The sequence below is a fragment of the Aulonocara sp. 'chitande type north' Nkhata Bay genome, linkage group LG15 (genome assembly GCF_057382095.1).
Source record: "Aulonocara sp. 'chitande type north' Nkhata Bay isolate Kocher_YH1m ecotype deep benthic linkage group LG15, A_spYH_male_GT1.1, whole genome shotgun sequence".
NCBI classification, from domain to species: Eukaryota; Metazoa; Chordata; class Actinopteri; order Cichliformes; family Cichlidae; genus Aulonocara; species Aulonocara sp. 'chitande type north' Nkhata Bay.
The window spans coordinates 40,775,911-40,911,110 of record NC_141358.1 but is presented as its reverse complement, the minus strand read 5'-3'; the positions used below and the strand labels follow the sequence as shown (position 1 = coordinate 40,911,110).

The 135,200-nt window shown below is 41.8% G+C and overlaps 8 protein-coding genes across 11 annotated transcripts in view; 5 read left to right on the top strand and 3 right to left on the bottom strand.

The window, feature by feature from the left end:
- The first annotated feature begins 11,884 nt into the window (after positions 1-11,884).
- LOC147313701 (uncharacterized) lies at positions 11,885-14,761 on the top strand. The gene has a single exon (XM_086263453.1). It carries the CDS (start codon positions 12,920-12,922, stop codon positions 14,480-14,482), a length of 1,563 nt encoding a protein of 520 aa, XP_086119579.1. The 5' UTR covers positions 11,885-12,919; the 3' UTR covers positions 14,483-14,761.
- Positions 14,762-21,713: 6,952 nt separating this feature from the next.
- On the bottom strand, positions 21,714-25,210 carry LOC147313700 (uncharacterized). Its single transcript, XM_086263452.1, has 3 exons — positions 25,059-25,210; positions 23,645-23,689; positions 21,714-23,562 (listed from the first exon to the last, which is right to left on the bottom strand). Exons 2-3 carry the CDS (start codon positions 23,682-23,684, stop codon positions 22,703-22,705), a joined length of 900 nt encoding a protein of 299 aa, XP_086119578.1. The 5' UTR covers positions 23,685-23,689; positions 25,059-25,210; the 3' UTR covers positions 21,714-22,702.
- A 14,309-nt stretch (positions 25,211-39,519) lies between these two features.
- Positions 39,520-45,092, top strand: LOC147313699 (chloride channel CLIC-like protein 1). The gene is made up of 9 exons (XM_086263450.1): positions 39,520-39,775; positions 39,861-39,968; positions 41,245-41,355; positions 41,502-41,723; positions 42,033-42,173; positions 42,278-42,377; positions 42,695-42,792; positions 43,449-43,595; positions 43,742-45,092. The coding sequence occupies exons 1-9, from the start codon at positions 39,644-39,646 to the stop codon at positions 43,919-43,921; spliced, it is 1,239 nt and encodes a 412-aa protein (XP_086119576.1). The 5' UTR covers positions 39,520-39,643; the 3' UTR covers positions 43,922-45,092.
- A 1,073-nt stretch (positions 45,093-46,165) lies between these two features.
- On the top strand, positions 46,166-61,785 carry mcoln2 (mucolipin TRP cation channel 2). The gene is made up of 14 exons (XM_086263449.1): positions 46,166-46,332; positions 46,823-46,976; positions 47,461-47,634; positions 47,913-48,069; positions 48,447-48,525; positions 48,599-48,695; positions 48,791-48,890; positions 49,326-49,438; positions 49,693-49,842; positions 51,441-51,542; positions 51,855-51,977; positions 54,298-54,504; positions 55,671-55,804; positions 61,377-61,785. Coding segments are annotated over exons 1-14 (1,635 nt in total). The 5' UTR covers positions 46,166-46,288; the 3' UTR covers positions 61,378-61,785.
- Positions 61,786-65,546: 3,761 nt separating this feature from the next.
- lpar3 (lysophosphatidic acid receptor 3) lies at positions 65,547-75,961 on the top strand. Its single transcript, XM_086263448.1, has 3 exons — positions 65,547-65,679; positions 66,650-67,402; positions 72,200-75,961. The coding sequence occupies exons 2-3, from the start codon at positions 66,664-66,666 to the stop codon at positions 72,523-72,525; spliced, it is 1,065 nt and encodes a 354-aa protein (XP_086119574.1). The 5' UTR covers positions 65,547-65,679; positions 66,650-66,663; the 3' UTR covers positions 72,526-75,961.
- A 14,184-nt stretch (positions 75,962-90,145) lies between these two features.
- Positions 90,146-97,981, top strand: LOC147313696 (afadin- and alpha-actinin-binding protein-like). Of its 4 annotated transcripts, none has more exons than XM_086263447.1 (14): positions 90,146-90,270; positions 91,631-91,745; positions 91,965-92,116; positions 92,332-92,535; positions 92,728-92,838; positions 92,969-93,104; positions 93,235-93,310; positions 94,154-94,334; positions 94,531-94,687; positions 94,987-95,123; positions 95,391-95,564; positions 95,671-95,788; positions 95,990-96,137; positions 96,242-97,981. In XM_086263447.1, exons 2-14 carry the CDS (start codon positions 91,727-91,729, stop codon positions 96,375-96,377), a joined length of 1,749 nt encoding a protein of 582 aa, XP_086119573.1. In that variant the 5' UTR covers positions 90,146-90,270; positions 91,631-91,726; the 3' UTR covers positions 96,378-97,981. The 4 variants fall into 4 exon arrangements, with proteins under 4 accessions (XP_086119573.1, XP_086119569.1, XP_086119570.1 ...); XM_086263443.1 differs by having other exon boundaries at positions 95,987-96,137; XM_086263444.1 differs by having other exon boundaries at positions 90,192-90,274; positions 95,987-96,137.
- On the bottom strand, positions 97,893-109,737 carry LOC147313695 (vitellogenin-1-like). Its single transcript, XM_086263442.1, has 34 exons — positions 109,670-109,737; positions 108,091-108,111; positions 107,824-107,975; positions 107,487-107,738; positions 107,248-107,409; positions 107,019-107,167; positions 106,783-106,945; positions 106,535-106,692; positions 106,289-106,454; positions 106,057-106,182; positions 105,744-105,962; positions 105,443-105,660; positions 105,254-105,351; positions 105,040-105,164; positions 104,868-104,969; positions 104,641-104,760; positions 104,359-104,548; positions 104,083-104,176; positions 102,152-102,337; positions 101,925-102,045; positions 101,643-101,847; positions 100,891-101,561; positions 100,606-100,698; positions 100,413-100,493; positions 100,136-100,339; positions 99,889-100,031; positions 99,674-99,809; positions 99,478-99,601; positions 99,221-99,401; positions 99,051-99,145; positions 98,830-98,924; positions 98,546-98,711; positions 98,290-98,451; positions 97,893-98,206 (listed from the first exon to the last, which is right to left on the bottom strand). The coding sequence occupies exons 1-34, from the start codon at positions 109,707-109,709 to the stop codon at positions 98,115-98,117; spliced, it is 5,310 nt and encodes a 1,769-aa protein (XP_086119568.1). The 5' UTR covers positions 109,710-109,737; the 3' UTR covers positions 97,893-98,114.
- A 22,970-nt stretch (positions 109,738-132,707) lies between these two features.
- Positions 132,708-135,200, bottom strand: part of vtg2 (vitellogenin 2) — a 9,012-nt gene continuing 6,519 nt past the window's right edge. The window contains exons 25-34 of the mRNA XM_086263441.1: positions 135,070-135,200; positions 134,844-134,986; positions 134,518-134,656; positions 134,285-134,414; positions 133,992-134,175; positions 133,806-133,900; positions 133,618-133,712; positions 133,326-133,491; positions 133,024-133,185; positions 132,708-132,932 (exon numbers count right to left, since the gene is read on the bottom strand). The exon at positions 135,070-135,200 is cut by the window's right edge and continues 76 nt beyond it. Of these exons, the coding sequence (XP_086119567.1) occupies positions 132,823-132,932; positions 133,024-133,185; positions 133,326-133,491; positions 133,618-133,712; positions 133,806-133,900; positions 133,992-134,175; positions 134,285-134,414; positions 134,518-134,656; positions 134,844-134,986; positions 135,070-135,200 (1,355 nt within the window). The 3' untranslated portion in view covers positions 132,708-132,822. The remainder of the gene's footprint in view (positions 132,933-133,023; positions 133,186-133,325; positions 133,492-133,617; positions 133,713-133,805; positions 133,901-133,991; positions 134,176-134,284; positions 134,415-134,517; positions 134,657-134,843; positions 134,987-135,069) is intronic.

Below are 135,200 nucleotides of genomic sequence, written 5' to 3'. Positions count from 1 at the left end.
CTGGGCATGGGCGTCATCCCAACTATGTTTCATTGTTAATACCAGTTTACAGGTTGTTATCTGTTACAGGAAAAATGATTCTATGTTTCTTTACCTTCTTTTAAATGTACAAAGATGCCTTTTGTCTGCCCTCTGCCTATGGTTAGATTAGTTTAGAATTATCTTTTTAGACTTTCCCAGCAAACACATCTTGTTTCTGGGACATATTGTTTTAGATTGTTTTATCTTCCCTAGCTCTCTGCTGACGAGACTAGCACCATATATGGAGTTGTTTTATTTTATCTGTTTATTATTTGTTATCCTGTTCTCACTGTCTCTGTGCTCTGTGCCTATAAAAATTACCAAGCCACTGTGCATGGTGTGAGTTGTTCTTAGCAGCTCACCCGTGTACACGTTTGATAAAGAAAGTAACTTTGTCTCATTGTGTCTTTATTTCTCCTGGGTTTTTTACAGAGTTTTCCCCCAACATTTCTTGGTCCTTCGAGCCGGATCACCTCCATCGTGTCCCATCTCCGTGACCAGTCCACGTTGTTCGCCTGTCGACAGCCCACACACTAGGTGTGTGGAAAAAGACCAAGAGCGTTAAATTCGGGTCTTGGCCAACGTCTTAGAAAGTGACCCACGGTGGTGGGGCCCGATCGAGGTGGACCAGACCCGGCGACACCGACCAGGTAGATACAGACACACTGACACAATCTTGCGTAAAAGCGTATTTTAAATTCAGGGAATTTAAAATAGCGAAAGTAGCTCGTCGCGACTGGAAGCTCCCCACCTCTGTGGGTTTAAAGTAGCTCGTCGGCTGGTAGCTTGGAGCTCGTCGACTGGAAGCTCCCCACTTCTGTGGGTTAGGTTTGGAGCTCTGGGTAGCTCCCCCAGCTGGGTCTAGACAGGGTCTAGGGAATAAGTAGCTCGTCTACAGAAAGACTGGCAGCTCCCCTTATGATAAGGGTTCCGATCGCGCGAATAAGTGTGAATGTGAATGTATGTGTGTGTATTGTTGTAATTAATGGAGCAAGCTGAATTTTCACGGTCCAATAGGAGACTGAGCTGCTCCTACTGTGTTTTTCTTTTACTGCTATTCACTGACGTGCTGGTGAGTTGAGAGAACGGTCGAGTTCCGTCTCGTAAAGTTCACACCGCTTTTGGAAATAGTCCGAAAGTAGAAGGGCGTGTGAGCAACCACTCTCGTCTCTAATACCAGCGAAGGTGATAGCAGCTGTATTGTGTATATATTACTTAAACAAAAATAAGTAAATACATAAATAAGATGGGTAAACAAGCAAGTGAAATTAAAACTCACTCCTGCTGACGAGCAGTGGTGAGAAAAGAAAAGTCCAGACGCCGGACAAAAACAGTGTCTGTAAAGTGAGAGATTTAAGAAAACAAAATATAAACAGTCAGAAGAACAGAATCCAACTGCCAGTTTAGTAAAACCAGAAGACGAGACACTGTGCAGTTCCCACAATCCTTTTAGTAAACCATCACTCACTCCTGCAGCCGCATCTGCAGCAACACCCATATCAGGAAGAACATAATAATCCCTTATTAAGTGAAAACTAGAGATCAAAGTAGTTTGAGGTAGTTTAAAAGGGTTGAAAACAGACCCCACTGAGTAGACATAAATATAAAAAGTACGAAATAAAGATGAACAAAGGGAAAGTTACAGTAGAAATTATCTTTAGAGTATTTGAAATTAATAATAGCAAGGATAACAACCTGTAAAGTGATATTATCAATGAAACACAGTTGGCATGATGACCATGCCCAGCATGTATAAAATGAATATAAAGCAAATAATTCACACGAAAATATTTTAATAAAATAAATAAGGTATATTAAGGCTGTGTCATTGTTCAGCCAAGGACAGTGTGTGAAAAGGTAACTGTCTCCACCCTGGGAAAAGGATGATTCTGCAGGTCATCTGAAGCCCTTGATGGATACAAAATAAAATATAAATAATATAATAGAACTGCCTGGTCCGCCATGCAACAGAGAGAACAAATGTGACCGCAGATTGGATGAATTCTAAATTATCTGTTTGCTGAATAAGATGATCCTAACTAACAAATTGGCTCAGGAGTAGTATAGTGGTACACACTGATAAAATATTATGCTATTGCTGTTATATAAGACAAAGGGTATAATATTAACAATGACATAATATTAATATGAAGAGGCACCTTAATCGGTTATGATGTGAGGTGGATAATTGTTAAGCAGTAGTCTGCATCAAGCTTAAGGTTTGCTAAAACTCAGTGTAATGACATGTGAGATGAAGACAATACAGAGAATAACTAAACTAATGAAGTGCATAGAGGCACTTGACCAGCTTGAAACCTATCATCCTAGAATGACACATTGCTGAGATATAGAGCACACCTACAATAACAACCAATAAGCAAAACCCTGTAGACAACAGCTAAAACTACAGGATTGAGAAGCTGAATTAAATATGTAGACACTGCTAAGCTGATGAGCATGTTACACATTTTCTTTTCTTTTTATTTATTTGTTTCTTTTAGAGCAGAAGCTGCTGTAACACACCCAAAGAAAGACTCTAGGTCTGACCAACCGTCTCAGTCGTGGGCAAAAAGATGTCAGTCAATAAAATTCTAAAAGATAATTTGTTGACGAAAAATATATCAAGAGATAAAAGATAAAACAGTCCAGTGTCCCACTTATGAATTGTATAAAAACACACAGTCCCAAGGCCAGAGCCAGCTATGCCACACAGCCAAGTTGCACTCCACATGTTGCCTTTAACAGGGTTAGAAGTTGTACTTGGAGACCCACCACCCTGCAAGCATATAGTCAGTGGTCACTCAAGCCTCTGCAACCCTGCTGCCTTTAGGCTGTGGCATATAATAGGCCCTGGCCTGCACAGAGAGACAAAACGACACACCTAATATAAAATTCATAGGGCAAAACCCGTCCATCCCAAACATATCTGATTTCATCACATTACATACCTGCACAGAGAGACAAAACAACACAGCAGTGTTTGTAGTGTGGGCTATAAGAAGACCGGTGTATCAGTGCAATCAAGTACACCTGCCTCTAATTAGTCCAACCCCATTCCAGCCATTGGCTCACCAAAAATGTGACACACACAAAACCACTCCCAACCCAGTGCAACTTCACACAATAATATGGAGCTGAATTAACACAGGCACATTAGTCTACCATGTTACAAGCTGCATGCTATTACAAGCCAACATATGCAGACTTCTGCCTTGTTCGGGTGGCAGCATTTTTCTTTTTTTCTTTTGTGTCCTGACACGTTTATGTTTTTTGGTTTTGTTTGATTATTTTGTTGGTTTTGGAAACGAATTTAAACGAACTTGTGACCATACTTGAGAATCACAGTGACACATAGTGATTAGGCATATGATTGAAAAATGCCTAGGTTTAGAGCTGTGAGCTATGAGCTGTGAGCAATGCAAAGTTAAATATATATATTTGTATAAATGGGAAACAACCCTAACTTGAAAGTTTGAAATGTGTGAGATCCATGAATTGTTTGAAAAACTAGAAATTACCTAAAAATGCCTTAAGTGAAAATGTAGAGTTGCATCTATTCTCCCAAACAAAAAAACAAAAAACAAAAAAAGGGAGAAGCATTCTGTAACTTAAAAATAAGGCTGACTGTTGACAACAGACTAAAACACTAATTCGCAGGTGGCTATCAGGAACAGAGAGGCGAGCAAAGTCACAAACACCAAGGCCGCAGACAGCCACGCAGAAACAGCAGATAACATAGAGACAACGCCTGCTAGAACCGTGGAGAGGAAGGTCACTTCACACGAGATTGTTGCGCATGTGAAATACACAAAGATAAACAAATAACCATTTATATAGACAGCCAGTATGTTTTCTCTGCTGTGCATCATTTTGCAAAAAATCTGGAAAACCAGAGGAATGATTACACCAACTGGCAAACCAGCATGCCAACCTCTTACAACGCCTACTGACTCTTTCATTACTACAGGCAACAATTTTGCTGACAGAGCAGCAAAATAGGCGGCACAACAGGCAAACATCACATTGATGGCAGTAAACACACATCAGATTCCACTGGATGTGTTGAAAAATGAACAAAAAGCAGCAAGCACAGCAGAGCAGGCAAAATGGCTAAAACACGGTGCAGTTCTGACAAACGACTTAATGATGTGTTATGGCAAGCCAGTGTTGCCAAAATTCCTCCACAAAATGGCGGCATTAGTGACTCATGGCTGTACGCATTTGTCAACGGGGGGACTGACCAGTATTGTCAACTCTCATTTCTACACTGTAAATTCTACACTGTAAATTTTGAAACCTCAGCAAAACAATTTGTCAGAACGTGCATGACGTGTCAAAAATATAATGCTCAGGGAAATCTGAGACCACACAATCCATATGGACTTTATTGAGCTAAATGAATGCCAAGGGTAAAAATACACCCTAGTGGTTATAGATGTATTCTCAAAGTGGCCAGAAATCTACCCAGTGAAAAAGGCAGATACAATTTCAGTAGCAAAATGTATGTCTAAGTTGTAGGAAAATAAAGAGATGATTGTAAATGACGAAGAATGTAATGATGTCTATCAAGTGTCTTGCAGATCACAGCCCGGTGACTGGGTTCTGATCAAAGTGCTCCAAAGGAAAAACTGGAGCTTGCAAAATTGCGGAACGACCATCCTGGATCCATCAGAGTCACTGCAGGCGAGTCAGTGAAGCCATCTAAACACAGCTGACGGCAGGCTTGCCCACTTGTTGTGATCTCGCCTGGTGGAGGGGTCAGCTTTCCTGGCCGGGGGGTCTACTCGCGACAGGAGGGTGTGTCCCGTCGTCATGAGGTGGTGGCTCTTAACAACTGCAGCGGCCCTGACCATGGCCGGGCTCCTCACCTTTGCTTCCGTGAGGGACAACAAGTCACGTTATATGGAGAAAAGGCAGACACTGTATGACAAAGGAAAGTACACCAAGTTTCCCCATGGCTATGCCACTAATTTCTGGTGGCAGTTTATGAACACTATAGCTTACTTGAATAATAAAACTGACTGCTATGCAAATACATATACACTTTCTGCCCACCGAGGAACGAGAGGAAGTGTATGGACTGTTCACTCAACGAAACCTGTGCCAGTAACGCGACACTGATGAGCCTCAACTGTCGCTCCAACTACAGCTACCGAATGATACTACAAACAAAGACTCATTACCAGACAGGATGTGCACGGACGGCACCAAGCAGTAAAGGAACCAGAGTTTCGCATCTGAGGAGGAGTGAAATTCTTACAGAGCTTGATCCCCGGCATTGGAGTTGCCGAGGTGCGGGATCATGTGGAAATCAACCGATATGCTCTGCTACGACACATCAACTTGACTAAGACCCTGGGAACCGCCTTAGCAGGAGAACAGCAGGCCATCAGAACGATGGTGCTGCAGAACAGACTGACACTAGACCTGCTAACAGCATCACAAGGAGGAGTTTGCAAGCTGATCGGGGAAACATGTTGCACTTTTATCCCTGATGGATACGAAACTGGAGGAGACATTTATGAAGCTTTGCAGAATTTGTCCATTCTGCAAAAATATGTCACTGACCACACATCTGGAGCAGCTACACCGCCATGTCTAAGAGTAATGATTTCAAAGATGATAACAACTACAATGACTGCTTATGTTGCCGTGCCTAAAGAAGAACAGCATCCCGTTGCAATTCTGTTAGAGGAGAACTTGTAATAACTGCTAATGAATGACGTGGTGATTAAAAATGACTTCTGCCTTTTTCAAGTGATCATGCACTGATTAACACATTAGTAGTTTATGCAGGTACAATATAAGGTTTTCACCCTTTTATTTTTTGAAGTTTTCATTTTAAATATGAAGTTTTCATTATTTTACATATAAAGTTTTCAATTTAAGGTTTGCATCATTTTAAGTATAAGGTTTTCATCCTTGTATTTTTTTTGAAGTTTTCATTTTACATATGAAGTTTTCATCATTTTTAAATACAAAGTTTTTGTTACAGGAAAAATGTTTCTATGTTTCTTTACCTTCTTTTAAATGTGCAAGCATGCCCTTTTGTCTATGGTTAGATTAGTTTAGAATTATCTTTTTAGACTTTCTCACCAAAGACATACTGTTTTGGGACATATTGTTTTAGATTGTTTTATCTCTCACAGCCTTCTCCCAGCTCTCTGCTGACGAGACTAGCGCCACATATGGAGTTGTTTATTTTATTTGTTTTGTATTTTCTTATCCTGTTCTCACTGTCTTTCCTATAAAAATTACCAAGCCACTGTGCATGGTGTGAGTTGTTCTTAGCAGCTCACCCGTGTACACGTTTGATAAAGAAAGTAACTTTGTCTCATTGTGTCTTTATTTCTCCTGGGTTTTTTACAGAGTTTTCCCCCAACATTTCTTGGTCCTTCGGAGCCGGAGCGCCTCCATCGTGTCCCATCTCCGTGACCAGTCCACGTTGCTCGTCTGTCGACAGCCCACACACTAGGTGTGTGGTCAAAGACCAAGGGCGTTAAATTCGAGTCTTGGCCAACGTCTTAGAAAGCGACCCACGGTGGTGGGGCCCGATCGAGGTGGACCAGACCCGGCGACACTGACCAGGTAGATACAGACACACTGACACAATCTTGCGTAAAATCGTATTTTAAATTCAGGGAATTTAAAATAGCGAAAGTAGCTCGTCGCGACTGGAAGCTCCCCACTCTTGTGGGTTAGGTTTGGAGCTCTGAGTAGCTCCCCCAGCTGGGTCAAGGGAATAAGTAGCTCGTCTACAGAAAGACTGGCAGCTCCCCTTATTATAAGGGTTCCGATCGCGCGAATAAGTGTGAATGTGAATGTATGTGTGTATTGTTGTAACTAACGGAGCAAGCTGACTTTTCACGGTCCAATAAGAGACTGAGCCGCTCCTACTGTGTTTTTCTTTCACTGCTGTTCGCTGAAGTGCTGGTGGTTTGGGAGAACGGTCGAGTTCCGCCTCGTAAAGTTCACACCGCTTTTGGAAATAGTCCGAAAGTAGAAGGGCGTGTGAGCAACCACTCTCATTCCTCATACCAGCGAAGGTGGATAGCAGCTGTATTGCCAGTGTATAAATAAATAAATAAAAATAAATAACTAAATAAATACATAAGTAAGATACACTAAATAATAAAAATTGAAAAATGGGGAATAAAACCTCTAAACCTGTTGCCAATAATGGGCAGTATACACAAAAGTTCATTAATGACGAACAGTGGATAGAAAATAAATATCCAGGTGCAGGAAAAATCAGCGCAAGGAGATGGCGTAATCCTAAAAAGACGTCATGTCCTGGGTGGGAGGGTACGTGCAGCCCCGCAGCTTTAACACAGCTCAAAGATAGCTTATTAAAGGAAATAAGTGCAACCACAAATCTTAGAAAGAAAGGAAAACGCACAAATGAATTAACTTTCCTAGATGCATGGAAAAAAGAGCAACAGAGACGTGCTGAGAATAGAGAAAAGAGACAGAATAAAAAACAAAAGCAAAGCTGTGAGGTGCCTGAAGCAACGGCTGCAGCCCCTCCCCCCTATGTTACTGCCTCTGCATCAACTCCCAAGCAAACAGACAAAGATGCAGCTGTGAATAACCCTTACGGTTCAGTGCAGGCAGATTTAGCTAAAATGTCATTAACACATGCACCTGAAGCAGATATAGGGGAAGATCATGTAGGCAGGGAAATATGGCCTGACCCCCCAAGCCCCCCAGGAGTATTTCCATTAATAAGTTCACCTAACCCCAGATATGGTCAGCCGATTGGACCTATGGGGCATCAAGACGCACACCCCACAATTCTTGTGTTTAGACCATGGTCACATGAGGATCGCAAAAATGTTCTTAAAGATGTCCCGCCCCTGCATGACGGTTTTGACACATGGAAGAGAGCAGTTGAAGCAATTAGGACTCAGTGGTATTTAAACGGTCATGAAATGTACCAGGTACTTCAAGATCTTTTAGGTTTGAAGTTTGGCTCAGTGAAAGGCTCTTTCACTGGGGGGGCAATTAATAATCCTTTAGATTCTTTAGTGGTCGGCAACGGACCACAACCCCTGCGTGCAGGTGACCCTGAATTAGAAGGCCAACTACATAATTTCTATGAACGTGTGAAACTACAGCTGGCCCCCAAGCCAAACTACAATAAAATAGGAGAGGTAAAACAGAAAGAAAATGAAACTGCATCAGACTTTTTAGACCGCCTGCGCCCAGTTTTTAGGCAGCATTCAGGTTTAGATTATGCCGATGGCGATGCAACGCCATTCCAGCAGCAATTAAAAAATGCGTTTCTAAATGGCCTGCTCCCACCAATCAGAGCACATGTAGAGAAACATTGGGTCACAATGAACACTGGCAACCTGCCAGATGCCCTGTTACATGCTGAACACGCCACAAAAGTGCACAAACAGAAAAATAAGGCTGACGTCTTCACCATAGATTCAGAGACAGGTTTCCTTGCATTTTCGGGAGGCTATCAGAGACAGAAAGGGAAGCAAGGCAATCGACAGCAAGGCCGCAGACACAGAAACAGAGACAGCAGATATGAAAGAGACAATGCCTGTTTCAACTGTGGAAAACGAGGTCACTTTGAACGAGAGTGCAGAAGTAAGCCACAGACACATAATAGTAGGAGGAACAATGACAGGCAAAACAGTGGCGAATCTATGGAAAACAATGACATGTGACTAGAAAACACACAAGACATGAACATTGATGAGGGAGGGGAAGTTTTTAACATAGAACAATTGCTATTAGGGTCAGAATACAAACCAATGCTGCTAATTCATGTGAACGGGCAACCAATCCAAATGTTGTGTGACACCGGAGCATGTAAAACGGTTCTAAGGCAGCCGCCTAAAAACTTACAGTACTCAAAAGACACATTAGTTGTGAAGTCAGCCACAGGCCACACCACTGTACAACAACTAACTGCCCCGTTAGAACTAATGCATACCGAAAGTGGCCGCAGGTGCTTCATTAAATGCATATATGACCCGTCATGCCCAGTAAACCTACTAGGAAGAGACGCTCTGACAGAACTCAAGATAGGCGTGGTACCGGAAGAGAATGGCATGATTGCTGAATGCATGCTAAATGACAACACTCCAGAGCCAGATAGCATTAACACGGCACACAGCAGCAACGTGTGTCTCTCTCAAGGCTACGGTGTCCCACATTATTACTGGACTCTTGAGTTGCCCGAGCTCACAAAGCTACACAATGTGGCCCGCAAATATACACCCCCCACATCCTATTTCCAGAAACCCACTGACTATCACAACACGTTGAGATTTAAACAAACTCCAGGCCCAGACCCACTTTACGATCAGCAAGTGTGGAAGCTAGGACAACAGAGTTTGACTTTACAACACCTGTATGTCACAAAGTCGGGAAATGCAGTGTGCTCAGTAATCCAATCAGCAGCCGTGAAGGCTTTGAACCGCATGCCTAAGCCACACGTGTCTGTAGCGCATGACTATCATTCAGACTGGAAGGATTTAGGAAATGTGTTAGCCAGGGTTGAAGCAGACACTTATGAAAAAACGGAAGACACTCATGAAGGCTGGCTTCAAGGCCGCCGGACGGGTTGTTTCCGACACACACTGGGTTGGCTGGTCGCAGTCAGGCCCGCTGTACACCTAGCCGATGCCGCTGAATCACATGCACAATTAACTGAATGACATCAGGCAGCACTAGCTCAGCTGCCTAAAACTCTCTGGTCTACAGGCCCTGCTGATGTAGGCCTTATAAAAAATGCAGATGAAGTAAGAGTAAAACCTCTCTCAAAACACAGACCACTGATATCTCAATACCCACTCACTACTGAGGCTAGACATGGCATTCGCCCAGTGATAGCAGACATGGAAAAGGCAGGAATTTTAATAAAAACAAAGACAGCCACCTGTAACACTCCTATCTTTCCTGTTAAAAAAGCTATCACGGGTGCATACCGTCTAGTACATGACCTGAGAGCTATAAACGAAGTGACTGAACAAATCCCACCTGTGGTTGCTAATCCACACACTATTTTAAATCAGGTCACACCGAACGAACAGTGGTTCTCAGTAATCGACCTTTCAAACGCTTTTTTCTCAGTTCCACTACATCCAGACTCACAGCCATTGTTTGGCTTCACCTTTGAGGGTCAGAGGTACACATACACTCGTTTGCCCCAGGGTTTCCAGAATAGCCCAACCCTCTATGCAGAAGCACTGAAGAAGTCAATGTCTAGCTGTAAGCTCCCACAGCTAGGTCAATACTTGCTGTATGTAGATGACATTTTAATAACCGGTCACACACAGCAGGCGTGCAAAGACAACACACTTGCTGTGCTACAGCATTTGGCTGAACAGGGCCACAAAGTCTCAAAACACAAACTGCAGCTGTGGAGTGATAACGTTACATATCTCGGACACACACTCACAGGCCAGGGCAAAACACTGCTGGGAACCAGAAAGCTGGCAGTGCAAAACACACCCAAACCTAAAACAAAACAACAGATGATGAGTTTTTTAGGTTTGTGTAATTTCTGTAGAGCTTGGATTCCAGAGTATGCACTAACAGTTCAGCCACTCCAAGACATGATTTATGGCAAAAACCTCGCTTTGCGCGACACAATAACGTGGACGGTAGAGGCAGACACAGCATTTACTAACCTAAAGGTGGCTTTACAAACAAATGTAGTCCTGGCCCTGCCTGATTATGACAAGCCTTTCGTGCTGCATGTTGATGGGGGGGCCGGCTACATGAAGGCAGTTCTGACACAGGCTTTTGGTGACAAACAGCGCCCTTTAGCATTCTACTCGTGTAAGTTAGACGCTGTAGTTTCGGGCCTGCCGACTTGCGTCCAAAGCTGTGCAGCGGCCACAGAAGCAGTAAAGAAGTCAGCAGACATTGTCTTAGGGCACAAACTAGTTGTCAAGGTCCCGCATGCTGTCACATCTATACTGCTGCAAGCCAATCTCTCTTACCTGACTCATGCCAGACAGCTATCGTATGTAGGCATTTTACTATCACAGTCTCACATCACACTGGAAAAATGTGGCACACTGAATCCAGGGACTCTAGTGAGCACACCAGCTGATGGAGATGTGCACAACTGCCATGCAGATTTAGACAAAGACACCAAACCCCGCCCTGACATCCATGCTGAGCCACAAGCTGGTTTTAGTGATGTCTTTGTGGACGGATCGGCCTCTAAAGACAACACAGGCCGTAATTGTGTAGGTTACGCAGTAACCACAGACAGTAGAATAATAGAAGCAAAACCACTTTCTTCTTCATATTCTGCACAGAGCGCTGAGCTGATAGCTGTTATTCGTGCATGTGAAATACACAAAGATAAACAAATAAACGTTTATACAGACAGCCAGTATGTTTTCTCTGCTGTGCATCATTTTGCAAAGCTCTGGCAAAACAGAGGAATGATTACATCAACCGGTAAACCAGTCCAGCATGGCAGCCTCTTACAACGACTGCTGACTGTAATAAATTTACCACAACAACTCGCATTGTGTAAATGTGCAGCACACAAAACTGATAGCTCTTTTATTACTACAGGCAACAATTTTGCTGACAGTGCCGCAAAACAGGCGGCACAAAAGACAAACATGACACTAATGGCAGTAAACACGCATCAGATTCCACTGGATGTGTTGCAAAGTGAACAAAAAGCAGCAAGCACAGCAGAGCAGGCAAAATGGCTAAAACACGGTGCAGTTCTGACAAACGATTTAATGATGTGTTATGGCAAGCCAGTGTTGCCAAAATCGCTCCACAAGATGGCGGCATTAGTGACTCATGGCTGTACGCATTTGTCATCGGGGGGAATGACCTGTATTGTCAACTCTCATTTCTACACTGTAAATTCTACACAATACTCTCATTTCTACACTGTAAATTTTGAAACTTCAGCAAAACAATTTGTCAGAACGTGCATGACGTGTCAAAAATATAATGCTCAAGGTAACCTGCGACCAAGAAGAGGCCGTTTTCCAACTCCGCCTCATCCTTTTCACACAATTCATATGGATTTTATTGAACTAAGCGAATGTCAAGGGTCAAAATACGCCCTAGTGGTTATAGACGTGTTCTCAAAGTGGCCGGAAATCTATCCAGTGAAAAAGGCAGATGCAATTTCAGTAGCAAAGTGCCTGTGCAATCACTTCATACCCACATATGGCATTCCAGCTTTGATACGATCAGACAACGGCACTCATTTTGTAAATGATGTCATCACTAAGGTCTCTGAAGCACTCGGTTTCAGCATAAAACACCATTGTGCTTATCACCCTCAGAGCGCAGGCCTTGTAGAGAGAACTATAGCACTATAGAGCACTATAAAACAAAGGCTCAGGAAATGCATGGCAGAAACAGGAAGGCCGTGGCCTGAATGTTTGGGTTTAGTGAAGATGTGGATGCGCTTAACACAAGGCTCCCATAAACTAACTCCATTTGAAATCATTCATGGCAGGCCGTTTCCACTGCCTATTACCAGTCAACCAATAGACAAAGCAATCAGAGAAAACACATTAGCAGAATGGATGTCTAAGCTGTTAGAAAACAAAGAGATCATTGTACATAATCAACAACCTGATGATGTTTCTCCAGTGTCTTGCAGACTAAAGCCCGGTGACTGGGTTCTGATCAAGGTGCTCCAAAGGAAAAACTGGAGCACACCCAGGTGGGAGGGGCCATACCAAGTCCTCCTCACTACCCCGACCGCTTGCAAAATTGCGGAACGACCATCCTGGGTCCATCAGAGTCACTGCAGGCGAGTCAGTGAAGCCATCTAAACACAGCTGACGGCAGGCTTGCCTACTTGTTGTGATCTCGCCCGGTGGAGGGGTCAGCTTTCCTGGCCGGGGGGTCTACTCGCGACAGGAGGGTGTGTTCCGTCGTCATGAGGTGGTGGCTCTTATCAACTGCAGCGGCCCTGACCATGGCCGGGCTCCTCACCTTTGTTTCCGTGAGGGAGAACAAGTCACGCTATATGGAGAAAAGGCAGACACTGTATGACAAAGGAAAGTACACCAAGTTTCCCCATGGATACGCCACTAACTTCTGGTGGCAGTTTATGAACACTACAGCTCATTTGAATAACAAAACTGACTGCTATGCATGTACCCATATGCCCCTATCCTCACAGACGTCTGGCCTGTGGCCGTACAGCATACCTGAAGATCGCAGTTGGTGTCTGTTGGGCCTGGCAACACATCCAGGCTACGGTACTCTTTGGTCCAAAGCCAACTACAGCATCCCAGCAAAAGCAACCTGGAGGTCATCATCACTCACAAATGTGAACTGTTCCGGACAGACATACCTACTGACCTGGCCCCAAGTCTCAGACCCACTGCCTGATGTAATTCTACTGAACAAACTGAACGCATCACAACTGCCAGTATGTGTGATGAACAATGGATCGCGGGCAGTGGGGGAGCTGCCTACTCACCTATGTAAGTCCATATACACTTTCTGCCCACCAAGGAACGAGAGGAAGTGTATGACCTGTTCAATCAACGCCACCTGTGCCAGTAACACGACGCTGATGGGCCTAAACTGTCGCTCCGACTACAGCTACCGAATGATACTACAAACAAAGACTCAGTACCAGACAGGATGTGCACGGACGGCACCCAGCAGCAGAGGAACCAGAGTTTTGGCTGACTGGTACTTCCTATGTGGCAACAAGGCTTATCTGTCACTCCCTGAAGGTTGGGGAGGTCTGTGCGCCCTGGTGGAATTATCAGATCACGTTTTCTTCATGCAAAGTGTTGCACATCACCCAAGCAGCCGGCAGAGACGTGAAGTGGACATCGCCTCCCCCAATTCTTTCGGCATTACCGTGGACACTGGAGTGCCGGGAGAGTTTCGCATCTGGGGAGGAGGAGTGAAATTCTTACAGAGCTTGATCCCCGGCATTGGAGTTGCCGAGGTGCGAGATCATGTGGAAATCAACCGATATGCTCTGCTACGACACATCAACTTGACTAAGACCCTGGGAACCGCCTTAGCAGGAGAACAGCAGGCCATCAGAACGATGGTGCTGCAGAACAGACTGACACTAGACCTGCTAACAGCATCACAAGGAGGAGTTTGCAAGCTGATCGGGGAAACATGTTGCACTTTTATCCCTGATGGATACGAAACTGGAGGAGACATTTATGAAGCTTTGCAGAATTTGACCGCTCTGCAAAAATATGTCACTGAACACACACCTGGAGCAGCTACAGCACAAAGCTGGCTGGACTGGCTGTTCAGCGGTTCATGGCTGGCTGCTGTAGCAAAGCCATTTTTCCTTCTAGGTCTCATCATGATAGCACTGCTCATATTAGTGTTGTGTGTGTTGCCATGCCTAAGAGTAATGATTTCACAGATGATAACAACTACAATGACTGCTTATGTTGCCGTGCCTGAAGAAGAACAACATCCCGTTGCAATTCTGTTAGAGGAGAACTTGTACTAGCTGCTAATAAATGACGTGGTGATTAAAAATGACTTGTCAAGTGATCATGCACTGATTAACACATTAGTAGGTTATGCAAGTTTTCATGCTTTTATTTTTTGAAGTCTTGACTTTTAAACATAAAGTTTTTCATTTTAAATATAACGTTTTCATGCTTTTATTTTATTTTTTTGAAGTCTTCAGTTTTAAACATAAAGTTTCCATTTTAAATATGAAGTTTTCATTATTTTACACATAAAGTTTTCAATTTAAGGTTTGCATCATTTTAAGTATAAGGTTTCATCCTTGTATTTTTTGAAGTTTTCATTTTACATATTAGGTTTTCATCATTTTTAAAATATAAAGTTTTCATTTTACTTTTCATTCTTTTATTTTTTGTAAGTTTTCGTTTTAAAATATAAGGTTTTTTCCTTTATTTTTTGTAGTTTTAGTTTTGTTATTTTTCTTGTTTATTCCACTTGTTATTTCATTTACTATGTTTTTCTTTGTATTATTTTCTTTTGTTTTATTCTTTAGACCAAATGACTGCCATTTCTGCTATGCTGACATTTTGAAAAATTAAAAATTGTTTAAGATACTTAATAAATAACCTTCACAGACAATTGTTGTATACATTTAAAATAAGTTAAAACAGGAGGGAATGTTACAGGAAAAATGTTTCTATGTTTCTTTACCTTCTTTTAAATGTGCAAGCATGCCCTTTTGTCTATGGTTAGATTAGTTTAGAATTATCTTTTTAGACTTTCTCAGCAAAGACATACTGTTTTGGGACATATTGTTTTAGATTGTTTTATCTCTCACAGCCTTCTCCCAGCTCTCTGCTGACGAGACTAGCGCCACATATGGAGTTGTTTATTTTATTTGTTTTGTATTTTCTTATCCTGTTCTCACTGTCTTTCCTATAAAAATTACCAAGCCACTGTGCATGGTGTGAGTTGTCCTTGGCAGCTCACCCGTGTACACGTTTGATAAAGAAAGTAACTTTGTCTCATTGTGTCTTTATTTCTCCTGGGTTTTTTACAGAGTTTTCCCCCAACAGTTTTCATTTTAGTTTTCATCCTTTTATTTTTTGTAGTTTTCGTTTTAAAATATAAGGTTTTTATCTTTTATTTTTTGTAGTTTTAGTTTTATTATTTTTTCTTGTTTATTCCACTTGTTATTTCATTTACTATAATTTTCATTTACTATGTTTTTCTTTTTATTATTTTCTTTTGTTTTATTCTTTAGACCAGATGACTGCCATTTCTGCTATGCTGACATTTTGAAAATTAAAAAATTGCTTAAGATACTTAATAAATAACCTTCACAGACAATTGTTGTATACATTTAAAATAAGTTAAAACAGGAGGGAATGTTACAGGAAAAATGTTTCTATGTTTCTTTACCTTCTTTTAAATGTACAAAGATGCCTTTTGTCTGCCCTCTGCCTATGGTTAGATTAGTTTAGAATTATCTTTTTAGACTTTCCCAGCAAACACATCTTGTTTCTGGGACATATTGTTTTAGATTGTTTTATCTTCCCTAGCTCTCTGCTGACGAGACTAGCGCCATATATGGAGTTGTTTTATTTTATCTGTTTATTATTTGTTATCCTGTTCTCACTGTCTCTGTGCTCTGTGCCTATAAAAATTACCAAGCCACTGTGCATGGTGTGAGTTGTTCTTAGCAGCTCACCCGTGTACACGTTTGATAAAGAAAGTAACTTTGTCTCATTGTGTCTTTATTTCTCCTGGGTCTTTTACAGAGTTTTCCCCCAACAGATACTATGTATAGTTCTTTTTAGCAAGTTGTCTTATGTGTAGACATAACACCAGTTCATCCCTTGAGTTAGGTGCCTTATGTTTGAATGGTTCTTAGTTTTGTCTGAAGGGGCTTAACAATTAAAAGACATGGTCAGAGACAAGGACCGCACTGAAAATGAGTTAAAAACGTATTTCCAAAGACCTGCAGAAAGCCTGAGGCAAAATATCACAATAAGGAGGTGGGGGTCGTGGGGGTCTGGCAGACATAATATGGTCATTGCAGTGGTGCATTGGTACAACTTTTAAACCTGATCAATTTTAAACTCGTGACACATCTTTTCACTTATACAGGCTGTTTTAATCAATTTAATCACTTTGATGTTTTACTTTAAGTCAACAAAAATGAATTATTAGTCTGACAATCAAGCCTTTGATACTTCCCCAGCACTTACTAAAAATAATTACAGGCATGTATGGAATGCAGTTCTTTTGCATACAACCTTGTATGCAGTGTACAGTGTGGTGTTCATACTTTTACATTACAAAACAAAAATCTAAGTAGTTTTGAAAGCATGCGCAAAATGCAGTTGCTAAAAGTGAACGTTTCATTTTCACTCTGAGAAGTAAAACATGCAGTAAATGTAAACATACATGTCAGTTACTTTGCCTGTTTCAACCAGTCTTATGAAGCCATGCATGTATAAAGTATCAGCCCTGTTCAGCACACACCAACCAGCCAATTCTAACATTTAGTGACTTACTTTTAATTCATTGCTAATCCTTTTGTACTGTTCATAAAGTAAATTGGAATGTAGGATTCTTACATGTAACTTTTAGATAAAAGTCCCCTGTCACAGAGGTCCCACATGGTGCAATTTGATCAGACAAGAAATACAAGGGGTTGCTTTGGGCTGCTGAGGTTAAAGTAAGAGGTACACAGCAGGAAAATGTGAAAAAATAGGGTTTAAAATAACCATCGTTCTCAGATTAATAATTAATTCTATGATAATAAAAGACCCCACAAAAAACAATTGATTGTGGCACAGTCTCCGACTCACACTATGTGGGAGGAAGTAGTTTCTACAATCCAGACTGAATGTTGAACGTGAGACTGGATGGCACCGCTTTGTCTTCTCAGCTCAACTTTCACCTCTGACTTGCAGTGACACATTTCTTTCTTTGTTGGCAGTGTTGTGATAACTAAGGTTGAAAAGCTGTGCAGTCTACATAAAACTGGATAAAAACAGAGGGATGCTCAGGGGAGGAATCACAGTTAAGGAATGGCAGTTAGGCTGCGTTCACACTGCACTGTCACTTTCGTATGTGGTGCTGAATCCGATACATATCTGATGTTTCAGAAAGCGACTGCTGTTTGATGGTCAAGTCGCATTAAATCCATCTTTTACGTCACCGACACAAGACAGACGCCAACTATCAGCGCCAGTGAAGTGCCCGAGAAGACATCGCGAACGCTTCCTGACCATCCGGTGAAACTGTTGGGAAGACAACGTTGGAGAAACGTGAACATTTTATTTGTACTGTATAATCTGCAGATTCTGACAGAAATCTGCAGCTATCCTTTGAAGCACTGCTCCTCTCTAAAACAGCAATAAGGATCATTATTAGGTTAGTTACATTATTATGTAATTAACAAAATAACTTAAAGCAAAAATTGGGAAACGTAAAGTCCGAAGTCTTTATATTAAGGGCCATCAGTCAAACAATACAGGGAGTGCAGAATTATTAGGCAAGTTGTATTTTTGAGGAATAATGTTATTATTGAACAACAACCATGTTCTCAATGAACCCAAAAAACTCATTAATATCAAAGCTGAATGTTTTTGGAAGTAGTTTTTAGTTTGTTTTTAGTTTTAGCTATTTTAGGGGGATATCTGTGTGTGCAGGTGACTATTACTGTGCATAATTATTAGGCAACTTAACAAAAAACAAATATATACCCATTTCAATTATTTATTTTTACCAGTGAAACCAATATAACATCTCCACATTCACAAATATACATTTCTGACATTCAAAAACAAAACAAAAACAAATCAGCGACCAATATAGCCACCTTTCTTTGCAAGGACACTCAAAAGCCTGCCATCCATGGATTCTGTCAGTGTTTTGATCTGTTCACCATCAACATTGCGTGCAGCAGCAACCACAGCCTCCCAGACACTGTTCAGAGAGGTGTACTGTTTTCCCTCCTTGTAAATCTCACACTTGATGATGGACCACAGGTTCTCAATGGGGTTCAGATCAGGTGAACAAGGAGGCCATGTCATTAGTTTTTCTTCTTTTATACCCTTTCTTGCAGCCACGCTGTGGAGTACTTGGACGCGTGTGATGGAGCATTGTCCTGCATGAAAATCATGTTTTTCTTGAAGGATGCAGACTTCTTCCTGTACCACTGCTTGAAGAAGGTGTCTTCCAGAAACTGGCAGTAGGACTGGGAGTTGAGCTTGACTCCATCCTCAACCCGAAAAGGCCCCACAAGCTCATCTTTGATGATACCAGCCCAAACCAGTACTCCACCTCCACCTTGCTGGCGTCTGAGTGGGACTGGAGCTCTCTGCCCTTTACCAATCCAGCCACGGGCCCATCCATCTGGCCCATCAAGACTCACTCTCATTTCATCAGTCCATAAAACCTTAGAAAAACCAGTCTTGAGATATTTCTTGGCCCAGTCTTGACGTTTCAGCTTGTGTGTCTTGTTCAGTGGTGGTCGTCTTTCAGCCTTTCTTACCTTGGCCATGTCTCTGAGTATTGCACACCTTGTGCTTTTGGGCACTCCAGTGATGTTGCAGCTCTGAAATATGGCCAAACTGGTGGCAAGTGGCATCTTGGCAGCTGCACGCTTGACTTTTCTCAGTTCATGGGCAGTTATTTTGCGCCTTGGTTTTTCCACACGCTTCTTGCGACCCTGTTGACTATTTTGAATGAAACACTTGATTGTTCGATGATCACGCTTCAGAAGCTTTGCAATTTTGAGACTGCTGCATCCCTCTGCAAGATATCTCACTATTTTTGACTTTTCTGAGCTGTCAAAAACTTCTTTTGACCCATTTTGTCAAAGGAAAGGACGTTGCCTAATAATTATGCACACCTGATATAGGGTGTTGATGTCATTAGACCACACCCCTTCTCATTACAGAGATGCACATCACCTAATATGCTTAATTGGTAGTAGGCTTTCGAGCCTATACAGCTTGGAGTAAGACAACATGCATGAAGAGGATGATGTGGACAAAATACTCATTTGCCTGATAATTCTGCACTCCCTGTATTGTTTGCTCTGGGTCTAAACAGAGCGCGTTGTGTGTGACGTCTTCTTTTGCGCATGCGGCCGCTTTGGTTCACACTAGAGCGCGTTTGCTGTCTCATTTTATTTGTAGTGTGAACGAGCAGACAAAAAAATAGGATTTGATCAAAAAATCGGAATTGAGCATCAAGACCTGCAGAGTGAACGTAGCCTTAGAGAGGAAAAAGAGAAGAAGAAAATGCAAAGGAGTGGAGGGGCTAAAAGAACCACTCAGATTTAACAAACCACCCAATCAAGCTGCGTCCTTGGAATTGGCCCCCTCCCTTATTTTTCACCACGTGAGAGTGAAGAAACACAGCTGTGCCTCAGAGGGCTGAAATAGACAGAAACGCTCCGAGAGCATGTGAGAGTTGAAGCGTGGCACGCAAAGAGAAGGAAAGGTCTTACAGAAAACTGAAATCTGCTTTCAAATAAAATAAGAAACTAAAAAAAAACTTAAACAACTGTGAGGAAGAGCTTTGAGAGGAAGACCTGAACTCTCAGGAGATCTGTGTAACAACAAAGCGATGAGCTCAGTGTCTCGGGATGAACACAACATAAAGAGAATAAACCCTGAAAGGAAACTGGATACCAAGATGTGGGGAAAAAGGTGATGAAGAAAATGAAAATGTCCTTTTTAAATATTTTTCCTTCCTCTTTTCAAGTTTTACCTGTCTGGAACAAGGATTCTTTTCTTTTGAGGCTTCTGTGGAACAATGTAAGGTTGTCTTTCCTTTTCTGAGGAGGGCCACATTTTGACAATATCCTACGAGGTGTCGGTGAGCTCCTGTGGAGACTGGCTAATGAGCAAATAGTGAGACATGTCTCTAGAAGATGTCAAAAGCACCACCAGCCTTGGGGCTGAAAGCAGTGCTTCAGATCGTTCCAGTGGCCACTGTCTGAACCAAAATCAGGACCAGGGGGTGAACCAGAGTGAAGGCCAGGATGGGATCGTTCTGGACCGTATCGGCTGTCTGTTAGTGGATAAGTTGGATCCCAGTGACTTCACTGGGAGGTTTTCAAAGATCCAGTTGAGGTCCAAAAATATGAGAAGGATCATTAATAGAGGTATGTGGAGGCTGGCTCTAAAAACTTTGTTTGTTTTGTTTTCTTCTTCTGAGGAGCACAAATGCGAATGAACACAAGATGGGTCAACACAGAGAGGAGGCAATGAGATACATGTTTTGTAATATTCCCAGGACGTTTGAATGTGATTGCTTATCTGTCATGACCTGAGGAGTTACGTTTAAGGGTGGAAATGGCAGAAAGGCAGGTCGAACATCCAGCTGAAAAAAACGATCCTCCGCTTGTCAGCTGGAATGTGGGTGTGTGCGGTTTTTAGCCGCTTTGAGATTTGAAATGGCTCTTTGTTGTCACTTGGAAACTCGACAGGTGTGTTTGTTGTGGGTTTTGAAGACCCTGTGAAAACCGATACCCACCTTGAACATGAATCCAGAAAAAGACATGCTTTTGCATTTCTGGCCTCAGTATTGTTGTTTTCCCCAAACCCCTTGTTCTCTCTCAGCTTACCTTAACCTCCGTGAATTTTATGTCTAAACACTTCCAACATTTTAGGGAATCTTTACAGGCGTACTTGGTATTAGAGTGTTGTTTAAATTTGTGGAATCAAGTAATACTCAATGGCATTTGACGGAAGATTAAAGACGCTTTAGGATAAGAGAAGCAGAATGCTTATTTTGTGAAAAGGGGGAATATTGGTGTGAGTTAGTGTCTGTGCAACAAAGCAGCACCTGCACAAACATGCTGTTATTGAGACTTCTCAATAAATAAGCTTGTAGAATGCAAATGCCATGAAATGTAAGATTATAGAAGCCTCTGCTGATGAGATAATGTACATGTGTTAGTCTGTGATGGTACACAAACGCGTTCTCACTAGAGTTATCTGACCCAGCTGTGTCAAGGACACACTACTGTGTGAGCCCCGTTTTGGTTTTGGTGATTGAGTCAGTTTGATTTATGAAGCTGAAATGATTAATACAATCACAGATGAGTAGACATTTATGCTACAAGTTCATTTCTTGATCGAAACGTAGCATTAAACATGCACAGCTCCAACCTCTCCATCAGGTCTTGAATGATAACAAGTCAAACAATGTCTGTAAAGTATGCATATTATACACAAAGACAGACTTAAATGAAGACATTGATCCGACACATGTAAAATGTAGCCAATTGTGTTTATTGTTATCATTTTATTATCATCTCTCTACCCTGTGTTCTCAAAAGTGAACACAGGGTAGAGAGATGATGGAGGAAATGAAAATGGGGGGGAGGGGTTGTAAAGAAGAGATTAAGAGGACAGATGGGGGGGGGGGGGGGGGGGGTAGATAGAAAGAAGGATAGAGACAGGGGAGGGAAAGCCCCAACAATCATATGACCCCCTATGAGCAAGCACTTTGGCGACAGTGGGAAGGAAAAACTCCCTTTTAACAGGAAGAAACCTCCGGCAGAACCAGGCTCAGGGAGGGGCGGCCATCTGCTGCGACCGGTTGGGGAGGGGCAAGGAAAACAGGATAAAGACATGCTGTGGAAGAGAGCCAGAGGTTAATAACAAGTACAATTCAGTACAGAGAGGTCTGTTAAACATAGTGGGTGAGGAAGAAACACCCAGTGCATCATGGGAATCTCGCAGCAGCATTAGGCTGGGCATGCACTGTGCTCTTTTTGGCCCATTTTGAGCCGATTTTTCAGTCGTGCGACCGTTTTGGGAGTCGTCCCGAGTTTGGCCTTAATCGTGTGTCGTGCATCGTCTACATAACGAGGGTAACGGGGTAATGAGAAGCAATTAAAACCTCACGACCAGCTCCCGATCATCAATCGTTTGCTCGCAAGAAAACCAAACCTGTTTGAAATCCTGTGGGTCGTCCTGAGGGTGTCACCGCAGCGTCTCACACTGCCCACGCGCAAACGCAGAAATGAGAGGGAAAAGATGGAGTCGAACGGCGGTGCGGTGTGTGATCTGGACACAAGCGATGGAGGCACAAACTTCTCACCCCTGCGAGTCAATCGTACAGTTTGAGCAGGAGCTGAATAACGCGACTGAAAGAAATCGCACAGTGTATGCCCAGCTTATTGCAGCATGGAGGATTCAGGGTCACCTGAGTAGGCCATCAGCCTACTAAAAGGATACTGAAAAAACCCGTCGAAATAGTGTTAGTCTTCATCACTGCTGCTGCTGGACTCATTTGAACACCTCCAAAGTTTGCAAACAGGCAAGTATTCCTCTTCTTCCTCAAAGTCCTCTCGGGAACGCTTCCTCGAGCCTCCAGCTTCATGGTTGTCAAGCTCTTCGTGCGCATCTTCAAAAAGTTCATCACTGCTGCTCTCAGAGTGGTCGTACACAGCTGAGCTGGTCCCCAAATCAGAGTTTGCAAGCCTGGATTTTTTGCTATTATGCTCTTCTTCGTCTACATCTTCCTCTCTGGACTTTTTCGTGGATCCACCAGGCTGCGGTTCTTCTTCTGTTACCTGCTGAGGACAGCCCTCGCTATCAGTGTCACAAGCAGAGAAGAAGTCAGAGTCGTCATCAGAAAACTCCTCGCTCCATCTGATTCTTTTGTTTGGTTCCACATCTGCTTCATCCATCTCTCTAGACCTCCTCCTGGATACACCTGGCTGAGGATCCTCTTCTGGGATGTACTGGTGAACATCCTCACAGTCTTCAAATGCCTCATCAGAATCCTCATTTTCAATGCCACCAACAACAACAGCATTATGATCCTCGTGCTGTTCATTGTTGTCAGCATTGGCATTATTGTCCCTCACATTCATATTTTGAATGTTGACATTATTGTCATTGGCATTGTGACGGTAATTAACATATTGTTCCACTAATACATCTATTAGCTCATTCAGCATCCAACACATATCATTGAGAAGAAAATAAAGATCGATCTGGAAGCCCCGGAGTCCATGAATAGGCTCGAAAGCTGGTCCATTAACTGGTCCATTAACTGGTTCATTAGCTGGTTCCTGATCTCCTCTTTCAAACCTTTGTGGGTTAACCTGTCGGCCTGCAAGATCATTTAATCTTTTAATTAACATCCATAACTATCTGCTGAAAATCTGTTTTTAAGACTGAGCACATGTGCTTACCATGACGGTTATTGTGTGATCCATCTCCTCTTCCACTCATTTTGACTACAAGGAACACAAAACAACAATGATCAGTAAACCTCAACTCAGCATGTTCAGAGAATTTGCTTTTTTTGTGATGACTTCAGGCTGCGTCCGAACGTACGCGGCTGTGTTTGAAAACGCACGTTTTCCTTTTTCGTTTAAAAAAAATCCAGTCCACATGTGCAGTTTTGAAAAAATATCTCCTTCCACATGTAAACGCTAAAAACAAACTGAAACGCTGTCAAGAACACGCCAAATCTTAACCGTGTGGAAATGTTGGCCAATCAGAAGTCTAGAAGCCTGGGTGGGAAAACCTCACAAAACCTTACGTACTTCTGAGAAGTTTTTGTCTTTTTCTGGAAAACCAGCTAATTTTGTGTTACTTTCACGTGCCTTCATTGTTTCAAATGTTAATAACTAAAGACAGCTTTTTGGCTGGAACAGACTCACAACTTTGGAATGGACAAAATGCATACAGCATACATAAATGTCATTTTTTAAAATGACATTTATTCCAAACCGACGTCAGGATTTGGGTTGGGAGAGCGTCTGTGTTGAATGTAGAAGCCACGTCTGATGCCTCTGTGTTTCTAAATGGAGGCACAGTAACTGTGTGTGTATATGTAAGCGTGTAAAAACTGCAGATACTAAGAGTAACAGACACAGTATGTTGTCTACATCGGCCATTGTAGAAATGGATCTCATGTAAACACTAACGTGGCCACAGCGTCAACAGCGGCGCACACTTTTGACATTGCCTGAGTAAATGTCCGTTTTCCTCGTCCACACCTAAACACAAAAACGTCGTTTTCAAAAATCTCCACCCTGGCAGGAGTTTTTAAAAATCTCACCTTTCAGTGACTCAATCTGCTGTTTAGGTGTGGATGAAAGGCCCAAATGCAGAGACAAAGCTGCGCTTTCAGAAACAGCCGTGTACATGTGGACGCAGCCTCAGTTTCTCAGAAATTCTAATAGTTTGTTGGAGAACAAAATGGTCGGGCATTGCACAGCTACAAGCATTTCACCCCCATGTCATACTGTGTATGGTTGTGTGTGTGTGACAAATAAAATTTGAATTTGAAAACTTAAGTCTTCTCTATTTTCCTAAATTAAGAAAATAATCGTGTTAAAAAGAGCTTCTGTCACTCAGATATGATTAAGAACATTTTCTCATTTATGTATAATTTGTCAAATATTACATCAGCTGACAAATAGTTAAGTCTTCATTTGTTTTCCTGAATAATAGATCCACATCATCCTCTCTATGATGGAAAATATAGTCTAGTCTTGCACAATGTAAAGTACATAAATACTGTCCTGGCAGGCAGGAAAATCAGGCTTTATATTGAAGTAAATGATCTTAAGTTTGTAAAGTGAAATTTGAGCTTACTTTAGTTCTTGGTAAATTACAGAGCAGTTAATCCTCAGGGAAACGTCGAAATGTCACTAAATAGTGGTCTGCTTTCATACGGTTGCAGTGTCTCTTCAGTTTTGTGTTCATATGCTGATGTTTTCGTTCAAAACATGCTTAAATCCCTAACTTTTCCCTGGAGGCATCGCTATGGCAACAAAACAACATGTTCCAAACAAAAACAACCAAGCTGTTTCCAGAGCTTAATATTTAACATGTCTTTGTTATAAACTTTATTTGTACAAATCTGTGATGTTGATGTGCACAACGTGGGATTTAGACCTCGGAGGGTTAATCAACAACTCACGAAAAATTAGGTTTAAATTTGTGTTCATGACGGTGCAGATTTCTGACATTTTGTGTACTTTAAGCATTTAACAATTTGACTGTTTTCTAATAAAAACTGTGTGAAACTCAAGTTAGACCTGTGTTTGTAAATGAACCGCCCCATGTTGTGTAGCTTTCTGGATTTTATACTTATTGGGCTACATATTAATTTATTATACAGGCTATACAGCAGATAAAATCTAAACTCACATGTTTTATGTAACTAAAGTGTTTAATCATGTGGGCTACAGACAATAATCAACTAATGGACTATATTGATATGAGAAACGTGCACACTTACTGCAGTTGAATCATTTTAACCATATGTAACCACCTGCGTATGTCTTTGAAAAAAAAAGGCTTTGATTTTTCCCCTCCATTTGATTTCTTTGCCACCCTCATGCCGCCATAAGAAGATTTTTCTAGATCCGCCCCTGTCGAGACTTTCAACCCCAGGTAGGCCAAGTATGGAGAAACGCAAGAAAAAAAATATCTGAAGAAAACAGAACATTTAATGATGTCTGAGCAGATTTATTTGCGTTTCTGATGAGAGCGGTCTACCAGTATGCCTAATTTGTTGATTGTCGATCTTCCACATATGTATTTGAGTAGCTATCCCACACCTTGAACTATAATAAAAACAAACACCGCTCACACCTCACAGATGACAGCTTACAGTCCTGCGTAAAGAGGAAAGTGACTTCGTACAGCTCCGGTCTGCAGAAGTTCAGGAGCAAAAGTCCCATGTTAAACATATCACGGCAGACCCGACGATGTTTGCATGAACATGCTTGTGAAATGCACTATACACAGGTACACACACACACACACACACACACACACACAGGTCTTTATCACCAGGTTCCACATTTATTTACAATTTTCCCAGGTTATGACTGAACACAGTCTGACAGCTGTCGGTCCCAGCTGATTTCCCTCTCTCTCCGCTCCTCTCCGTCTCACTATAAAAAGGGAGGGAAACCATTATCAGTCCAAATCGCCATCAGCTGTTCTCACCGGCATCTCCAGCACCTCCCCGTTGAGCCCACTGCACCACTCCTCCCCTGCAGCCGCACCCAGGACCACACCTCCGCCACAATGCTTTACGGCTTCTCTTTATTGACCACTTTTCACACACGGTTTCTGTACACGTGCATCTGGCTAGCTTTCCAGCACAGAGCCCTGTACTAGTGATGTGCGGATCAATACTGAAATATTGATTCCTCCGATACAGTCATTTATGTTCTAGAATTGATTCTCACATTAAAATGTTGATATTTTAGTAATTTAGGGTAAATCTGTAGTCTATCATTAACAGGAACACAGTGGAAAGAAACATAACATTCAAATTCTAATAGTTTTGCCATCCATTCTGCCAGAGTTGCTTCTCTGACAGATTTGTCTAAGGATAGTGGAAAAGGTCTCCCATGAACAACCTCAAATGGTGTAAGTTTTTGAGAGCCTTGTGTTAATCTCATCCACATTTTTACTAGGCCTGTGCATTCAGGCCATGGTCTTCCTGTCTCTTCCATGCATTTTCTGAGTCTCTGTTTTAAGCTGTTAAGGGTTCAATATTGAGGAAGGGTACAAGAGGGGATCGAAGAATAACCACACTGATCCGGCCGGGTGAAGTCAAACGATGATTTTAAAACACGCGTGGGAAGATCACCACAGACAGCAATTGATCTTCGACTTAATCAAAGCATAAACAGATATTTTACATCACCTGGGCTTAAATTTAATGACGCCCCTTCAACGTCACAGATACATTTTATACATAGATCAGGTCAAAACCACAATGACTTTTAACACAATTTAAAAAGAACGCCGCCGTCGTCATCATAACAGGTACATCCTGTTACTGCCGGATGCTCGCTTGTCATCCAGACACATCAGCAGCAGTTCTGCGACAAACTGCTCCTTTTGCAACCCCAAGCAAAACATGCTTAAACTTTCACCTATAAATGATTCTCTCTAACTGAGTGTGTGTGTGTGTGTGTGTGTGTGTGTGTGTGTGTGTGTGTGTGTGTGCTAACCACAATTGCACCCTACTTCACCTCGCCGACTAGCTCCTGACCTCTCACCAGACAGAGAGACAGAAGCCACTCTCATGTATGTACTAACCTGAACTGAAACTATGTATATATCATCTACTAAATAAATGTTTTAATCAAGCACCTCTACTAAAAGCTTAATACAAAAATATGAACTTATCAATGATAATAAAAATAACCTGATATAAGTGTTTTGTAAGCATGTATTGCAATTTCTTCTATGTTCTAGTTTCCCTCAGCATGTATCACCTGGACAGTCACGCCAGTGAAGCTTAAGACCCTTAATGAACCAAACATCAACTCAAAATAAGCGCAGATATGCAATGTGTATAACATAATTATAACTGCATCTGAAATACAAAGTTAATATGATAACAGTATGCATAAACATCTTAAGGCCATCTTAAAGCTATCTGTTACATTGTTAAAGCAATGATCATACTGCAGATTATATTATGCTGGTAAAATACTTTTGTTCATCCCCACAAAGCCTAAGCCTGGACTCTGTGGGTGAGAAGCACAATGGTTTCTTATGCTGAATCCTAGTGCTTCAGAGACTTTACTGATCGCATCATTGACAAAATATGTGTCCCATTATCTGATCTTATCAGAGTAGGGATGCCATATGTTGGAATGAAATGGTTACATAGGCATTTTGCAACTGAGATTGCATCTGCTTTTTTTCACTGGCCATTTTGAGAATACGTCTATAATCACTAGAGCATATGTTGAGCCTTGACTTTCACTTAATTCAATGAAGTCCATATGAATGGTGTGAAATGGATGAGGTGGTGTGGGGAAATGTCCTCTTTTTGTCCTCAGACTGCCTCGTGAATTGTGTTTTTGACAGATCATGCATGTTCTCACAAATTCTTTTGCTGAAGTTTCGACATTTAAAGTGTAAAAGTGTGTAATAATGATCTGGAGCCTCCCTCCTGATGACACATGGGTTACCCCATGGGTCACTAATGCTGCTGTTCTGTGTAGGGACTTAGGAAGTATTGGTTTTCCTTCACAGATCATCTTTTAGTTGTGCTCCACACTTTAACCATTTCTTTTGTTCTGTGGTTGGTGCTGCGCTTTGTTCGTCTTTAAGGACGTCAAATGGTATTTGCATAGCGGATGCAGACATTAATGTGTCTACAGTTTGTTGTGCGGCTAACTTAGCTGCTTTAGCTGCAAAGTTATTGCCTTTAGTTATTTCTGATTTATCTTTTTGATGTGCAGCACATTTACACAACCCTAACTGTTTTGGCAATATTATTACTTCTAATAGTGTTTGTACTGGGTGTCCAGTGTAATCATTCCTCTGTTCTGCCAAATTTTTGCAAAGTGATGTACTGCTGAAAAAACATACTGACTGTCTGTGTGTATGTTTATGTCTTACCCTTCGTGTAATTCACATGCACGTATTACTGCTGTGAGTTCTGCACTTTGAGCTGAGTATGAGGATGTGAGCGGTTTCGCTTCTATGACTCGCTACATGCAGGTAGAAGGGCTTATCATAGTCAGGCAATGCTAAAACTGTATTTGTCTGTAATGCTAGTTTTAAGTTACTGTATGCTTCTTCTTCTTTTTTTTTGTAGATGCGACACTACATTTTTATTTCAAATTCAAATTTTATTTGTCACACACACACAACCATACACAGTATGACGTGGGGGTGAAAGGCTTGCAGCTGTACAATGCCCGACCATTAAATGACAGAAGAAAAGTTTTACAATATTTACAATTTACAGGTTACTACAAAATTTACAAATTAACTTATGAATTTACAGTAAAGAATGTGCAAATAGCAGAAGAGATTATAAAGATTATAAAGATTATAAATTATAGGAATTATAGGAAATGTGTGGTGACGTGTGTGAGAGTCCAGTCTTATAGTGACGTGTTTGGGAGAGTCCAGTCCTACACCTGGTTCAGGGCCCGAATAGCCTGGGGGAAGAAGCTCCTCCTCATTCTCTCTGTTTTGGCCTTAAAGGAGCGGAAGCGCTTCCCAGACCTCAACAGTGAGAAGAGTCCATTGTTGGGATGGGAGAGGTCCATCATAGTCTTCCTAGCTTTGGACTTGCACCGCTTGGTGTAGATGGACAGCAGGTCAGGGAGCTCTGATTGAATGATGTGTTCGGCTGAGCGCACCTCTCTTTGCAGATCTCGTCTGTCCTGCTTGGTGCAGATGTTTGCCGTCAGGACGCTCTCGATGGTGCAGGAGTAGAAGTTCTTGAGCACCTTCAGTGGCAGATGGAAGTCTCTAAGTCTTCTGAGGAAGAAGAGACGCTGACGGGCTTTCTTAACCAGGGAGTTGATGTGGCAGGACCATGACAGGTCCTGAGTGATGTGGACACCCAGGTATCGGAAACTGTCCACTGTCTCCACTGGTGTGCCACTGATGATGATATTTAAGGCATTTTAGGTCATTTCTATTTTTTTCAAAGAATTCACACATCTTACATATTTCAAACTTTTAAGTTAGGATTTAAAAAACTTCTTTATTTGAACTTTTCCCACAAGGTTCCATTCTTTCTATAGCAGCTTCATATAAAGTCTGCACCAGGCTTTTAATCTCAATGTGGATGCATTGCTCACAGCTCTAAAACTAGACATTAGTAAATCATATGCCTAATCATTATGTGTCACTGTGATCCACAAGTATGATCACAAATTTATTTATTTTTCAAACCAACAACACAAACAAACAAAAACAAGTTGCTGATGGCATGAACGCTTTACACACATGAGTCAGGACACAAAAAGAAAAAAGCTGCTGCCAAAAACAAATCAGAAGTGTGAGGAAAAAACTGAGCTCACAGACAGCTGCATGTGTGAGCTTTAATATCATGCAGCTCCTGCTCTAAAAAAAAGCTTAGCAGTGTCCACATATTTAATTCAGCTTCTTAATCTTGTAGCTTTAGCTGTTGCATACAGGGTTTAGCTTATTAGTTGTTAGTATAGGTGTGCTCTATATCTCAGCAAAGTCTCATCTAGGATGACAGGTTTTCAAGCAGGTCAAATGCCTCTGTGTCACGGGTTGCTTAGAGGATCCACTCGCAGGACTCCTGGGTAGCGTTCAAACAGAGATAGTTTATTACAGATCTTCACCAAGTGTATGTACAGACAGTGCGAGGTTAGTGCTATATACAAGACGTGAGGGGCAGGGGTCCAGGGCTCCAGGGAAAATGGGGAAATCACACACGCGCTCAGAACAGCCTCTCTCCACTCCGCTAGCGACCTGCCACTCCTTCCACACTCCACACGGGGAAACACGGGGACGGGTCCGGGGAATCTAGGAACAAAAGAACACGTTAAGTCTCTGAGACAGAGGCACGGGAAACTTGAGCTAGGTGTGTACTGACAAGAGCCTTCACAACAATCCAGCGTTGAACAGCTGATCTCCTCCTTCTAATATACCAGCTGGTCTGATGAGGCCCAGGTGTGCACGATCCGGGAAGGCGTGGACCGAGGGCGTGAACCCGCCATGAGTTCCGCCCCGGCAAAACAGGGGAGAGGGAGAGAGAGGAAAAAGAGAAGAGAAGGGGGGCTAGGAGTGGAGAGATGCTGATCCCGCAGGTCGTGACACTATGCACTTAATTAGTTTAGATATTTTCTTCCTCTCATATGTCGTTGTACTGAATTTGAGCAACCTTAAGCTTGATGCAGACTACTTCTAACAATTATCCACCTCACATCATAACTGACTAAGGTGCCTCTTCATATTAATATTATGTCATTATTAATGTTATTATCTTTTTTTTTTTTTTTTTACATATAACAGCAATGGTAAATGTTAAGCTGAATTGTTAAATGTTTGTCATTTTTATGTTTACCATTTGTACATAGTTTTAAGGAATTATTTCTGTCCTCCCCTCCCCAGATCCTTAAGATTCTGGGAGGGGGGCGGTAGTGTTTATTATCACAGGAACACCCTTGTGAAGGTCTGTTTGATGTGGGGAAAATTCCTCCCCTTTGTATGGCTTCACTGTGCTATCTAGGGTGAACCATCTAGGGTGTGGGGGAGACTACCCTCTTTATGACCAAGGATGTTCCTCCTGTGCTTTTATGTTATATGACCCTTTGATCAGCAGGATCACACACACACACACACACACACACACACACACACACACACACACATATACATACAATGCTTTGTCTTAAAACCAAGGGGGCGTGGCTTTGTTCTGACGAGGAGGAGGTCAGATCTGGGGGTCATTTTCGTGGTAGACACAGACGAGGCCTCCCTTGCGCAAATAATAGATCGATCGACTGTCTTGTTTTCTTCATGATGAATAAGTCTCTAGAATTAGCGGGGCTTGTGGAAACACAGACCCAACAGTAAATTACAATATTTTATTGATATTTTATTTTGTATCCATCAAGGGCTTCGGGTGATCTGCAGTTTCACCCTTTCCCAAGCTGGAGACATTTTCCTTTTCACACACTTTCCTTGGCTGAACAATGACACAACCTTAATATACCTTATGCATCTCTCTATTTCATTTAATATGTCTTCGTGTGAATTATCTGCTTTCATTCATTCTATTCATTCTGGGCATGGTCGTCATCCCAACTATGTTTCATTGTTAATACCAGTTTACAGGTTGTTATCCTTGCTATTATTAGTTTGAATACATTAGAGATAAGCTCTAATTTAATTTATCCTTTTGTTTATTCCACTTTATTCCTCTTGTATTTATATGTATTCAGTTGGCTCTGTATCCAGCCCTTTTTAAACTTGTACTTTGATCTCTAATTTTTCACTTGATGAGGGATTATTATGTTCTGTTTTTCTGACTGTTTTTCTTTTTTTCTCTTGTTTTTTCTCTTTGTTTTCGTCTCACCTATCTGCTTCTTTTTTTCTTTGGTTTTTTTTTTCAGGCCAGGAAGTATTGTGATTCTTGAGTATGTTTTCCTTTCTTTTTTAAGTCTTTCGTCTCTCCTACTTCTTTTAAAGAGCCTCCTTCAGATGTGTTAGCGCTGAAGGACTACATTTCCCTTCCCAAGTGGGACTTTTATTTTCTTAGGATTTCTCCATCTACAAGCACTGATTTGTCTGGCGCCTGGACATTTCTTTTCTAGCACTGCTCGTCAGCAGTGAGTTTGGTGGGCTGATTCCCCATTTACACAGAACTGCAAAGCCTTCTCTGGCACACTTGACTCGGGAGTGGTGGCTTACACGCCCTTCTACTCCGTGCTATTCATGGAGCGGTGTCAGTTTTATGAGGCGGAACTCAACCTTTCCCCTTTGTCACCAGTACGTGGGCTTTTGCAGGATACACAAACATGGAAGTAGTTCAGCAGTTTATTTGTGCTGTGAAATCAACTTACTTCCAAAACACATATAGACATAGACATTCACGCATTTTTAATAATTTGTCACGAAGTAATTGCAGCTACTTCTGAAACCAGTCTAAATATAATTTATCACGTGTTTATTTCTTTAAACCCTTGCGGCCGGTTAGACCTCTTTAGACCCTTGCGGCGGGCTAGACCTATTGCGCAAAAACCTTACGGCAGTTCAGACCAAAACAGTGTTTTCTCACCCTCAGTCGTCTTTTTGCTGGTTGTTCAGGTCGTCTGGCTGGATCCCAGCGACCAGAACTAATTCACCGGCCTGGACCCGAATTCACATCCCAGGACTTTCTCCTCTACCTGGAGAGGGCTGTCAACAGACTTCGGTGCTGGCTTCCCACGATGTCAGGATGCAGCAGTCAGACCTTGGATTGGAGTCACAGAAACGCGTCTGTTGTTTCCACTCCGGCTCGAAGGACCAATTTAAATGACAGGGGATTTCTAAGAATCTCCCAAACAGTTCTTCAGTTGAGACAACTAAGTTAGAAAACACAAACACTGCAGTTGATTTACTTGCAAGGGCAGCCACAGAGCGCTCGTACTCGCAGAGAGACACTCACGGACTCGTGCTCTGTGACTGTCTGCGTTCTTTATTTATACAAGCTGGTTACATGTGCGTACAAAGATAACAAAGTTATTCCAAGAACTCAAGAGCTGAGGTTCCCCTTTTCTACATCAGTATGTTCTCGGAAAAGAGGAAGCTGTTAGTTGCTAAAATAAGTTTATCACTCAAAAGTTGTTATATGGCAAGTCACGTAGACATGTGGTTTGCTTAGTGATCCTAAAAAGGGCACATTTCATGTAGCTGATCACACTATGTACAATTTTCTTTTAACAGGGACATGGGCCCATCCTCCCGCAGGCCCACCACCCGCAGGAGGCGCCATAGGGGTCGGGCGCACTGTGTGCCGGGCGGCAGCCAGGAGCGGAGGCCCTGGCGGACTGATCCCCGGCTGCCAAGACTGGCAATTGGGACATGGAATGTCACCTCTCTGGTGGGGAGGGAGCCTGAGTTAGTGCGTGAGGTTGAGAGGTACCGGCTAGATATAGTCGGGCTCACCTCTACGCATGGCTTGGGCTCTGGAACCAGTCTCCTGGAGAGGGGCTGGACTCTATCTCAGTCTGGAGTTGCCCCTGGTGAGAGGCGGCGGGCTGGGGTGGGTATTCTAATATCCCCTCGGCTTGCTGCTGGTACGTTGGGGTTCTTGGATGAGAGGGTTTGTTCCCTGCGCCTTAGGGTCGGGGAACGGGTCCTGACTGTCAACTGTGCTTATGCGCTGAGTGGCAGTTCAGAGTACCCAGCCTTCTTAGAGTCCCTGGGTGGGGTGCTGGAAGGTGCTCCACCTGGAGACTCTGTTGTTCTGCTGGGAGACTTCAATGCTCACGTGGGTAATGACAGCGAGACCTGGAGGGGCGTGATTGGGAGGAACGGCCTCCCTGATCTGAACCCGAGCGGTGTCTTGTTATTGGACTTCTGTGCATATCACAGTTTGGCCATAGCGAACACCTTGTTTGAACATAAGAGTGTCCATAAGTGCACGTGGCACCAGGACGCTCTAGGCCGCAGGTCGATGATCGATTTTGTAATCGTATCACCAGACCTGCGACCATATGTTCTGGACACTCGGGTAAAGAGAGGGGCTGAGCTGTCAACTGATCACCACCTGGTGGTGAGTTGGATCAGGTGGCGGGGGAGGACGCTGGACAGACCTGGTGCACCTAAACGCGTAGTGAGGGTGTGCTGGGAACGTCTAGCAGAGGCCCCAGTCCGCGAGATCTTCAACACACACCTCCGGCAGAGCTTCAACAGCATTCTGAGGGAGACTGGGGACATTGAGTCCGAATGGACCATGTTCAGCGTCTCCATTGCCGAAGCTGCTGCATTGAGCTGCAGCTGCAAGGAGGTTGGTGCCTGCTGTGGTGATAATCCCCGAACCAAATGGTGGACACCAGAGGTGAAGGGAGCCACCAGGCTGAAGAAGGAGTCCTATCGGGCTTGGTTAGCCTGTGGGACTCCGGAGGCAGCCGACAGGTATCGACAAGCCAAGCGGAATGCGGCTCGGGCAGTGGCTGAAGCAAAAACTCGGGTGTGGGAGGAGTTCGGAGAGGCGATGGAAAAAGACTTTCGGACTGCCTCGAAGAGATTCTTGCAAACCGTCAGGAGTCTCAGGAGGGGAAAGCGGTGCTCTACCTGCACTGTGTATAGTGCTGGCGGAGCGCTGCTGACTTGGACTGAGAAAATTTGTCAGGCGGTGGAAGGAATACTTCGAGGACCTCCTTAATCCCACTGACACGTCTTCTGAGGAGGAAGCAGAGTCTGGGGATGAGAGGAATGACCCGCCAATTTCCGGGGGCGAGGTCACTGAGGCAGTTAAACAACTCCTTGGTGGCTGAGCCCCTGGTGTTGATGAGGTCCGCCCCGAGTTCCTGAAGGCTCTGGATGTTGTTGGGCTGTCCTGGTTGACACGCCTCTACAATGTTGCGTGGAGATCAGGGACAGTAGTCCTGGACTGGAAAACCAGGGTGGGTCCTCAGCCTCCCTGGGAAAGTCTATGCCAGGGTGCTGGAAAGGAGAGTTTGTCTGCTGGTCCAGTGTTCTGCCTGGTCGCGGAACACTGGACCAGCTCTTTATCCTCTCAAGGATACTAGAGGGTGAATGGGAGTTTGCCCAACCAGTCTACATGTGTTTTGTGGACTTGGAGAAGGCATTCGACCGTGTCCCTCGGGGTGTCCTGTGGGAGGTGCTGCGGGAGTATGGGGTGTCTGGCCCATACCCTTACTCTGAAGGCAAACCATCACTTTTTCAAGTTGTGCAACTTCTCGGCTATTAGTTAGCAAGTATTTACAGACAGATGTGAAAACTTACAGCCACTGTGGCAACCGGCTGAAAACCAAAGTTGTCACAAGGAGGTCTGTGGTACAGCGCCTTCTTTGCACCGATTTCACCCAGCGACCAGTTGGTGAATAACCATTCTTCCCTACAAACCAATGTTTAAATCACATCCGATATGGCTGAAACCTCATTGCTTTGCTTTCTATTAAGCTGACACATACATTTGCCACTTTTCTACCTTTTTCTAACTGCTATACGTTTTTCCATGCAAAGTCTTCCTAAACTGTGTTCCTTTGTATGAGTTTGGACTTTCTATATGTATGTACAGTTTTATAACCTAGACATGCTTCTCTGTTTAGGCAATCTTATTTACCATCACAACCTTCATCACAGAGCCACTGAAGTACTTCGGTCAGGGATTCAGTGAATTTCTTCGAGTGCTCCTCAAAGATCTTCCAGTTACCCTGCAGATCCCAGTCCTGCTCACTACCATGCCTGCTACTGTGGTAAAACCTGTCACCTTATTCACATTATAGAGCTTTCTATAGATGGATAAGATTAATAGAACAGGTCTCTGTCCAGAAGAGCGCAGAAAAGATGCTGCACAGGACCTTCAAGCTCTAAGGCCTTTTTTTATGTATATCTTCTTCAGGTGATTGTGTATGCAAGTGTGCAAGCAGCCTTCCAGAATGGCATCATGGCACTTTTATGCCGCCCACAAAGGGACCCACCACCACCAGAGCTGAACAGACCACCAGAGATGCTGCGCTACTCAGACCTGAGCTCCCGAAGAAGTCGATGATGATGATGACTTCTTGGTTGTTCCTGTGGAAAGTACCAGTGAGTATGAAAATCAGATCGTCAACATGCATGAACAAAACATACACAAACCCCAGACACTTCTCATCATGATCTTAATGTTGTACATATATATTTCCTTATTTCTGCATATTTTGCATCCAGGACAGTTGACAGAGCTCATCTTATGGCCTAAGTTTGGAGCCCTCCAAAGGAACTATACATTTGCCAGTCTGTACATAATTATCCAATATAAATAGTTTGCCTGTCAGTTTTTTAGGTGCTAAAACTCTTCTTAAATGTATCTTTGGGCTCAGGGTTGACTCTTTAGTCTGCCATCTTTAGAAAGAATTTCAGTCTGTGATGTTGGAAATTTGAGGCTGTTTTTGATGGATCTGTCAAGCACAAACCCCTCGCTGGAACAATCAGAGACAATTCTACTACAATGGCCAAAAGCATTGGACACAAGGCAGAGTTCTTTGTGTGATCTCGTGCGAGGGAGAGAACTGTGACGAGCGCTGCTCCTGACACTCGAACCCCAGTCACTCTCAGTTAGCTCACCCGTAGCACTGGTCTTTATTGTGGTACATGAATATGCATAGTCTCATTAACATATGACGTCATACACAGGCATACATGTGAACAAAGAGTACCGTCTGTGTGTATCAGAATCAGAATCAGAATCAGAATCAGAATGGGGTTTATTGCCAAATGTTGAGCAGGTTTACAACATTAGGAAATTGCTGCGGTGCTTCAGTGCAAACATGCTGTCATAAATAGCACTTAAATAGACATGGAAAAAAATAAAAGTAGGGATAAGAATTAAAAGTGCTACGTGGAAAGATATGTGCATGAGATATACATGAGATATATACATGAGAATAAGAATTAAGAGTGCTACGTTGAAAGATATATACATAGAAATTATCCACACCCTCACTTTCCTTAACTGCACTACTGTATAGTTCTGTGTAAACAATCATTCTGTACATACGATAATTTTTAATCCTACAACTGTTTACAACTTGCATAGTTCCCATTTCTGTATAGCTGTATATCTCAGATTCTGTAAAGTTATTTATTTCATATTCTGTATAGTTTTTCATATTTATATCCTGTTCATAGCCTGTACATAGCTTGTACTCACTACAGCCTGTACATACTTATAGTTATAGAATATTCACAACATACTTCATACCGTGTACATTATAACATAATAGACCCATTTCTGTAATATACTTACATATCTATATTATTGCTAATATATATTGTAATATATCTATATCACTAAGCACTTCTGGATGGATGCAAACTGCATTTCGTTGCCCTGTACCTGTGCATGTGCAATGACAATAAAGTTGAATTCTATTCTATTCTATTCTATTCTATGAGTGCAGGTGGTGATCAGTGCCAAACATAGAATGATGCAGTGACACAGCGTAGGGTCATGTGTTAGTGGCGGGTACAGTCATATGGTTATTGTTCATGTGTCCAACAGCAGAGGGGAAGAAACTGTTCTTATGGCGAGAGGTTCTGGTGCGAATGGACCGGAGCCTCCTGCCTGAGGGGAGCAGGTCAAACAGACTGTGTCCAGGGTGAGAAGGGTCAGCTGAGATCCGAGCTGCACGCCGCAATGTCCTGGAGGTGTACAGGTCCTGCAGAGATGGGAGTCTGCAGCCAATCACCTTCTCAGCAGAGCGCACAACACGCTGCAGTCTCTGTTTGTCCCTGATAGTGGCTCCAGCGTACCACACGGTGATGGAGGAGGTGAGGATGGACTCGATGATTGCAGTGTAGAACTGCATCATCGTCCGTGTTGGCAGGTTGAATTTCTTCAGCTGCCTCAGGAAGTACATCCTCTGCTGGGCTTTCTTGATGACGGAGGTGATGGTGGGCTCCCACTTCAGGTCCTGGGTGATGGTGGTACCCAGGAAGCGGAATGAGTCCACAGAGGTGATGGGGGTGTCAGTCAGGATGATGGGGGGGAGTGGGGCTGTGTGCTTCCTGAAGTCCACAATAATCTCCACTGTCTTCTGGGCATTCAGCACCAGGTTGTTGTGGCTGCACCAGGACACCAGACGTTCAACCTCCCTCCTGTAGGCAGACTCGTCCCTACACGCATATGTGTAGGTATGTGTGTGTGTGTCAAGATGTGACCCTGTGAACGACTCCCCAAAGCTGGTGCCAGGAGTCCAGCGGTCCACCTAAACAAAGGGCTCTTATACTTAAACAGATACAGAGTAGGTGTCCTCCAGTACCATAAATCAGTAAGAGAAAGTACGACCTCTCTCATGACCTTAGGATGCGTGGGTATGCCAGAGTGCTCTGGAGGGCACACAGAGTCTTTGCAGACTGCTTAGGATGAGACATCCTATCAATATGCAATTGATTATATAACTCTAAGCATATATGAGTAAATGTTTCTAAGCATAAATGACAATCCAACAATATAAACCTAACAGTTTTTATGCTCACTGTGCGCCCCCTGTTGCATGGCAGTGTACATTGATAAAGATGCTCCATCCACTGGCACCCATCCATTTTGCATTGCACCTCTCAGCTCTTTTTGTAACCTCATGAGTTGCGCTGCTGCTGCCACAGCTGGGTTGAAGACGCATTTAAATAACCTTCCAACGAAAGTGATCTTAAGTTATTGCATCTCGGCATTATTTTAATGTGTCTACAGCCTACATCCTGTGCCTCTGACACTTTATCCCACCCCATTTAGAGCTTTCTTGGATTTCTTTGAATATTCCTTGAAGAAAAACAGAAAAACAAAACAGCTCTTATAACCTTTTTGAGATGTCAGTCATCAAAACTAAATTAAGCACGAGCCTACAAACTTAAATTGCACTCACTTGGTAAAAATGGTAAATGACCTGTACTTGTATAGCGCTTTACATGGTCCCTAAGGACCCCAAAGCGCTTTACACATTCAGTAATCCACACATTCACACACTGCATCACGTGGTTGTACAGTAAAGCGATTCCTTTTATGGTCACGTCTGTTAGGCTGTTTTGTTTTGTTCCCGCCTCACCCTGTTATACTACCTTTAAGGCCATGTGTGAGTCAGTGAGGCCGAAGCTGCTCTGTAGTTGAGCCTTAAACTTAGCTAACAGTGCTAGCTATAGGTGTCCACCTATGCTTGTTTTCACTGTAAAGGAATTAACACTGGATAAGAGTCTGTCTTCTCCCAGCCAGGATGCTCCTCATTGCTTTGTTGTGCAACCTGTTGCTCACTGCCGTGGGCCAGGAGGAGGAAAGCAAGTGGGTCGACCCTTACGACATGACCATGTATGATGCTACGACCAAAAGGATGAGAAAGCCTACTGAGGTTGGGAGATTTTTACTCTGAGTATTGTGAAGATGTTGTGTTGTCCAGCTCAGACACTTAGTTTGTATGTGTGTTTGCAACGCAGCCAGCAAGCTGTGACAATCTGGGCACTGAAAGACAAGAGTACAATCAGGACTCCAGCCAGACTGAGCCATCGCCCTGCAACAAACAAGTGGAGGAGTTAGAGGGACAGGTTGGTGTTTAGAGGTTTTAAATAGGAAAAACTATCTTCAAATTGTCTAATTATACGCCTCCAGGCTTATCGCTTTGTTCTAACTGGTACACAAAACATGAACGTCAACCGTGTCTAAAAAGGCCATTTAAATAAGGTGAACTCAATGTCATGTACAACAAACCGGTTTTACATGTTTTGAGCTGTAGTCTGTTAGAACAGTGTTTCCCAACCCTTTAGTGCCACGTCACATAGAAAAATCACAACACCAAATAAAAATGTCACAAAAGTTCATTTCTTACAAGATATATTTAAAATCTACTCTTAAGTTACATAGTGTGAAACCTGTGCCTGTTTAGTTGAACACAAAGCTGATATTCTTGCAGGAGTTGAAGGAAGACACACGAAGATCTTCCTCGACAGTCCTGAGTCTGTGTTTTGGTTTTTTCTTGTCTTGATAGCAATCATGTTTATAAAACCCATAGATGGGTTGTGGAGGAAGGAAGCAGAGCTGAAATAACTTTGTTTGCCAGAAAGGGAAAATAGTCTGTGATCTTGTTTTGAAGTCTTGGGTGTTTTGTCTAGAAATGGCATTTACGTTTACTTGGAACCTTGGCACTGTTTGACAGTTTTTCAGCAGCAGGCATAGTGGAATTGGCTTGGTTGGTTCCCCGGTGAATCCAATGGCAAGATGAGTTTCATTGTATTATCTTGAGCTCTCCTTTTGTTTTTTTCTGACCACTGCTCATGCCTTCAGGGCCTTCATCTGAGTCTTCTCCAGGACTCAGGTCAGATTCACTACTTTTTTTATTTTCAGATATTTATCCATCGCTATTACCTGCGGCCCTTCTTCTGTTTTACTGGCGGTTGGCAACCCTCTTAATTTGTGCAAGATGTTGCACTGCCCTCTAGTGGAAGAGAATGGAAATTTTCTGCCTATTACTACATGCTCCTCCCTTACCCATCTGGTGAAATTGGATAATCTTCCATGGCACACCTGATGATTTCTCATGGCATACTTCTGTGGGGCTGCACAGTGGTTTGGAAATGCTGTGCTATAACATCAACTGTGGGCAGACAGTGGTTAGCAACAAGACTAGGCTGAGATGTTTAAATGATGGTGAAGTGTTATTACCGGGCTCAAAGTGTATCGAGAAGATATCATTCAGATCCTTACACCACCAACCAGTCTTAGAAGAGAACCTGGGGTCTTTCCCATAATCCCAGAAGCTTTGACTGGGAAATAGGAACTTATTCAGGACAGGCACTTCAGATATTCTGCCTTGCCTTCATTCAGATTGAAGATCATAAGAAGACGATCGAGCGCATCTCACAGCAGCCAACATGCAGCCCAGTGTTCAAGAGATTTCTTAGCAGACTGTTGAAGGCAATACAAAGAGCTGGTGTGGTAGGTGGTCATCTCATGTTTTATGTTGAATTATGAGATTTCAGTCGAGCATATTGTGCTATCATATTTACTCTCTCGTTTAATAATTTTACAAGTGTGGTGGAAAAAAATGTGCAATTTAAGACACTTCTCCCATTTCTCTCCAGCCCAGTGACTCCACAGATGTCTTTTATGATGCCAAACTCAAAATGTCCAAACAAGCCATGGAGGAGATCCAGGCACATCTGGAGAGTGAAGACAGCTGTAGACCAGGCGCCCTGGACAAAGCCATCAGTCAGATACTTGTGGACGTTAAACCGCATGATTATGGGGCCTGGAAGTGGCCATTTGAAGACACCTTTGGGGTGGAGCTGCATACATTATTGAAAGTAATCTCAGTCTTTACTACTGTGACTCCACTTTCTCTGGTTTGAGGCCAACTCCCCCCAAATCTCTTGTCTAGTGTTGTCTCCATGAACAAGAAGGAGAGCTGTCTGTTGATTTCATGTACACTCAGTATGGTTTCGTGAGAAGTTGTCAGTGCAGATATAAAAACATGTCTTTTTTTTTTTTTTTAAACCAAATGTAGCTTTTACCTTTGACCCCCTTCTGTTTTGACTTTTCTTAATGTGTCTGCTGTGTTTTAATGGTTTCTATTTTCTGTAACCACTTAAACTGTTCTCTGCTCCGTTCTCCAGATCGTGTTATTTATCCTGGTTATACTAGTCATTATCATGCTCCAACGGTGGACAAAGATCTCCTGGTTTGTGCTGTTCCAACAACTGTTTGCTGTCTGCTTATTCGTCAGTGTTATCTGGAACTGGTTTTACCTGTACAAGGTAAATAGGAGCCCCTGCAGTTTTCAGGGGTTTCAGTTCAACTGCAATTCAGTGTTTTGACTGTAAAATAAGATGTTTTTAATAAATATGTATATTTTGTTCAGCTTGCCTTTGCTGAGCATCAAAGTAATATATTGAAGATGGAGAATTTCAATGCAAAATGCACTGGAGTGGAGAAAATGGATTGGATTGACAGTTTGAAAGGTATGCCACTGCCAGTGTTGAACAGACATAGCATTGGTATTCTGTGAAAACCTCCTATATCTAAAATATTAACCGGCTGAGAAAAAAACTTCTTTTTATTTTTATTTTTAGAGCGTATTAAATATCATTTTGAAATACATTTCACTGCACAGCCATGAGATGGAGAGGAATTTAAGTCCCTCTGCAGTCATTGTGCAAAATCTGAAGTCTCAGCTGTTTTAATAGTTTTAGACTCCAGCACTGCTGTTTTGGATATATTAATCATATTTAGCGCATAACGTCTGCCTAAGCTTAGGCCTGTATTTGATTTCCTGCAGAGTGGTTTAGAAGCACCTGGACTCTTCAAGATGACCCCTGTAAGAGATACTATGAAGTTCTCATAGTTGACCCTCTTTTGTTGGTATCACCAATCAAGGTAAGTCACTCTGTTCAAGTTATTGAGGTCTTGCAGACACATCACTACTAAACACATAATTTAAATTTGTCTACCATTCTGGACATGTGACAAACATGCTGATAGTGTAGGAGTTTGTGAATCAGTTGCCACACAGACCTGGAGACTTGCTCACGACCATGCAACAACCACTAGTTGTGAGATAAAAAGTAAAAGTTGTGCCTTTTGAAACATCTTAACTGCAGCACTGAAGCACAACTTTTACTCTGAAGGCAAACCATCACTTTTTCAAGTTGTGCAACTTCTCGGCTATTAGTTAGCAAGTATTTACAGACAGATGTGAAAACTTACAGCCACTGTGGCAACCGGCTGAAAACCAAAGTTGTCACAAGGAGGTCTGTGGTACAGCGCCTTCTTTGCACCGATTTCACCCAGCGACCAGTTGGTGAATAACCATTCTTCCCTACAAACCAATGTTTAAATCACATCCGATATGGCTGAAACCTCATTGCTTTGCTTTCTATTAAGCTGACACATACATTTGCCACTTTTCTACCTTTTTCTAACTGCTATACGTTTTTCCATGCAAAGTCTTCCTAAACTGTGTTCCTTTGTATGAGTTTGGACTTTCTATATGTATGTACAGTTTTATAACCTAGACATGCTTCTCTGTTTAGGCAATCTTATTTACCATCACAACCTTCATCACAGAGCCACTGAAGTACTTCGGTCAGGGATTCAGTGAATTTCTTCGAGTGCTCCTCAAAGATCTTCCAGTTACCCTGCAGATCCCAGTCCTGCTCACTACCATGCCTGCTACTGTGGTAAAACCTGTCACCTTATTCACATTATAGAGCTTTCTATAGATGGATAAGATTAATAGAACAGGTCTCTGTCCAGAAGAGCGCAGAAAAGATGCTGCACAGGACCTTCAAGCTCTAAGGCCTTTTTTTATGTATATCTTCTTCAGGTGATTGTGTATGCAAGTGTGCAAGCAGCCTTCCAGAATGGCATCATGGCACTTTTACGCCGCCCACAAAGGGACCCACCACCACCAGAGCTGAACAGATCACCAGAGCTGAACAGACCACCAGAGATGCTGCGCTACCCAGACCTGAGCTCCCAGAAGCGCAGAGTGTCGATCAGGTGACACCCCCCCCCCCCCCCCCCCCCCACACACACACACACACACTTTTTAAAATAATTTTTGTTTAGATTCATCCAATCAGCTTAAATATCAAATTAGACACACAATAGTGGGTTTTGGTGGAGACTAATGTCCTTATTATTTAATGCTTCTGCTGAGATGAAGTTAAATATTCATGTGCAACATAAATTGGTATCTTAATGTTTAATGAAAACTTTTTATTGATATTTTTGTCTTTTGGGGTTTTTTTCTTTGTTTTTGTTTGTTTTGATACCTGCTGATCTCGTCTTAGTTTTTGTAATGCATTATTGGCTCTACATTATCATTACTGTTTGTTTCTTAGCTTGCACCTACCCACTCGAACTCTGTGCTCCTCCAGTCAGATGCCTTTATTAGTTTCACGCTCCCAGTTCAAATCTACAGGTGACAGGGCTTTTTCCATTGCCGAGACTCTGGAACAGTCTTCCCTCTTTTATAAAATCCTCTTCATCCTTGGAAGTCTTCAAATCGAATCTGAAGACCTCCCTATGTTCCAAGGCTTTCAGATCTCCCACCTTTATTCTGTTTCAGCTTGTCTGATCTTTTATCTCGTTGGATGATGTTTGCATGTGTAGACACGTATACATGTATTTTATGTTCACATATGTGTACTTGTGTGTGAATGTGTACATATTATTATTATTATCATTTTATTTTATTTTATTTTTATTTTTTTTACAAAAATGTATGGATGTCACAATGTTTCTGTTTTCATCTTATCTGTTTTAATTCTTTTTATCATATTCCTCTGTTCAGCACTTTGGCCGACACTTGATGTCTTTTAAATGTGCTATATGAATAAAGATGACTTGACTTGACTTTCTGCTTTATATATGCTGGATTTCTGTTGCTACCACAACATAGACATCTGTGCAAGAACAGTGGATTTTAACCATAGTGAGCTTGATGGAGCTCGCTCAGTATAAAAAGCAATGAAGTGGCTGAAATCCAGTGCATGTCATCGACTGTATCTCCGCGTCATCATTTCATTTTTGTCATTTGAGGACGATGATTTACAGTTTTCCCTCCTGTCTGCTGGATGCAAGCAGCTTCAGGAGCTCACAGGCGTTCCAGCTCTGATCTGTGGAAGTCATATTTGATATCAGGAAGTTGACTTTGTTGCTCTGTGTTCATCAGTGGACAAATAAAGTTTTGTCACATCCGTCATGTTTCTTTGTCCAACGTGAGGTTTTGGAACAGAAATTAAACACGGTCCCTGCGTTTCACATTTAACACACTGTAGCTGTCATCTTAGGTGGATGCCAAGCAGCAGTAGATCGTATCAGGAATGTGCTGGTTTCTGTTTAACATAGGACCCGTCTTCCTCCGACCTCTTAGGATATGCTGCATGTATCTGTGAGACTTGGATGTCAAACATAAGGCCTGGCAAAGACACTGTTCCGGCCACTAGATGGCTTTGGGAAAATGTGAAGGATGGCATAAAAATTTGGAGTTTAAAATATTTGTTAATTTAGGTTTTATAGCTTCTCCTTCTGATAAAGACTTCCCCCGTGGCTATTAATACTATATCAGTTAATTCAATTAAATTACAAAGTACCCTGTTTTTTCACTATTGATCATAGAAACAAAAATGGCATCTTGTCTGAATTAACCAACTTTTTCATGTTTAATTACAGGAACATCTGGGCACTGAGCTATCAGGGTTTTTTCAGTAATTTCACACATTTCTTCTATTTTGAGCCCAAAGAATCACGCTGAAATATTTATTTCATGTACTACAGCACCGTTTCTGTATCATGAGGAAAACCTGAGATGTACCATTGAAACATCTCAGTGGTTAAATGTGTAGTTAAACTTCATTTCATTGACTGAAAGGGCAGTTTGATTGGTGAATTGTATGTTGCGTCCAATGTAAAATGAGTTTGACATCCCTGCTTTATAGTATCATGTGTGATGACGTGACCTACAGACTCTTGCCTGTGAAATATAGAAGTACCTTATGTCTTCTGTGGAGTTTGTTCCTATATCAGTAACTGCTCCAGGTTTTAATCAGTTCAAAGGTTTTACACTGACGCACTGATTTTCACACACACAGCAACGTTTCATTATTATTTTGTTTTTTCTATTTAAATCTAGTTTCTTAACCACATTATGTTTCGGGCCTTTCCGTGAGCACTCGTTCACTCGTAGATTGCGCACCTGTGCCGCCTCAAACCCATTTCCTGATTGGCTGACTGAAAGCGTCGTGGTCTCGCGGGGCACACGCGCAGCAGAGCAGAGTTGTCTCTGACTCTCTGCCGGAGCTGTCCGGCTTACGTTTAATAATCTCCCTTCAGTCATTTGGCTTTTTCCCCACCTTGCTTTGCAAAAATGGAGTTATTTTCTCGCTATCTGGATAGAAGCAATTCGGTCAGGTAAGCTTTTTATGTTTAAATAAGTTGCGTTCAAATATAGTTTTGTTACCTCATCATTCTGAAATGCCGCATGTTAAAATGTAACAACGTTAAAAACAACCGCGAAAGTCATCAGGAAGTTTTATGACGTGATCAGGGTTGGATTTAACGTTGCACTTTGTAACTTGGAGACTTGGATTTGTGTTGTTTATAGTTGACAAACAATTGGGGGAAATGGTGAAAGTACATTTACTGAGCTAACCTTGAACTTCGTACACGGATCTCTCCGTGTGATTGATTACCAGTCTGGTACACCGCAACAACAAGAGCTGATAAAATAACTGTCTTTCTTTTTAACTTTCACTTCTGCATTTTCAGCCTTCTGGCTGCTTTCTTCTTCCTTCGTGGAGAAACTCCTCTCACCATCTGTTCATTTCCACGAGTTTTAACCGTGTAGCCCACAGCACTGCGATCTGTTTCTGTCATCTGCATGATGGTTGTTGTCTTACAGCTCTGTCATAACTCACGACATTATGAAAGAGGAGAACCTCAGAGATGACCTGAGGTATTATTTCATGAGCCCCTGTGAGAAGTACAGAGCCCGAAGACACATTCCCTGGAAAATGGGAGTCCAGATCCTGAAAATCATCATGGTCACCACACAAGTATGTGCACTGGGGTTTATTGTATGTTGGGAAAGACCAGGAAAGAGGCAGCACTCAGAAGGGGCTTCCTGGAACTGCAATATGTAATCGAAGGCATGCAGCCAAGAGCAGTGTGTATATACATGCTTACACTGAGGGTCCTGCTTAAAATGGGAGAATAAAGGAATATTTGTGTTTGTCTTTATTTTGCTGCTAAATTTGTATTGTTTCGGAAGCACATGGCCCTAAAACAACACAAACGTCTTCAAAGCACCTCATCAGTATTTCACGTAACACTTTAAAACTACTTGTAAATGTGTAGCTGTGGGAGATTGCACAATACTCCATGTCCATAACAACTACAGTTTTGGGTAATCTCCTTTTTAAAAGGCCCAACTGACTGAGAGGTATGTCAGAGATGTAAAGCTACCATAACATGTGTTTTCCACCTCAAAAGGAATAAGACGCGTATATGTTCAACTCTCCTTTCTTGTTTTCCCCACAGCTCGTCCTGTTCGGCCTCAACAACCAGCTGGTGGTTTCCTATAAGGAAGAGAACACCATGGCGCTCAAACACCTTTTCTTAAAAGGCTACAGCGGGGTCGATGAGGACGACTACAGCGTTGCCGTCTACACAAAGCACGACGTCTATGAAAGTCTGTTTTATGTCATGGATCAGGCAAGTAACAGTGACTTTTTTACTGTAGCATTATGAAGTGTATGTAGTGTTGAGTTTTATTATAGAATCAGGAACTCCAATCTAATGCTCATATAAACATATCTGGTGTAATTTAAGCATCGCATGAGTTGGAACTGCTTTATTTTTTGAATTTCTTGTTTTATCGTGTTTCACTGCGATATTCCAGTTTTCAGCTTCTTTATTGTCTCGTCACCCTGGAGTGTTTTCTGTTTTTTTTGTTTGTTTTTTATTTTCCTAAAATTTCCTGTTGTGTACAGTACAGTCAGCTGGGCCAGCTCTCCGTGGGCCCGATCAGTTACGCAGAGGATGAAAATGGCAAGTTGCTGCCCCTCACCATATGTAAAGAGTACTATAGGAGGGGCAGCGTGGAGCCTTCAGATGAGATCTATGACATCGATGCTCAGCTGGAGACGGGTGAGAGGGAAAATTTGCATGTCAGTTTGCTGTTATACGCGGCGAAGTTGGTGTCAGATTTGCCATTTAGATAATTAAGCTCAGTGTTGTTAAAATTTCCCCTTTGGGCTCCTGTAGTTTTAATATTTAATGACAAACCTGAATACCTGTAATGTAAATGTGTGATGAGAGTTTTCATTAGAAACGGGACAAAAGATTCATGTTTAAAAATACCATTTCTTATATATTTCAGACATTTTAGAACCATTATGGGATTTACTGGTAATTTAAACAGGTCATGAAATTCCAAATTGGAGTATAAGAACAAATTTTGAGGGGGAAACAAAAGCTGTGTCTGTGTTTTTTACACACCTCATATATGTGATGGGTTTTTTCAGTTTGTATGTCACACAATCCAAATACTGCAAACCTGTGGAGAGCAGAGAATTCATCCTTTTTTAATCTGGATTTTTACAGGTATGCTGTTTAAATTATTTACATTACATGCTGACATCCCCTTTTTAAATCAAACATTTCGCCGCTTTTTCAGACTTGTCGACATCAAAATAACCTTCCAGTTGAAGGGAATCAACCTCCAGACGGTGCGTTCGCGAGAGTTACCCGACTGCTACTCCTTCTTTGTTACGGTATAAGTTTCTTGGCTTTATTAACGCCATGTAAAAGCAGCAAACACAGCTGGATTGAAGCACATATAAACACCTGGATCCCTTTGATTTGATAGATAACGTTCGATAACCAGTGTCACAGTGGAAAGGTGAAACTATTCCTGGACATAGACGCTGAAAGCAGCGCGTGCCGAGACTGGAAGATATCGGGGACGGGTAAGGTGAACTTCTCTAACCGAAAAATTAATTAATGGTAACAAATGAGGGAGGAATGAGACAGGTTATGGCGTTGAAAACTGTTTTTCACATTTGAGTAAAACAACAGGTCAGCCTGCAAATGCATGTTTGGAATATTTGTAAAAATATCAAAATGTTGTCAAGTTTTAAAGAATCAGACTAAATAAAAATAAACTCTTGTGGACCAATGTGTCTGTCCAGTTTATTTTGTGTTGCAGCAGCTTGTTCACCACGTTGTTAAAGTGTGTGGAAGGATTTGTCTCCAAACTTGTACCAGGACTGGGCAGTTTCCTGTAACTGAGGCGTTTGCATTCAGACTTGTGTTATCAGTGTCAGAACTGTGAGTGTGAGGGAGTTGAGTGATAAACCCTCTCACACCCACACTTGTGCTTTTTGTGTGTGTGTGTATTTCAGCTCAGAAGAACACACACTATCTGCTGGTATTTGATGCCTTTGTCATTCTGATGTGCCTCACATCAGCCGTGCTGTGCACTCGCTCCATCATACTGGCCGTCAGGTTACTGCAGGTCAGCAACACCATGCAAGCAGCTACCTTTTTGCTTTTTTTTTTTTTTTCTTTTTGAAATTAACTTAAACATCGTGGATAAAGGTGTGTGTGTGTGTGTGTGTGTGTGTGTGTGTGTGTGTGTGTGTGTGTGTGTGTGTGTGTGTGTGTGTGTGTGTGTGTGTGTGTGTGTGTGTGTGTGTGTGTGTGTGTGTGTGTGTGTGTGTGTGTGTGTGTGTGTTAAATTGACTGAATTTCCATTGTTTTATTTTGAAGAGGTTCTCCAGATTCTTCCATGAAAACTTTAATCGGAAAGTGTGCGAGGACGACCAGAGGGAGTTTCTGAACGGCTGGTACTTGCTGGTCATCGTCAGCGACCTCTTCGCCATAATTGGATCGATTCTGAAGATGGAGATACAAGCAAAGGTAAAATGAATAATCCCTTTCTTTCTTGCAATGGCGTTTAACCATAACCCCCCCCCCCCCCCCCCATTCAGTTGTCATTTAAAAGGTGTCAAATAATTGCAGAAGATTTGAAAATGTATATCTTTATGTAGAAAAGGTTTTGTATAATAAGCTGTTGTCAGAATTTATTTAATATTACTTTCTACACCAGGATCTTTTTCTACAGCTGACGCTGGTAACTGTGCAGGGGCGGATCTAGCAAAGTTTAGCCAGGGGGGCCGATAGGGCATTAACAGGGAAAAGGGGGCACAAAGACATACTTTTCTTTCTTATTCTCATTTAAAATGTCGAGCTTTTAATAAATAATTATCTGAATCTTACACCCAAAGTTTTTACCTGATATAAAATGTATAGAAGTCCATTACTGTATATAGTAACTGTTAAGTCTAATATACCCTAGTAAGCTATAGTACTTTTTCCTTTGGGAACCATTTGTGCAGTCTGCAGTTCTGTTGAAGAAAGATGTTGAATCTATTTAATTATTGTAGAAAAATCATTGATTTCTGTGCATTTTATTTTACCGGTGCATTCGATTAAGGTTGATTACGTCAATTAAGCATCACGAGGTGGAAAGTGGTTCCCTTTGTTGTTGCTGGGAGTTGGCAACCCTATTAGTTAGGTTGTTTAATATTTCTACTAAGTACTCTTTAAAATACCAGAATAGGGAGGCTAGAGGATTTAAGTTTATTAGATTGATCAGTTTTGCTGAACTATGAAGTATTTATTTTTATTTTTTTTGTATTTGTTTGTTTTTTGTTTTTTTTTGTTTTTTAAACGTGAGTATGAACTTATACAAAATGCAGCAAGACATTTAAAAAACTGTTTTATTGATTAAAAAACACTATATCAGATTCATATCGGACATAAAAAAGTGGTATCGTGCCATCTCTAGTGTGTAGGCAAATTTTTATCATATTTCATTATTTTAATGTTTTATTTATATCCACCGATGTGTTTTAAGTTTTAAAGAGTTAGACTCATTTATGCCCAACTTTACTTCTTTTGTATAATTTATCACTGTAGGTGAAGCTCTACTATTATTTGCTACAATAACTTTTCAGCGGAGGTTAAGTTGTCTGATTGCAGCATTAATTCACCAGTTCGGTTTTAATATCTTATAATTACATTGTTAGACGTATAAAGGACAGTTTGGACCTTTAATCAAACTTTAAATTCCAAACCAAATTTCAACGTGACTGACGACACTTTGCATTGTGATTCGGACGTTGATAATAACTTTGAGCAGTTGGACACAAATAGAAATTGCAAAATCAGTGAAGCTGTCCTTTAAGAAACCTGCAGTTTACATTTATAGTTTTCTTCTCAGTGCACATGCATTAAAGCATAAAAGCACGTTAAGGTTTATCGTTCCTTGGCTTCACTTTGTACTTTGAACCCTAATAAAATAATCACCCAGACTATGTCATTTACTGCAATCATACAGCAAAACCAGCTTTACTGTAATATAACTTATGTATACTGTGTGTAATTATGTAACAGAGTTTTCTAGAACTATGATTTCATCCCTAATCGTGGACTTTCTCTGCTCTCTTTTGTAGAACCTTACAAATTATGACGTGTGCAGTATCTTCCTGGGGACGTCTACATTACTGGTGTGGGTTGGAGTGATCAGGTACCTGGGATACTTCCAGAAATACAATGTGAGTCCATGCTCGGCACGACTGATGTAAGGCATTAATGTTCTACATTTATGATCTCAGAGTTTGAAGTCTGTTTCATGTGAGAGCTTCCAATGAGCAAAATATTAAGCAGGAGCTCATCACATTAAGCTTAATGCAACAGTGATGGAGAAACTTGTATTAATATGCTGTGAGAATGATATATTTATTTTAATTCTCATCATGCACATGTGTAGACCTGTATCAGTCCGCTCCACTCTCACATAAATCTTTATTTGTTGTCTCATAAGGTTTAAAATTCACTTAAAAACAGTATATTTCTTCCAAGTTTAGGTGCTGATCCTAACCATGAAGGCAGCCTTTCCAAAGGTCCTGCGTTTCTGCTGCTGTGCTGGCATGATCTACCTCGGCTATACTTTTTGTGGCTGGATTGTACTGGGGCCGTACCACGAGAAGGTAACTTTCTAACTGGTTTTGAGGAAATCACTGTGATGGGTGTGACAGAGATGCAGGGGAAACAGTCCAGGCTTCTTTTTTCTTTCTCACGAAATGTTGCTGACGCAACAGATATTGAATTGAGGAACTCCCAAAAGTGCACATCTTTTAAAAAACGGACTTACAGTAGTGTTTTAGGTGATTGTTTTTGATCGTGTCCCAGATTCAGACTCTTGATAACCTGTAGATGAGATATTCAAAGTTTGATTTTTATGAGTTTTATGAGATTTGCAAATCAGTGATTTGTTTATTTGACAGTTTATTTTTTATTTACTTTTTTGGAACTGTGGTTGTACGATACTTTCCTTTTTATGATGACTGTCAGATTAGACTTGGAGAAGTTAAATCTTAACTTCTCCATCAGGTTTTCCAAGCTCTTTCTTTCAAATTGCTATTTCAGCATGTTGCTCTTCAAACTGAACAAAGTGTACACATGGCCTTTGGCTTCCCTGTACAGGAGCAACTAGAGTTCACAGTGCATTTATAAGACTCTCTAAATAAAACGGCCACTAGGTGTCAGTGCATGATAATGCTTGTTTTGCTTCACTGGCTGCTGTTTGCTGCTTCATTGGTGACCAGGTTTTCAACATTGTACAGTGATTGCTGCCACATTCATAACACATTCATTTGTACACTGATGTGTGTGCATATGCGTGGATGAATCAACCATTTGAGGAATGAATCAAATGGTTGATGATTAGCAACAGAATTGTGCCACATTCAGTTTTGGGCCAACTGCCCCGAAACAGAGCAAATATCTCAAACTGAAAGAGGCTACAAGAAGCAGTTTCCTCCAAATACATACAAGTGAGAAACAAAGTTGAGCGGCTCATGTTTTAAGAATTTGTGGAGATTACAGCTGGACTTGAGCAACATTTGGAGCACTTCTTAAAATCCTGAGAAACTCTAACCTTAACTGGGAGCTCCCCAGACAGTGATCTGTATGTTTAGCTGTTCTGGCTTGTTAAGATAAATTATTTACGGAAGTCTGAGCAGAAGTAGGCGTCTAAACACGGCAGAGCTCCTAATCTGCAGAGGCAGATGTGGGGAAGCCTGAGAACAGCTGCCTCACATCTTGCCTCTCACTGGCTAAATTGTTGATAATCTTGTGCTGAAGAGGAGTAACTACTGTAAATATATTGTGAGCTGATTTTTGTGTTTGCCTTTATGTCACTTCACTACCTCCCATGTTTACAAATGCCCGTCTGTGGAACTAACAAAGCATCCATACGGTTGGTGCACTGAAGGCATTCAAGCAGGTCATTTTAGCTGTTAAGTACACTTTTCTCTGTTTAACAGTGAAATAGACTCTTATCAGGCCCACATGAAAAGCAAACTGTTACCCGACTACCATTTGTGCAACCAGCTCTGCTATGCCAGCGTTTCACGTCAGCCGTGTTACAGTTCTTTACGTTTGCGCAGCGATGCAGTCAACGGAGACTTTTCTATTTATACTGCGATGTTTCGGGGAGTCCCCCGTAGTGACCTGTAAGTGTTTCCAGGATCCTCAGGTTATTTACAGAAGGAAATCAGCAGGGGATGACCTGCGGCTTGCCGTTCCACACGTCTTCAAGTGCTGTCAGCTGAATCCATAGTGTCTGAGAGTGATGTTGTTTTTAGATCTTATCTCATTCTTGTGGAACATGACTTCTTTCTGTTTTGTGTCGGGCTTTCTGATTGGTCTCCCTTTTTTCCTTTATTGCGTCATTCCTATCAGTCTTTAGACAAACTCGTTGTCTTATTATTAAGCCTGCGAGGTCCAGCGTTTCTTTTAGTACAACCAAGTACTTTTGGAAACTCCAAGTTTTCTTTAATCTCTGATCAAAACACAGTGAAGCTGACCTATACCTGAGCATTCAGGCTGTTTACTTAAACACTTCTGTTGCCTGTTTAATATGTTGATGGTAATAATCTGTGACTCGTCTTTCTTTGATAAACTGGGTTTCGACCTAAGACTTACTCATTGTCATTTGTTACATCAGCTACTTAAAAGATCAAAACAGTGTTTCAGTGTGAAGAATTTTTACTTGCAATTTATAAGAAAAATAATAAAATAATGTCATGTTGTTCTTTTGAAGTTGGTGATTAACACTAAATTGTATTTTATGGCATTTTTACAGACCAAATGTATAACTTTTTTTTTTTTTTTAAAGGAAGAAAAGCTGCAGTAATGTAACAAATTTCTTTCAATCTCCTCATTTGTTTTGTTTTCCAGGAAATCTCAGATTTCTGTGGATTTGTTAACTGCTCACTGCACTATTATTTCCCTCTTTCTCTGTAGTTTGAGGGCCTGAGTCTTGTGGCAGAGTGCCTGTTCTCTCTGCTGAATGGAGACGACATGTTCACCACCTTCGCCCAGCTTAAGGACAAAAACACCTTGGTGTGGCTCTTCAGTCGGGCTTACCTGTACTCCTTCATCTCCCTGTTCATCTACATGGTGCTGTCGCTCTTTATCGCTCTTATAACCGACGCCTATGAGACCATCAAGGTACTTACGTTACCGAGTGCGAGTCATTTGAAAACTGTGGCATTTTGTCAATTAAACTCTTGGATCTTGTAAGACCTGACAGGAGGCTGGAAAATGTGGACTAAAACTGAACAACAATCCTTACTGTACTTTGAGCTTTCTGCCAGCAAGACAAAAGGGATGTTCACATCTCTTCTGACAGAACCACAAAAAAGGGACGTCCCTGTGTGAGATTGCCACTCTTCAACCAAATGCCACATCAGTGTTGCAGGTTAAGTCTAGCTGCGTGACAAAGAGAAAGGATGGTGCAAATCGAGTGCATTCATATGAGTGAAGTAGTGTGTCTTCACTCTGGGTTGGGAAGCAACTCCTTCAAGTTGAAGGAGTTAAGGTGGCTTTGGGGTCCTGTTCATGAGTCGGGGAATGAGCGGGAGATTGACAGATGGATTGGTGCAGCGTCTGCAGTAATGAGGATTCTGTAGCTGTCTGCTATGGGAGGAGATGGCATCAATTTACTGGGTGCTTTATGCCTTCCACCCACGCATGGCCACAAGCTGTTGATAGCAGCCAGAAGGAGCTTCCTCAGTAGGGTGTCTGGGTTATTTCTTAAAAAGGGTGAAGACCTTAGTTATTTAAAAGGGGCTCAGTAGAATGGTACTTGGGCATTTGGGTGCCTCCTGCATGAATCCTAGGTTAGGTGTTTGCGCGCATCACAGATAGTTCAGGGCTGAAGAAACTGCAGAGGAGCTGGATGAGGTTGACAGATGAGTGGGGAGTCTGGGCATCTATGAACCAAATAAGCAGCAGGATGGACGGAGAGAAGTGTCGAGGACAAAAAGAGGGGGGGTTAAGTGCATCTTGTGCTCTTCTTACATCTTACTTCCTGTCTTGCTTGTCCCTTAGGCAATAATGTAATTGCATCTTGCTGAGAGGAGACAACAATCAGTGAATATCACATCTATAAAAAGCCTTTATTTCAAATTTTATATTTAAATTATGAAGAAAAATGTGAAGAAACCAGTCACAATGTTTCTCAATCCATGTTTCAGTCATTGCGGTACCTGTTTGTGGGCTTGAGTCTACAATATGTGTTAAATTGGTGTGCATTTCTCAAATCTAGCATGGAAAAAGTTTTGTCTTCTGACTTTAAATGTGATGCATTTTGGACTTTTTCTATTTGCTAACAGAGTTACCAGAAAAATGGGTTCCCGCAGACCGACCTGCAGAAGTTTCTCCACGAGCCGACAGAGCTGCCTAACATAGAGGAGAGCGATCAGACAGACGTCAGCGTCAGACACTCTGTACTCTGCTACTGCCAGTGGTACGACTGTTCACAGCAGTGTTGCTTGTTTAATATTTAATCTCTCTTCACACACTCAGCCACACCTGGAACCTGTTCTCTACAAACATCAATGTAACATAAGAGGTATTGTGTTTTAAATACCTGCTTAGAGTTGTTAGCCAGTGAGATTTAAGATTTTATTATAGTTGCTTGTTGACTATTAGGGCTATTACTTGGCTTAGCTTATTACTTAGGTCTTAGCTTGAGAAGAAGATGTAGTCTTAACCTCTTAAATCTTGGCCATCAATCAATATCTAAATCAACTGATGGTCAAAACAACTGTCACTTTTAGTTACTGTTAACATGAATGCTGACGGTCATGCTGGCAAGAGTGAAACACATCTCTTGTTCTTGGGAAAGATTCATGAAGTCTTTGGAAAAGAGCTGGCACCAGCGTCAAAAGTGAAGTTGATCAGAGAAATGTCGAGGAAACGCCGTTACATTCTCACTCTCCCTTTCAGTCCGTGTACAAATAAACAGGATTCACGGTAACATTCAGAAATGAAAACAGAGTTTGTGTCGCTTACACCTTGTCGCCATGATATACAGTGGGGCAAAAAAGTATTTAGTCAGCCACCGATTGTGCAAGTTCCCCCACTTAAAATGATGACAGAGGTCAGTAATTTGCACCAGAGGTACACTTCAACTGTGAGAGACAGAATGTGAAAAAAAAAAAAAATCCATGAATCCACATGGTAGGATTTGTAAAGAATTTATTGGTAAATCAGGGTGGAAAATAAGTATTTGGTCACCTCAAACAAGGAAAATCTCTGGCTCTCACAGACCTGTAACGTCTTCTGTAAGAAGCTTTTCTGTCCCCCACTCGTTACCTGTATGAATGGCACCTGTTTGAACTCATCATCTGTATAAAAGACACCTGTCCACAGCCTCAAACAGTCAGACTCCAAACTCCGCCATGGCCAAGACCAAAGAGCTTTCGAAGGACACCAGGAAAAGTATTGTAGACCTGCACCAGACTGGGAAGGGTGAATCTACAATAGGCAAGCAGCTTGGTGTGAAAAAATCAACTGTGGGAGCAATCATCAGAAAATGGAAGACATACAAGACCACTGATAATCTCCCTCCATCTGGGGCTCCACGCAAGATCTCATCCCGTGGGGTCAAAATGATCATGAGAACGGTGAGCAAAGATCCCAGAACCACACGGGGGGACCTGGTGAATGACCTGCAGAGAGCTGGGACCAAAGTAACAAAGGTCACCATCAGTAACACACTACAACGGCAGGGAATCAAATCCCGCAGTGCCAGACGTGTTGCGCTGCTGAAGCCAGTGCATGTCCAGGCCCGTCTGAAGTTTGCCAGAGAGCACATGGATGATACAGCAGAGGATTGGGAGAATGTCATGTGGTCAGATGAAACCAAAGTAGAACTTTTTGGTATAAACTCAACTCGTCGTGTTTGGAGGAAGAAGAATACTGAGTTGCATCCCAAGAACACCATACCTACTGTGAAGCATGGGGGTGGAAACATCATGCTATGGGGCTGTTTTTCTGCCAAGGGGACAGGACGACTGATCCGTGTTAAGGACAGAATGAATGGGGCCATGTATCGTGAGATTTTGAGCCAAAACCTCCTTCCATCAGTGAGAACTTTGAAGATGAAACGAGGCTGGGTCTTCCAACATGACAATGATCCAAAACACACCGCCCGGGCAACAAAGGAGTGGCTCCGTAAGAAGCATTTGAAAGTCCTGGAGTGGCCTAGCCAGTCTCCAGACCTCAACCCCATAGAAAATCTGTGGCGGGAGTTGAAAGTCCGTGTTGCTCGGCGACAGCCCCAAAACATCACTGCTCTCGAGAAGATCTGCATGGAGGAATGGGCCAAAATACCAGCTACTGTGTGTGCCAACCTGGTAAAGACCTATAGTAAACGTTTGACCTCTGTTATTGCCAACAAAGGTTATGTTACAAAGTATTGAGTTGTATTTTTGTTATTGACCAAATACTTATTTTCCACCCTGATTTACCAATAAATTCTTTACAAATCCTACCATGTGGATTCATGGATTTTTTTTTCACATTCTGTCTCTCACAGTTGAAGTGTACCTCTGGTGCAAATTACTGACCTCTGTCATCATTTTAGGTGGGGGAACTTGCACAATCGGTGGCTGACTAAATACTTTTTTGCCCCACTGTACGGACACCGTACTCCTCTGTATGTCGGTGTTTTCTTCTCATTCCATTTCCATGAGCCAATCTCCATCATCGGCAGGCAGCCGACTGCAGCGGAGTTTCCTCCACGCTGCGGTTTGGCTCCGTCTTACGTGGTTTGAGAGCAATGAAATTAGTGGTGGGAGCTATGCTGACACACCCAGTGATGGGCTGATTACAGAGAAACTGAGGGCCTCCACACTGAGGAACACCCCTGCCCCCACCGTCCCCTTAAACTCCCAGCACCTCTGTACTGTGTTATGTCCTTGAATGCACAGGTCACAGTAAACATTGTGACTCAAAATGAGCTGAAAAGGCTCAGTGGTGAGTCGAAAGCAGTTTTGAATGCATTGGAGAGACTGGTTTAGCGGCTCTGTTGTGCGTGGTTTTATTAGAACGACCTCACACTGTGTTCTCTCTTTATCATTTACTTAACCTCTTTTCGGTTGTCTGATAACATGAAGTGTTTAACATGCCTGAGAAATGTTTCATTTTATTTCCCGTTATCGTTTAAAGCGGCAGCGCAGTGCCCCGTTTGCTCCCAGCAACACTTCCTCCATCACAGTCAGCACATTACTGTGAAGTTGATGTTTCTGTTCAGGAGAATGTTTCGCTGTAAACGGACACCAGGATTGGTTTCTGTAGCCGTCATCACAATCATTCCACTTCAAAAGCAGGAGACTGTTTTGTGACTGAGTGCATGAGATGTTGTTTACCCAGTAAAGCAACTACTGTAGTCATTTGTATAGAGCTGTGTTTCGCGTTTGCCACCAAACTGTTATTTTTTTCCTGCCAGAGCTTTGAATGTTTGTACACACTGTAAAAATGATCTGTAGTCGTGTACTCGTTGGGAAAGTCCTGGCACTGGGAAAAGTTTCCTTTGCTGTATGTGTTATGATGACACATTGGAGCTTAGACAGTCTGTTTCCTCCCTCGGGGCTCTTCAGCCGTTGTTTCAGCAGACGTTAACACGCCGACTTTGAGGGTTTTGTTTTGGGCTTGTTATTTTATTTTTATTTATTTTTTATGGATGTTTGTCAGCCGTTTTCTATCACCCAGCTTTCCTGGGATTCCAGCTCTGGTTGCCTTGAGTGTTTAAGGAAGTCGAGTTTCAGTTACAGTGCCATTATGTACTGATGTGTAATGTACATCCTCTGTTGAAATTGGTGACCATCTTTTAAAGTTGGTTCAGTTTTCTTATTAGCACTCTTGTAGATTTGCACTGACTATATAATTGCATTCATTTGCAGCCTTTGACCTGGCTAGATCTCATTTTTTACAAGCATCCTTATCTTACTGTCCCAGCAAAAATTAGATCAGTGTTCTCAGTTAACATTTTAATGTCTTACTGGGTGAAATTTCATCTGGATCTGTTACCTTGTTTGGAAAGGAAGCTGGGAAGTGATCCTTGGGTTGGATTTAAAACTTGTTTACCAAAAGCGTCAGGTTTGTTATCTCTTGTATATTATGACTCTTGTGAATTCAATTAAATGTAATAGAACGTATATGTGTGACAAAGGTTGTAAACTTAACAGTATTTGGACTTAAATGTATCAGCTGCAGTCTGTCAAAGATTATGGCCCTATTCCTCAAAATGTTGACTCCCATCATAAACTCTGAGATCAGCAACTCAGACTTTACAGTTTCAGAACAGGCTGATCAGACTTCACCTGGAGTTTCACGTGCATGAGTAGGAAAAAGAAAGCAGCAGTCAGCGGCGCTCCGATACTATGACTCACCGTAGCATTTGGTAAATAAAGAGAAGAGCCTCCACTTTAATCCGGTGTACTGAGGAATCTGAATGTGTCAGTGTGGATCATGATGTTTATCTTACAAACAGGACAGGTGAATGGAGTCATTTTAATCAGCCTGGGGCACTCTGTCATCATCAGACAGAAAACATTCATGTCTTGTCTTTGGCTGCGTTTTGACAGTCACCACCATTGCTAAGCCTCATATCAAAGACATTACATTCATGCAAATTAATTGTATCCTGTGTGGTCAGCAGGAGGGATTTACACTCTTTGTTATGGTCAGTGTTGGGGTTAACAACACTGTCAGTGCGCCCCAGGGCGGCTGTGGCTACATGTAGCTGCCATAGTGTGTGGGTGGGTGGATGACTGGATGTGTAAAGCGCTTTGGGGTCCTTAGGGACTAGTAAAGCGATATATAAATACAGGCCATTTACCATTTAACATGGAACACCTTTAAGAAAAGTATTGCATTACATTACTGATTTACTCCCAGGAGAAAGTAATTCGTAGCACTGAAAAAGGTCCTGAAGGGCACACGCCTCATGAAACTTCTCATAATTACCAGTTAAGAATGTAAAAACCTGAGTGAGTGACTGCGCATCAGTTTGTTACCTGTTGAAGATCAGGGTCTTTGTGCTGGTCTGGGGTCAGCATTCACTCAGCTTTTACTCTGGGTTCTTGGCTAGCTTAGCATTAGCGTGCTGTCTGTGCTTGCAAAGAGCTGAAATATGTTAGCAGCATAATGTCGTTGTTTCTGTCCTGTATGCAGTCTGCACTTCACCACCGTGCACTCGTCCTTTTGTGCAATAAAAGTTTGTTTTCTCCTTTGACAACAAAATGATTAGATACAACTTCCTTGCTCACTTGGTCTCATCGTCATCATCAATCATTCCAATCCTGGAAAATGTTCTGCTTACAGCAGATCATAAAAATGAAGGAAAATTATCTTTTGTTTAAAAACAAAGTGTTTGAACTTACAGCTTTCTTTGGTGGGTTTACTTTGATACAGTGAAGTGTGCAAATCTTTGCTGCGTGTTGCTATCAAACCTGCGTGAAGTTGAAATTACAGATTGGAGAACGAGGCCTTAATGATGCGTGTGTGGGAATTATCCCAAGAACATTACCGTGATAGTGTTGCAAGATTATGCCCTAAAGTGAGAATTCCTGTCTGCTTGTGTAACAAGTTGGATGTATCATCCCAACATAATATTGATACACTTGGGAATAACAGTGTTGCCTTGGTAGCTACATTTAGAATGGCATGTACCCTGCATTTGAACAACCTGTGTCGCTTTAATAAAGCTGGAGCACATTTGATTAAACATGGGACATGCAAGGTCATTCGTATACAAGCATGTAGGAGTCCCATAAATAGGATACTGCCATTATTTAAGATCGTACACTGCTTGCTTTGATTTTGAATACCAGCAGAAACCACCTATTTTTCTTTCTTGAATTTGGTTCATATCATTTATGAGTAAGATGCGTATTGGTGCTTTCTAAAGAGAAGCATTCGCTAACCACGCAATCGAACGTCCGAGTGAAAAGTAGCCTATGCTGTAGTTTGTCATGATGAAAGGTTGGTGGTTTTATGAGTTCTCTCTCTCCTTCCCTCTCTCCTTACAGAGTTCCAGCAAATGATGATGTCATACTTATCAGCTGACGGCTGCCCCGCCTCTGGATGAGACAGTTTAGGGAGGAAAATGCTGGGAACAATACTTCACATGTCTGAGACAAACTTCTCAACGCTGAAACACTGAAAAAATCCTGGAGAATGTAGATTTACACGTGTAACATCCCGTGAGGTGCAATAAGAAAGGCCAAATGAGTTTCCTCCACTGAACGGGAGTCAGGAGCTCAAGATGCGGAGCTGGAACTGGGACTAAGAAGAAGTGGTTGCTTGGATTAATTGTGTATGTTTATAATACTGCTTAGATGTTTATTTGGCCAAGGAGTTTGGTCGAGTGCTGTTGGGGAATGTACAACATTAAAGTTAATTTATTAAGTGTTGAAGTAAAGGTTGCAGCAAGGCTAATCTTCCTATTTGTCCCTTTTTTTTTATTTTTTATTTTTTATTTTTATTTAAATGTAATCATGTCACTGGTGGGAGTGGGGGGTGAGTTTTCTCTGAAGTGCACAAACATGTTTCCAGCAGAGTTGTGAGTAAGACTAGTTTTGAATGAACACACCACAACGATGAGTCAGCTCGATCAGTGTAGAAACCAGCAGGTTAAAGTTAAAGACAAGCTGGAGCATGACTTCTGTTGCAGAGCTGTGCTCCTAGTTTGATCAAAGCATCACATTTCTCCCACATTTTCTCAGCTACGTTGGCCACTAGGTTGCCTTTTATTTATTTATTTTTTAAGTATTTTATCATTCAGCTGTTTAAAATCTTCAAAGCTAGTTTACAAATGAGGCAAAGAAGATATCTGCAGACTGTTAAACGTGCCTGGATCATGAAGTTACAGACCCCTGGACAAAAATGTTTGATGAGCCCTCGCTCATTTTTGTGTTTTGTTTTTTATTTCCTCCTTCTCTTCCCCTTTCTTCAGTAATCAGATGCATCATACAGGAATGTGTGCGTATACAGTGGGGCAAAAAAGTATTTAGTCAGCCACCGATTGTGCAAGTTCCCCCACCTAAAATGATGACAGAGGTCAGTAATTTGCACCAGAGGTACACTTCAACTGTGAGAGACAGAATGTGAAAACAAAATCCATGAATTCACATGGTAGGATTTGTAAAGAATTTATTGGTAAATCAGGGTGGAAAATAAGTATTTGGTCAATAACAAAAATACAACTCAATACTTTGTAACATAACCTTTGTTGGCAATAACAGAGGTCAAACGTTTACTATAGGTCTTTACCAGGTTTGCACACACAGTAGCTGGTATTTTGGCCCATTCCTCCATACAGATCTTCTCGAGAGCAGTGATGTTTTGGGGCTGTCGCCGAGCAACACGGACTTTCAACTCCCACCACAGATTTTCTATGGGGTTGAGGTCTGGAGACTGGCTAGGCCACTCCAGGACTTTCAAATGCTTCTTACGGAGCCACTCCTTTGTTGCCCGGGCGGTGTGTTTTGGATCATTGTCATGTTGGAAGACCCAGCCTCGTTTCATCTTCAAAGTTCTCACTGATGGAAGGAGGTTTTGGCTCAAAATCTCACGATACATGGCCCCATTCATTCTGTCCTTAACACGGATCAGTCGTCCTGTCCCCTTGGCAGAAAAACAGCCCCATAGCATGATGTTTCCACCCCCATGCTTCACAGTAGGTATGGTGTTCTTGGGATGCAACTCAGTATTCTTCTTCCTCCAAACACGACGAGTTGAGTTTATACCAAAAAGTTCTACTTTGGTTTCATCTGACCACATGACATTCTCCCAATCCTCTGCTGTATCATCCATGTGCTCTCTGGCAAACTTCAGACGGGCCTGGACATGCACTGGCTTCAGCAGCGGAACACGTCTGGCACTGCGGGATTTGATTCCCTGCCGTTGTAGTGTGTTACTGATGGTGACCTTTGTTACTTTGGTCCCAGCTCTCTGCAGGTCATTCACCAGGTCCCCCCGTGTGGTTCTGGGATCTTTGCTCACCGTTCTCATGATCATTTTGACCCCACGGGATGAGATCTTGCGTGGAGCCCCAGATGGAGGGAGATTATCAGTGGTCTTGTATGTCTTCCATTTTCTGATGATTGCTCCCACAGTTGATTTTTTCACACCAAGCTGCTTGCCTATTGTAGATTCACTCTTCCCAGTCTGGTGCAGGTCTACAATACTTTTCCTGGTGTCCTTCGAAAGCTCTTTGGTCTTGGCCATGGCGGAGTTTGGAGTCTGACTGTTTGAGGCTGTGGACAGGTGTCTTTTATACAGATGATGAGTTCAAACAGGTGCCATTCATACAGGTAACGAGTGGGGGACAGAAAAGCTTCTTACAGAAGACGTTACAGGTCTGTGAGAGCCAGAGATTTTCCTTGTTTGAGGTGACCAAATACTTATTTTCCACCCTAATTTACGAATAAATTCTTTACAAATCCTACCATGTGAATTCATGGATTTTTTTTTTCACATTCTGTCTCTCACAGTTGAAGTGTACCTCTGGTGCAAATTACTGACCTCTGTCATCATTTTAGGTGGGGGAACTTGCACAATCGGTGGCTGACTAAATACTTTTTTGCCCCACTGTATGTACACAGAACAGTTTTGAAATAGAGAGCACTGCACCTTTTAGTGAAGAAATATCAAAATACAAGTTTTGTAAAAGCTGTATTATCCTTACACTAAATGAAACAGCCAGAGATTGTTTAAAAAAAAAATGATGCTATGTTTTCGTGCACAAGCAGCTGTTATCATCTTCGTCTTGGTTTCTGCCCCCAACGCTCCACAACCCTCGAGATTCTTGCCAATCTCGGTCATGGATGATTGTTCGTTGTTGTAACGGAGAGCTTTTCTTGGGAAAAGGCACGTTTGGCATGTGTCCACTGAAAAAGGACCTTTCTTTTTCTTTGATGGGGGAAAAAATCCTGCAGGTAAAACAAAACTATTCCCTGGATGCTAAAGGTTTCAGGTCATCAATCCATTGTGATTAGCTTGCATGTCATCTAACTGACATCTCAATAACTTCACTGAAAGGTTTTCATCCAGAATTATTTACAAAAATGAATCAGGAACACATTTATTCACATTTCCTCTATTGTGCCCATGGGTTTGGGAGTACCTGGTCCACAAGATGTCTAACTTTGGGAGAGCCTACTAGCATCGGCATTGTAGGGGAGAAAAGGGGCAGGAAAAATACATACTACTATATTTTACCAATTATGCCATCCTGCTATGATATAAACAAGACAATATGGTTTAAAAATCTAACGTTTAAGTCGATACAGTTTGGTATTTCTTTTATGCGCCTCTTGGTTGGGGCCCCATCTCTACGAGAACCCCGGTCACAGGCCCTGAATGGCCATTGGATAACCTGAGCCTGCTTCTCGAAACCCCAAAGGAACAAATCCCTTCCAAGGACGATTTACCAGAAAATCAGGTAATGGTGCTAAGCTGCTGGTTAATTGGTTTCAACTTTTTTCAGTGCTGACTCTAATCAGTTTTCTGACTCAAGTAAAGTTGCATTAAAACTAGTTTAAGATGCTGTTGTGTCAAAAAGAAAAGTGCCTATGCAGGAAAAATGCCTCGTCTGTAATTAATATTTTATCAGACATATTTATTATTAATGCTAAGTGGTTGTATTGTTGTTCAAGGTGGAGCTGCTTCTAGCTACCGCACATAGTCTTCTGTAGCTCAGTCTAGGAGCTGGAGTCCTTCCAGCGCTACGTTTCCAGTGTATATGAGACTAGATGAGCAAGGGTTAAAAAAACAGGTTAAACGTCACATATTATGATGCTTATAGGAATGAAACCAGATGAGTTTAAAGGAGAAATGTTTTTGTGAATGACCTGGTAAAAATTCATGGACATGTTAAAAGTGACAGGGACTCCAAATGACTGATTTTAAAAGCCAAAAAGTTAGAATGTTTCATTATTCACACTGAAAACGCGAATAAGACGTCACACTGTTAAGATGTAACTGTATCCGCAGCTGTCACGTAGTCTAGCTGATAAACTTCTGGTTCATTCAGATCACTGACTTGTTATCGGTTTCGTTTGGTCATCGTGCGCTCGCGGGGTCTCGTGCAAAGAATACAGCAGTGAGCGTGGGTGGCTCCACGCTCACGCCCTCTGCGTCACGCTGCTGAGACCTGGGGAGGAAGACGCTCTGCTCTCACTCTGTCCTGGCAGCGGCGCAGTGAAGTCACCTCCCTCCGTCCTCAGCCGAGGACGCACAGCGCTACAGGAGAAACATGTTCATTAAGTCCAACTGAGGATTTCGCAACTTTAAGTCTGCTGACGCTCAAAGGACAAACATTTCCCACAGGTAAACCCACCTGGCTCTTTTTCCCTTCTGCTCGATCTCCTGTAATTGCCTTTTTTGTTAACTTCTTATTAGTTTTGACTAGTTTTTCTGTGGTTTCTCCAAGTGCTTATCATTTGTCTGTCCCGCTGTTAGAATCTCCTCCCCTGGCTTTGCTGCCCACTGGTTTCCAAGTCGGACCGGTTGTAGTAAAGTTTGAGTGAACAAAGGAGTCATGAAGAAAAGTGTACCTTGCACCGTGTTACAGTCAACTCTGGTTTATTACCATGTATGCAGCGTTTACCCTAAGAAATGTTTGCATACATGGAACTTTCAGATGGGGTCCATATGATTTTCACTCTGATTTTTTAATATATGGCCATGCCCTTCAGCTTTAGTAATGAGGGTTTACTGTGAGTTTAGTTTTGTACAATCAGAGCGGCTCCGGTAAACAGGCTGTGCTGTGTGCGTTTTGGAGTCAAATGAATGAATCTCTTCCTTGGCTTAGGGCAGGGGTGTCAAACTCAAATACACAGTGGGCCAAAATTCAAAACTGGAACAAAGTCGCGGGCTAATGTTAATATTTATTGAAATATATTTATTCCTCCAGATTTAAGAATGAATCTTTTCTTATGGACTCAAACACGTTTTGCTGAAAAACTGAATATGGAACAAGCAAAGCTTAATACTAAACAATATATATATTAGCTGTGTAATACCAGTAGGCCAGCTCTAATAGTCATTTGGTATGGCTTCACGGGCCATATGTAATTGTTTGACACCTATGGCTCAGGGGGAGAGAAAAAACTCAGTCAGTCTAGAGATTTCATCACAACAAATTTGTAGAAGATGATATTAATGAGTTGTGCTTTTTTATAGCTGGTGACTAAGACTGCATAGATGCAACATGAGACAAAAGGTTTAAAGAGTCCATCGTATTGACATGGATAATGAAAAGTTCTGCTTTTAACGTCTTGGTTTTCTCATTTCACAGACCTGCCTTTTAAAATGGCCGAACAGAACACCTGTCATTACAATGAGACGATGAAGTTCTTTTACAACCAGAGCGGAGGTGATGACAAATGGGACACCACTCAGCTCATCCTGGTCCAGGTTGTGGGCTCCATCTTCTGCTGTTTCATCCTGGTCTCCAATGTCATGGTCATAGCTGCTGTCATTACCAATAAAAGGTTTCATTATCCTTTCTACTATCTCCTTTCCAACCTGGCTGCCTCGGACTTCCTCGCAGGGATAGCGTACGTGTACCTCATGTTCAACACGGGCGAGGTGTCACGGCAACTTACTGTCACTGGTTACTTCATCCGCCAAGGTCTTCTAGACATCAGTCTCTCAGCTTCACTGGCAAACCTGCTAGTCATAGCTCTGGAGCGCTACATATCTGTTATGAGCTGGAAAGTTCATAGCAACCTGACGAAGAGGAGGGTGACGCTGCTTATTGTGCTGGTGTGGGCCATTTCCATCTTCATGGGGGCTGTGCCCAGTCTGGGCTGGAACTGTATCTGCAACCTGAACACGTGCTCCAAGCTCGCTCCCATCTTCAGCAGGAGCTACTTGATCTTCTGGTCTGTCTCCAACCTGGTGGTGTTCCTTATCATGGTGTCCATCTACCTGAGAATCTACGCCTACGTTAAAAAGAAGACGGCGATGCTCATGCCACACACCTCCGGCTCCATCAACCGCAAGAGGACACCCATGAAGCTCATGAAGACGGTCTTGGTTGTGCTTGGTAGGTGCTACTCATAAAGTAGTTCCCTGAGGAGTATCGCTGATCAGCGGATCATAAAAACACTATTGTGCTTTTTAAAGTTGTCACAAACTTTAGAAACAATTTGGAGTCTCTGCTGAAGATACTTGATTATAATCTAGATGTTCCTGACAAGATGGAAAAGCAAGTTATAAAAGGGGCAAAAAAAATATTAGCTGCGTTCGCCCAAACAGCAGCCATTCAGTGCCCTCACGTCTGAGAAGCTGTAGCCTCAGAGTAATAAGAAATACCTCTTGTTTTTTAACCGCTGGCACATAAACTCATGATTTAGTGGTACAACGCTTGTCATAATACCTTCTCCCCTTCTCAGTTGACTCATCTTAGACGAGGGCCTCGGATATCATTACTTGGCTCCCTTTGTTGGCGTTTTGCAAGAGGATACCTTTCAATAGAGGCTCAGTAATAAAATCAGACCAGTGCTTTCTATTGTAAACGGTACAATAGGAGTGTACAAGGATATTCTACTGCAGTGCAACTACAGACCATTGGAAGTTACACTGTTTTAAGTACAGTGCTGTGAAAAAGTCTTGAGCCACCCCCCACGTCTGTACATTTGGCTTAGAAAAGGGGCGGCAATTCATTGAAACGTGTGCAAACGTGCACAGAGATTTAGAATACGAGTCAAAAACAGTTAATTATTTGGTATGACCACCTTTATTCTTCAGCACAGCCTGAACTCTCTTAGACAAGCTCGCTTGTCATTCCTTTAAATGGTCTTCAGGAATAGTTCACCAGACTTTGAAGGTCATTTGAAGCTATTTTGTTTGAGGCTCTGGGGCGGCCATTGTGTGCTGTTCTATGCTTGTATGCTTTTACTGCATTGGCAGCATGTTTTAGATAACAAGTACGTCACTGCCAATTTGATATTTTCCAGATGGTTGATCAAAATCTGAAAGTGTTTTGACATCTTGACAAGATTCCCAACACCATTGACTGACAGGCAGCCTTAAACCATGGCAGAGCCTCCACCGTGTTTTACAGATGGCTGTAGACACTCGCTGCTGCACCTCTCTCCCGACCTCCTCCTCCACACCACATCCTTTCCCCCCAGCTAACAGCTCTTAGTAAATCACCTTTGTGGTCCAAACATACCATTTTATGTCCGTCAAACTGCGTTATCATTGTTATTTTACACAGATTCAGTTCAGGAATAAACTGTTTTTGTGACAGGCTGTTGGCAACAAAGTGCCTAAAGATACAATTTAAAATAGCTTCTTTATGCATAGCAGAAAACTTAGCAGACACAACAATCGTTTATCCCTTGAGTTAGCTGCCTCAGTGTTAGTTGGCTTAATAAACAAAACATTCCTTTGAAAATGGTCAGGTACGAGGACTGGAATGAACTGATTGAAAAAGCAGCCAATGTCCAAAGACAAACTAAAAGAGAACTCGAAGCATTTGCACAGAACTGTATAACACAGTCTGTGTATAGTAAGTCACCAAAGCTAGGAATGCAGGCTGGACTGATGCATCTCTGATAGCGCTGCAGGTCAGACGAGTTCCTCAGCGTTCAGTGTGATTGCTTTTTGTTTTGTGTGCTCTTCAGATAAAAGAGAAGGTTGAAGCGTCACACCACAGAGAAATGGTCCGGCGTTTATCTTTCTCAGCTCACACGGGCAGATATCTCAGTGCTGAATGTAGTGTAGAAGATGTTTGTCTGTTTAGACACTTTATTGCAGACGGCTGTGTAATTATCTCTTCCTGCAAGGACACTGCTTCACAGCCTGTGTGGCGTACCATCCACCACACCGCACTGGTTTTCAGTGAACGTCCCCTCCTCCCTACCCAAAAAAGGGAAAAAAGAAAAAGAACCTATACTCGGGGACTTCGGCGATTGCTTTCAGATGCACTTCTCCATGGCTTGAAGTGTAATCACACAAGTGTAGGTTCGTCCCTTCAGTATGTTAATTTATCTGTTGATTTCCTTCTTCCTCTTAACCTATCTCAGCTTTCATAGGGCGAGATATGGTATAAATCTCCTGTCTATCACAGGGCTAAAGCCCTCCACCGCTGCTCACAGTAGCAATAAGCTTCAACAGTTAACACAGAAACTTACTTACTTAAAACTGTAGCTGGAGAGTATGTAACACAATTATTTTAATGATTATGCTTTATGGGAAAAAGTCAATGAAGCTCTTATGGAAGAAACAATTGGACTATCAAAACCTGTAGGGCATGGAGTCAGGTCCAAGGTAAAGGGAAAACTGCTTGTGCAGACAAAAACGGCAGCAGGGCAAACCAGTTCAGAAATGCGTACGAAGCACACATGCTTTGTTAAAAGCAGTAAAATAACTGATTGCAGAAAGACTGGAAATGCTATGGCCTTTGTCACACCAAAGAATGAATATGCTAATGCATAAACTGTCCTTTAGAAGTAAAAGGAAACAACAGCTGTCCCTGTTTTCTCTCAGTGTTCGGCCTGTAACAGGTTCGAAGATTGTTTTTAGGGTGTTTTGTTTTTTTGCTCATAATCTTTCCGACTTCATACAATAAATTCACTCAAATTTAAAACAAGTAAGCGTCAGGAATCACTCTTCTTCTTTTTTCATAATTGCGCTTCATGGCACTAGTTTGTCAGCATGCAGTTGTTGTAGTTTAAGCATCCATCTGTTTAAATGTAGCACATCCCAGTGTGTTGGGGCCTGCTTTTGAAGTGAAGCATCGTAATACTCCCGGCAGATTTGTTTTCATTCTTTAAGCGTAACCACAAATCGACAAATGAATAGCAAAAGGAGCAGATGTTCAAAACATGGGCTTCTAAAGCCTTTTTATTTGTAAGAGATTTAAGAGGAAAAAAGTTTGAGCTTGTAGAATACCTCAAAATCTGCACGGTGATGGAATCTCAGTTACAGTTTGGTTCACGTTACTTTGGACATCAAAGATGATGAAAACAAATTCAGGCGGAAGAAGGCTGCATATAAATAACTCGTTTTTGAGTTTTAGAATAAAAGCTGAGCTCAACCCTTCTCCCACACCCCTCTGTCTGACAAAAGAAATGGTGAGCTGTAAAAAAAACCCAAACAAAAAACATGTTTTTCTCCTGCTGTTGACATAAAGCTCAGAGATGCTCTAGTAGAGCAGACAGGTTGATGCTTGTTGGTTCGTTTTATTTCCAGAAAAGCTTTAGTTGCTTTGCTTTGTGCCCAAACATGTTTGAAGTAGATGGCTGCTTCAGTGCCTCCATGACCCACCTCATTATCTGCTACACACAGTTAAGTACTGAGCACAATAATGGCATTGTGTTTCCAACCTGCGTCTACTTGTTTCTCGACTAGAATAGGTTGAATTTAAGCAACGTGGTTCTTTTACATTCTGTGCTTTAACTTCAGGAGTGAAGTTTGTTAACACATAATTCCATTTGTGTAAAATATAACTTCTGCACAATTCCTGATCTCCACATGTGCACAGCAATCGGACACCGGGTGGAAGTTTGAATGTTTATACAGAGCATCCAAAAATCTACAGGCTGTGGTTATGTTTACCGTCTGCTGAAAACCTCTGGTTAATGTAGGTCCGATCGTGACGTAAGGTCGGGCAGAAGCAAATAAATAAATGAAATATGTACAAGTGGCCCCCTCAGCCCAGCAGCATTTATTATGCCAAGAAGATGCTAATGGAAAAATGCAGACTGGCTTCATTTTGGAGTAATAAACCGTAACTATCACCCGACCCCTGCATCATCTCTGGCCACACAACCTCAGCAACCATCTTTTTTCATTTTCCTGCTTCCTCTGCTCACCTCAGTCTGTTTGCTAAGCCTTTACATTGATTGTCACGAACTGGCCCAAGTGAAATGCAGCATCCTGCAAACAAAACAAAAAAACATGAGAGGAATTAATAAGAGTAACCAAACTAAAAGTTTAACATAGTGTGAAAAGAAGATGGAGCACACCGGTGACCTCAGTAACATAAAAATGCCTGCAAGTCTGCAGAAGAGAGAAGTGAATGTTCGCAGCATGTATTGTAAAGAAAAACCACCAGAAAGGAAAGATTAGAGATGACCAAAAACAAACACAGCTCTAAAGAGGCGTGTGGACAGATGAATCGGAGCTCGGCTGTACCGGTTCCTCTGAAAGAAGTGAACTGTTGAGGTCTTGTTCTGAGTCGAAGCATTGGAAAAGGTGTGTCAAACATGGCGGAGGCAGTGAGATGACGTAAGCATGCACACCCTCCAGAGGCAGTGAGTTCATTGATGATGTGCCAGAAGACAGAAGCAGCCAGATAAACTCTGAAGTGTGCAAAGCTACACTTTCTGCTCTTTCAGCTGAATACACCAAAGCAGTGAAAATGACCCTTTTTTAAAAAGATAACGAAATGAAACGATCTGCAGTGGGAGAGTCAGTCACACCAGGTTAACCTGATTTATCACTTGCTGATGATAAAGTAGTATGATAAGGCAAAACAAAGAAGACCGTTTGCTGTTTGTTTTTGCCTTTTCAAACTGTTCATGACGAAGGTTTTAAAATATGGAAACAAAAGGACGTAATTCCTCAATCTTTAATGCAGTTTTTGTTGTTCGTTTGCTAGGATCAAAGCTGAAAGTCGCCTCTTTAGAACAATTTTCATCACTATTTTAGTTCATACAATAAATGTCCAAAATGTCTTGTCATAACTGTATAATAAGACATTTATTATTTAAGTTTCAGCTGCAAAATGTTGAAGATGCGACTTTTCAGACTGCCTTTGTGCAACAATTATACACATTTTTGAAAGGAAACGTACAGTAGATGATGACGCAGTTTGCTTCTTTCTCTTCAGGGGCCTTTGTGATCTGCTGGACTCCTGGCTTGGTGGTTCTGCTGATGGATGGCCTTAACTGTGAGAATTGTCACGTCATGAAGTTAAAGCGCTGGCTCCTGCTCCTGGCTGTACTCAACTCTGTCATGAATCCCTGCATCTACTCTTACAAGGATGAGGAAATGTGGGCAACTTTTAAGAACCTCATGCGCTGCATTGGCAACGGCACTCGTCGGCAGAGGTCAACAAATGCCAACTCCAAGCCACTGAGCTCTGGGCACGACACGGGCAACAGCCAGCCTCCCTCAGAAGAGATGAAGAATGATGAGGGTTTACTCAAGAACTGAAAACTTTTTCTTTTTTTTCTTTTTTTTTTGAGAACATCTGTCCAGATCTGAACGATCTTTATGAAAAGAGACTGGAGCCGACTTGAAAGAGAAGCTGCACATGTCTCCAGTTGGTCTCAGTGGGTTGTGTTTGTCCTCAGATTAAAAGCAGTCTCCTGAAGAGACATTTCACCCCAACTCCTCCACTGCTGGAGTTGGTTCGATGGAGATAGGGATCTTCATGCACTGCTGTTTCCCCTAATGAATGCAAACGAGCTGTTCTGTCAGGGTTTGATCATGTTTGGACACATACCTCCCATTCTTCCATAATGGGAATCATCCTGTGTTTTTTTTATCATATCCTCTGGGTTGCGTAAGCACGGGTGACACTGCACTCGAATGGCTGATTAAAACAAGTCGGCGTGGCGTGCACGGCTGTTCATTTCTCCTTTAAGCCTGCGAGGGAGTAAACCATATGAAGTGTGACATCAATATGATTTTCTGTATATCTGCTTGATTCTTCCACTAAGTTCACTTCCTGGTTAGCTTTTAAGGAATGCTGTAGTGGAAGAACTAGTCAAGAAGAGTGACATTTCGTTCCAAGTCGGGCACTGTAAAGCTGCGGCTTCGCTTGGGCAGGACGCGGTTTTATGTTTATTTTATGCTTTCAATAGATCTAGCAAAGCATTCTTGAAACTATACTGTGCAGAAAATATGTACTTGGTGTGAGAATTTCAGTCACTTCTTGTTGAGTAGTTTGGCCTCTGGTGGACAGTCTGTCTCCTTTTTTCAGTTCACCTGTGCAAAACTATGACCTGCAGCAAATCACGCAGACAGACTTGTTGTGTAACTTTTCTTTATTCAAACATCCGCTTCAGCTTGCTGAGTGGCTGATGCTGCTCTGATGAAACAGCTGGTCACCAGTAAAAGAGCTGTAAAATGATGTTGCAACACACTGGATTCCAGCTGGAGGTTTGGCATACAGTAGGCCCTCAGGACCTGAAGACGATACGACTGAATAGACTGTACCTCCCTTTGCGAACACAAGCGCTGCAGGCTGATTAGGAAAACTTCCTGGTCAAATCTAAACCACTGACTGGGCTCAAATGACTTTTCTTTGGTTGTAAAGTATTTATGCCATGTATGTTGTAAAGGACGTCATTAAAATTGTAAATTGAGAGACAAGTTAGTGGTTTGTTTGTTAGGCTGAGATGACCTGTGTTCCTGTGTAGTTTTGGACTTTTAAAGCCATAAAACTTTAATGTCTTTTTAAATATCTAAGGACATTCTTTTTTTTAAATAAGCAAATATAAGAATGTGTACAATATTTCTTTTATGACATGATATAGAAACCTTAAGTTAATTCCAGAAGAATATGTAAAATATATACATTTTTATATCCTTCAGTATTTCCTGTATTTTCAGTCAGTTTTTTGTTGTTTTTTTGCTTTATCTTCATCTCCAGAGGACTAATGGTGGAAAATAACCCCCCCCCCCCCCAACCCCCACCCCGCCGCATTGTCATCATTACACTGACTTTGGTGGTTTTAAGTCTCTTAACAACCATCAGTTTGTCATAAAGTTTTGCTGCAGACTTTTCAGCTTGACTCTGGACTGTAGTCTTGTTAAATGTTGCACACACCACCCATTTGGCACCCACACCAGTCAAAACAAGCCATGCAATGCCTGAAAATCCAGTTCGACTGAAGCTAAGTGTCTATAGATTTTAACTCTGATGATCAATGCTAAGTGATGACTGATTATAATACTATAAACCTTTGCAGAATTGATTGCACCAAGAAGAAGCACTAAAAGGACTGTCTGTAATGAAGTACTGCAGCTTGAGAGCACTTTGGGATGATTTAGGCTATTTAATGGGCCTCAAGCACTAAACGCTTCCAGTCAATTATATTATTGGGCAACGAGTCTGATAAAAATAAGTAAACCCTGTGTGGATCGCACTGTAAAACTTGGACAATATGCGTCACTGCAACCCCCCCTGGCTTCTGCTCCGTGGCTGCTGAGTGAGCCCTCATCTGGGACTCTCCTCAGCTCTTTCTGGGACAGTGGCGCGGCTGCCCCTCTGTTGGTCTTCCTTGGTCTCTTGTGTTCTGGGGGCCTCTGGATGTCTGGAGTTTTGATCTCCTCCATACCTGCTTCACGCCCTGGAGGACGGGGCTGTGGCCCCCCCACACCCTCTAGCAGATTATTACATGAAGGAACCTTTTAAAAAACAAAAAACAAGCGCGTCCATGCTCACAGGTGTACACACGGGTGATCACACCCACAAACTACACCCTTTTTGGCTCCTACCTCAAAGCACACTGTGTTCTGTTGATCTTATGTGCTGCACAATAATGTTTAACATTTTGTATTTACTGTCATATTCCCATATATCATTGTGATGTTGTTTATTCTATTACTCTTGTTCTCTTCTGCTTGTTTTCTTTTTTCTTTCTCAGCAGGTGATCCAGGTGATTGATATATGCATTTTTTTTTCTCTGCCCGTTCTGTTGGTTTTTGTCTTTTGCCCTTCTCCCCGTCCCTCTTCTCAGCTGTTTCTCTTTCCCTCTTTCTTTCTCCCCTTCTTTCCCCCAGTCAAGTCTGTCCCGTATTCAGTAAGTGAAAATAAAATAAACAATAAAAGGTGAATCAAATGGACCATTACGGCAAGGCTGGGATGGTCAGTTTGGTAAAGTAAATCCGTTGGGCATCTTTCTTTGCCTTTAGACAACAATTCTGAGGGCAAAAGAGCCAAACGGGACAGGCAAAAAAAAAATAAAAATTGGACAATATGAATTAAGTATAGATTTAGGCAGTTAATAATAATCATTAAATGCAGGTATAAGAGCGAACTATTCAAACCCACTCTCTAGATTTCGGTCCATATAGATGTAAATTCCTTTCTTTCCAAAGTAAACACTCGATACTGCGTATCATAGACGTAGTTCTTGTTCTCCCCAAAAGCCCTGTTTATGTGTCAGGTCTCCCTCTAATTTACAACAATCAACATGCTTGAAACGAAAGCCTATTGTTTACTCTTAGCAACCACAAACCCACAGCCATTTTTATTTTTCCACAAGCCGGATGTACTGTTTTACTGCATTAACATCCTTTCAAGCTTTAAAACCTCACACGGCGGTCTGAATGTATTGCCCTGTGCAGAAGCAGAACAGGTACATGTATAGCCTGGTTGTAAATGACATCCAGTTTCGTTTCAGTTGTTGAGATATGGGTTGACTCGGGTCATGTGGTTTGCATGTACATGATGCTGCATGGCAGCGCACATTGTATGACCAAAGCAGAGGCCTCTGCAGATCTGTAATTCCTGCTGATTAGCACGCTGGTTCAACCTTCTGAAAAACCTGAACTGTTAACTGCGTTGTGTGGCCGTCTTTTTCTACAGCTGTGCTGTAATTATGCCTTCTTGAAAAGCCAATTAAATTTCACATATGTTCAGAAATGCCGTCTTTTGGTTTATTCTAAATGTTAGGGCAAACAGATGTAGGCACAGATGGGAAATGTTGCGTAAATCATCCCTTTTGCTCTAAAAATAAGGACTTATATCGCATATGAAGGCCAGCTTCAAAATTAAATCAGATTACAGACTTATTCAGCATAAATCAGCAAAAGATGAAAATAAAAAGTTTGTCATGTATTCACTTTATATGGTTCTCACATCCAGAGAACCTCAACATACTTTATTAAATACATCTGTCTGACTGCAAGTAAGTGCAAATTACATCGTATGGCAGCAACTCAGTGCATCTACACTTGTAGGAAGAAAGGTGACTTTGGAAGTGGCCGAGTTGTTGGTGCCAAACATCTGATATTTTAGAAACTGTTGATCTTCTGGGATTCTCCCGACACAACCATCTTTGAAACTGGCCCGTTACCTGAGAGAAAATCCCTCGTTGATGCCAGCGGTCACAGGAGCATAGCCAGGCTGCTTTAGCTGATAGGAACGCAACAGTAACTCAAATAACCACAAAGGTATGCAGAAGAGTGAAGTCTGAATGCGCAGCATGTTGAACTTTGAAGCAGATGAGCTGCAGCAGCAAAAGACAATGCCCGTGTCACTTTTGTCATCTACGAACAGGAAACTGAGGCTATGGTTCAGAAAACTGGAAAAATGCTCCCACGAGGCTCAATTTCTGCTGCAACATTTGGTTGATGAATGAAACAAAACAAAACATGAAAGCATGGATCCATCTCGCCTTGTATCAACGGTTCAGGCTACTGCTGGTGATGTAATGATTTTTTTTAGCACACTTGGTCCCTTTGGTACCAACTGAGCATCATTTAAAGGCCACAGCCTGCCTGAGGTTATTTAAGACTCTATTTCAAACACAAAGGACAAACTAACCAAGTATGGCAACTTAGTTTGCAATGTTCAGGTTTTTGTGTAATGCTGAGGAACCCAATTATTTTGCTGTCCCCTCAAAAGGTGTAGAGATTTTTATTATAATGTGTTAGCAGAGTGCTTTTGTTGATGCCCACTGCTGATCTTTTCCTTTTATTTTTGGCTTAAGTTAAAGATGTGTCTTAAATGAATGAACATTTCCACTTTACACACATGTGGCTGTCGTGTCTGCTGGGATCTGGACAACACAGTGCTGAACAAACCAAATGACCTATGAACGTTTGACCACCTCCAGCTCTCTGTCTTGCACTCTGTCTCTTGCTGTTTTCCAAAGTTTATGACAGGTTTGGAAAGGAAGGAGGAATTTCAGTGTCTTTGGAGAAACTAGGGCCTCTAAATTCAAATTCAAATTCAAATTTTATTTGTCACGTACACAGTCATACACAGTACGATATGTAGTGAAATGCTTGGACAACTGCTCGTGACCTAAAGAAAACAAAAAAGGAAAAGGCTATGAATAAGATAGGAAATAAATATGAAAAATTAAAAAGGGTAAATTTAACTAGGAAGGAATAGAATATAAATTAAGGTTAAAAATGAAATAACTGTACAACACAAATTAGAATGAAGGGTAAATTTAACTGGGAAGAATAAGATAAAGATAAATATATAAATTAAAGTTGAAAATAAAATAACTGTACAACAAAATACACAATATAGAACTATATAAGAATGTATGAAGAAATCTAAATATAAATAAATATATACACAATAACAGCAGCTGTACAAGTATTAACCGGAAATGAAGAATATAGTGACCAGTGTTGTGCAAAACCAAAGTCCAGAAAGTCCAGTGTGTGTGTAAGAACTGTATGTGTGGGTCAGTACTGTGTGGTGGTGTGATTGAGAGACCGTATCGCCTGCGGGAAGAAGCTCCTCCTCAGTCTCTCTGTGTTGGTCTTCAGGGAGCGGAATCGCTTTCCTGACCTCAACAGAGAGAACAGTCTGTTGTTGGGATGGCTGAGGTCCTTCACGATCTTCCTGGCCTTGGTCCAGCACCGCCTGCTGTAGATTGAGTGCAGGTCAGGGAGCTCGGAGCGGATGGTGCGCTCAGCTGACCGCACAACCCTCTGTAGAGCTCGTCTGTCCTGCATGGTGCTGTTCCCGAACCAGGTTAAGATGTTTCCCGCCAGGATGCTCTCTATGGTGCACGAGTAAAAGTTCCTGAGCACCTTGGAGGGCAGTTGGAAGTCTCTCAAGCGTCTGAGGTGGTAGAGACGCTGTCGGGCCTTTTTCACCACGGTGTTGATGTGACAGGACCATGACAGGTCCTGCGTGATGTGAACTCCGAGGTATTTGAAGCTGTCCACTCTCTCCACTGGGCACTCGTTGATGACGGGGGTCTGGTAGTTCCTCTCCTGCTTAGTGCTGAAGTCCACTATCAGCTCCTTTGTCTTACTGACGTTTAGAAGGAGGTTGTTCCTCTGGCACCAGTTCTCCAGATTCCTAATCTCCTTCAGGTAGGCCGTCTCGTTGTTATCAGAGATCAGGCCCACCACGACGGTGTCGTCAGCAAACTTGATGATGGTGGTGGAGCTGGTAGTGGCCACACAGTCATATGTGTACAAAGAGTACAGCAGGGGGCTCAGAACACACCCCTGGGGGGCTCCAGTGCTGAGAGTGGTGGAGGCTGAGACATGTCCGCCCATCCTTACTGCCTGTGGTCTGCCAGTTAGGAAGTTGGAGATCCACTGACACATAGATGAGCTGAGTCCCAGATGCTCCAGCTTGGTGGTGAGTGTGGAGGGAATTATGGTGTTAAATGCAGAGCTGTAGTCTATGAAGAGCATTTTAACATAATTCCCCCTTCTAGTGTCCAAGTGAGTGAGTGATGTGTGGAGGAGATGAGAGATGGCATCATCTGTGGAACGATTTGGACGGTAAGCGAACTGTAGTGGGTCCAGTGTGTCTGGTAGTGAAGAAATGATGAAGTCTCTGACCAGGCGTTCAAAGCACTTCATCACTACTGAGGTGAGGGCTACAGGGCGATAGTCATTGAGAGAAGCAGGGTGGGGTTTCTTCGGGACAGGAACAATGATGGACTCTTTGAAGCATGTGGGGATCACCGACTGAGATAAAGAGATGTTGAATATCTCAGTGAACACAGGAGCTAGCTGGTATGCGCTATAAATCTATAAATCATATCTGTTTGTGAAATGTGCAAATATTGGATATAGTATCCCCGCCTTCAAGCATATTTACACTGTTTGAATGCAAATGCAAACCCATGTGTTGTCACAAGTCAGGCCTCACATTACCCACGAGTAGCAGCAACTATTGGGGAAGAGTTCAGTGTCATGCACACAGTTACAGCTTCAGACTCCTACGAATACAACGTCACAAACAGGATTTTCGAGCTCAGGTGAAGATCTGCCGTGCCCAAAACACACACATACGTATGCAAACACATGCTTGGCATTACACTGAATCAGTGATTGTTACTTTAAGAGCTGCTGCTGGGAAAGACAAAAATGAAAGCGCCTGTGTTAATTACACATTTGTGTAGCTGGACACAAATACTAGAAAAATCTCACAGCGTCTATATAAAAGGTGACTATTCAGAGAAAGCTCTACAACAAGCAATAACAACATCACATGTGAGGAGTTTCAGCTCTGTTTGGTTTTGTGGAGCTTCTGCATTTGAAAAACCGACACAGACTGTCGTGTTGACCGCGCGCTAACTTTCACTTCTAGTAATGCGTCCGAGCATCTGTCATGAACGTGAGCCTGTCACACAGGAGTAACGCTAATGGCACAAACTGCTCGAGTATCAGGGGCCACAACTGACACAACAATATGTGACGCACATCATAATGACAATGCTGAGCTGTTTCATTACCTGTTAATGTATTTCATATATTTATATTACTGACAGAAACACACACACACACACACACACACACACACACACACACACACACACACACACACAGATATTTGCATTGTTAACGTCCTTTATAACCAAGAGAAATAATACAGAAACATCATCTTCTTCACTCTGACTTCCTCAGGATTCATCTGAAAATATTTGGTATTTAATGCTCGTGTGGTGCTTCTCTTTACTTTCTAATGACTGACTTACTGCGAGTGTACGGCTGTGAACGGCTTAAACTGCAAGATTGGAAGCATTGTAGTGATAAAGCACATAATTCTCTTTGACTCTGTCTCAGCTGGCACACCCAGAATATGCTTCGTGTAAAAACCTTTTAAATTCCTTTTCAAAGCATCATAACTTTATCTAATGTCGCAGCTCTGGTGGAAGATACTTATGAATGAATCCACATGTCTGCAGACTTGAACAACTAGTGTAGAGGAGTGAAAGCACATTTTGTTGGAGCACTTCTGCAAACTGTCTGTTGAAAACAAAAAAACCCCCAAGGAGGACTGTGTGACCACCGAGTGTGTGACAGCGGTAAAAATAGTGACTCACAGTGTAACCAAAGCAGGAAGGATGACTCAGAAATACTGGACTTCAAAGGTAAAGCAGCACAAACAAAAAGCGCTGCATATGTTACGCCGGTGTTGTGGACCGGCGTAACGTTGTGTAACATGAATTTCAGAACTGACGACATTTTACTTTTACTTCTACTGACAAAATGCAGCTCTTAAAAACACACACGTGCTCACAGAGATATGCAACAGTGTGAGAACATGTTTTCATTTGCTCAGGCATGTCGCCTAACAGCCGACTCACTGCATATTTGTACCAAATTAGAAGCTGGTGTACTTTGGATTGTGTCATACCTACTGAGTCACGGGATTCGTTTTTAATATTCTGGGAAAATATTTTTTAATATGATTATACATCCATACCAGGTTTTGCAGCTCCGCATCCATGACGTGAATCTCCTGTTCTACCACATCGTAAAGGCGCTCTGCTGGATTGAGAACTGGTGGCTGTGGAGGCCGTTTAAGTGTCATGTTCAAGAAAGCAGTCTGAGATTATCTCAGCTTTGCCACACGGCTTATTATCCTGAAGGAGGCAGCCATAAAAACATGGGCACACTGTGGTCGTACAGGGACAGACACGTCAGCAACTATTCCCAGGTGTGGTGTTTAAATGAAGGTCGTCTGGTCCAAAGGGCTCTGAAGTGTACTGAGAAGTATCCCCTACACCATCATGCTGCCACCATCAGTCTGAACCATTGAAACCAAAATGAAAGATCAAGGTTTTCATGTTGTCTATGCTCAGTTCTGACCCCACTATCTGAATGTTGCAGCTGAAATCAAGACTCGTCAGACAAGACGGGATTTTTCCGACCTTCTTTGGTGAGCCTGTGTGACACGGAGTCTAACATTCCTGTTCTTATCTGACAGGAGTGGCACCCGGTGTGATCTTTGCACATCTGCTTTATTTGCATTATTTGCATTGCTGCTGCCTTCCTATCATCTCATACCAGTCTGGTTTACTCCTCTGGCCTCTGGCAAGAAAGCATTTTCACCCTCTCACTGGACATTTTATCAGTTTCAGGATGATCTCTGTATACCTTAGAGACCGTGTGGGAAAATCCCAACAACCACGCAGCATTCAGCGTCACTTAAATCACCTTTCTTCCTCATTCTGGTGGATTTCAGCAGAAACCTTTGACACTGATGGCATGCTTAAATACCTCGATTTGCTATCATGTTATTTGCTGATTAGATATTTGCATTTGTGAGCAGTTAAAGAGGAATACTTAACAAAGTGGGGGAGTAATTTTAATGTCTATCACAGTTTTATTAAATGTTTATTCAGCAGTTTTTACAGCAAAAACACATTAAATGCAGATTTATGTAAAGATTCTGTCTGTTGCATGAAAAACAAATGATTTTGTCTGAACATGGGGATGTAGTCGACGTGCAGCGTGTTTCATTCACTGCTAGAAAACTCAGTCATTTACTCATTGACTGTATTTAAGTACAGTTTTGAAGCATTTGTGTTTACGCCACTTGTGTTTTTACTGCAATTAGTTGCTTGTTGTTTGGTAGCCTGTTAACACAAAATATGGTACAGAAATAAGTTAGGATGCATTTATATGCAGCAGGGCCAGGTTAGATAAAGATCCCAGTGGAAAAACTATCTGGGTGCAAAGTAGTTATATGTAGTAATATGATACACATCCATCATCCTCTTCTCTTTCTTCCCAATCTTCATCAGTGTCAAGGTGGGCCTTGGGCTTCCAGTCCCCCCATTCAGCAATGGCTTCATCCTAACCATGATGGTCAAGCTGTGCACTAGAATAGAATAGAATTCAACTTTATTGTCATTGCACATGCACAGGTACAGGGCAACGAAATGCAGTTTGCATCCATCCAGAAGTGCTTTAGCCGTGATATAGATATATTACAATATATATAGATATGTAAGTATATTACAGAAATGGGTCTATTATGGTATGTTATAATGTACACGGTATGAAGTATGTTATGAATATGCTATAACTATAAGTATGTACAGGCTGTAGTGAGTACAAGCTATGTACAGGATATGAACAGGATATAAATATGAAATAAATAACTTTACAGAATCTGAGATATATAGTTATACAGAAATGGGAACTATGCAAGTTATAAACAGTTGTAGGATTAAAAATTATCGTATGTACAGAATGATTATTTACACAGAGCTATACAGTAGTGCAGTTAAGATAAGTGAGATATAATTCCTACAGAGGCTATAAAGTGCTGGTGGTTGTGAGTGGTGGTTCAGTCCATGTTGTTATTATTGTGTGTTTGAGGGTACAGTTGTCCATTGTGTGTGTGTGTAGGTGGTTGTGTGTGTTCAGTCCATGAGTTTAACGTGGGTCAGATGTCAGGAGGCAGAGTTCAGGAGTCTGACAGCTGTGGGGAAGAAGCTGTTCCGGTTCCTGGTGGTCTTAGTCCGGAGGCTCCTGTAGCAATTCTGGATGAATAATCCGGTTGAAAGTATGCATGCAAACACACAGACACACAAATAAATGCATGTGACTCATGTGTTGATGTTTATCTTTTCTTCTCCTTCCTGCAGCGGCTGCAGTACCAGAAACAGAAGATGTTTTGGGCTGAAAGCTGGATCATCAACTACAAGATCATAATATTTGGTAAAAATGTCTCAAAGATGCAGTTTACACTTACACATGCATTTCCACAGAAAACACAACTCACTGGAAGCTCAACAGTTTAACTTTCTTTTGAGAAAAGAAAAGAAAGAGAACAAAGTGTGAAATAATAGACCTTGATTGATCTTTTGCATACTGAGATTTTAATCATATTGATGATGAGTGACTTTTGTCTTTTAATAAGAGCGTTTTTCATCCACGCACACTAGACTCCTCTCAGGATTTGGAGATCACATCAATGTAAAAGCAGCAGGGGTCAACACTTCCTTCAAACAAGGCTTCATACAGCCTGATATATAGTGAGATGCTGTCAAAAATTGCTGACATAACTGATGTCATTTTATTTTGGCCAAGTAACTGGACCAGTCCCAGTCCGTGCATGTTCATGGACTGTGTGCTAATCCACTGTCCCAGTGGAAGCCTGGCTTATGTCCTGCTGAAGGATGACGTCCTTATTAACTCTGGCTTTAAGTGGGAAAAACTCGCATTTACAATATTCTGATCATTTACTATTATTATGTTTTCAATCTACGTTTAACAATAATCATGTACTAGCTACAGATACAGACTATATAGTGGAAATGATCCGTGAACTGATCTTTGCTATAAGAAATATTAGAAATTAATCTCAGTCATTAAAATCAGTAAATACTGCTAAATAATACTAATACTGTTTTGAATGACCGGAGAAAAAATTGAAAATCCTTTCAAAATGTCCTCATCTTACCATTATGAAATGCTAGCAGAAGGCATTTTTGTGTTTGTTTGGGTGTGTTGCTAACTTTGGTTGGAAGAAAACTTGCAAAAGTCAAAATCTCAGATCATCTCATACTGGTTTCTCAGTAATGCTAGTACTGGTATGTCTTTTCCCCTGCAGGCTTTTGTTTGTCACCGGTATCACCTGTAGGATGTCCAGCACAAAAAGTTTCACAAGACACTTGAAACTGTAACAGGTAACAATATGTCATCATAAATTACACAGTGAGTCGTGATTATACTGGCAAAACACACAATTTGTGTTACAGTAGTCACACTTACTCACCTTAGCCCTCATAGGAGTCATAGCACTACACACCCTACAACAGCAGCATCGTCCTACTTCACTGAACCCTTGTGCTTTTCTGTGTTCGGCCTCAGATTGTCGACTCTGTGCCTGCAGAAAGGAGAAATTTGACAACTTTAATTTAGGGCATGTAAACCTCATATACGAAACTCCAGAGGTCCTGCCGGCAAGCAGCTCCACAACATCAGCAGCAGATGTGTATCGGTGTTTTGGAGAGACACACTATAAGCAGTTAGTGGTAGTTAAAGCAGCAAAATTGGATTATTGTAGTATTTGGATCATGCAGTTACTCCGTATAGCTAAGCTGAAGACTTAGACTTAGTTACTGAATCTGTCTCTTTTTTTGTGTCTTTTCTGCAGCCTTGACTGTAGTTGTGATTGCAGCTTGTTCTGACCTCATTTCAGCAAGTATGACAGCCCTCTAGATTACAACCTTCAGCATCCTTTTGATCTTTGTTTTGTGACCAGCAGGAACAGGCTGAGGGACTGAGGATGTGGCGTCCCCCCCCTCCCGCCGCCTGAACTCAAAGCAGAAGACAGATAATAACTGTCGTAGTCCCCAAACACTATTTTGAGGTCTGTAACATGTGCAAATATAGCTGGGAATATATGATTTTTGTACAAAGAAAGCAGCTGGTAATTTTAAAGTCGTGTGAAAAGTTTTCACGGTGCTCTATGCTGTCCTGTGAAAAACTAACGCTACCCCGAGTGTTTGCACAGGAATTACGAGGGTGGGTAGCCGCTTTCTGCTGATAATCAAATACACTCGACTAATTGGTTATCAGCAAGTATGAGCGCCTTTATAAAAGCAGAGATTCTGACAGTTTTCTGGTTCGGAGCATTGCGGTGTGTTGACACAGTGTCACAGTCTCCCCAGAAAATTCACCCCAAGGTCAGACCATGCAGTGCTCAACCCAAGAGCTACATCTGAGACTCTTCGGGCTCCGTTAACATGTTAAATGGAAAAGTTCATGACAGGACAGTTAGAAAAAGACTGCACCGGTATGACTTGCTTGAAAGTGTTCACACGAGAAAGCCTCTTTTCTCTCAAAAGAACATTGCAGCATGGTCTGTGTTTGCAAGTTTCATCCAAACAAACCGCAATACTTCTGGAACAATGTCCTTTGGATGGACAAAACCAAAGGGAGATGTTTGGCCTTAATGCACAGCGCCACATTTGGCCTAAATATAACAAAGCACATCAGCAGAAACACTTCATTCCAACTGTCAAGCATGGTGGTGGAGGGGTGATGATTTGGGCTGATTTTGCAGCTGCTGGATCTGGACACCTTGTTGTCTTTGACCCTATCGTGAACTCCTCTGTATGCCAAAGTATTCTAGAGTCAAATATGAGGCTATCTGTCCAATAGCTAAAGACTAAAAGTGGCTGAAAGTGGGTCATGCAAGAGAACAATACACAGCAGCAAATCTATAACAGAATGACTGAAAACTGAAATGTTGTTGTTGAAAATTAAGAGAGCTCTGCTAAACAAATGCCCACAAAGCTGACTGAACTAAAGCAGCACTGTGCAGAAAATTCCTCTGCAGTGATGTGAGAGACTCGTAAAGTCATGCAGAAAACAACTGCTTCAAGTTATGGCTCCTAAGAATTCTTCTAAAAGTTATTTAACTGTGGAGTTTAGTTGTTCAGATGATTGCACAGTGTCCTATGAAAACGTTCTTTTTCACATGACTGTATGTTTTTGCAAATTATAACTTTTGATTTGTTATAAGTCACTCAGTTTTCTTCCCTGTAAAACTTTAGCAGCTCATTAAGGGGTGTTGGTCACAACGAAGCCCAGGTAACGCTACGAAGCATGTAAAGAAGATGCCTGAAAAGATGAACCCCCACACAGTCAGCCCTGTGAACACAATGATGAACCTGGTAAAAAGAAAGTTACATTAGAAATAATTACAGATTGTTATCTTTAAGAAATCCAGGTTTCTGTGAGTTTTAGACTCACAGAAACATCTGGTGTCCTTGGAGGAAGTCCACTAGATCTTCTTCAAGAGAAAGTGAAGACTGATTGATATACTGTAAGAAAAACAATGAGGAGAGATGGAAAGGGTCCACACTGCTTTAATGAGGATTATGAGAAGAGAACACACTAATATATATAGGCCAGCAGAACTTATATTTATGTAATAGGTGGTTAGGAACAGTAAAATATTGTATTACTACTACTTTGTATTTCCGCTGTGCACATTTCACAGTGAAGCATATGAACAAAAAACAACACTTGAATTGAGATTTAAGGACGTAGTGAAATGTACTCACTGCCATCTGGTGGAACATTAGAGACAGTTATTGCTCTAAATACAGAGTGAAAGCACCGTCAGCTGTGAAATGCTGTGTATGCTACCAAAGCTAATGGCTGCACAACATTGGACACAATGCTGTTTACTTCAGCGTTGTGTCCACTGAGCTTGTTTCCTGGTGGATATTATTTCATTTGAAAATAATACGTCTGAAAGATTTATTATCTAAAGGGTAATTTATCAATTTGCTGTCAGAGATTGCCTAATTGTTAGTGGAGCTGTTCCTGTAGTTCCTCCATGGCAGTCTCTGGGGTCCTTGAAGAAAGTGGCATCAATCATGTGGGAGAGGAGAGATTCCCAGTATGGCACTGGATCTTGAGCGCGTCTGGCCCACAGTTCAGATCAATCCTGACTAGAGATGGACCGATCCGATATTACGTATCGGTATCGGTCCGATACTGACCTAAATTACTGGATCGGATATCGGAGAAAAATACAAAATGTAATCCGATCCATTAAATATCACGAAAGCGCCTCACAAAACTTGCAACACGCCGTAACTCACCTCAGAACGTTAGCATGTCGGAGCAGTATGCATCACGTGATAGAGCGGCTGTGGCATGCGGGACCTGTCGGTGGTCTGGATAGCATGTGGAGCTTCGCTAGCGACCCGGCATTTCATCTCCGACAAAGTTATCCCCGAGAGAAGTAAAGCAAGTGTGTAAGTCCATCTCTGAATGTTTGTAAAGCATTCCTGCGTTAAGCTTAACAAGCGACTGCCTCTTCTTGCTGCTACTTCAATCATGAAACTGCTTAAATCAGCTGATCAGCTTTTCTGTCGCGAGTCCGTCTCTCTTGTTTGTTTTTGGCCCACTTTGCACCAGAAAGAGGAAACCAGCGGCTGAACAACAGCAGCACGTTTAAGCTTGATCAGCTGTTGTTAGAATGTATTTAATATTACTTTCTACTCCAGGATCTTTTTCTACAGCTGACGGCTGGTAACTGTGCAGGGGCGGATCTAGCAAAGTTTAGCCAGGGGGGCCGATAGGGCATTAACATGAAAAGGGGGCACAAAGACATACTTTTCTTTCTTATTCTCATTTAAAATGTCGAGCTTTTAATAAATAATTATCTGACACCCAAAGTTTTAATTTGATGTAAAATGAATAGAAGTCAATTACTGTATATAGTAACTATTAAGTCTAATATACCCTAGTAAGCTATAGTACTTTTTCCTTTGGGAAGGTACCATCTGTGCAGTCTGCAATTTTGTTGAAGAAAGATGTTGAATCTATTTAATATTTCTTGAAAAATAATTGATTTCTGTGCATTTTTTTTCACACTGCATCAAATTAAGGTTGATTACGTCGATTAAGCATCATGAGGTGGAGCGTGAGGGGTGGTTACTATTTTTTATTTATTTATTTTTGTTGTTGCTGGGAGTTGGAGCCCTATTAGTTAGGTTGCTTAATATTTATGCTAAGTACTCTTTAAAATACCAGAATAGGGAGGATGGTGTAGGTTTAAGTTTATTAGATTGATCAGTTTTGCTGAACTATGAAATATTTTTTTTTTGCATACAGGTATAACAGAATAGCTTTAGTGTAGTTGTTGTTTTAAACTTGAGTATGAACTTATACAAAATGCAGCAAGATATTTAAAAAACAGTTTTGTTGATTAAAAAACACTATATCGGATTCATATCGGTATCGGCAGATATTCAAATTTATGATATCGGTATCGGACATAAAAAAGTGGTATCGTGCCATCTCTAATCCTGACACACAGATGAAGATCCCCCAATCTGCTCCTGTGGTCCTCTTAAGCACATCCATCATCCTTTTAACAGTTAGTCTCACCACACAAACTACTGTGCACCATGTCACAAATCAGACTGTACATAAAAATAATCTGACATGCAGATAAAAAATAATATAAAGACTATAATTAAACCACGAGAACAAACGTCAGCTTTCTTTTTACCTAAACACAGCGTTTGCTTAGTTTATTGGGATCCAGTCACCCTGCACATACGTGAAGTCTGATCAGGACTCATAGTACTTCTTTCTCAACTTTTACTTGCGTGTGCATTTCTGTGGGGAAATACATTTACAAACACTCCAGAAGGGGGCGATCTTCAGCACATTCCTGGCCACTGGCAGCGTCGTTGCTGCAGTGATTGGATCTTTTGTGGCATCTCAATGAACAAAGAGGATCCCTAAACCCACCCAAGTTAAACCTAATTATGGTGGTATTTCTTGCATACCATGACATTTGTTTGTTTGTTTTTTTGTATTTTGAAGGGAAATGGATGCTAAGAACAGATAAGCCTCTCTCATATTTGAAACTGACCAGAAAACACATTTATAAAGCCAGGGAAACTTCACTCCAAATATAAATGCGTGTAACAGATATTTGTACTCATTTCCCATTATCTTGTACATTTCTGGCTTCTTTTCACATGGTAACCTAAAACCTCTTTTTATGTGGGTGGTGGCAGTATGATTACCGGGGAGTGGTTAACATCTCGGTCCCGGGGGACAGGGCTGAAGAGCTGACATTGATGTCTTACTCAGATGGAGCCTCAGCTGCTACTCTCTGCCATCAGATCCTAATGGCTTTATTTAAAATTCAAAGGGGAGACACTCTGCAATATGACTCTCTTCTCTCATTCAGCCACTCTCATTTTCTTTCTTTCAATACAACAGGGAAAAGGTTGTGCATGAATCTTCTATTTGAAAGTTAATGTGAAGTAAGAGTTGTGATAGTTTTGTATTCTCCAATAATTTTTATTTATTATTATTTTTTTGACATTTTGACTTTTTTTTAAATTAGTTTCTGTGTTAAAAAAATCTGATTATTATTTTTTAAATGATTAGCTTTTATTTTTGTCTAGAGGGCTTATGTCAGATTTATGAAAATCAGTACAGGTGTTATAATAAAAACACAGAACTTTTTGAAAGCAGTTGACTCACAGACTTGTAGACATCCAAAGTCTCAATAAACATGTGCATCAATGCCTCATTGGGCATTATTAGTTGTAATAACACGGTGACCAAACCAACAAGTACTAAAACTAAAGATATTTTCTTTATATTTTATTTTATTTTTAAAAGCCTTTTTTACGTTTTAGTTTAGTTAACAAAACTGCCTTTTTCACCAGGTTACTATAGTTAACTAAAAAGCATTTTAGTTAGGTCCCAACTTCAATGAGTGACTGATTGCTTCCTAAAACTACAGAAAACCAGTGCGTGAAAAGGCTGTGTCCTTGCAGGCTGTTTAGAGAACAAATATGCAGATAGGGCAATAGGATGAACATATATATCATTATTTAGTTATTAATCAGGATTAACACTTAATCAGGATTGGGTATGTTACAAAAATAGTGTCTGACCCAAACATTGCTTTTGTAATATAAGAATGTCTGTTTTGTCGTTTTGATCATTGTAACTACAATTTGGAGTATTAATTCTACTTTTCCTATAGACATTAAAGTTAATGTGATATGATAATTTTGTTCGTACGATGGTGAATGCATCTGATTACAGAATAATCCCACTATTCACGAAAATGTGCTCCTTCTATAATTAAATCTCCCTCTTATTGCTGAACACTAAATTACTAAATAATAATGAAATAAATAATGAATATATATATATATATATATATATATATATATATATATATATATATATATATATATCACTAACATTGTGTATTATAATAAGTGTAATAAATAAAATAAACACTTGCTGTTGAAGCAGATAAAACGCCAAGAGCCAATCACAATAAGCCATGTTTGGTTGCTAGACAACGAGTGGGCCAATTAGCGCTATGCTTGGAGTGCTTGCGGTGGCGTACACTGTCATTAGGAACGACGGGGCTTAAGGAGACGGTCCGGTGCGAGCTGCATTGGAGAGATACGTGTCAAATTGTATCGTAAGGCAAGTGAGTTTTGTTTCCTCATGATGTAAACATTTAAAACACCAACTGTCGAGGCTACCTAACTTGTTCGTCCGGCTGTGGTAGCCCTCCGGCTTCTGTTTTCGCTGTTCTGCGGTGGTAGCGCTCCGTGGACAACGTTAGTTTAGCGCTGACGGCTGGTGAGAAACCCGAATAACATTTATGCTTTATTTATTTATTTAATTTCATCGGCAAACCTTAACGTTAGCTAAAATAATGCGTGACTGGACACTTTACTTACCTGGGATTTTTGAGTTTCCAATAATTAGGAACACCGACTGCGCAGTTATGGTGTAATAAATCCTTCATTCAAACGGCCAATAATCTTCATTTCCAATTTAAATAATTTTAGAGATGTTTTTAATTTAATATAGCTGCCAATTTTGTAAAGGGATGTAGCTGAACTTTTAATTATATCATATTATACTATTATATGAAGGAAAGATTTACTACAGAGAGCTTTAGCTTCCACCCGGTAAACATAAACAGTGCGGCTTAGTTTAGTTTCTGCTGTGATCCCATCAAGTTCTCCGGTCTAAAATTTCAGTGACTATTTTATGTTATTTCACCATTACACTGTAAACACATTCTGTCAGGACTCAGTCTGTGAATGGTGACCTAATGAGCTAAAGGTTAGTACTTGTTGAGTAGTCTATATAAGCCGGGCCCATGCTCCTCAGGCTTTGTGGCTGAAGGCTTGCCATCTGTTTCTGCAGACTGATTAAGTATCACTGAAACCAAAGGTAGGTCCCCTAAAAGTCACACTTCTCATAACAGATGGTGATAAGAGGGAAAAATGTCTGAGTAAGAGAAATATTTTTAGGTCTCACTCTGGTACAGTAGCTGATGTTTTGTGAAGCGCTGTAAAAGGATGTTGTATGTTTGAAGTAGTGTCAGTGCACACTGTTTATTTTGTTAGAAGGAAATGCTTTCCTCACATAATTTTTTTCATTCATGTTTTTGAACGTGAATGCCTGCAGACAAACAAGCATGTTGTCTGTCTGGGATTAGTCTAATCAGCTGATAAGCACATTGTGATGAGAGGATCTCTTGTGTCCCAAACCGTAACCTGTTAGATACTCAGCCTGCACTGACAATGGTTTGATAACAAAAGCTACATTGTTAGATTTGAAGCTAAACGTTTTAAATAAACACACTGTGGGGTAACTGTGAGTGCGCTGGATGTTTTCTGTGTAGCTTGTTGCCACTGATAAGTGAATAAATCACTTATCCTCAGACCGTGCTCTCTAGCTTCATGCCTCCATCTCTCACCACTGCCTCCCAAATCCTTGTAATCCAGACGAGTTGAATCGCTGCTGTTAATCTGATCGTCTATTTCAGGAGCAGGCTGCGTAGGTGGATCCCGTGGCAAACGTTGCCTGTCCTGCAAATGCAGTAGATGATCCAGAGACAAAGCCTGAGGTCTGCACTGCAAACATGCCAGAGTCCTCCCTGGGTGAGTTTTGACGTCTTTAAAGGCCACTGAATATATATCAGTGCAGTGTTGTACCTTCAGTTCTCAATGTCGACCTCGGCTTTGCAGTAAAGAACACTTAATTGATAAATATGATTGATAAAAGCCATTTTTAGTGACACCTAGTAAATGTATTGTTAGACACTGAATCAGCGTAGAGTAATGTACAATACTTAACAGGCTTCTTTCTTTCTCCACAAGTCAAGGACGGTCGCAGCAGCTCTGTTGAATATGGAGCATCCCCCTTGAGACAGTTTAGCCAATCATCACTGCTGCTGCACAGAAACTCCTACATGCTCAGTACCTTCTGCACAGAGCACAATGTGCAACAATGTCTGTCACACATCAATCAGGTTGGTAGCCTTGCACATTACCACAGCTGTTACTGATGTTAGGTGCCCTATTGAAACGTGTACATGACTGCAGTCTCCTGGGTTTGTCTTGTACTGCTAAAACAAATTAGCCTTTAAAGAAAATCTTTATTTGAATGAATGTTTTCAGGGACACAAGACAGAGAGAATTTGTGTCAGTCCTCCTTCACACTTTTCCCTTTGCTCTGCCTTTAAAGGAAATATCTTCTCTTGGCCTCCCACCAGTTTGGACAGAGTCGGGCGACAGCTCAGAGCTGAATATTGTGGCTGTGCTAAATTGCATGTATGACCTGATTCAGCTGCAGCGCCGGGGCCTCAGAACCCTTGAAAGCATGGAAGTGGAGCAGCTTAAATCTAGCAGCAGTATCGATCACCTGCAGCTCACCATCACTCATCTGAAGGTACACTAGCTCACCTGAAAAACACAGGTAGCATTATCTGTAGTAAAGCAACGTGCTGTTGGTGAATTGGCATTAGAGTTTTGTTTCTTCCTTTTATTTCTGAAAAAACATTGTGATGTGCATCCTTTTGTTAAGCTCTCCAAAACACTTCTGGTCTTTTACTGAGTTCCTGCCCATTGTATTATTTTTTAGGAGCAGCTCGAACTCTCTAAAAGAGAAAACACGGGACTTCTTGAGAGAGAACGGCAGCTGCAGCTGAAAGCAAAAAGTTTGCAGAGCTGTCTGAAGAATGAAAAAGAAGAGGTATTTTTATTAAGTGCTGCCACAGACAGTGTGAGACCAATCTGGCTTTCATGGTCTGGTATTTGGGTTTCAGGAGAAAGGGCGCCAATTTTATTAGAAGTCACAGTTTCTTTTATTCACAATCCCCTAGGTTCAAAAGCTTCAGAACATTATTGCAAGCCGGGCCAGCCAGTACAATCACGAGATGAAAAGGAAGGAAAGAGAATTTAACAAACTGAAGGAACGACTGAATCAGCTGCTGGTTGACAAAAAGGAGAAGAAACAGGGTAAAATCCTCTTTACATCATTCGTTGCATCAATAGTTAATTCAATGTCTTGTGTGTGAGAGGTGAAACTTCTTTCCTTTCAAGTCTCAGAATTTCTTATTTTCCCACATTTGTTCTCCGGGCTCTTCAGCCATTGATGTATTAAACAACATTGGGAGAGCTGATGGGAAGAGAAGCCTTTGGAAAACTGAAAAGACAGAAGCAAAGTAAGTTCACTTCTTTTATATGTCAAATCTGGGTTTTGACTGCAAAGAATCAAGTTAAATGACTAACATTTAACTGTTAGTGTGAAGATTGATTGTATGTGTCAAAGTTATAGAGGTTCAGTCTGATACTGCCTTAGTCACATGATCCTAGAGACTGGGCAAAATGCATATTCTCCAACTAATTCTTGAATAGTTGCAATTTTTTAAAATTTACTGGTTGCAGTGTTGAGGCACAACCTTTACTCCGAGTGCCAAAATTCTCAGTTTCCAGTTTGTGTTGCACCTTCCACAGTTTAACTAGCACTCGGTGAGTAGTTGGCAAGTGTTTGCAGACAGCCTGACAGCTACAGTAACCGCGGCTATCTGCTAGTGACCAAATTAATCATAAGGTGGTCTTTGGTGCATCACTGCATACCTCTTTGTGATTATGTTCACCTATTGACCAGCAACCTCCAATAACCACTCGCCTAGAGACACTGGTGTCTAGACCTGTGTGACTAAGATGACTGGAGAGTGGAAAGTTGGCATTAGAGAAATGACCCCTCTGCTCAATCTTCTTTGTTGCTTGCATAAACTCTTAGTAAGGGTGGCCAGTGGCACTCTGAGAACCCTAGATACATAGGTGAACCTTTTTTGGATCAGAGACACTCCTCTATGTTAGTCGCTATACTTTGGAGCCTCAAACAAGAAGCAGATTAGTGCCTTTGTCAGTTTTCTAGGTCACTCTAATGAACATTTTTGGCAGCATGAACCTCAAACATGGCTGGCACTAATCTTGGATGTTTCCTCTTAAATTGAGCGCAACTGTCTAACTGATAAGAGACCTGTGTTTCTCTTCATAAGGCATGAAGGGGAAATGTATAAGACTCTGCTGAGCGACTATGACGCTCGCCACAGAGAGCTCGTGCTGGAAAATGCAGAGCTGAGGAAAGTGTTGCAGCAGATAAAAAAAGACATGGTGTCCATTCTAAGTTCAAGAAAACCAGCTGCGAAAAGCGACAAACCTGAACACAGTGGCGTACAGGTAGTGTTTGATCACCTTTTGTATACTTTGTATTTTTCTTTTGCGACTCTTCCGTCACATTTTAAAGCCGCTGATGACATTTCCTCGCAATTTCAAACAATCAGCCTCCTTCTTTGTTTCACTTAGTCGTTCAAAAATGTTTGTTAGATGTGCTACCAGGAGACTGGAAAATGTTTGATTGATTTATTCACTCCAGGCCACATCGGAGGAGGAAGAGGAAGAGGAAGAGGTGTTCGATTCCAGTAAGGAAAGTGTAGAGCTTTATTGCTTTCATGCCCGGGAGAAACTGACCAACAGTATTCGTCTCCAGTGGAGGAGACTTAAGAGCCACATGGAAAGACTGGACAGCCAGGGTAAAATACTGTGACATCAACGATTCCTCACTAATTCAAATAATTGTTTAAATTATTAACTGAAGCCTCTGCTGTGATTGCTCAAAGAATTAAAAGTCAGTATTCACACATGGACCTGTTATGTTTTTTTGTCTGTTAAAATCAAGAAATGTTATGAGCTGATTGGAAGCAAAAGATAATGAATGGTTTGAATATTTTATATACAGCGGCTCTGTCACTTTGTGTTTGATGTTTACTTACTGTTCCTTCTTGTTGAATTCAGTATTTATAAGACATGTTTATTTGGGCTTTTTGCTTAGCATCCTTGGTTCAGATGGTGGAAAGCAAAAACACTGATGCTGTTCCACAAGAGACTCAGGAGGAAGAGATGGACAGACTAAAGCTGGAGATCCAGCAGTGCAAAGACTTTATTCAAACACAGCAGCAGCTCCTGCAGGTACGGGTGAATTAGCCCTGAGGTTGTGTGGATTTAAAAGCTGAAATTTGCACACACAGAGAGAAAGTGTCTTTAATATTTATCGGTGTTGAGTGAAAGGAAAATACATTTACCAAAAACAGGATCAGAGATGTCTGCTACTTCTCACGTTACTCTGGAATGAACACCTGACTTACTGTTGTTTGTGTTTTGGTTGAAACTCATTTTGTTTTATAAATAATCAATAAATTGTTGATTAATTCATCCACGTTCCTTTCTTTCCTATAGCATCAGGTAAGCTCTGCATGTGATGAGGAAACCGCATCCCTGCTAAGCAATTGCTACATGCTTCAAGAGAAGGAGCGCCTCGGGGACGAGTGGAAGACTCTGGAGGAGCAGAGGAAGATCTTTGAGAGGGAGAGGAAGAACTTTACAGAGGCAGCCATCAGACTGAGCCACGAGGTGATTAAAAACAAATATTAGTTTACATCTTGTGCAAAGTTGTGTGCATATGACAGGTAAGATGCTTGAACTGTTTTTAAAACCTTTTTTTGGGTTCATTTTGCAGAGGAAGGCCTTTGAGGAGGATCGGGCAACATGGCTCAAACACCAGTTTTTAAACTTGAGTCCATTTGCAGACTCAAAGAAAACCCCATTGTTAAAATCTAAAAGTGCCTTTTTGATATGTGAGTCTCTCAGTTTTCTATCAGTTTCCCTAAAATGAAGAGCAGCAGTTGCTTTAGATGGTTTGAAAATGTTACGTATTGACAGGAGTTGAAAAAAGGAAAATATATCCAAATAGACTTATGACTAAGTTTCTTTTTAAGTGATGAGTAATTTCCATCAATTCCAGCAGTCATTAAATCAGCCTCTTTTTTCCCCAGCAGCTGAAACAGAGGCGGCTGCGACGGTGGCTCCAGAAAAGCTCATCAAATGTCCTTCAGACACAGCCTCCCCCACACCCAGGTGTGTCGCGCTCGCGTCGGCTTCCACCACTGACCTGTGTCGCACGCTTTGCTTTATCCCAGAAAACAGGTGTGGTTGCTTTATGTGTACCACAGTTTCTGAATTAGTAATAAGCATGGCATAATGTACCTGCATGAACTTAATTTGAAGTTTTCCCCTCAATGTGATTGCAGCTCAGTGCAACCAAAGACAAACGGGGAACATGTGGAGGAATCGGGCACGTTTTGTGGAGATGTTTTCGTCCAGCACCAACAGTGGGAGTACAGCGAGGACCACACACTCTCACAGGAGAAGAACAGCTCCATCTGAAGCCAAAAACTCCGTTCACTTGAATCAGACGTATCATGTCCAGTGTTTATGTCTGATGCGTCTGATGGGTGGATGCCAAAGGCCCACAGATGGACTGTAAAATGATTAAACAGCTTAAGAAGGAAAGAGCGTTAAGAGTGACGTTCTGGTTTGCTGGATCTGTATTAATGTACTGCATATAGTATGTAGTTAGTTTACTTATTTATGGTACTGTAAATCATAAATTGGCATATCTTACATTTAGATGCTGCTGATGCAATATGTGACAATATGTGACTGGGTAAATCAAATCAAGTATGCCGGCTCTGTTTACAACACTGAGAATGTGACTGAGTGACAGCTCATTTTTCCAGTAAATGTTGCTGTTAGGTTTGTAACAGGTAGTTTATCTGCTGCTTTGAATAGGAAGAATGTAACATCTTGCACAATTTACATATTATGTAGGAGATAGTGACTTTAGTCCACTGTGACGTTAATATGATTTGTCATGAAACAATTTGTTTCTTTAATGTCACTTTTCTTTTAGGAGCTTTGTGTTGACAGGTGGCCGTTATTTTCCTCTCAAATGTTAAATGACATGTTCATGTTCACGCTCATTATAGTTTTGACTTCTATCGGGGAAGTAATCACTGATTTTTTTTAATCATCACTGCCTCTCCTGGTTCCCATTCCTCTGTGGTGGACTGAGACTGGAAAACAAAATGCACTATAAGAAGAATACCATGGCACCAATAATTATAGCCATTCAATGGGTGTGTTTATTAAGAGGTAAAATAAAATACTTATCTATATGAATAGAATACACTTGGTTTTGTATACTAAACACGGCATCATTCATTAATGTGTGTTTCAATGTTCTTCCTTTGCACAAACTGAGTGCATACAAAACTTCTGTTGACTTTAGGACATCACTATGTGTGTGTTTCTGAATCACTAGTTCATTCGAAGTCAACAGTAGAGGTGGACGGATTGATCCAAATAGTTTCGACACCAATGCTGGTATTGGTATCAGATCAATACTTTGTTTCTATCCTCTTAAGTTCAATTTCATTCATAGCCTAAAGCACATTTAAACAACAGAAGTTGACCCAAAGCTCTTTGGAAACAGGCATATTTACATTCCATGTCCAAAAAAATCTTTCAAATTACACAAAAAGCTGAAAGGTGTGTTTTAGTGGCTTAAGTAATTATTGTGCAAAGTAAAAATCACAGTAGAAGTCTTTAAAAGGCGTTCAGAATTTGCAAAATGATTGTGATGTATCTAATAAATGATAACGCACTGCTCTTCTCTACATAAGCTGCCTTTATATGTTAGTAGTCCCACTATCAGTGTTTGGATCGATACCAAAATTTGGAGAATTACACAACACTTGTCATCTGGCATGTGCAAATTAATTGCAGTCACCACACTGTATAAGGGAAGCATTTATGTGGATGATATCACAGAAAGCAGGGAAGTGGATGGAGAATATGGATCACTTATTTAAGCCAGAAGGAAAACTGGCAATTACTGAATTTATATGGGTGCGTTCAGCTTCACACTTTATTTCACAGATGATCTCATTTCTATTGTCTCTGTGTTACAATAAATGTAATAAACAGTCTTATTCGGTACAGATTTTCCTTTTGAAATTCGCCAGAGTTCATTTTTAGCTCAGTAAGTTTATCTGGAGATTCACTTTATTTAAAATAACATTCAAAACATACATGTAATGTCTGAGACTGACAGTGCTGTTGTTAAGCACACTGAGCTGTGCAGGTGCAGGCGAGGTGACTCTCCATAGTTTCCATCAGGTCCACGCTCTTATACACGCTGGAGGGGCTGGAACCTGCGGACGTGAAGGGAGCAAAAATAATTAGAAACTCCGTGTTTTTCTCCACGATGTTGCATTTTTAATCTTTGTAGACTCACCAGCTGGAAGGCAGTGGAAGCCAACAGTGACGCTGGTGGTGCGCACAGGGAAGCACCCAGGCATGCAGCGCAGTACAGGGTCGACAGAGTAGCACTTGGAGTTCTGAGCTTGCATGTTTCCCTGCTTCTCCAGCTGCACCGATTCATGCCTCATACGGCACTCTGTAACACAGCAGGGATTTTAGGGTTCCTGATAGATTCAGTATATTATTCTTTAGAAGACTTGCCATGATTACATCAGATATCTTTGTCTTACCAGTGGCGTCTCTGCAGTTCTCAGCTGGCAGAATCCAAGAATGAGCAAAGCTCACTGCTGTCGTGGCTATCCATCCAGTGGGTGTGCGATACTCCTGCATGGTCTCCCCGTCAGCCTTTCCGCAGAGCCCACAAGTCTTCCCCTTCATCCAGTCCACAACTTTAATCTGCATCGGAGGATCACGTGATTAATCAGACGTCAATTTTAACTGAATTTCCATCTCGCTTGGTCTTTTTCGTTTTTCCTTTTAAGCTCATAACCAAAGTTATCAGTTTTGCTTTTACCTTCCATGACTTCTTGTCAAAGTAGACTTCATGAAGACCAAAGCTAGCTGCATACACAGAGATGCCTTCGCCACTTTGTTTGATCTGGATGTCAGCTGTAAGACAAAAAGGTTCCATGATTACTCTCGTTTTTTCAACACAAAGATCTGGGATAAAATTTGATCGTAGGTTTGATGGTAGTTTGCAAAATCCGATTCAAAGGTTTTAGACTGCATAGAAACCTCGGGGATAATGATAGGGCAGGTTGCTCGTGAGTATTTCCAGCCCGTTCACATCCACAGTCACACTGGTTCTCCTCTGATAGAGGTCAATGTCTCTGCACGAGAAGAAATAAAAAGACTCAGTTTTGTCAAAAACCAGAGTTTCTTTCGTGTTTTTAATGAAATCTTACATGTGAGCAATTTTCACACTGATCTGCTTGTGTTCAGTGCGATCCTTCCTCAGTAGAACGATGAATTTCAGCTCGTCTGTGCCGTCCTGTGCCAGAACCTGATAGCAGTTTGAGGGCATCTCGTTCTTTAATTTCTCGTTGTTGAATGTGGTCAGTGTATTGCCGGTGAAGCTACATTCAACTGAGGAGGGGAAAAAATGATGTGTCAGAAAAGGACACAGCCTGTCCACGTTTAAATGACAGGCACGAGCCATTACCTGCGCCAGCCGCAGCTAACAAGTGCTTGACCTTTCCAGAGACGTCACCGAAGGGAGTAAGATCTTTGATCTCGTTACTTGGCAGAGTGATGGGAAGATGCAAAGCCCGCTTATGAACAGTGCTCTGTAAACAGAATAATTATTGTGAGAAAAATCAAAACATATGATTTTGAAACAACAACTTTGCTGTTCGTACTCTCGGTGTTTTCCAAATCAGGTCGATGATCTTGTCAGATACTACAGCCACAGTAAGCGAGAGCTGCTTGTCGCTGTTTCTGTCCTTTTCCTGAATCAAGCCGGCTGGCATGTGAGCAGAAATGTACTTATACATCCTGCAAAGGAATTTACAGATATCAGATGGTTTCATATTGTCTGTATGACATGCGTGACAGTGTCTGTGAAGTTTCATACGTCTTTGCACAATGCTTGAGATCAGACGGTAACCGATTCCAGTCCACCTTCAACCGAGCTGCAGGGTTTCGACCGACAAGACCAGTTTCCGCTGTAATCGCGGTGTCATGTTGGTTGCATTCTGCTCCCCAGTTCATTTTAGCCTAGAAAGAACAAATCGAAATGACAAATGGCAGAAAGGTTTAGGTTCGTTTTTTTCGTGCTATGCTTAGTTCAACATCCAAAAATAAGGCGGACAGTGTCTCACTTTGACTTTGTGCATGCTCAACACGGCTCCATCAGCACAGAGCCTCCAGTTGTTATCAGGAACAATGTCATCTAGAATGATCTGAAGTCTGCTGGTGGTTTTGTCCATGTAAGCAATGAACTGGTATCCCTGCTTCTTCTTGTCAGCTTTAACAGCACGGAAGATCATGCCAAACACGGCAGCTTGACTGTCAAGGAACCGCTTCTGTGGGGACAACTATTCATGTGAGTACATCCATAAAATCCCTCGCCGGAAAGAAGATTTGACGGGATTTGACCTTATGTTGGATAGCGTCCAAGCTTGAGCCACTGCTTCTGCTTCTGAAAACCTCTGATGATGTGGCTTTAGAGGTGTGATGCTACAAGAATGCCATATAGTGCCACGCAAAAGACAACACAAGTTACCACCTGTGCAAACTGTACAATGTGCAGTATTGTCATACTTCAAACATGGTGTAAATGGGTTCTCACTGGAGTCTTGTGACCCTTGTGGTTTTTCTTGTGCTTCTCTTTGTGTTTCTCTTTGTGATTCTCCTTCGATTTGTGGCGATGACTCGCAGGTTGCTATGAAGAAACATTTTGTCAGCAACCACAGTGGCCATATATACTCAGATAACTATGAGATTTCAAATCAATTAAAACTATAGATAGAAAACAGAATATTAATAAAATGCTGACTTATACAATATAAATATTCAAACAGTAGTAGTGACAGCTCAAGCGGCTCTTTGTCTGAATATAATACAGCATGTTTACCTTTCTGTGGTGCACACTGTAGTGAGAAGAGCTTGAACTAAGACTGAAGAGCGACGCAAAGCTTGATGCAAAGCTGGACTTGGAAGTACCGACAGAGGTGGAGAAGCTGAAGCTGCTGCTTCTTTTGCTTGTGCTGCTGCTGCTTCTACTTATGCTGCTGCTTCTACTACTACTGATACTGCTGCTTCTACTACTGCTACTACTACTACTACTGCTGCTGCTACTACTGCTGCTTCTGCTGCTACTACTTATGCTTCTGCTGCTTCTACTACTACTGCTACTGCTGCTGCTACTGCTGCTGCTACTCCTGCTACTACTACTTCTACTACTACTGCTACTACTACTACTGCTGCTGCTGTAACGTCTTTTCACCAACTGGACTTGTTGAGCAGTTGCATCAATGGTCTTCCTGCTAGAATGGGATGAAGAGCTGGAGTTAGAGGAAGAGGAGCTGCCAGGAAGGCGAGAGCTCCTGGAACTGGAGGACGACGAGGAGGAGGACATGGTGCTATTCTTCTGGGTAGAGGCCAGGATTTTGTGGAGCTTCATTAAGACTGGTGTTTCCTCAGGGATTTCTTCTTCTCTAAGGGTGATGTGTTTGATGATCTTCTGTGCAGCCTTACTTCCAAGTTGAACCTCTAATTCCAGTCTCTCAGCAGCTTCACCTTCGACTGAAAGCATCATCAGTTAATGCGGTTAGCAGCTAATTTCTGCACTGTGTCACTAGAAAAAGCACTTTTCTAAGTTCTTACTTGGTATGACAGAAAAAACAGCAGAGTGCTTTCCAGCCAGTTTATACACTGCAGCATCCCCCGTGTGAGCAGTGGCAATCTTGAGACAGGCCTTGAGTCCAGCGTTAACAGTCTGAGCGCAGTACTTCTTCTTACTCTTCACCATTTTAGATTTGATGTGCCTGCCAGCTTTCTGACGTTGAGAAATGAACTCTGCGGATCTCGACTATGAGGAGAAAGTATGTAAATTACATAAAAAAGACACAATATTTTTTTATATCTCTAAAACGGTTTTAAATTCACCTCATTAGCAGCATCAGAAGAAGTGTTATTCGATATAAGAATCTGTCTTGGGTTGGCAGGGATCACAGGAGTGATACTTTCTCCCGAAACAGGATTTCTTACCACAGCAAAAGTCTCAACCCTGTTAAAGAGAAGCAAGGATGAACCGTAATCATCAGTGCAAAGGTAAAAGCATCTCAGAAGCGATGTTTAAGAATATGCAATAAATTAAAGATGTCATGGCTTACTCCACAGCGGTAATGTTTTCAGGCACTGAAACGGGAAGAGCTGTGAAGTTTAAGTAGCCCTCATTGATGTTAAATGTGACTTCAGTTTTGGCAGGTGCGATGGAGTAGAGTTTGGCTCTTGATACCATGACAGCCTGGAGTATGGCAGTGTTTATCCCGAACACAGCAAATGTGTTCACAGCCGCACTAGAAGAGGAGGACAGTTGAACATTATATTACATTTGTTGGTAACACGTCATAATACAGCCGGCGCCCAAGAGGTTAATTCCCCTAGAAATAAGTGGAATTTCCTTATATTACACCTGAAATTACAATATAATTATATTTACCAACAAATACCCAGAGGTAGACACAGTTGCATAAGGGTAATAATTTAAGTTTTTTACAAGAAAATAATAATTACACTGTTAGTAATTTTACATTATGCACACGTACCTTTAATCTGCATGTAACTTCAGGTATTTTAGAGGAATGGAGACATAAATCATGCAAATTATAATGTGAGTAATTTTAAATAGTACAGAAATACCTGCATCACTCAGGTCGCTTGCACACAGACTCTATTCAGACCTTTTCTTTGCACTACTTCCAACCTGTTTGAAACTATTTTGTTGTCTAACGTGCGCCTTTCCCTTATTTTTGTATATATCCCTCTTGATTGTATATATTCCTGCTGTATACTATTTATATTTTATTTTGGCACAAATAGTGTGGAGCATCTGCAATTTTGTTGTACATGTACAATGACAATAAATGGCTATTCTATTCTATTCTATTCTATTCTAATATCTTTAAATATTGCTTAAGAAAATTCAAGTAGTGCGTATCTTTGAGTATTTTACAGGAAAAGAGACACAAATTGTACCTTAATTTTTTTTCATTTTAAGAAAACAAGGAAATTCATGGATAAGTAACTTTAAGTAGTATGCAAGTAGTTATAAGTATTGTGTTTCCAGGAAAAGACCAATTGTACTGTAAGCAATTTAAACAGTACAGAAGTAGCAATAAAAGTGAGTAAGCAGTGTGTAACTTTGGTTATTTTGCAAGAAAAGAGACACAAATTACACTGAAAGTAATTTTAAATAGTCAAAGGAGCTTGCAAAGAAAAGCGTCTGGACTTCTTTAAGTTACTTGAAGACGTTTCACCTCTCATCCGAGAAGCTTCTTCAGTTCTAAGGTCAAATGATGGAGAGTCCCAGATTTAAACCTAGTGGGAGTTTCCCCCCACAGAGGGACAAAAGGACCCCTGATGATCCGCTAATCGCCTGAGCCAAGGTGTGAAACTGGGTGTGGGTCCCAATCAGCCAGAGTTTCGGGTGAGCTCATTGTGAAACCTGGCCCCACCTTGTCATGTGAATTCCTGAGGTCAGATGGCCCAGGATGTGAGTGGGCGTTAAGGCGTCTGGGGAGGGATCTCAAAAGGGAACTCTCCACCATTTGACCTTAGAACTGAAGAAGCTTCTCGGATGAAGGTGAAACGTCTTCAAGTAACTTAAAGAAGTCCAGACGCTTTTCTTTGCAAGCTCCTTTGACTACGATGACCTGGATGACTGAGAACCTTCACAGTCATTTTAAATAGTACATGAAGAGTTTTGAGTAATGCATAAGTAATTTTAAGTAGTGCGTAACTTCAGGTATTTTACAGAAACTGAGGCACAAACACAAAATTAAGCCATTTTCAGTGGGGAGCTTCCCCATCTCACACTGCAGGTACCTGCTGTATTTTAGGTTCTCCAACCATCAAGTAGCTTAACTTTGCCTTTTTACATTTCAGTATTCATTATGCTGGTGTGAACCATTCAGGTAAAATAATTTCAGGTAAAATTCTTGGAAATTCCCACTTGATTCCAGGGGTAGAATTAAACCCTTAGTTATGTGCTGTGTTATAAAGTATTAGCCATTTACTATTGTAGCGACAGCTATTGCCCCACCTTGGTGTGACCTTGGTAGTAATGTATATGTCTGCCTTGAGAAGGTATCTGAGATAAAAGTCTTCTGGCAGAGCTGGAGTTGTCGTGACTTTGACTAAGAAAACAGAACAGAAAAGTTGCTTTTCTGCACATTGTTATGATATTTCCACATTAATTTATTAAAAGGAAGTTTGCAACTTCTTCTTTCTTTGAAAGAAGTTTAAAAAAATGCTCAAAACTTTTAAAGAAGTTTTGGTGTTGATGGAAATATTAGGTCGTTAAGTAATATTCACTCACTTTGACCACGAACAGCAGCCACAGCAGCAGTGTACAGACCGAGCTCCATGGGGAAACCAGCTATAGTAGGCATGATACGTCTCACCTCATTAGCCAGCAGAGGCTTAACAAAGCGCCAAGTAGGACCAGACTGCAGAGCCTTGAAAACATCTCTACCAAACGTGTCAGCATCGTTATTGCCAAGGATGAGCTGCAGGGGAAGAATATTTTATAAATATTGCGTCTTGCAAAATCGTGATTAAACTGATCTTTAGGTTGATGGGTTGTTTGTTTAAATCGTACATTAAAGGTGTTGCCAAACCAGTTTTTGTCAAAGTCAACAAAGGCAACTTCTTGTCCAAAACACTTGACGTAGATGGAAGTCAGGGGTTTGCTGTTGGGTGCAGACTTCCAGTGAGAGAGCTGTAGAGAGAGAGATGCAGTCCAGCTGATCACTAGTCTTCTGTTTCATTTTGCAGATAGCAGATAAGATGTCCCTGTCGTTCTTGTAACTTTATGGTGTTGCTTACAGCCTTAATGACATGTTTCATCCTGGTGACCCTGTCAGCACTATCAAAAACTGCTGGGTTTTTCAGAAAAGCCTCCTGTAGTCCCCCAGTTCTTACTCCCACCTAGAAAAAAAAAGACAAGTAACTTTCAGGTTAGTTATTAAATATCTGGACTGATTTCGGTTTCCTTTACCTCCAGAATGTCAGCAGCAGCTCCAGCAAAGAAAGCCTTGATCCTAGACGTAATAGATTTGGGCATGATGGTGGCAGCATCATTGATGTAGTAAGCAGTCGCAGCAGCACCAAGCATAAAGGGACCTAACAGAGAGTTTAATGAGATGCAGTTAAACATTATTAAATCGAAAATAAAGATCCAGGTTAGTTAAACCAGGCACGGCGATTCTCACTGTTATAGACGTCGACATGGATGGCTTTGCTGAAACGTGAGCTCAGTTTGTCCAGGTTTGGGCCCAACATTCTCAGGCCAGCTTTGCATGCTGCAGCACTGCAGTGATAACATGAAAGAGCTCACTGCAGGATGGATCAAATCACAGAGATTTATCCGATTGTGACGAAGGATTGGAAAGCACTCTTACACTGAGGCATAAATAATGCTGGTGCTCCAAGTCAGGGACTTCATGTGGGAGTAGGTGAAGCTTGCTACTTGCAAATTTGTATCTGTCTTCACAATATGAACAACAGCTGACACCAAACTCATTGAAGGTTTTGTCTCAAAGAGCACCATGCACGCAAGCATGCGGATCTCTGCATGAAGAGTCTTGTCCCCGTAGAGCTGAAAGGCTAAATACTGGACCTAATGTATGAGAGAACGCAGACTCAGTGTGGAGCTTTGTGCAAAACTAGAATGATCAGGAAATCTCTGCGTTGATAATTCACCGTTTTAGGCTCCTTTTTGGCGATGTTCCTCAAGGCCATCATGGCTTCAGCATGAACTCTCACTGGCAGTGATGAACCTAATTTACTATGTAGGGGCAGCATCTTTGTGATTGTCTTGAGGCTAGAAGGATGCGCAGCATTTCCCAAAGCCTTCACAAACAGGATGATGTCCTCTGTGTTTCCATCTTTCAGAGCCTGTGCAAGAAGGTCTTGAATGGGCTGCAAGAGCAAATAAGGAAGTAAATCACCCGTTCTCTCATTCTTAAATGTGTACGTGATTCTAAGGCAGCATGTAAGGTCAATGTTATATTACCTGTATGAGCTTAGCAGGACAGGAAGTCCTCTCATAGCAGTGTTTGTAAATCATGGTACCGTAGCCAAGGAATACAATCTGGCGCAGAACTGGGTTTCTCGCGATGCTGCTTTCCTTTGATAGGCTCTAAAACATCACACAGAGTTAAGAGTATCAGAGTTAATGCAAAAACGTCCCTTCTTACTCTGGACAAAATAACTTGACTTCACTAGATATGTTGAGATTTACCGACCTCGATGACCTCAATGGCCTCGGTGGTTGCTGTCACCATGTGAAACGAAGTAATCAAAGCCTGAACGGCTTCAAACACAGTTATGGTTTCTGCTAGGTATTTCTCTTTGATAAATCTCAGAGCATCAGGATTTCCCACAGCAGGAATGGCGTCCATGATCCATTTTCTGAAACAATAAAAAGGAAGTTTGCCAAATTGTGCAAATATCTTTACATGATATTTTAAACATTTAATCAGTGAAATCACCTGTGGGCAGAACTCCCTGAGTGTTTGCTCCACAGGTTCTCCAGAGTTTCATTGGAGGCTGCACGGAGGAGTTGAACAAACTTCAAGAATTCCAGAGGTGCATCTTCATGAACTTTTCCTACAGCCTGTTTGACCAGGTGATTCAGAGTGTCCTCGAGCTAATGACACAGGGGTAAACAGGATATCACCGAGCACGGCACAGACTTTTAATTCATGCCTTAGCAATAATCTCTTAATTACGACAATACCTGAGACTCTATGTCGCTGATATTGAGGAGCAGAATGGGTAACTGAAGAAGCTCAGTGGAGAATTGATATGTGAGATTTCCACGGTGTGGATACTGAGCCAGGGGTGGTGGTGTAGTGGGTGCATAAGGGGGTGTTTGAACCTCAAGGAGCATCAAGGATTGCCTTGAATGTGGAAAGAAAAGTTCATTTACGTTCTTTGAATCAGTTTTTGTATTCACAGTTGTTATGGACATACTTGGTCTCCATATGGGCAGCTCCATGCTGCTCGCTGAAAGGTGAGAACTGGATCAGCTCATGGACCGATGCCTCCTTGATCTGGATGCCATTATCGAGTGGTTTCATGATGTAACTGTATGATGAAACTCCTTTCAGGTTTTTAGTGTCCTGTAAGAACAAAGCTGTTGCTTGTCATGCATCCCATCACTTTTACAGATGTTTCCTGATATAAAATGTGTAAAACCTACCTCCTGGCACTTTCCACATTTCTCTGTGTATGCTAACCCCATGTCTTTAGTTATTCTTTCTTGACAGTGGTTCATATCTCTGGTCTTTCTCAGATAGACACGTTCAGCCTCTGTGTCCTCAGTGATGGAGTAAAGTGTCTTGCACACACCCTGAGTTCCAGCCTATAGAGCAGCACACATATTCAGTAGGGAGATTCAACTTCTTGTCACACACAGGTTTATAAAGATCTTTCACCAACCTCCTGCAACTCGTAGACATTTTGTGTCTTTTTGATGTTGAGCTGAAAGACATTCAGGATACCTCTGTAGATGTTAAGCACTGTTGTTGAGACGGTTTCAGGGGCGAAGACTTTTCCCACAGCACCATTGACATACTCAAACTTAATGGGAGTCGTGAGCTCAGCTTGGAGGGCTGAAGTCAGCTCAGTTGCTGGGATAAAAGGATCCTCAGGCCAAATTCCACTATACTCCTGGAGCTCAGGTTCCTCAAGCTTTCATATAAGAGTAAGGTTTAATTCAATTAGTATACATGTAAAAGGTAAATGACTGCAGCTTGTGCAGGATTTTGATCTTTACCTTAATGAAGTATGTGTTCTGGTCTATAGCATTGATGCTAACTTTGCTGCTGATATTTAGTCCAGCTCTCGCTGAACCTTTCTCTAGCAGGCCCGCCAGGAGCAGCGCCTCATACTTGTACACGTAGGTTTTACCAGCTTCAAAAACAGGATCTGGAAGAAGTCAGTGAATGTAATTTATATGACTCATTTGTGAAATTATATGAACTATAAACTCTAAACCAGGCCTACAGTTTTTGTTTCACAATGAACACAGTATTAAACTTACCTTGATGTTGAAGATCACCAGCTGTAAGAAAGTAAGACAGAAATCAGTAATACAGCGAGTAAAATCTGAAACTATTACAACATTTGAAAACATAGTTTGCATTTTGTTTTACAAATTAAAACCAGAGGCAAAAGGAAAGCAGTGCACTGTAAATGTTAAAGGCCGAACATTGTGATTATACAAACCACTAATTCAACCCCAAATCTCTTAAGCATGTTTCAGAACTGAGCCAGACAGAGACTCAAAGCACAAAGAGATTTAGAAAAATCTGTTGAAAAAAAGAAAACACACAAAAAAAGAATCTGAATCCACAAACAATGACAAAACATATGAATGGGCTTGAATATGCTTTTCAGCAGTGTTTATATGTTATGATTTATATTTACTGTGCAAATCACTGCATGTTCGCTCCAAAGACTCTGCTCTGAAATTTCATTATAATTGTGTACAATAAGACTTCTATTTTAATTCAGATAATGAAGTAGTAAAGATGAGCAACTAAACCAAATGATATGCAAAGTTTTGCTGGAAATGGAAATTTGAATGTCTTTGAATGTTGTGGTGGAATTTTCTGTTAATAAAGTCTGCAACAAGGTCAGCTGTGGTCAAGCCGCTTTATTTACTGCATGCAGGAGAGCAAACGCACATCAAACATCACAGTTCTACAGTCATGAAAGCTTTGTCCTTGAGGCGTCACAGGTCTCTTTTATACCCTCACACACAAAACCCTGCATCTTTTCAATTACAACTATTTTTCATCCCACCCGACTGTTGCTGGGCAGGAAAGACTTCCCACTACCTATGCTCCAGGAAGCACCTGGACTGGTCTTCTTGGGAATTTTGTCCTTCTACACCTTAACAGTCAGTAGATACATAGTGAAACATCGTTAAGCATAGCTAAGCAGTTACACCTGGTCATATTGAAACACACACACCCTTCATCTAAGAAACAAAAGGTTATACAAAATCCTACAGTGACTAAACACCTGAATCGAAATGTGAGGATAAACTAGAATTTTCCCCATTACAAAGTCACACTGTACAAAACTTAGCGGTTCTTTGTGAGTAGAGTCTACAGTAGCTGACAAACTGACCCATTTTAAACTGATCTTGATCATTTGAATTGATTTTAGTTATTAAAGTGAGCTAAAATGCTTTTTCATTTCTAGTTCTAGGTTTAAGCTCCCTGCTTACAAGAAAAGTTGAACTGCTGGGTCTGTATATATTAAAATTCACATAAAGCACCAAATATGTAACAAACACGCAGCATGTTTTCTGTTACATATGCCTAAAAATGAAAACCTTTTTTTAAAAGAGGCATAAACCCACTACCAATTTATAACAAGTACATAACTATAATTTGTCTTTACCTACATTCAACTCAATTCAAATGTTATTTACATTTCACCAAATCACAACAACAGTTGCTTCAAGGTGCTTTTTATTGTTGGGTAAAGACCCTACATTACACTGACATTACCATTCAACGCATAATCAATAAAACTCCAAATATGAAATCAGCATTATTTTTGAACATATTTATAAAATAGCAAAGTTTTGCACAAACATCATCACTCACCCACAACGGCCAGAATCAGGGCGAGCACGAGCGCTCTCATTGCTGACAGGGTGGTGCTGGTCTGCAGAGTAAGCAGCCTTTTAAAGGGAAATTTGTGCTGACAAATTGCACGAAGGTATGATTCAAACCCCTGGACATTTGATCATTGCACTCATATATCAGTGAATGAAAAGTCAGGGTCACCTGCCCTTGTTCTCTTCAAATACGGCAGGCTAAGTCCTGACGTGATGTGTAGAAATTTTCATTGCGTTTCATTCGAAAGTAAAACTGAAAAATAGAATTTTTTTTCACAACAATCTTATTTTGTTGCAGTGTATTTGCCGATGTGTTTATCTTTTCACTTTTTTTCCTGACATATAACTAATCTCCCTTTATCCAAAAGACTTTTTGCTATATAAGAATAGCAAAAAGGTTCATTAAAAATAAGGTTTCACTGACATTTTCAGTTGTTTACATACATGTCAAGTGTTTGCTTAAATATTATTTGTCTCATAAAATCAAGACAGTGCCACTGATTTATTTATTTATTTAATGTTGTAACATTTGTGGCATCTCTCCATCACATTATTCAAATGTGGCTTCAAAGTTCAGATAAAGGGGCAGCGTGACTATTGCTGTTTGCTCACTTTATTTGTTGTGGTCAGACTGTGAAGGCTGTGACATTTTAGCAGATCTGCCTGCTCTGCTTTTATCTGCTGTCATGTTCTGACACCGTTTATTTATTTTTGCTTAATTTCTGCTTGTTGCTTTGACTCTGTCCATTTTTCTGCCAAATATTATGATTTATGTGACGGTTGCTTAAGTAAAATTTACTTTGTTTCCATGTTGTTTTATTTAGCTTTTTTACTTATGCTTCTAAATGTTCCCTTTAAAAAATATGAAATGTTGTGAAATATTAGACAGGACCAAAGACTATAAGATTCAATAAGATGACTATATCATACTTTTAATTGACTAAAATTGAGCAAATTCAGCTGATTATAAATGCAAAGTATGGGGTCACCCCCTTTGCTCACCTTGCAGATCTCATCCCTTATTCCCAGTTTGAGTTTTTAATGGCTTGATCCAGTCCCAGGGCCCATGCTGGATGTCATTCCTTGCTCTCCACCCACCCACCCTCCCCACCCACCCACCCACCCACTCTGTAGCTGTCACTAGCAAATGAGACCAAAAAACAAAAAAACTAATCACATGACTTGTAAAACAGATTGATGATCAGAATGATTAACAGAGCTCAAGTTTCCCAACTGCAGTATCAATGAATTATATTCTAACTTCCTATAAAATTGACAGTGTAACATTACTGAATACTACATAATATTTTAACCATGGTAAGTATGGCTGTGTCTCAGGCTTCTCATCAAGAGCCCACTTTCCAAATCCCATCTCATTTTATTAACAATGCCTTTTTTGCAATTCATGACAAAATTAATTTAATTCTTAAAGCTTCTCATCCCAATCCTGATATCCTAATATCATCCTATCAATGAAGTTAAGTATAATAATAACTATAATGATCTCACTTTCAATAATTTTGTTATCAGCATAGCTAATCTAGGGAAAATTAGGCTGCTGATCCCATCTTTCACCCGTTGTTCAAATGGTCTTTAATGCAACTATCGAATCAGTCCCACGGCAGCAGCTCAATGCATGTATATGTCTGAGCTGTTGAAGTTCAAATTGAGCATCAGAAGACCAGAGCAGTCTGGGTTATGATTATGATTGTGGATGGCTGCTAACTTTCTGCTTCTTAATTCAGATCAAACTGAGGTTATTGTACTAAAATCTTAGAAATATGGTATCTAAGCAGATTCTTACTCTGGATGGCATTACCTCAGCCTCCAGTAACACTGTGAGGAACCTTGGAGTCATTTTTGACCAGGACATGTCCTTCAATGCACATATTAAACAAATATGTAAGACTGCTTTCTTCCATTTGTGCAACATCTCTAAAGTTAGAAATATCCTGTCTCCGGCCTCTGGGCCTGGGGCTCGGTCACTCTGGCACAGCTGGCTGCCGGCGGAGCTCACGGGCGCGTCACTGCAACTCCCCCTGGCTTCTGCTCCGCGGCTGCTGGGTGAGCCCTCATCTGGGACTCTCCTCAGCTCTTTCTGGGACAGTGGCGCGGCTGCCCCTCTGTTGGTCTTCCTTGGTCTCTTGTGTTCTGGGGGCCTCTGGATGTCTGGAGTCTTGATCTCCTCCATACCTGCTTCATGCCCTGGAGGACGGGGCTGTGGCCCCCCCACACCCTAACAGATCATTACATGAAGGAACCTTTTAAAAACAAGCGCGTCCATGCTCACAGGTGTACACACGGGTGATCACACCCACAAACTACACCCTTTTTGGCTCCTACCTCAAAGCACACTGTGTTCTGTTGATCTTATGTGCTGCACAATAATGTTTAATATTTAGTATTTACTGTCATATTCCCATATATCATTGTGATGTTGTTTATTCTATTGCTCTAGTCTTCTTCTGCTTGTTTTCTTTTTTTCTCAACAGGTGATCCAGGAAAAGAGAAAGAAAAAAAAGGTGATGAAGCAGATTTTCATTGTCTTTTCTCTCTATCTCTTTTCTCCTTTTTCTTTCCCTCTCCTTCTGTTAACTTTCTTCTGAACTTTTCTTCTTGTTTTTCTTTCCCATCCCTGAGTCCAGTCTGGTCTGATTACAATAACTTAGAATAAAAATAACTAATAAAGATCAAATAAACTATGACAATCAAGTGGACTAGTATAGCAAAAGGCCCACTTGGGAAAGTAAATCTGTTGGGCATTTTTCTTGGCCTTCAGACAATAATTCTGATTGCTACAGTGCCAGACAGGACACAAAGAAAAAGAAAGAAATATCCTGTCTCAGAGTGACGCTGAAAAACTAGTTCATGCATTTATTACTTCCAGGCTGGACGACTGTAATTCATTATTATCAGGATGTCCTAAAACTCCCTGAAAGCCTTCAGCTGATCCAAAATGCTGCAGCAAGAGTCCTGACAGGGACGAGAAAGAGAGAGCAGATTTCTCCTGTTTTGGCTTCCTGTTAAATCCAGAATTCAAAATGCTGCTCCTCACATACAAGGTCTTAAATAATCAGGCCCCATCTTATCTTAATGACCTTGTAGTACCATATCACCCTATTAGAGCACTTCGCTCTCGCTCTGCAGGCCTACTTGTTGTTCCTAGAGTATTTAAAAGTAGAATGGGAGGGAGAGCCTTCAGTTTTCAGGCCCCTCTTCTGTGGAACCAGCTTCCAGTTTGGATTCAGGAGACAGACACTATCTCTACTTTCAAGATTAGGCTTCAAACTTTCCTCTTTGCTAAAGCATATAGTTAGGGCTGGACCAGGTGACCCTGAATCCTCCCTTAGTTATGCTGCAATAGACGTAGGCTGCTGGGGATTCCCATGATGATAATAATAATAATAATAATGGATTGGATTTATATAGCGCTTTTCAAGGCACCCAAAGCGCTTTACAATGCCACTATTCATTCACTCTTGCATTCACACACTGGTGGAGGCAGCTATGGTTGTAGCCACAGCTGCCCTGGGGCAGACTGACAGAAGCGAGGCTGCCATATCGCGCCATCGGCCCCTCTGGCCAACACCAGTAGGCAAGTAGGGTAAAGTGTCTTTCCCAAGGACACAACGACCAGGACAGAGAGCCCAGGGATCGAACCAGCGACCTTCAGGTTACAGATATGCTTCCTTCCCAACCCCCTGAGTTTTTCCTTTCCAGTCACCTTTCTCACTCACTATGTGTTAACAGACCTCTCTGCATTGAATCATATCTGTTATTAATCTCTGTCTCTCTTCCACAGCATGTCTTTATCCTGTTTTCCTTCTCTCACCCCAACTGGTCGCAGCAGATGGCCCCGCCCCTCCCTGAGCCTGGTTCTGCTGGAGGTTTCTTCCTGTTAAAAGGGAGTTTTTCCTTCCCACTGTCGCCAAAGTGCTGCTCATAGGGGGTCATATGATTGTTGGGTTTTTCTCTGTATCTATGAACCGCCTTGAGGCGACTTTTGTTGTGATTTGGCGCTATATAAATAAAATTGAATTGAATTGAATTGAAATCATTAGAATAGAGAACTTGCACTAACATATATTTCTGTTTTTACTGGACTCAAAGATGTGATCGTGACGGATTTATCAAAATATTTTGCATAGATTTTTGGGTATGAGTGCTGAACTGTGTGATTACTATTGATATACACAAACACAATAAATAATCATTCATCAACCTGTCTTGTGACCTGCCTGACTATCAAGCTCTCTTCTGGAGAACCATGGTGGCCCTAAGCAGCTGCACAGTCTGCTTATCCCTTTGGCTGCCATGCATTAACATAAATTTTTTGCCTGGGAAATACACCCACCGTACCTTTAGCTAACAAACAAATTGTGTGCTAAACTACAGAAGTGGGAACAAAGTACAATCACTTTGTTTATTTTTTCTTTTCTTTTTTTGCCTGTCCCGGTTGGTTCTTTAACCATCAGAATTACTGTGTGAAGGCCAAGAAAGATACCCAACAGATTTACTTTACCTTTGTTATCACGGCCTTGCCGTATTGGTCAATTTGATTGATCTTTGTTATTATTTATTTATTTTATTCAGACGGGACAGACATGACTGGGGAATGGGAAAGGGAGAGAGAAAGTGTTGGGTCGGCCCCGCTAGTTCAAAGACTTATCACCCGTGAAGAAAGCAAGACAACAACTTAACCGGTTTTTACTTGCTAGCAAGGGGAGGATCTCAGAGCAGCACCTCTGCCCTCGGTCTCAGACCACTCCAAAGAACCCAGCTTCCCCTGCAGCCTTTATTCTGTGAGCACAGTTTACAAAAACACCCATCGTAAAAAAAACCCCTATAGTGCGTCATAAAACTAAGGCACTGAGTGTGTGCGTATGCATGTACGAGCATGTGTGTGTGTGTGTGTGTGTGTGTGTGTGTGTGTGCACGTGTGTGTGTGTGCACGTGTGTGTGTGCACGTGTGTGAGTCTGTGTGTGGATGTGGGTGTTTTTGTGTGACTTCCTGCTGATCACAAAGGGTCATCTCCCCTCACCCTGTATATGCCTCAACCCCTTTAATGGTCACCCATACACAAGCACAGGCGGGGCCATAAATTGAAAGAAGTAAACATCCTCACTAAATAAGGACAGAAACAGAATGTCTTTGATCATACAGTTTGAACCAAGGCTTAAAAATGTACGTACAATAATGGCAACATTTAACAATTTCACCCTAACAGAAAGAGGAGGGGGGGGGTGAAGAAAAACAGAGGAGAAACAGGACAGTGAGAGAAGACAATAAAAGAGAGCGAACAAGAAGCAAAAGGAGGGACAGTGAGAAAGGGCACTTAAAAAGAGAAAGAAGAAAAAAAAATCTCCTGGATCACCTGTTGACAGAAAAAGAAGAGAAAACAAGCAAAAAAAAAAAAACCAGAGCAACAAACTAAACACAACACCATCACGTTAATCTAGCCAAGTGTAAACAGCAGTAAATACTAAATATCGAATGTTGTTGTGTAGCAAGAAGGACCGACAGCGCACAATGTGCTTGGAAATAGCAGCCAATAAAGGTGTAGTTTATGTCTATGAACAGTGAACACCCGTGTGCACACCTGTGTGAATCAGCGTGCTTGTATTCAAAAGATTTCCCCATGTAATGGTGTGCTAGATCACAGGTGTCCAATTCCAGGCCTCGAGGGCCGGTGTCCTGCAGGTTTCAGATGTGTCCTTGATCCAACACAGCTATTTCAATGCCTAAATTACCTCCTCAACATGTCCTGAAGTTCTGCAGAGGCCTGGTAATGAACTAATCATTTGATTCAGGTGTGTTGACCCAGGGTGAGATCATGTACTGCAGGGTTTAGATTGGGGCGATCGTGGCTCAAGAGTTGGGAGTTCACCTTGTAATCAGAAGGTTGCTGGTTCGAGCCCCGGCTTGGACAGTCTCGGTCGTTGTCTCCTTGGGCAAGACACTTCACCCGTTGCCTACTGGTGGCGGTCAAAGGGCCCAGTGGCACCAGTGTGGGGAACCATAGCCCACAGGGCATGAAGCAGGCATGGATCCAGGCCGCAGAAATCCAGAGGCCCGAGGGCCCCCCAGTCTCCAAACGGGGTCCGACTGAGCCACGGGCGCCAGGCCCCGCCAAGCAGCCACCGGGAGTGAGCCGGTACATACCTGAGCACCCAACCCCGGACACCAAGAAACACCAAGGCCTGGGGGCATCAGCTACTGGCAGGGAGTGTGGTGAGGGGAGAAAGGCCCCTATACCTGGGGCTTATAACACATGTCATAACACAAACACCATGGGGGTGAGCACGCTATACAGCGTTCAGAGGACCGTCTGTGTATTCAACCTCACCTCTGGCGCTGGTGCCCACCTCTCAGTTTTAATTGCATGTTGAGGGTTCTCGGGAGGGGCCAAGCAGACACCAGCTGCTCTCTGGCAGGAACCACCATGCCCTCCCATGTTTTAAATGCACTTTAGAACAGCATGCAGCAACACTACATATGAGCGGGCGGAGGGAGGTTTGGGGTCTTCACTCACTCCTGTTCTGTTAACCGTCGGATTGGGGTCTGGGATGCGGGGCCTCCCTGCTATTGCAGATAAGGAGGCGGCCTGCTTTCCTCCACCCCAGAGAGAAGGGCTAGATCTCCTGGGTCTGGGTACGGTTTGCCCCTCTAGGGGCAGGGGTACCCGGACCTGGGATATAGAGTATTTTTGGGGAGTGTGAATGTGTGTAATGTGTCTATTTGTGTCTGTCTCCACTTCGGGTGAGTGCCGAGTATTCGTTTGTGTATATGGGGGTGGGAATGCACGTTTGTGTCTGTGTGCGCCTGTTCGTCTGTGTCTATATGTCAGGTTGGGTCTTAGACTCCACCTCTCTGGGAACATCTCAGGCTCTCCGAGGTATGGAGGCCCATCTCCCCTCACCACACTCCCTGCCGGTGGCTGACGCCCTCAGACGTTGGTGTGTTGGTGGTTCTTGGTGTCTGGGGGTGGGCGCTCATCTATGTACGGGCTCACTCCTGGTGGCCGATTGGCGGGGCCTGGCGCCTGTGGCCCGGCTGGGCCCCTTCCGTCCTCTCTGGCACAGCTGGCTGCCGGCAGAGCCCGCTGGCATGTCACTGCAACCCCCTCTGGCCTCTGCTCCATGGCGGCTGGGTGACCTATCGTTTGGGGCTCTCCTCATCTCTACCCAGGAGGGTGGCACGGTTGCCCCCCTGGTGGTCCTCCTTGGGTCCTCGTATTCTGGGGCCTCTGGATGTCTGGGGCCTGGATCTCCTCCATACCTGCTTCATTGCCTGGGGGACGGGGCTATGGCTCCCCACTCCCTAGCAGATCATTACATGGAGAAACCTTTTGAATACAAGCGTGCTGATGCACACAGGTGTACACGGGTGTTCACAGACACAAACTACACCCTTCTTGGCTGCTACCTCAAAGCACATTGTGCACTGTCACCTTGCGTACTGCACAATAATATGTAATATTTACTATCTACTATTATCCACTGTTAGCTAGTTTATTGTGACTGTGTTGTATTCATTATGTTGCTCTTTCTTGTTTGTTTTCTCTTCTGTTTTTTCTTATCTCCATACAGGTGATCCAGGTGTTTTGTTTGTTTCTTTCTTTCTTCCCTCCTTTCTCACCATCTCTTCTCTCCTCTATTTTTCTTTCTCTCGCTCTCTTTCTTTCATTCTTTCTCCCTGTCCTATCCCCCAGTCATGTCTGTCCCGTCTGTAACAACTGAAAATCAAATAAAATTAATACATAATTGTCATAAAGGTCAATCAAATGGACCAATATGGCAAGGCCATGATGATCCAACTGGTAAAGTAAATCCGTTTGGCATCTCTTTGCCTTCAGACAACAATTCTGATGGCTAAAGATCCAAAGGGGAAAAACTGCACTTTAGAACAGCACACAGTAACACCACATATGAACGGGCGGAGGGAAGCATGGGTCTCTTTATACCTCCGTTCTCTCTTTACCATTGGGGCTGGGAGAAAGAGTTGGCCATCTGATCGAGGTCTGGATGCGGGGCCTCCCTGCTGCTGCGGGGCCGTGGGCAGTCTGCTTGTCTCCACCCCAGTGAAAAGAGTAACATCTCCTGTGTCTGGGTACCATCACCCCTCTGGGGGTGGTGGTGCCTGGACCAGGGGTTTAGAGTATGTTTGGGGAGTGTGAGTGTGTGTACAGTGTCCATTTATGTTTGTCTCCACGTTGGGCGAATGATGAGTATTTGTATATGTGTGCATGAGGATGGGAATGTACGCTTGTGTCTGTGTGTGCCTGTTCGTCTGTGTCTATATGTCAGGTCGAGTCTTAGACTCCACCTCTCTGGGAACAAATACTTTGTTTCTGCAGGTCATATTTTTCAGGTATACATTCAGGTGTATTTGTGCATTTATTTTTCAGGACACTTTTTACTTTTACGACCTACATGGTTACACGAGTATTTGTACTTTTCACTCTCTATATTTTCAAAACAGACATTAAGTTAGGTTTAGGTCTATCAAATATAGCTAGGTGTTTATAGTGGGGGGCTAAAGTGGGCCAGAAAGAGTGCAAGTGTTGTGAGTTGTGGTTGCGGTTCTTGAGCATCTAGCTAGCCCTACAGAAGAGGAGTGAGGATAAAGGGAGTAACGTTTTGCTTTTGGGTTTTTTTTGTCAAATAATTAGAAATGTGTCAATTTTATGAGCTCAACAAACACACAAACTGTTTGTCCAGCTTGTCACATATTTTGTTGCTAGGTAAAAAAAAAAACAACAACAGCTGCTGTATTTCCAGGTACAGAAAGAAGTTTCAAGATAAATTCAATAAGAGATGGAGAAAGACGTAAAAAAGGACAGACGTTAGATTTAAAGGTAAGGACTGCTCAGCGGCAAGAAATCTGCTGTGTTTTGGTAAATTATGTATTTTCATGCTGTGAAACATCCTGCACAACAAACTACGGTATAATTATTTTGTGTTATTTAAATGTTGAATGAAAATACTCTGTAGTCTTGTGCAGAATAATCAGGTTAGCTGCAAGCTACTTTGGTGAATTCACAATAAAAGAGTATGTTGGACAATTACATTTGGCGATATGAGCGCCAACAAAGCGGCCTCATACGGCGTGCGGCGCGCGGTGAGAGATGCCAAACGCTGGTACCGGGAACGTGTGGAGTCCCGCTTCCACCAGGGCGACACACGGAGTATGTGGCACGGACTACGCACCATTACGGACTACAAAGCCAGGGACACTGCGCCGATCAACGCCAACTCTGCATTCACCAACGAGCTGAATCGGTTCTACGCCCGTTTCGAGGTTAGCCAGGCGGCTAATGCTATCTACCGCCTGACTACCGAGGACAGTGATGTCATCAGCGAGAGACCGGTGACCAGCATCGCGGAGCATGACGTCCGAGCGGCATTGAGGAGAGTGAACACAAGGAAAGCGGCGGGGCCAGACGGCATCACCGGCCGTCTGCTGCGCTGCTGTGCTGACCAGCTAGCAGGTGTGTTCACTTACATCTTCAACGAGTCCCTGGCGAAGTCTGTGGTCCCCACATGCTTAAAAAAGTTCCACCATCATCCCTGTGCCCAAGAACAGCAAACCCTCATCCCTGAACAATTACCGGCCAGTTGCACTGACCTCTGTAGTAATGAAGGTGTTTGAGAGGCTGCTGAAGAACATCATCTCCTCCGCCATCCCAGACACCACAGATCCGCTGCAGTTCGCCTACAGATCCAACAGATCCACAGAGGATGCCATCGCCCACGTCCTACACACCACTCTCAGCCACGTGGACAAGAAACAGGGTAACTATGTGCGAATGCTTTTTGTTGATTACAGTTCAGCGTTTAACACAATAGTGCCCTGCAGACTGTTCACAAAGCTCAGGGATCTGGGACTTAACAGCTGTCTATGTGCATGGGTGTTGGACTTCCTCACTGGCAGAACTCAGGTGGTGAGGGTGGGTAGATGCGTCTCTAACAGCATCACCATCAACACAGGAGCACCTCAGGGATGTGTCCTCTCGCCACTGCTCTACTCCCTCTACACTTCAGACTGTGTGGCCACCCATGGCTCCAACATCATTGTGAAGTTTGCTGACGACACAGTGGTGTTGGGTGCCATCTCCAACAACGATGATGCAGTCTACATGGATAAAGTGAGGAATCTGGCATCATGGTGCCAGGACAACCACCTCCAGCTGAACGTCGGCAAGACCAAGGAGCTGGTGGTGGACTTCAGAAGGGGTCAGCACAGAGACTACAAGCCCATTATCATCAATGGAGCTCCAGTGGAGAGGGTGCAGTCCTTCAAGTATCTTGGTGTCCACATCTCCTCAGACCTGACATGGGCTGCCCACATTCAGGTCCAGACCAAAAAGGCTAGGCAGTGCCTGTATCACCTACGACAACTGAGGAAGTTCAGGGTCTCTCCAAAGATCCTCAGGATCTTCTATACAGGCGCTGTGGAGAGCATCCTCACACAGAACATGACATCGTGGTTTGGGAACAGCTGTGTGAAGGACCAAAAAGCTCTCCAGAGAGTGATCCGTACAGCAGAACGCTGCTGCAGGATTGCTCTCCCCCCGCTTCAGGACACCTACACCAGGAGATGCCGGACTAGAGCAGTGCAGATACTGAAGGACCCGTCCCATCCTGGCAACAAACTGTTCCAACTTCTGCAATCTGGTAGAAGGTTCCTCATCATCCGGGCAAGGACAGAGAGACTCAAGAGGAGCTTCTATCCCCAAGCCATCCGGGCCCTGAACACACACACCCGCCCTCTCACATCATCTATAACTGACTGAGACAGGACTCTCTTCCAGACACTCTAAACCCAGGCACAATGTACACTCCAAAGTCCTTTAATTTCAAATATTTTTATATCGTCTATTCTGTAAAATAGTCAGATGTCTATTCTTATTATATGTTCTTCCTCTACTACCCCCCCCCCCCCCCCCCCCCCATTTTTGCACATGTCGAGGAGCGTGTCAGGCTACATTTCACTGTGTGTTATACTTGTATAACTATGCATGTGACAAATAAAGAACCTTGAACCTTTAAATAATTTGCAAAGAAGCTGATGATGCTTAGATTAATTGTGCCAGCTGTATATGGTCTAGTATGAAGACAATATGCAGTATATTGTCAGTGTAGGAAATGTAAATTAGCCAAGATATAGAGCTCTACTGAGCCACTACAACCAATTGTAGGGTTCCCAATTGAGCAAAGAAGTTGATTCTGTACTTTAGCTTTTACTGGAGTATTTTTAACACAGGTGGCCTGTCTGTGCTTCTACCTAAGTAAAGAATGTCTGTATTTTTGCCACCTCTACCGCACTGTGCAAAAACAGTTTGGTTGTTATGTGTATTGAGCTTTTTGAAATGTTGAATTTGAAATTATATGCCACTTTAAGTAACTCTGTTTATCCTTGAAGTAATGCAAGCATAGCTTTACATCTGAACCGTCACAGGGATAAGAGGAGAACAGGATGTGTGCAGGTGGTGTCATGTGGTTACTTACATAACAGTCTCTAAAAGGACCAGCTCATAAAAACCTGGCATCTCTTAACAGTATTTCATAATAAAATGCCAATCGGATTTAATTATAATTCATTCATAATTCACAGCTTTGAACTTTTCTAGCGTCTAACTCAGTTGGATGTGTATTTAACCTGCTAATTCACTGGTAGGCCTACAAAGTCAAAGTTGCACCAGATAATCTAAATAAAAGTGGTAAGTCATACTTGCAGGGGTGGATCTAGAAAGGTGGCATGTGCCACCCCAAAATGATCCCTTGCCAGCCCTAGTGCCACAAGGTATCTTACCAACGTGTACATAATAAGCAAATACTCCTGTGTGCTATAGACTACAGTATACACACCTACTTACTGTTTTTTGTTTGTTTGTTTTTGTTCAGCCTGCGTCTGTTAATTAATTTGTGTTAATTAATTACAGCTCAAACGGCAAAAAATGCACGTGCTCTTTGCCAGCCCGTTCCCAGCCTGTAACCAGCGCGCTATGCTGTTAAGGGCGATCATTGGTTAATGGTAGTCATATGACTGATGCAAGCCAGTCCTTATATTGAGCAAAACTGTGATTAATAGTTAAATATTACTGTTGAGGGGCACAGACACACACACACACACACACACACACACACACACACACACATAGTGCCTTGTCTTAGAACCATTGGGGGGGTTTACGATGGGAGGTGCTTGTGTTGTTGTGTATTGTAACAGTTTGTCAATAAATAGCTGCGAGGAGAGCTGCTCTTTGAAGGATTTGGGCTGGAGACAGGTGAGGAGCATTGCTCGACTGCCTGTTTCTGACCAAAGCTCTCCCTCGCTAGCGAGTTAAAAAAGACTGGTTGAAGATGTTCTGTTTTGTCTTGTGTTCTTCATGAGGAATAAGTCTCTAAACTAGCGGGCCTGTGGAAACACAGACCCAACACTTTTATTACCAAGTTGAACCTGCCAATTAGTTTTGGTATGAATTACTCTTCCAAGATGAAGAGCATGCTTAGATGTCCTAACTAGGCCTTCCTGATTTTTGTTTTTTTTTACTTTCACAGTGCACTGAAAGTTTTGTTTGGTCATGCAACATGCAGCACTTGTACATAAAAGGCCAAAGCTGACTGTACTTCCTCAGGAGGCTGAGGTCCTTCAACATCTGCAGGAAGCTCCTGAGGATGTTTTATCAGTCGGTGGTTGCAGGAGTACTGTTCTATGCTGTGGTGTGCTGGGGGAGCAGCACAGCAAAGAAGGACTCATCCTGGCTGGAAAAACAAATCAGGCTGGCTCTGTGGGGAAATCCTCTAGTTGAAAATCCTGTTTAAAAAAAGCACTTGGGACAATTGTGTTGGTGACAGCTTTTGTTATAATATCAATAATATTCATATGAATATGGGATACTGTTACATGTTTGCACAGACTTTTGTGGAATATGGAGACACTCCTGGCATTATATGAGCAAAGTGAGACTCATTTTTTAGGGTTGGTGGAGATGAGTGTGAAGATCCAAACAATCCCTGTCAGTGATGGAGAAGCTTTGATGGAAATATTTGGTAAAAAGTTCACCAGCATGAAGGAAATGAAGTTTCAAACTTTCCTTAGGAGGAGCCCAGCACGCCTGCTTAAAGAAAAGTGAGTGTGGCGATGTGGATGCTTGCAGCGACTGCTGTATAGAGGCCATCCTGCTACACATGAAACACATCAGAGTCATAATTGTTATTTTAGTCACGTGTTTGTTTATTATCCTTATTGTTTTATCTGGGACTGTTTGCAGACATCTCAGAGAGAGGAGACACCAGCATCTGAACAGAGACTCAAACCAGCAACCTGCAGCTCCCTGCTTGGCTGCTCCAGTTTTCTCCTCACTCATGTTGCCCACCAGTGATTTCTAGCTGCCCACCCACACAGCAGGCTAGAATATGCGCTGAGCCTCAGCACCCAATACTTGGACATGTTTTCTTTATTAAATAATGAAGCAGACCCCAAAAGTAAACAGCTGTTATTGCTAGGCAACGGGAGCAGCATTTGGCGATGCAGCACCTGACATTCCTGACCATGTGGGCGGAGCATGCATGAAATGGAATGTTTAGTAGAACTGTGCAACACAAGCACTTAGTTCCAGCATGTTTCATTGTATCCAGACACAGCTAGAGACACATCTACAGCAGCATCTCTGTGCAGGACAAACGACAGTTGACGAAGAAACATCCAAAACTTCACTTCACTCCTCTACAAAACGTTGGCTCCTTTGTTTAAAAGGCCAAAATGAATCAGGGGAGAACGAGAAGAGGATCGGCGAGTGCTTCACCTCACAATTCAGTACAGCTGATTAACCTGCAAGAAGAACTTCAAATGATACAGGCTGAAAATTTCAAATTAAAAGAAGAGGCAGAAAAATCAAGAGGAGAAGCTAAAGATTCACAGTTTGAAACTGAAGTAGTATTGCAGGAATTACTGCATGTGGGTCTCAAACTTAAAGGAGAGAAAATGGGAAAACAACAGGCAGAAAAGGAGAATGAAAAGATGAAGAAAGAACTGTTGGAAGCTCAAAAAGCATTGGAGGAAGAGAAAAGCACAGCACAAGAAGCCAAAAATAAATATCAAACTGCAAAGAAGGAGGCAGGAAATGTGATGCAGGAATTACAGGAGGTGCAGGAAGCTTTTGGAGAGGGAAAAAAGAAAATGCAGTTGGCAACTCAAGAAGCTGCAAATGTAACGGCTGAAGCTGAAACACTAAGAAAGGAATTACTGCATGTAAAGCAACAACTTGAAGAGGAGAAAAGACGTAAAGATGAGGCAGAAAATGAGATTGAAAATTTGAAGAAAGAATTGTTGGAAGCTCAAAAAGTGTTGGAGGAAGAGAAAATTAAAATAGAGGAAGCAAAGAAAGAAATGGAAGATACAAAGAGTCACACTGAAAACATGAAGAAGGAACTGATGAAAGTGCAAGAAGAACTTGCAGAAGAGAAAATTGAGGTGAAGGTATTCAAGAAAGAAATGACGGTGACCAAGAAAGACTGCAAAGACGCACTGAAAGAAATGCGAAAGCACAAAAAGGAAGCTAAAGAGCTCCTCAAACACAAAGGGAAACTGGCCAAACAGCAGCTGAAAGAAAATTTTAAAGATGCCGAGGAGCAGCTCAACAAGACCTTAAACGAACTGAAGGCAAAAGAAAAAGAAAAGCAAGCTGAGGACAGGAGGGGATTCTGGAGCAGACTGCTGAGAAAGAACTGACCCAGCAGCATCAATAGTTTCTTCCCCCTCTCTCCACCTTTCTTTCACCCCATCCTTCTTCTTGGGACGTTTGTTTGTTTTTTAAAAACTGAAATGCACAAATAAAATTGCCATAACTTTACATGTTGCCTGCTTCTTTTCTTGTGTGTCTGTGGATGTAAAACAGTAACACACTTTCTGCTCTGTGTCTTTAATTGTAAATAAATGCAATATGTTTTCATTTTAAAATGCAGTGCAAAAAACTTCTGCTCTGAATCTTTTTTTTTAGCAAAAAGCTTTTTTTTGCCTGTTGTGGAAGTTTTCCATTTAAATAAAGCCTGCAGACGAGCGGTGAGCGGTAGCTAACATTCTTTAATCAAACACACAAAGAACAGACAACCAAGCTTGATGAAGTCCCTGCATGACCGCGGGACAGACGGTCAGCAGAGTCTGAGCCCAGCATGGCTCTCAGTTAAATATCTCCAGGAACAAAAGGCAGTACACAGCTGTTTCACACCTTAAGGTTCACACTCCCTTGCTGCCTCCCAGAGTCCTCAAAGAGACAAAAGACTCTTCCTGTGGAGTTTTCTGCTTCCCTCAACTTCCTTACTACACCCCCACCATTTGTCTTACTGTATGAGTGTGAGACATGTTAAAATCCAGTGGCACCAAGGCATCATACAATAAAATAATGTGATTAATACATAAGTAAAAGAAATTCCTATACATGCCCCTTCCTGATTTCTTATGTTTTAACATGTTTGTTACACTTACATGTTTCCAATTTCAAATGTTAACACAGATGTTCAGAGTAAATACAGATTGTAGTTTTTTAAATGATGATTTCATTTAGTTTGGGGAAACAGCTCCAACTTTACCTCATGTAGAAAAAGTCATTTCCTTCTAAACCTAATAAGTGGTTTTGTCATCTAGCAAGAACTGCAATCAAGCATTTGCAATAACTAATAAAAAAAGCACTTGGGACAATTGTGTTGGTGACAGCTTTTGTTATAATATCAATAATATTCATATGAATATGGGATACTGTTACATGTTTGCACAGACTTTTGTGGAATATGGAGACACTCCTGGCATTATATGAGCAAAGTGAGACTCATTTTTTAGGGTTGGTGGAGATGAGTGTGAAGATCCAAACAATCCCTGTCAGTGATGGAGAAGCTTTGATGGAAATATTTGGTAAAAAGTTCACCAGCATGAAGGAAATGAAGTTTCAAACTTTCCTTAGGAGGAGCCCAGCACGCCTGCTTAAAGAAAAGTGAGTGTGGCGATGTGGATGCTTGCAGCGACTGCTGTATAGAGGCCATCCTGCTACACATGAAACACATCAGAGTCATAATTGTTATTTTAGTCACGTGTTTGTTTATTATCCTTATTGTTTTATCTGGGACTGTTTGCAGACATCTCAGAGAGAGGAGACACCAGCATCTGAACAGAGACTCAAACCAGCAACCTGCAGCTCCCTGCTTGGCTGCTCCAGTTTTCTCCTCACTCATGTTGCCCACCAGTGATTTCTAGCTGCCCACCCACACAGCAGGCTAGAATATGCGCTGAGCCTCAGCACCCAATACTTGGACATGTTTTCTTTATTAAATAATGAACCAGACCCCAAAAGTAAACAGCTGTTATTGCTAGGCAACGGGAGCAGCCTTTGGCGATGCAGCACCTGACATTCCTGACCATGTGGGCGGAGCATGCATGAAATGGAATGTTCAGTAGAACTGTGCAACACAAGCACTTAGTTCCAGCATGTTTCATTGTATCCAGACACAGCTAGAGACACATCTACAGCAGCATCTCTGTGCAGGACAAACGACAGTTGACGAAGAAACATCCAAAACTTCACTTCACTCCTCTACAAAACGTTGGCTCCTTTGTTTAAAAGGCCAAAATGAATCAGGGGAGAACGAGAAGAGGATCGGCGAGTGCTTCACCTCACAATTCAGTACAGCTGATTAACCTGCAAGAAGAACTTCAAATGATACAGGCTGAAAATTTCAAATTAAAAGAAGAGGCAGAAAAATCAAGAGGAGAAGCTAAAGATTCACAGTTTGAAACTGAAGTAGTATTGCAGGAATTACTGCATGTGGGTCTCAAACTTAAAGGAGAGAAAATGGGAAAACAACAGGCAGAAAAGGAGAATGAAAAGATGAAGAAAGAACTGTTGGAAGCTCAAAAAGCATTGGAGGAAGAGAAAAGCACAGCACAAGAAGCCAAAAATAAATATCAAACTGCAAAGAAGGAGGCAGGAAATGTGATGCAGGAATTACAGGAGGTGCAGGAAGCTTTTGGAGAGGGAAAAAAGAAAATGCAGTTGGCAACTCAAGAAGCTGCAAATGTAACAGCTGAAGCTGAAACACTAAGAAAGGAATTACTGCATGTAAAGCAACAACTTGAAGAGGAGAAAAGACGTAAAGATGAGGCAGAAAATGAGATTGAAAATTTGAAGAAAGAATTGTTGGAAGCTCAAAAAGTGTTGGAGGAAGAGAAAATTAAAATAGAGGAAGCAAAGAAAGAAATGGAAGATACAAAGAGTCACACTGAAAACATGAAGAAGGAACTGATGAAAGTGCAAGAAGAACTTGCAGAAGAGAAAATTGAGGTGAAGGTATTCAAGAAAGAAATGACGGTGACCAAGAAAGACTGCAAAGACGCACTGAAAGAAATGCGAAAGCACAAAAAGGAAGCTAAAGAGCTCCTCAAACACAAAGGGAAACTGGCCAAACAGCAGCTGAAAGAAAAATTTAAAGATGCCGAGGAGCAGCTCAACAAGACCTTAAACGAACTGAAGGCAAAAGAAAAAGAAAAGCAAGCCGAGGACAGGAGGGGATTCTGGAGCAGACTGCTGAGAAAGAACTGACCCAGCAGCATCAATAGTTTCTTCCCCCTCTCTCCACCTTTCTTTCACCCCATCCTTCTTCTTGGGACGTTTGTTTGTTTTTTAAAAACTGAAATGCACAAATAAAATTGCCATAACTTTACATGTTGCCTGCTTCTTTTCTTGTGTGTCTGTGGATGTAAAACAGTAACACACTTTCTGCTCTGTGTCTTTAATTGTAAATAAATGCAATATGTTTTCATTTTAAAATGCAGTGCAAAAAACTTCTGCTCTGAATCTTTTTTTTTAGCAAAAAGCTTTTTTTTGCCTGTTGTGGAAGTTTTCCATTTAAATAAAGCCTGCAGACGAGCGGTGAGCGGTAGCTAACATTCTTTAATCAAACACACAAAGAACAGACAACCAAGCTTGATGAAGTCCCTGCATGACCGCGGGACAGACGGTCAGCAGAGTCTGAGCCCAGCATGGCTCTCAGTTAAATATCTCCAGGAACAAAAGGCAGTACACAGCTGTTTCACACCTTAAGCTTCACACTCCCTTGCTGCCTCCCAGAGTCCTCAAAGAGACAAAAGACTCTTCCTGTGGAGTTGTCTGCTTCCCCCAACTTCCTTACTACACCCCCACCATTTGTCTTACTGTATGAGTGTGAGACATGTTAAAATCCAGTGGCACCAAGGCATCATACAATAAAATAATGTGATTAATACATAAGTAAAAGAAATTCCTATACATGCCCCTTCCTGATTTCTTATGTTTTAACATGTTTGTTACACTTACATGTTTCCAATTTCAAATGTTAACACAGATGTTCAGAGTAAATACAGATTGTAGTTTTTTAAATGATGATTTCATTTAGTTTGGGGAAACAGCTCCAACTTTACCTCATGTAGAAAAAGTCATTTCCTTCTAAACCTAATAAGTGGTTTTGTCATCTAGCAAGAACTGCAATCAAGCATTTGCAATAACTAATAAAAAAAGCACTTGGGACAATTGTGTTGGTGACAGCTTTTGTTATAATATCAATAATATTCATATGAATATGGGATACTGTTACATGTTTGCACAGACTTTTGTGGAATATGGAGACACTCCTGGCATTATATGAGCAAAGTGAGACTCATTTTTTAGGGTTGGTGGAGATGAGTGTGAAGATCCAAACAATCCCTGTCAGTGATGGAGAAGCTTTGATGGAAATATTTGGTAAAAAGTTCACCAGCATGAAGGAAATGAAGTTTCAAACTTTCCTTAGGAGGAGCCCAGCACGCCTGCTTAAAGAAAAGTGAGTGTGGCGATGTGGATGCTTGCAGCGACTGCTGTATAGAGGCCATCCTGCTACACATGAAACACATCAGAGTCATAATTGTTATTTTAGTCACGTGTTTGTTTATTATCCTTATTGTTTTATCTGGGACTGTTTGCAGACATCTCAGAGAGAGGAGACACCAGCATCTGAACAGAGACTCAAACCAGCAACCTGCAGCTCCCTGCTTGGCTGCTCCAGTTTTCTCCTCACTCATGTTGCCCACCAGTGATTTCTAGCTGCCCACCCACACAGCAGGCTAGAATATGCGCTGAGCCTCAGCACCCAATACTTGGACATGTTTTCTTTATTAAATAATGAAGCAGACCCCAAAAGTAAACAGCTGTTATTGCTAGGCAACGGGAGCAGCATTTGGTGATGCAGCACCTGACATTCCTGACCATGTGGGCGGAGCATGCATGAAATGGAATGTTTAGTAGAACTGTGCAACACAAGCACTTAGTTCCAGCATGTTTCATTGTATCCAGACACAGCTAGAGACACATCTACAGCAGCATCTCTGTGCAGGACAAACGACAGTTGACGAAGAAACATCAAAAACTTCACTTCACTCCTCTACAAAACGTTGGCTCCTTTGTTTAAAAGGCCAAAATGAATCAGGGGAGAACGAGAAGAGGATCGGCGAGTGCTTCACCTCACAATTCAGTACAGCTGATTAACCTGCAAGAAGAACTTCAAATGATACAGGCTGAAAATTTCAAATTAAAAGAAGAGGCAGAAAAATCAAGAGGAGAAGCTAAAGATTCACAGTTTGAAACTGAAGTAGTATTGCAGGAATTACTGCATGTGGGTCTCAAACTTAAAGGAGAGAAAATGGGAAAACAACAGGCAGAAAAGGAGAATGAAAAGATGAAGAAAGAACTGTTGGAAGCTCAAAAAGCATTGGAGGAAGAGAAAAGCACAGCACAAGAAGCCAAAAATAAATATCAAACTGCAAAGAAGGAGGCAGGAAATGTGATGCAGGAATTACAGGAGGTGCAGGAAGCTTTTGGAGAGGAAAGAAGGAAAATGCAGTTGGCAACTCAAGAAGCTGCAAATGTAACAGCTGAAGCTGAAACACTAAGAAAGGAATTACTGCATGTAAAGCAACAACTTGAAGAGGAGAAAAGACGTAAAGATGAGGCAGAAAATGAGATTGAAAATTTGAAGAAAGAATTGTTGGAAGCTCAAAAAGTGTTGGAGGAAGAGAAAATGAAAATACAGGAAGCAAAGAAAGAAATGGAAGATACAAAGAGTCACACTGAAAACATGAAGAAGGAACTGATGAAAGTGCAAGAAGAACTTGCAGAAGAGAAAATTGAGGTGAAGGTATTCAAGAAAGAAATGACGGTGACCAAGAAAGACTGCAAAGACGCACTGAAAGAAATGCGAAAGCACAAAAAGGAAGCTAAAGAGCTCCTCAAACACAAAGGGAAACTGGCCAAACAGCAGCTGAAAGAAAAATTTAAAGATACCGAGGAGCAGCTCAACAAGACCTTAAACGAACTGAAGGCAAAAGAAAAAGAAAAGCAAGCTGAGGACAGGAGGGGATTCTGGAGCAGACTGCTGAGAAAGAACTGACCCAGCAGCATCAATAGTTTCTTCCCCCTCTCTCCACCTTTCTTTCACCCCATCCTTCTTCTTGGGACGTTTGTTTGTTTTTTAAAAACTGAAATACACAAATAAAATTGCCATAACTTTACATGTTGCCTGCTTCTTTTCTTGTGTGTCTGTGGATGTAAAACAGTAACACACTTTCTGCTCTGTGTCTTTAATTGTAAATAAATGCAATATGTTTTCATTTTAAAATGCAGTGCAAAAAACTTCTGCTCTGAATCTTTTTTTTAGCAAAAAGCTTTTTTTTGCCTGTTGTGGAAGTTTTTCCATTTAAATAAAGCCTGCAGACGAGCGGTGAGCGGTAGCTAACATTCTTTAATCAAACACACAAAGAACAGACAACCAAGCTTGATGAAGTCCCTGCTTACTTGAATATTGTATATTGTATATTGCATAGCTTTTTTTTGTTATACGTAAAATTGTATTGTATTTATTTAAATTTATTTAAATTTTTACTTTTTAATTATTTTATTTGCATTTTTCTAATCACTAGGGTTTGAGAGTAACGCAATTTCTATTCTGTGTATGTCCTGTACATGTGGCAGAATTGACAAATAAAGTTGACTTGACTTGACTTGACTTGACTTGCATGACCGCGGGACAGACGGTCAGCAGAGTCTGAGCCCAGCATGGCTCTCAGTTAAATATCTCCAGGAACAAAAGGCAGTACACAGCTGTTTCACACCTTAAGGTTCACACTCCCTTGCTGCCTCCCAGAGTCCTCAAAGAGACAAAAGACTCTTCCTGTGGAGTTGTCTGCTTCCCCCAACTTCCTTACTACACCCCCACCATTTGTCTTACTGTATGAGTGTGAGACATGTTAAAATCCAGTGGCACCAAGGCATCATACAATAAAATAATGTGATTAATACATAAGTAAAAGAAATTCCTATACATGCCCCTTCCTGATTTCTTATGTTTTAACATGTTTGTTACACTTACATGTTTCCAATTTCAAATGTTAACACAGATGTTCAGAGTAAATACAGATTGTAGTTTTTTAAATGATGATTTCATTTAGTTTGGGGAAACAGCTCCAACTTTACCTCATGTAGAAAAAGTCATTTCCTTCTAAACCTAATAAGTGGTTTTGTCATTAGAGGATGTAGAGAGCCATAGCCCCGCCCCCAGGGCATGAAGCAGGCATGGAGGAGATCCAGGCCCCAGACATCCAGAGGCCCCAGAGTTTGAGAACCCAATGAGGACCACCGGAGGGGCATCCGTGCCACCCTCCTGGGAAGAGCTGAGGAGAGCCCCAGGTGAGGGGTCACCCAGTAGCCACGGAGCAGAAGCCAGAGTGAACTGAGCCGCCGGCCCAGAGGCCGGAGGCCCAAAGGGCCCCCTTTGCCCCGGAAGAGGCCTGACCAGGCAACAGGCACCAGGCCCTGCCAAGTAGTCACCGGGAGTGAGCTGGTACATACCTGAGCGCCCAGCCCTGGACACAGGGAAAGGGCGGCACAACGAAATACTTTTCTTTGTTATTCTCATTTTAAATGTCTAATTTTTAATAAATAATTATCTGAATCTTACAACCAAAGTTTTTATCTGATGTAAAACGTATAGAAATCATATATAAATACCAATAAGACTGTACATCACTGTCACAACAGCGTTTGTTTTCATTCAAAGGCCGATTTTTTGTCCCAGTCCAGCCCTGAACGTAGTCAAAAATGGCCAATTATATTTTGGACCTTAGAGGGTTAACCCAACAAATCATAAAAAATTAGGTTTAAATTTTTATTCGTGACAGTGTAAACTTGTGTAAATTTAAGCATGTAACAATCAGATTTTTTCTAACAAAAAACAAGTTAGACTTGAGTTTGTAAACAAACCGCCCCATGTTGTGTTGCTTTCTGCAACTTAACATGCTATACTTATTGGGCAGGTTGTAGACAGGTCCCTGTTTACGGCTACATTATAATGATGTGAATAAGCCAACCTTCCACAAATCAAGGAGTGCACTAAAAGGGTCTCTTTCACTTGTACCATGATAAATGTTCCTAAACTGCTTAGGTTGTATTACAAATGTAATTTTAATGTGAGCTCATGACTACTGTGCTTACAAAGATTTCATGTTACTGCAAAATGTGCAACAAATACATACAAGAAGAAGATGAGCAGATTTCTTTTAGAGTTTCTTTAGTAATCCATTTTTATCTAGTTTAATCTTACTCTGTAAAATCACTTTGATGTATTTTATTTACATTTTTATTGGGGGTTTTTTGTATTTATTGCATTTCTTTAAGATTTTAATATTTTGAGCTCCTTACTGTATTATATCAAGCTTTTTACATAACATTTTATTGCATTTGATTTTGATTTATTTTATTTATTTTACTTTTCTTTAATTTTTCTATTCAGTTTTGCTTCTTTTGAGTAGACTTGACCTCACTGACATCTGTTTGTCATGTTGCATTTTTTCAAATTTTGGTTTCTGTGACTAACTTTTGGGACAAATTAAGTTGATCTTATTTATGTTTTGTTATAATAAAGAATAAGGAAATAATAATAATAATAATAAAAGATGAGCACAACAGTTTCATGCTTCACATGCTTTTCCAATTTATTTAAGTTTACAAGTTGAGCCAAAGCTAATTAACAACACCTGTCTAAAACAGAAAACAAAATGTCATGTGGCCGAAGGCAATGAGCTCAAGCACACTGAGGAGTGCAGCGACAGGCCAGGTGGGCTTCTGCAGTATCCCTCAGGTCGATGCTCTTCTCGAAGAAGCTGCTCAGACCAGAACGGTTCACAGTTGTTTCTGCAACAGTGAAAAAAGAGAAGTGATTGGAGACTGTACGTGATACTAAAACAGAGATAATGTTTTTCAAAGAAGCGTTCTTGCAACTCACCACTGGGCAGGCAGTGAAAGCCAACGTTGACGGTAGTGGTTCTCACTGGGATACAGCCGGGCAGGCACTGCAGCACAGGCTCAACAGAGTAGCATTTGGACTCCACACCTTCAAAGACCATCTGCTTCTCCAGCTTCACAGATTCCTGCTTGATGGAACACTCTGGAAGAGTGTAGAAGGTGAAGGTAAGTATTGTATGTGTGCATTGTTTGATGCCAAATATTCATTGTTTGTGTTGTGACAGTTTGCATTGCAGGTAATGTTCTCTTAGAGAAAGGTCAAGGAAATATTGCAAGGATTACCGGAGGGATCACGGCAGGTGTTTGAAGACAGAACCCAGGAGTGGGCGTAGCTGATGGCATCCTTGGTCACCTGTTCACTGGGTGTGCGGTACTCATCTCCGACATTTCCGCTTGCCGTTCCACAGGCTCCACAAGTCTTTCCTTTCATCCAGTCTGCAATTTTAACCTGAAATAAAAAAGTTCAGATATTAGTACAATGTAGATTAAAGCAGGTATACAAATAGGAAATTGCCTCAGAAAATAATAAATATGCATATTAGATATATGTATTATCAGCATTTTTTTGTATTACCCTCATCTCGTTGAAGCCAAGGAAGACCTCCTGAAGACCATGGCTGGGTGCCATGAGAGCAATGCCTTCATTTAACTGTCTGATCTGTATATTACCTAAAGTAAGTGCAAATATGTATAAGCATGGTTTCAAATGGCACAATCTGGCAGTTCAATATTTTTGTTAAATTAAAAAAACATAACAAAAACCTGATGGATGCAGGTATGGCAGGTTGCTTTTAGGGATTTCAACTCCGTTAACCATCACAACAATAGCGTTGTTCTTCCGATACATGTCCACATCGCTGTTGAGAAGCAGTTCAAATACATATGATTATTTTTTGGCTCACAGGCTGACCATTATTTCTTTTCCACATAAATCCTGGCTGCTCTTACATGTCTGAAATCTTAACATTGATCTGGTTCTGATCCTGTATTTGGTCTTTCTTCAGCAGAACCATGAATTTGAGTTCTGGTGTGCAATCCTGAGCCAAGACCTGGTAGCACGAGTGTGGCAGCTCATTTCTAGCTTCCTTGTTGTTGAATGTGGTCAGTGTGTTGTTGATGAGGGAGCATTCAACTGAAATGGAACGAAAAGGAAATCACAAGTCAAATCACAGAAATATGAAATCTGTTTTGGGTTTTTTTGTTGTTGTTGTTTGTTAAAAAAAACATTAAAATATTTTTACCTGCGTTAGCTTTGGTAACTAAATAGGACATCTTGTCAGCCCAGTTGTCCCGGGATGCTTGCAGCTCGGCGGCAGTGTTTCCAATAGGTAAAGCAACAGGTAGACACATCCCACGCTTGTAAAGGATCGCCTGGAATATTAAACAGTCAGAAAGTAGTTAGAAACACTCTGAGTGACAAAGTGCATTGCAAACATTTTCAGTGCATACAGAAGAAGGGGCAACAAAACTGTACCTTTGGTGTGTGCATCACAATATTCATTCTTGTCTCAGTAGCAACAGCTACAGTCATTTTGATCTGATTACGAGGATTCTTGGCCTTTGCGTAGTTTACTCCAAATGCTTGACCAATAGGGATCATGGATTTCCACGCCCTAGACAAGCATAAAGGTTACTGAGTGTTTTATAAAGCTTTTATCAGTTTTCAGTACAAACGACAGGTTCGAGAGGATGTCAGAAGAAAGTAATTGCTATGCACTGCCATCTGCAAAATGTCTGCAAAAGCTTTTTGATAAAAGCACTGATTATATGCATGAATCGAAATAATGTCCACAGCTTTACCTCTTTGCGTAGTGCTTTATGCTTCTTGGCAGTTTGTCCCAGTTCATCTTCATGCGGGCTGCGGGCTCATGGCCCAAAAGACCAGTTTCAGCTATAATCGTGATGGAGTATTGCTTGCAATCAACACCCCAGGATATCTTGGCCTAAAATAAATTTCAGTGAGTTAAAGCCTAAGCATCATACCTAATTTTAGTTGGTTACTTCCTCATAAGTTCATTATGTTTACCATCAGCTTGTGCGCGCTCAGCTGCACAGCGTCGGCACAGATTTTCCAGTTGTCCTTCCCAGCGACTCTGGCAAAAATCAGCTGCACTCTGTTGGTCTGTTTGTCCAGGTAAGCTGCTAGCTGGTATCCCT

What these genes read in the sequence shown, in the direction of transcription:
- LOC147313701 (XM_086263453.1), top strand. Translation starts at nt 12,920, where the DNA reads ATGAGGTGGTGGCTCTTATCAACTGCAGCGGCCCTGACCATGGCCGGG.
- LOC147313700 (XM_086263452.1), bottom strand. Translation starts at nt 23,684, where the DNA reads ATGAGTGGAAGAGGAGATGGATCACACAATAACCGTCATG. An exon ending in ATCACACAATAACCGTCATG is followed by an intron (nt 23,563 to 23,644) that starts GTAAGCACATGT and finishes ATGATCTTGCAG; the next exon opens with GCCGACAGGTTAACCCACAA.
- LOC147313699 (XM_086263450.1), top strand. Translation starts at nt 39,644, where the DNA reads ATGCTCCTCATTGCTTTGTTGTGCAACCTGTTGCTCACTGCCGTGGGC. An exon ending in GGATGAGAAAGCCTACTGAG is followed by an intron (nt 39,776 to 39,860) that starts GTTGGGAGATTT and finishes TTTGCAACGCAG; the next exon opens with CCAGCAAGCTGTGACAATCT. An exon ending in CAATACAAAGAGCTGGTGTG is followed by an intron (nt 41,356 to 41,501) that starts GTAGGTGGTCAT and finishes ATTTCTCTCCAG; the next exon opens with CCCAGTGACTCCACAGATGT.
- mcoln2 (XM_086263449.1), top strand. Translation starts at nt 46,289, where the DNA reads ATGGAGTTATTTTCTCGCTATCTGGATAGAAGCAATTCGGTCAG. An exon ending in TGTTTTATGTCATGGATCAG is followed by an intron (nt 47,635 to 47,912) that starts GCAAGTAACAGT and finishes TGTTGTGTACAG; the next exon opens with TACAGTCAGCTGGGCCAGCT. An exon ending in CTGGAAGATATCGGGGACGG is followed by an intron (nt 48,891 to 49,325) that starts GTAAGGTGAACT and finishes TGTGTATTTCAG; the next exon opens with CTCAGAAGAACACACACTAT.
- lpar3 (XM_086263448.1), top strand. Translation starts at nt 66,664, where the DNA reads ATGGCCGAACAGAACACCTGTCATTACAATGAGACGATGAAGTTCTTT. An exon ending in GACGGTCTTGGTTGTGCTTG is followed by an intron (nt 67,403 to 72,199) that starts GTAGGTGCTACT and finishes CTTTCTCTTCAG; the next exon opens with GGGCCTTTGTGATCTGCTGG.
- LOC147313696 (XM_086263443.1), top strand. An exon ending in CTGAACACAGTGGCGTACAG is followed by an intron (nt 94,335 to 94,530) that starts GTAGTGTTTGAT and finishes TATTCACTCCAG; the next exon opens with GCCACATCGGAGGAGGAAGA. An exon ending in GGAAAGACTGGACAGCCAGG is followed by an intron (nt 94,688 to 94,986) that starts GTAAAATACTGT and finishes CTTTTTGCTTAG; the next exon opens with CATCCTTGGTTCAGATGGTG.
- LOC147313695 (XM_086263442.1), bottom strand. Translation starts at nt 109,709, where the DNA reads ATGAGAGCGCTCGTGCTCGCCCTGATTCTGGCCGTTGTGG. An exon ending in CTTCTGATGCTGCTAATGAG is followed by an intron (nt 101,848 to 101,924) that starts GTGAATTTAAAA and finishes TTCTCCTCATAG; the next exon opens with TCGAGATCCGCAGAGTTCAT. An exon ending in ACAGTGTGCACCACAGAAAG is followed by an intron (nt 100,699 to 100,890) that starts GTAAACATGCTG and finishes GTTTCTTCATAG; the next exon opens with CAACCTGCGAGTCATCGCCA.